Here is a 120436-nt window from a genome sequence, read left to right as displayed (position 1 = left end):
CAGACTTCCACCGACATTAAGAAAACTTCCACAGATAGTGAAAAGATTTCCACCGACAGATGAAAAGATTTCCGTCGACAATTGAAAAGAATTCAACCGACAGTTGAGCAGACTTCTCAGGAATCTTCCGACGGAAGACTTCCCGAGAAGTTTTCTATAGAAAGACAAAATTTTGACACAATTCGGTCAATTGTAAAACTAACCTGTTTTTTTCATTTTTTTGTTACAAAAAAAAGTTGAAAGATTACTGGAAAAGTCGTCTCTAAATACACATAGAAAGTCAAATGCAAAACTAACATAGGCATTGACCAGAATACTTTCGTAAAAGTTTCATCAAAACAGATCTGAAAAAAATAATCAAAAATCATTTTTTGATCTGGCGAGGTTCATGTTTAGCTGCTCCAAGTACACATAACTTCTTAATCAAAGTTAACCACTCGTCCTTGATCAAGAATCATGAGCTTGAGTGGCTCTATGAGCCTTACAAAGTTTTGAATCAAAATCTTGAGTTTTTTGGATGAATATAAAGAGAAAGTCAAATAGATGTAGTTTGTGTGCATAAAAAATGAGATAATAGGAGTTGAAAATTGATTTTTAGGTATATTAAGGGCTTCAAATTGGTTGTCTTTGGTGGCTTAGTGTATTGACGGCAATGACAATATTGTAAATATTTGATGAAGATTGAGATGATATAGTAAAACACTCATTTAAAAAAAAATTAAAAAATAATGACATTTTGGTGAATAATCCAAACTTTTGGAGTGAATATCACAAATGAAAGTTTCAAATAAATCATGGATTATTTTTGTATTTGACTTTTCGGATCATATTTGAAAAAACCATTAAAATAAATTAAACAACCACACTAACCGTATAATAAAAAAATTAGATTATTTTTATATGTAATATTTTAAAATTTTAAAAACAATTTTAATTACAAAAATTTTAAAAGCATGATCACTAAAAATTGTGATCCATGGTTTAAATTTTTTGTTATGACAATATACAAATGATTACAAAATCATATAAGTAGGAAATTTCATTTAATAAATATCAATATTAAGATATATATATATATATATATATATATATATATATTTATATTAATATCGTTTAAAAATTAAAGTATACACCATATAAAAATATATAAAATATTCTAACTTTGAAATTTGCTTTGGATAATTATTTTTTTTGATAAAAGCTTTTAAATTTTTAAATTATTAAAAAAATTAAAACTTTGCAGTGTATTTTTTAAAAAATTATAAATTATTGAATTAAAATTTCAAACTTTGCATTGTTTTTTTCAAAAAGTTATAAATTATTAAAATTCTACAATGAAAATTTTGTTATAAGTGATTTAAAGTTTTTGTTATAAATGATATACAAATGATAAAATAACAATATGAGTAAAAACAATATTTAATAGATATCAATATTAAATATGCTATATATCTTTGTTAATATCATTTAAATTTAATTATATACAATATAAAATAGAAAAGTTTTCGTTTGGATTAATAAAATTTATTTATGTGTTCAGACCAATTTAATTATACACGTAATAGTTTGAGTTTTTAATTATTCAATATATATTTATTATTTCATAATATCCAATTTAATTATACACGTAATAGTTCAAAAATCATTTATATATATTGTTCATCCCGCGCAATGCGCGGATCTTAACCTAGTATCTATTTTATTAAAACTGAAGTACAAAATAATACTTGTCTATTTTAAAGTGATTTCTTATAGGTTCTCATTCATTTGTTAACTAATTTTAACAACTTCATTTATTGTTTTTTATAAATACTTTGACTTCATTTATTATAGAACTACAAAACAAAACTTACCTATTTTTAAGTGTTTTATAATATCTTTTACACTTTCCAAACCTACTTTATTAGTTGCCTTTACCACAATAATGGGCAATTATCAATAATAGCACCTTTTGAAGTTTATGTCTCAAAAATAGCACTAGAAGGAGAAAGTCACAAAAATGACATTCATTAAAGGGTAAAATATCCCTAATACCCTTGGTTTAAAATTAAATAAACAAACAAAAATAAGTAAAAATAAATAAATAAAATAAAAATAAAAAAATGAAAAAAAAATAAAAAATTTTTTATAGTTTCAGATTATATGTTTTCAAATTCGAAATTTTTATAATTTTTTTTTTTTGAATTTTTTTTTTTCGAAATTTTTTTTAATTTTTTTTTCAAATTTTCTTTTTATAATTTAAAAATACTTTTTAAAACTGTTTTTAAAATTTTTATTTTTTATTTTAGTATTTATTTTTTATAAAATTATAAACCCTAATTCCAAAACCCCACCCCTTAACTCTAAACCCTAAGGTTTGAATTAATTAACCCAAAGGGTATAAGTGTATATTTACCTCTTTAATGAAACCTATTTTAGTGACTTTGAGCCTTGAGTGCTACTTTGGGAACAAAAACTTGATTTGGTGCTATCCTAGTCTTTTTCTCCACAATAATTCAACATTATTTATTTTACATGTTAATCATAAATAATTTCACAGGTTTAAATGAAATTGTTTTATTCGCGACAAAAATTCAAATAGGTTGACAAAGAACCTTTTGTTTATTTACAGAACTAATTAAACATGGACATTCAAATACACGTTCTGAATTAAGATTGGTTTTTTTTCGAATATCAGTTTTTTGGATTTTAAAATTAAACTCCATTCGGATATAATAAATTTTCAGACGGAGTTCGAATAAGATTCTTCCAATTTCGGATAAGATTTGTAGGAACCTAATATTGGACAAATAAACCTATGTGTTTAAAAATTTCACTAAACAACTTATAAAAAGGTTAAAAACAACATCATCAAGCTCTAGTTATAAATAAAAGTGAATATAGATAAGCTAGTAACATAGACTAACCATAGTAATCATTATTCGCTATAAAGAGACGAATGTAATATAGTCAAAGCCACGATGAACAAGCACAGCTGATGAGCAACTTCAATGAAAAGGACAAAACACAGCACAACACCAATGCTCGAGCGGATGTCTCATCATCACAATCCACAAGAAGTAAAGATGTGAGCGATGCATTTGTAACAGCATGAATCTCAATGGGAGCTGGAGGGAAAAATTATAACAAACAGACATTTGAAAATCTAAGGATTCTGAAAAGCAACAACCCGATTTCTGCAAAGTTGAATTTCACTTTCTTAAAAGAGTAGTTGACTTTATTTTAAGTCTTAGGCTACATGAATTTCCTGCATAAAATAAAACAATCAAAGTCATTTTTTTTTCTAAGATACATGAATAACAAATAAAGTTTCCCGTGTTTGATATGTTTCTTCTAAATCTTTGATAATTAATTGAAAATGTGATTTACCTCTTTATTTCTACTATTTATTTATTTTTAATTTTGATTTATCAATATCCACATCTCCTTATATAAAGAGTCAAATGTTGCAATGGTTAACAACCAAGCATTACACTAATTAGTTAAAATTTATAATTTTAACACCATAAATTGCAATAGTTCATCACCAAAATTTACAATTACCATTAGTTACAATGGTTTATCAAATTACAATATTTCGTCACCAAAACTATCATCACCAATAGTTACAATAATTTAGAAATATGTAAAATATAAAACATTATAAATAAATGAAAAATGAATTAAAAGATAACTCATTAAAAACTTACCCTTTTTCAGGATAAAAAGATATATCCTCAAATATTTTGATATCTTTAAAACCTATGCAGTTTTAAAAATGAAAAAAGTCAAGTTTAGACAAAAATATAAAATTTTAAAAACCTACAAAATTTTATGATAAAAACACATTTTTTACAATCTCTTAAAACTCAAAATAATTTTTAACATGAAAAAACGCATAGTTATATATAAAGACACATAGTTATGGATAGACACATTATTGATAATTTAACAATCTTTCAACACCAATCACATTTTATAATGAAAACACACAACCTTTGACATTAACTATGTGTTTTGCTATTATTAATATATATATTAGACTTAAATTGAAATAGTGTTATACATGTAATACTTATTCATAATTTAACAATCTTTCAACCTTTGACATTAACTATGTGTTTTGCTATTATTAATATATATATATTAGACTTAAATTGAAATAGTGTTATAAATGTAATAAATATAACATATTTAAATAAAAAACAATTAAATTTGTTATTTGTTTTTAAGATAATGTAATAATACTTAAAATATTAAAAACAAATAATACCTTAAAAAAAATTTACCCAAGGATCCATGATGTTATTGAACCGGCTCTGCCCCGAAGGCATACATTTCCGTACTCATAGGAACCGTTTTGCTTGCAAGGCATTTCTGAACCAGCCGGTTCTGGTTAACGGACGATAAAATAAGAATCATAACCATTTTATAACAACTTTCATTTAGATGGCCGGTTCAACTTCTGATTTCACAAGATTCCATATCATGTCCCCATGGCAAGGAGGTTTTACTCCACATGTGTCAAAGCAGAGACAAGAGAATCTCAATCTCCCACCATAAGTGAACATTGGAGTCCATTCGTCTGATTCTCCGGCAAAACATTTTCCTGGTGTTCGTGCCGATTTCCAACAACCTGATTTGGCTATGTATCTCTAAATAGTAGTTGAAATCCAATATTAATCGATTAGATTATATTTCAAAAAATTTACATAGGATTTTTATGGATTTGAAAAGTGTTCCCTGCATGTGTTCAAAAAAAAAGTGTTCCCCGTGTTTTAAAGTGTTACAAAGAATCAAATCCGTAGGTAAATCTTGTTATTTCTAGAAACCAATCTCATATTACAATTGTCTTTTTTTTTTTGACAAAGCCTAAGCGTTACAATTGTCATTTTCTTAAAATAGAAAGAGAAGTGAAAAAACAACCAATCTTATGAGTTGTCTACAAAGACTTGTGTTGTTTCCAGAGAAACAAACACTGTCAATTATATTTCTCTCCTCTATTTTTATTTATATATCTTAAATTTCTTGTTTTTTCGTTGTAGTTGTACACGGTAAATTACCAAATTTGCATCTTGTTTTTCTCTTTGTTACTTTTGCCTCTTTGTCATCATTTGTCATAGAGGAAACAGTAAATAAAAAGCGATCAGAAAATATCTTTACCATGGCCAAGCTTGGGGGGTGAAAATCACTCTGTGGGTCTCACCTTTCTCAAATCCCCCCCCCCCCCCCCCCCCCCCCCCCCCCAAAAAGCCGACAATCAATTCCAAAAAAGTAAATAAAAGCTCCTTTTAATTCTCTCAAGGAACAAAAAGTGAAACCTATGATCATGTACGGAGGGGAAATAGAGAAAGCAGGTGGATCGGCCAATCACATGTCAAATGGAGGAGGAGTGGTACTGAAGAAAGGGCCATGGACGGCGGCAGAAGATGAGATACTTTCTGTGTATGTTAGAGAGAACGGTGAAGGAAACTGGAACGCCGTTCAGAAAAACACAGGCTTGGCTCGTTGCGGCAAAAGTTGTCGTCTCCGTTGGGCCAATCACCTTCGACCTAATCTCAGAAAAGGTTCTTTCACAGGAGACGAAGAACGTCTCATCATCCAACTTCATGCTCAGCTCGGTAACAAATGGGCTCGCATGGCCGCTCAGGTACAAACCATTAATTTCTATATTTAGAAATTTAAACTAGCTGTATTATATAACCTAGTACCAAAAACAGAAATAAAAACGTATATTTTATTTTTTTTGCAATTTTTGTAAAGTTACCGGGAAGAACAGATAATGAGATCAAGAACTATTGGAACACGAGGTTGAAACGCCTTCAACGCCAAGGACTTCCTCTTTATCCTCCAGATATCATCCCTAACCATCAACTCCATCCACACCCACATCATCATCAACAAAATCATCATCATCATCAGCAACATCAACATCAACAAATGTATTTTCAACCACAATCTTCACAACCAAACACACCATCATCTTCTCCTCTTCCATCTCCAACGGCAATAAACGCAAACCCCTCATCATCTTTCACTTTCCACAGCACAAACACATCAACCGCTTATCTCCTCCATCCTCTAAGCCCTCACACTCCAACCACACCGCAAACTCCTTCTCAACTCTCTTCCACACCACCTCCACCGCCTCTTTCGTCTCCTTTATCTTCCCCACGAAACAACCAATATCCAACTCTTCCTCTTTTCACCTTCCCGAGCTCCCAAATCAACAACAATAATACCAATTTCACTTTCCCTAGACCCCCACCTCTCCTCCAACCGCCTTCATCGCTTCTTGCCAAACGCTACAACAATTCTAACACTCCTCTCAATTGCATCAACCGCGTTTCAACCGCACCATTTTCACCTGTTTCTAGAGATTCTTACACTTCCTTTCTAACATTACCTTACTCTTCCCCAACCGCTCAAACTGCTACTTACCATAACACTAACAACAATTACCCTTCATTTTCTTTAAACCCTTCACCTTCTTCTTACCCTACAACAACTTCTTCCCCAAGCTTTCTTCACTCTCAGTACACTCCAAATTATTCTTCCACAACCTTTCACAACAACCCGGTTTACTCCATGAAACAAGAGTTCCCTTCAAACCAAATCCCCCAGATAGGTGTCTTTAACAATGTCAACAACTTCACAGACAATGAAAAACAGAACAATACCAATCTTCACAGAAGAAGTATTAGCTGCAGCCTCTTGGAGGATGTACTTGAAGAGGCCGAAGCTCTAGCCGGTGGAGATGGAGACCGACCTTCGAAACGGAGACAACTCACTGCTTCTCCTCCTAACCACCATAACAACAATAACAACGATAATGATAATTTCTTCTCCGTTAGTTTCGAACAATATGATTCTTCTGAAAACATATGTTCCTTACAAGGTAAACTAAAACACTAAAAACTTCACGTACACTTCTCTCCGGTTAAATTTTTTTTTTATTTTTTCTATTTTTTAAATAAATATTTTATTTATTTTTATTACTGAAATGCAGATTTGAAACCGAAGGAAGAAGAATCCCTTCAAATGAACACAATGCAAGATGACATAGCTAAACTTCTTGACTGGGGAAGTGATAGTGGAGAGATCTCTAATGGACAATCATCTGTTCTCACTGACGACAATCTTGTTCTTGATGTTCATCAACTGAATTCACTATTCCCGTCTGACTCCACGGCCGCTGAAACAAGGACCAATGATGAACAGAACAATAATGATAAAATTAACTGTTCATGGGACAATTTGCATGGAGTCAGCTAGAAAAAGTCAACAGACCACAAGAACTAACGAAGACGAAAGTCTTGGATCTTTGATTGTATTGTATCATTAAAAAGTTTACTTGTATTTGCTCCAAATCGTCTGTTTTCTGTTTAATGCTATTTGATCTCTTACTTATTTGTGATTATTGATACATTCATGTATTGTTCTTCAAACTCCATATTATTCACTACGTTTCTTTGATTTCTGTCAAGGATATACAAATCATTAAGCATAACCACAACTACCACTTTTAAAAAGAAATATGTTGGCAATAAACAAAGACGAAATCTGAACTAATATTTCAATGCATAACATATATTTTTTTCCCTACAACAAAAGAAAACTGCATGTAAAAGAATCGAGCATCTAAGTAAATGCATTTTGGTAAAATCTTCTATATACTAAAGCACAAGTCACATGAACAATAAAACTTAGACATGTGAAATAAGTGTTAAAAAAAATTGAAAAACAAAATCCTATTTTCTACAATTCCAACTACCTCAATTCCTAAAATTTCTGAAAATTTTCATTCCATATTTTCTTATCTAACTGTTTTCTTTTCTATATAGTTTCTTCTCTAACTTTCCACAGTTTCAATATTATGGCTGTGAATCTTTTTAAAACGATCAAAACAGTAAAGAACTTCTAACTTTTATTGGTCTTCTTTTTTGTCAATTTCTCACAGTCTCCTCAAAGGCTCAAACTCCACCATACTTACCATATGATTATGTATAGAGCCCAAACAGTAAAATAATTCAGATTTAAAATGACCCTTGAGTATACTTCTGTTTGAAAACTCCAAAAAGAATGAGACATAAAAGTTTATCAACAACGAAGGAAACAAGGTATTTCTCTACTTCTTTTTACTTATAAATTGATTTTAATATCTGTTTTGTGACTTCTCTTTAGGAAATTTATGTTATCTATATACTATTTCAACTGTTGCAAATAAGAAATTGGGAGTACACCCGTGAATTTGCAGAAATATATGTTAAAAAAAGTTTGCAGAAATAATTTAAAACAACAGAATATCAGTATTATTTTTGTAAAATATTATCTCAGTTCATCTAAAAGATAACTTTAAATAGAATTTGGATTCCCTGCGAATACATTTTTCTGTTCAAGGCTCCAAGTAAATGTTTGCTACTTTAATAATAAGAAATAGAACAATGAAAAAAGTGTAGCCATTAAAAATAATATACATGTGTTTTTAGAACTTGGAAGATGATGAACGTGTTTGAGAACAATTGTGAGAAAAATCTTATATGTGTTTATTGTAGCATTTAAATATATATATATATATATATATTATTTTTCATAATTTATTTTCTATTGAGTCTCACTCTTTATATAAGGTCTCAAAATATCATAAACAATAAGTATATATTTTTATTATATTTTCTCATAATCTATCATAATTTTGGGCTCTTTGTATTTAAAATAAAAAATGCATAACTTAATGGAAGATTTATTTACAAGAAAATACAAATAAAAATTAATGAATCAAATATAGTACTTTTAACTATATTTTCTATGTGTTGGTATATATACCAAATTTTAAACATAAAATACTTTCAATATATATCTATTTTAAAACAACATAAAAATATTGTTTTGCCATCTACAACCTCTTTCATTGATGCAACTATTTTATATGCAATTATTATCCATATCTATAGAATATTTAATTAGTATAACCATTTTTTATTGATTATTCAAAAATTACAGTTTTGTTATCAAATAATTTTAAATACAGTCATTTTGATTCGTGCGAAGCACGGGGTTAACACTAGTAAAAACTAAATCATAAGCATAATATAATAGTTAGTTAGAGAAAAAGAGAGATTTTTTTTTAAAGTTTCAAGCCGATGGCCGAAGGCTTCTATAGTTCCGACATCGGCTTGTTTGATTTGTTTTGCTTCTTTTTCTTTGATTTGCTTTACTTTCTATCATTTGGTTTGTTTGATTGTCAATTTATTTTAAATCTGGCAAAGTTTTTAATTGTTCTTTTGTATGTTTCTTCCAATGGATTTGGTAAGACAAAAACTTCGGTTCAATTAAACCGTTTAGAAAAGGTAATTCACAGATCTACTGTGAATGGTGGCGACGGGTCTTACCGGCTTCAATCGTTGATGGTTCTTCATTTGATGGTGATGGAGTTCTTGCTGCAAACTATGGTTACTTCAAAAGGCAGCATGAAATTATATGGAATGGTAATCTCTGTGACTCTATTATTTTCAATAGAGCAATATAAAGAGTTGTCTCGTCTCGGTGACTCCTACTGGAGTATTAAAAAGAGAGTAACAATCGTTCCTAATTCAATTTGAAACGTGGTATTTTGGATTAATATGAGGATTATCTCCCTTGATATTCAACTATTCCAGCAGCAAATATGAAGCTTTTATATGAAAAATCTTTGGTCATCCACACTTAAGATATATTTGTGTTAGTTTACTTTGGATCCCTACTAGTATATCCATTTTCTATATTTATTTTGTTAGTTCTCATTGTTTAGAATTCTTTGCCTATAAAGCTTAACTAGTTTAAGATCCGCGCCTTGCGCGGAATGAATATTACATATAAATTATTTATAAGTATTATATATTTTTTTACATATTATAAAATAATAAATATATATTAAATAATTAAAATTTTAGTAACTATTACGTATATATTTAAATTGGTACAAATACTTAAATAAATTTTATTTATCCAGACAAACATTTTTTTTCTATTTTATATGTTATAAAATTAAGTTTAAATGATATTAACATAGATATATAGTACATTTATAATATTGACATCTGTTAAAAAATATTTTATACTGATATTATTTTTGATCATTTGTATTTCTTTATAACAAAAATTTTAAATTAATGATAACAATAAAAAATTGTGGGATGTTTAATAGTTTTAGTAATTATAATTTTAAAAACATTCAATTAAAAAGTTTAAAAACTAAATATTAAGTTGTCAATAATTTTTCAAAATGTTTATCAAAAAATTTCAAAGCAGATTCGAAATTAAAATACTTATGTATTTTATATAGTATATAATTTATTTAAAAAAAAATACTAATATGCATAGGAAAATTGCCACAAATACCACATTCATAGTACCACTTTTCATGTTTACACTAACTACTTTTATCCTCACTTTTAGTGAAGGGTAAAATACAATTATACATTAAGGGTTAACTAATCTAGACTTAGGGTTTAGAGTTGAGGGTGGGTAGGGTTTTTGGAATGCGAAATTTATGATTCTAATAAATTTATAAATACTTAAAAAATATATAAAAAATTTAAAAAAATAGTTTCAAACATAATTTTCGTTTTTCAAAAAGAAATTTGAAAAAAAATAATAAAAAAAAATTATTTTTTTAAAAAAAATTCGAATTTGAAAAAGTATAATTCGAAAAGATAAAAAAAAATTTACATTTTTTTATTTTTTTTATTATTTTTTTTATTTTTTAATAATGATTTATTATATATATAAATAACAAGGGCATAAGAGTCTTTTGCCACTTAATGAAGAAGATATTTTTGAAAATATCTCATTAGTGGTGGTAAAAATGAAAAGTGGTACCATGAAAGTGGTAAACATGTAATTTCCCCATATGCATATATATAATATTTATAAAATGATACTTCCTACTTATGTAATTTTGTAATCATTTGTATCTTGTTATAACATAAATTTTAAACCATAGATCACAAAAATTTCAATGTGAGATTTTTAACAACTTGTCATTTATATTCGTTTTTTAAAATTCAGAATATAACATATACAAAAAAATATAAATTTTTATTATATAGTTAATGTGGTTGTTTAATTTATTTTAAAATGAATTTAAAAATGATAGAGAATAGACTGATTTTTATCAAATCTTTATTATTCAAAATCATTAATTGATATATAATTTAGCCACATTAGGTAATTCCGTGATTTTTATTTAAGGAAACATTGAAGAACATTTATGATTAATTTATGGTTTGTTTAATAAAAAATTTATTATATATTTATATGGACCAACATATTTTCTAGGGATTCTAAGAATGATTGTGGTGATGACATGTGGCTAAAAAAATATGTTGTAATGTTTCTCTTTTAATATATAGGGGATAATACAATCGACAAAAAAAATAATAGTTAAAACGATTATTCGTCAATCAAATCTAAACCCTAAAGCTATTGGAAGGAGAAACCCAAGAGAGCCATAATCGCTTATTTAAGATTGAAATTTAATTAAATTCTAAGGGTCTGACTGGTTCAAACGCAGCGGTTGCGGTTGCGGTTGCGATTGCGGGAGTTTGTGAATGCGGGCGGTTGCGGTTTCTAACGTTTTAAGAGATTTGTACGACTGGTACTGCGGTTAAAAATTGGTGCGTTTGCAGGTGATTTATGACTGGTTAACTACCAAATGCGGTAATAGTCAAATAATAAATTAACAATATTTATATTTAATATAATTATAAAAATATCAAAAATCATAAAATTATAATAAATATAACATTTATATTTAGAAAGTTATAATTTTAATTTTTGAAAATTTATTGAAATTGTTTTTATTATAAAATTTTATAATATTAATTAAAATATAATAGATATATTTTAATATTTTCATAATTTCAATTTTAAATTTTTTATTAAATATTTTTACTTTTGTATATATATTGTTTTTAAAAATAAAAAAAAAAATTTTACCCTCCCGCAACCGCCCGCAACCGCAAATGCTAGCTGGAGCCAGCTTTTGAATTTATGAGATTTGAAGCGGTTTGAAGCGGTTTAGAGCGATTTGAGTGATTGTTGCAAACCGCCGACAACCGCTGCCAACCGCAAAAGCTGCGTTTGAGGGTGGTAGCGGAAAAACCAGTCGCCCCCTAAATCTATTTGGAAAGGGGAACAAAAGGGGCAGCCATAATCGCCTATTTATGAATGAAACTTAAATCCTAAAGCTATTCTGAAAGGGTAAAACCTAAGAGAATTCCATAAACAAATATTTACGATTGAAATCTAAATACATAAGCTTCAGGAGCAAAAATGAAAGCTTAAACTGCTTTCTTATATGTCAACTCGTCAAATATTAGCAACAAAAAGTTGTTCTAGTTGACATGACTTGAGTACTCTAAGCACAACGTCACACCAACCTTTCCATAAATCTCTTGACTGTTAAGTCTTTCAAGTGCAACCTCAGCACATCATATCATCTTCTCCTTCATAGAACAAATAGAACACACATTTTCCTCCCATAAAAGCACAATATTTCCGCCACAATTCTCCAATCTAAGAGAACCACGATAAGCCTTTGGTAATTCAGGTAATTTTTTCATACCCTTCAAATCTCCCCAAGATCTTTCCACACAGTCGTACCAGTTAAGCATTCTAAACGATCCGCCACTATACGTATAGATTACGTTATCCATTATGCAAGAATCATAATCACAGGAGCAAAGCATCTTGAGTTCTTTTGCTACCACATCCCATTTATTTTCTTTGGGATTGTAAACCACAGCCTTGTCCCTAAACAAGAGGCAAAGATTTCCTTTGAAGGAGCAACAATGGTCTATATGTCTCTCGTATATCTTTGCGCTAGGGCTTGGCACATGCTCCCATATATTGGTTTCAGGATCGAAAAACTCTATAAAGTTTGAGAAATCGCGATCTTTGCTTTCTCTACTACATATATTTTCCCATCAATAACACTCACGATGGGGTGTTTCCTGGCCACCAACATGCTTGGAGCTTCATGCCATGTGTGAACCCAACAGTCCATGACAAATACCCTAGAGGAGGGCTCAAGATTGTTGTATCCACCAATCATGATGTAGATGGGAAGACGAGCTATTTCCCCATGAGAAGTATCGTATAGTACCATATATCTCCCAAACTATGACCTCATTCTAGATGTCTTCGAAATAAAAGTTCTAAACATATTTCTCCATGAAACTCAATTTGATATTGGTTAAGACAATTTTCGGTTTAATCACAAAACCAAACAAAAAAAACTCGTAAATAGAGCCGACACCTAATTCAGTTAAACCAATTAAAAAGCGTGACCCGACCATCATCCTCTTCCTCACCCCTTTTTCCCCAGATTTTACCCAATTTTTTCTTCACCTAATCCCTAACCAATCACTTCTTCATCTACATATGTATTGCTTCCATTAATTGATTTCTTCTTTCTTCTCTCATTGTTTTGGATATGCTTGTTAATCTCGTCGCTAAAAATACAGACATGTTCTTCAAGAGAGATAAAGAGATTGGTATCACCATTAACCCAATGGTTTACAAGTTTTGATTCAACGGCCCCACCACCTCTATCACCATTAACACATTGTTTCTTTATGTCTTCTCCTTCAGCCCCATTCTGAATAAATCAAATCTCTTAATTGGAGGAAACTGTCATTAGTGTCTCAAGTTTAATAATATTTAGACAGAACATCAATGGATTAGAGAAGACAAGTCTCACGTAGAAGTAAAAGAAAAAGGAAGAAACTTTGTGGGTTTATGATTTTGATTTCTCGACTACTTCTACTATGGCTTCAAGCTGGGTTTTTGAAAATTGCTGAGTCTTTGAATTCAACCATGGTTACAGATTGATGAAGGAATAAGAAGACCAAAAGCGTTGGTTTGTTTTATTTTTTTGTAGAGTCAGGTTTAATTTTTGAATTTGGTTTAGTTTGGTTTATTATTAAAATTTTGATGGTTTTGGTTTATCAATAAAAATTTTAAACCAAGTAATTTAATTTTATGGGGTCATGGATTTCGAACTTTTAATCTATGGAGATATAAATAGTAAGCTTAAGTTTAATGGAAAAATAGGTTTAGAACTTTTATTTCGGAGACATCTAGAATGAGATCATAGTTTGAGAGACATATGGTGCTATACGATACTTCTCATGGGGAAATAGCTCGTCTTCCCGATGTAGATATTAGAACCAACTATGGTAGTTACCGAATCGCCATAATTAACGAATTACAGTTACCAATCAGAGTTTTACCAGCCAAATTCTCAACAAATCAAATTCCACATAACTTATTAAATCAACCAGTCTTTATTTTTCTTTTCCATTGTGTAAAATGGTATGAATTTAAACACGTACACCAAAAAAAATTAACAACTTTGGAAACCAATTATATCTCTCTCTAATGTACACCAAAAAAAATTATTAAACCCTGGAAACAACTCTTAATGTAAGTAACTAAAGAGTTTTGGAAGTTCCAAAAAAATCCGATGTGGTGATGATCCTAAGTTTCACAATACGAGAACCTCTCGATAAAAGTACACTTAATTTGAGGGTATGGGCCGTATGTCTGTTAAGCTAGGTCGATAAAACACCTTTGCACCATACCTTGAGGTCGACTAAACACTTTACAAATTACCAAGTGCAGGCTATCATCTTTTGTCAAACATTGTCAGATTACGAGATTTATTTATATACACCCACTATTGTCAGATTACGAGATTTATTTATATATACACCCACTGAATGATAATTCGGGCGCATGTGTGAAGTGAGTTCCGTGCGCATGTGCGTGGTGGATTTTTTATACTAATATTTGTTCATTAAATAATTTTAATATTTTGCAACACTACAATTATTATTGATTGTAAAATAACGAATACAAATATTGATCTCTTAAATGTATTATTGTTATTGAAGAGTTAACGTATTACAACTCATTTTAATTATTTTTAGGATTTCATATGCACAAAAGAAAATTAAGTTTTGCCGCTGATACAAATCATAAAAACCAGATAGACAACATCGATTGTAAAATAACAAAAGAAGATTAGATTTTTTGCCCTCGATTTATTTACTATTGACTCTCCATAAATGATTTTATTTTCTAGCATAAAATTGTGTTTATGTTCTCGATTCTGTTTCATTGATATGAGTTTTGTTTTTTATTTTATTTTTTCTTTCAATTTAGTGAGTTACATAAGTGTCAATTTAAAAATATGAACATTTGATTTCAACTCAAGATACATATTTAAGAATCAAATTTTTGAAGAAAATTACTGGCAAACTCCATTCACATGTTAGTGTTCAAACCTAATATATCAACCTGTTATAGTATATAAGTGCAGACTCAAAATATAAATGTATGTGTAATATTTATTCACTAGTTCGATCTAAAAATCATCTAATTCTAGAATAACAAAATAAATTACTTATTTTATTAATTTACGCTTTTGAAGTTTTGTTACTTAAGAGTATATTGATAAAATATTATATATATAATATTTTATCATTCTAGTATACGTAAACTATGTATAAAGTAAAAACTATTTGATTGATTAAATGATAAACCATAAAATTATAAAAAAAAATAATTCAAATCTCTCATTTTTACAATTACAATAGCTAGATTGGATAATGAGAATAAACAAATATTAGACAAAGGATCAAATCTCTCATTTTTCGAACAAACTTAAAAGGATGTGATTGGAATCTTGTCATGATATTCCATTAAAAGTTTTTTAAGTATAAAAATCAAGACTAAAATATTTAATCTGAATGAAATAATATGTATATAAAGTGCTTCTAATATTAAAAATCACTTCGATTTGAATAATAAAAACAACATCAAATGAAGAATAAAGAAAAGGTAAAACAAATCATATTACTTTGAGAAGAAAGTTAAAACACTAGCAACATCGAAATATATATGGACTCCAAAGCTGCAAACAAGATTCAATACTGACTAATTAAGCATGACCATTGGTTTGAGAATCACAAGGTGGATCAAAGACACTAAAAGCTCTATAAGCAGAAATAACAGAGAGAAATAAGAAGGAGAAGAGAACAAAGACATGAAGCCCCAAAGCAATTGTGAGTTTTGAACAGAAGTGTGGATAAGAGGAACAAACTTCACTCCATGTCACTGTTTTGTCTCCTTTGTTAAGTAAATACACTATCTCTGTTGCTCCTGCTACCGATGTGGTCATCAAATAAGCTAAGACCTTTACACACGCAAAATTGTTCACTTGTGTAAGAAATCGAATACTAGATTGTATTAATGACTGGGAGAAAAAAATGAGAGCGGAGAAATAGATTTAAGAAGTCAAAAAACCTGGTCAGGGACAAAGAAGAGCCAAGCTTTGGAGACTAAAATTGTGACCCATGAAGAAATAGTAGATAGCAGAGCATAAATACCACATATAGCACTAACACCAACCATATATCTGCAGAGAGCAAAGCAATTAGTCTAAATAACAAACTAAACAATAACATCTAAACAATAATAAATTTGCCATAGTGAAAAATGAAAGAAGTTTTAGTTTACAAAAAAAAAGAATGAAAGAAATCAAAGAGTACAGTTGAGAGTCATGACGGAGTATACTTGATAACAACTAAATAGTAATAATAAATATGATTATCACTCAAAAACGAAAGAAATTAACGAGTTTATACTTGAGACCCATGATGGAGTTGTAGTCTAGATTGCCATAGTCAGGGTTGGATTGGTGAATAGTGACAGTTAGCCAGATGGTTGCAACACTGAGAGGAATCACACTTAGCCTCAGACATGAATCTATGAGCTTCAAAGACATATGAGCTTCTTGTGGTTGGTGTTTTGAAGAACCGTTTCTATCTCCTTCTCTTGTGTTGTTGGTGTCTCTCATATCTGTTTGGATCTCAAAATCTATGTTCTTTTTTGGGAGAGGATTAAAACTAAGAAACAGTTTGTTGAATCCAAGTGGGTGCCTCAATTAGATTATCATCTCTTTTATATATGAAAATATATGTAGATATGGGTGTATTTGCAGTCACATGACAAATAAGAACAAATCATAATAGATACAAACAAAGGTTGCTTTCTCTTCTTTTCCTGTCCAAACTTTTTTTCAATTTCTTTTTATCATTATTAACCTTAGGAAACCGCGTGAAACACAAGAATAGAGGTAATTTTCATTGACAATGTGAAGATAAGAAAAACAAACAAATGTGAATAGAGTTTTTTTTTAAGAGAGACAAATGTGAATAGGGTTTAAGCATCCTATATTCACATAAGGATTAAAAGTATTTCTACACATTGTAGAAATAAGTTTGCTTAAGAGTTTTCACAATTGGATTTAACCGTTTTTATATACATGACGTATAACGAATAAGAATCTAACGATTAAACTATAGTAAAATTTAACTCTAGTTCTTTTTATTAATTACATTTATGTTTTCTATCTTTGGAAAGTGACACCGAAAAACTGGTAGTGGGAGAAGAAAGAGAGACGAGGCTAGTGCGGTGGTTGTTGGGAGCGAGAGAGACAGACATCTGGCTTTTGTGTTGGTGGGCTTCATATTGTTTTGTAAAGTAAAGAGTATTAAGGAATGAGGCGTTACAATTATTTTGTAATGTGTTGTAATTCTCTTGACAACCATATTTTCATAGATGATAAATTGTTCTATTCCAGTCTGGCTATACAGACCACCTCAAGTTTGAGTAATAAAATAGCCGTTTGTCATGAAAAACAACAACCATATTTTCATTTTTCAAGTGTACCATATTCTCAATCAAAAAGTTCAAAACTAATCTGCAAGCCCATAGCATTTCGATTAAGTCTGCTCGGTAGTGACAATTCTTTAATTGGGACATATTTTTTACTAGTTGATGACACTAGTATATGTCAAGGTGATGTCACACGATCACATCATAGTTCGAAGAGAACCTAGTAACAACTCTCTATGATCGAGCATATGGGCCCCCTTTTCACTTTATTTTCATTTTTGTTCTCGGTTAAGTTCAGTCTGAGACAGAAACGTCTGAATTAAACAAACCATTATTTTTCTTGATTCGGTTTGCGATTGAAAATACGAAATAGAAAAATCTACAATACTCGATCATAAGAAACATCATCAGTCTCTCTATAAATCTTTTTTATTCAGAAAGATATATGTATTCGGTCCATGGCTTCAACAATATTCTCTAGATGTAATATATTCTACATTGATAGGGATCTCTTACAGTGTGATCAGAAGGAGGCAACTCAACTCAAAGTAATTGATATAAGAGTAAAAAATAATGAAGTAAATCTATCTATTATTATAAAATATAGTTTGCTCACTCTTGGTAAAGCCACATCATCTACCACCTAGATAAGTCGAGTTCTCCCAAGCCGACACGTGTCACTCGGTAATGAAACTCATCGTTTCATTTAAACACGAGTTTTGATCGGCTTTCAACGTTGATCGTGTGTTGGGCTCTGGTACATTGTTTTGTTCGGCCCGAGACGGTTGAATGAACCGTCTAACCCTAATTGCTTGATCGACGATTTGCATATCGTCTCTCCATTCCTGCGAGGCGACACATGACGCCTGCGATTATTTTCTTTGGTATGTTGTTCTGTTCGGCCCGAGACGGTTGAATGAACCCTCTAACCCTGATTGATTGATCGACGATTTGCATATCGTCTTTCCATTACTGCGAAGGCAACGGATGACGATGGCTACGCATGAAGTCTCTCCATTCCTCCAGAAGATTACTGAAGAGATTTGTCTCAGGGATACATTCAGCCACAAGATCTGCCAACACTGGAAAGATCTAACAAGTCTCTGATTTCGTTAGGGACCAAACCTGTGAGATTCACAAATATTAAAAGTGACTGAACTTATAGAATTTAGCATTTAGGATGTATTGTCTGTAACGGAGCTTGAAAGTCCATGACTTGGAGTTGTATCTCTGAGAATTGACCTCACATTGCATCTAGCCATTTTCATGTATTTGTCTCGACGAGGTTCCAAAAAGCTAAACGCGTCTCCGGAGATGTTTACCTGAGGTTTCCATGAGAGGAGAGTTGAACTTTCTTTATGTATATGAAGAAACCTGGGATGAAAAGAAATATAGGAGGATGAGGTGTCTTAAACCTTACAAGCACAACTACAGTTGCAATGAACAAGGTAATGATCACACTTTGCTTCATTTACTACTTTGATGGTCCTCAAACATCTTTTTGATCAATCTTGTGCTTTTTTCACATTTTTCATCAAATGTCACCCACAAAACAAGCTAAACTGTTAAAGTGATCAAGGATTGACAAAATTTGTATTCACAGCTGTACAGTAAACAGATATGTACTCATTCCTAACTTCACAATACTCTAAAACATGAGAGGATTGGTTGTGTCGTGTGTGTTGTGTGTTTATAGATAGAGATGATGTCATAGGCAATTGATGAAACATTTGACAAAGAAGAAGTTGGAAAAACTACAGATCTAGCTAATCAGGTAAGTACTGAAATTTCAGACACAAGATACAGACACACACACACACACCTTTCGTTTGTTTTTTTCAAGCTTCTTCAATCTAACTAATTCCTCAATATTCTACTGTTCTTATAGGTGGTCGATGAGATTACAGTTCGCAGGTTGGCTTTTCTTAAGTAGTCAAGTTAAAATTTGTTAAGAAAATATTACAGATGGTTTAAAACTAACTTCTGCCTGTTTTATCTCTAAAACTCAGGATGGCTACAAAAAATGACGTTCCCACTACAGTCAGTAAAAAGAGGCACAGGTATGTAAATAGAAATGACAGTTCAAATTACTTACTTTGATCTATTAAGTTTATGAGGAATACATAATTCATTCTTATCAGTGTTAATATTATTGCAGCTTGGAATTTACTGAAGTGGATGATCTAAAGGTCACCAAACAAATTCACAAGTTCCTATCTCATTATTCCCATCCAAACAATCTATAAAGTCCTATATCTATCACAGTTCACGTGATGTCTGGTTTGCTCGACAAACTATCTCCGGCCAGACGGGCCAACAACAGCGATGACCTTCCTCTGTTTTACACTGACCAGTCCGTGGGTTTTCACAGAGGTCACAGAAACACACCTAAAGTGCCTGTCACACTTGCAGAGCTTCTTACGAGTATTGAAGATGAGCAGAACGGCAAGAGTCATTCCATGCCTTCTCCTTCTCCGTTCGTCCTCTCTTTCAAAGACTTGACTTACAGCGTGGAGATCAAGAAGAAGTTTAACCCACTTCCCTGTTGTGGGAGCTCCGATGGTGATGATATGGAGATAAACACCAAGATGCTCCTCAATGGTATCTCCGGCGAAGCCATAGAAGGAGAGATGATGGCCTTTCTTGGAGCAAGCGGGTCGGGAAAATCAACACCCATCGATGCATTAGCCGACCGTATCGCAAAAGAGAGCGTACACGGTTCCATCACTCTAAACGGGGAAGTTCTTAAATCCAGCCTTCATAAACTCATTTCAGCTTAAGTGATGCAAGACGATCTTCTCTTCCCGATGCTCACCGTGGAAGAAACTTTGATGTTCTCGGCCGAGTTCAGGCTTCCAAGCTCCCTCTCTAAGAAGAAGAAGCAAGCACGTGTTCAAGCTTTGATCGACCAGCTTGGTCTGAGGAACGCAGCCACGACCGTGATTGGTGAGGAGGGACATAGAGGAGTGTCGGGAGGCGAAAGAAGACGTGTCTTGATAGGGATCGACATAATACATGACCCGATTGTTCTCTTCCTCGATGAGCCAGCCTTGGGGCTTGATTCTACAAGTGCTTACATGGTTGTGAAAGTGCTTCAGAGAGTTGCAAAGATTGGTAGCATAGTTATCATGTATATACATCAGCCGAGCTACAGAATCTTAGGCTTGCTAGAAAAGTTACTCTTCCCCCTCGGTTCTTCTCAGAGTACGGTCACATTATCCCCAAAAATGAGAACAAGACAGAGTTCGCACTTGACCTAATCCGTGAGCTGGAAGATTCACCGGAAGGAACAAAATCAGCTCTCTTCTTTTAAACTTGACCTTTTTGTGGTGGGTAAACTTGCTTTTGTTCTAATTAACTGTATCTCGGCCAGAAAAAAATATGATTATGTTTAACATGATTTGCTTGGTCTTTACCACATTATGGCTTTATTGTAACAAAAGCAATCCACTTTTAACTTTTGAATAGATCATCGAAACTTAAATGAGATATGTCTAGCCAGTATATGTATCTCTTTTTAAAACGTCGGAACATTATATCTAGTTGTTACAAAAACTTACAAAATACTCTTGATATAAAAAGCTAATACATTCTTATACATATATTGGAATTTCATTTTCTTTTAAAATCATTTTAAAAACAATGATGCAGGAGTGAAAGAAAAATGTATTCATATGCTGGATGAATATTTTATTTTCTAATATAGGAGTGATTGGTGATGGTTGTGAGTGCTCTATACAACCACAATTCTCTCTACAACAACAAATCAAAGCAATCAAACTTTATTAAGAAAATTTATAGTTACAGCCCAAAATCTTCAAAAAAAATACAATTTTTTTACAACTTTATGTTTAGTGCTATTAAATATTTGAAATAATTCTGCATTAATAAAATCTAAAGCTAGAGCTACATAATCTACATCTTAAAACTGAAAGCAAAAAATCACAGCTCCAGTAGCAATTATTACTGATAAACTATCACTGATATAGTTGTTTAATCACACTTTGCAACTATCAGGCTGAAATAAGAAAATACGACCATTTATTCTACGTAGCCATATTTTCTGAAGATGTCGTCTAGCGCAAGCTTTGGTGGTTATACGAAATGCAAATCAACAATTTGCTCAGACACACATCCACCAAAATAACTACTACTGTATAATATTTTCTCTATTCCTTCTACTATATACTATACATATCAAGTTGAATTTGTTTAAATAAGGGGTTATAAAAATGCAAACCAACAATCACCTTCATAAAACGAAAACAACGTACCAAGATTTTAAAGACATGACAAAAACCAATAATTATTATTCAAATTGTGTACGGTCTTATTGATATGTTACTGTACTTTGGGTCTTGGGGATATATACCAGTGTGACCTCAAATAAGTTTTACTTTACTACATGTATTACTTTAGCCAAAATGATTTCACCCGTTACAACTATAATTCTTTGATGCTTCTAAAATAACTTTGGTGTCTGATTCAAAGGTTCTCTTGATCCATCTTTGTTCCTACGTTTGAGCGTACTACTACGGTGGTCCATAAGGCCATAAGAGCATCCACATCAATGAACCCCCTCTTGGGGTTCATCTTTTCAGTTTTTTATTATTAAAATTTTTTTCTTTTTCTTTTTGGTTTTTTTTTAAAAAAAAAAAAAAAAAAAAACTAGACCAATCGCGGGCCGCCACGACACGTGGGGCCCGCGCTACAGTGATGAACTTTAGGAGAGAGGGATTCAGACAAGAGAACTTTAGGAGAGAGGGGTTCATGGGATTGGATTATTTTATTATTTTTTTTTCTTGATTTATGTGTGAACTCCCCCCATAAACCTTCAATGTGGGTGCTCTAAGGCCATAACCCAATACTATAATTATGATTTGGTTCCAATCCAAATTACTCCCAAGATTCTTTCTTTTAACAACATAACCATTCTTTCCCTTATGATCACCATCTGTTTTTGTAATTTGTATGCTTTCTGTTTTCAAGGAATGTTGACATGAACTAAGCGTTGAATCTTTAAAGTAATAACCGAGTGCATAATCAAAGAGTGGACTGTGGAGCTGGATTTTTCAACTTCAACCAAATGTGCTGAGACAATACCTAAATGCAACTTATATAGAGAACTCCCAATGTGGATGGCCTTGTATCTATGCATGATCAATCCACATTGGAAATACCAAACCAACAACAAAAATGGTAAAATCTTCAATCTTCGTATGATGGAAGAGAAATTGAATATTATGATAGATGACATGTTATATATAGCTTACAGAAGATGGAAAACACTCTACAGAGTAAAATAGAGAAAAAAACTACTTTAATAACTCAATGGGAAATTAAATCACTACTCAACACACACAGCACTTCATTCAGTCAATGTATTCAAATTCATCACCATCATCATCGAAGTGACGGATCTAGCAGCCGCCAACTTCCTCCTTTGGCAATTGTAAGGACCATAGATCTTTCTTAGAAGATGTGGTGTGGTACCTGCTCTATCGTTCGAGAAAGAGATGGCAGATCGACTGAATGCGATAGTTAGCGAGACACGAAAGAGGTAGATCTAGTGTTGTTCACTCTTGAGAAAGTAGCGGTGGAATCCGTCGCTCCTTCATGGCTTCAATTCGGCACGTAACAATAGATGGAATCTGAGGATGCATACAAATATTTTGGAAGATATGTCCAAGATTGAGCCAATAATAAGGGTTTTGAAAAGTTGAAGCGCGGGAGTTTTTAGGTAGTCACGTGATGCCTTTTTCCTCCTTAAAAAAAAAAAATTTCATTCACCGACGTTTCTCTCTTTCGCTTCACTAAATTCCAAAAGACGAGTCGGAACCTTGACCGTCGAGTTTTCTAGTAAACCACTGGCCACCTGGGGGTTTAATAGCAAACCGTTGTTTTCATCTCTCTCTCTCACGGGGCCCGCCATTGCACATGAAAGCAATTATTCTCTGCTTCTTATACCTAACTAGTCCACACGTGAATCTTCTTAACTTGTTCTCCACGCTCTAATTAGGTATATACACGTGGCTTCTCTAGTAGCTACATAAAAAAATATGCGGCTGAGATTAAACCGCTCTCTATTCCACCGTTGTTTAATCCACTCTTCGCTACCGTTGTTTTACGTCTCTAATGGCGGTTTTAAGTCTCCTTTATAACTCACAGTTTCACTTCATTCTTCTAAACAAAAAAAAACAAACAATCAACCACTAATGGACACTGTGATCGGATCAATCGACACGTGCAACCCAGCCACCGGCGATATCTGCCGTCCACCAAACGGCACCGTCTCCACCGTTCAAACCTCTCCTCCCGCTCACTCCACCACCATCAGCCCCTGCGACGCGACCCTCGGCCGCTACCTAGCGAGACGCCTCGTCGAGATCGGCGTCACCGACGTCTTCTCCGTCCCCGGCGACTTCAACCTTACGCTCCTCGACCACCTCATCGCCGAGCCGAGCCTCAAGCTCATCGGCTGCTGCAACGAGCTCAACGCCGGCTACGCCGCCGACGGTTACGCCAGATCCCGCGGCGTCGGAGCGTGCGTCGTCACCTTCACGGTCGGCGGATTAAGCGTCCTGAACGCGATCGCCGGCGCTTACAGCGAGAATCTCCCTCTGATCTGCATCGTCGGCGGCCCTAACTCGAACGACTACGGCACGAGTCGGATCCTTCACCATACCATCGGCTTACCTGATTTCACTCAAGAGCTCAGATGCTTCCAAGCCGTCACGTGCTATCAAGCTGTGATCAATAACTTGGAAGAGGCTCACGAGCTTATCGACACCGCCATCTCCACCGCTTTGAAAGAGAGCAAGCCTGTCTACATCAGCATCAGCTGCAACTTACCGGCGATTCCTATGCCGACGTTCAGTCGCCACCCTGTTCCCTTCTCGCTTGCGCCTAAGGTGAGCAACCTGATGGGTTTAGACGCGGCGGTGGAGGCGGCTGCTGAGTTCTTGAACAGGGCCGTGAAGCCGGTTCTCGTTGGCGGGCCGAAGATGCGAGTTGCCAAGGCTGCGGAGGCTTTCGTTGAGCTTGCTGATGCTTCTGGGTATGGTGTCGCTGTGATGCCATCGGCTAAGGGGCAGGTGCCTGAGCATCATAAGCACTTCATTGGGACGTATTGGGGAGCTGTGAGTACTGCGTTCTGCGCTGAGATTGTTGAGTCTGCTGATGCGTATCTCTTCGCGGGTCCTATCTTTAATGATTACAGCTCCGTTGGGTACTCTCTGCTTCTCAAGAAGGAGAAGGCAATCATCGTGCAGCCTGATCGGGTTACTATCGGTAACGGACCTGCTTTTGGATGTGTGTTGATGAAGGATTTTCTTAGCGGTTTAGCTAAACGAATCAACCATAACAACACCGCTTACGAGAATTACCACAGGATCTTTGTCCCTGAAGGAAAGCCTCTGAGAGAGAATCCCAAGGAGCCTTTGAGGGTTAATGTGCTGTTTCAACACATTCAGAATCTGCTCTCTTCTGAAACAGCTGTGCTCGCTGAGACGGGGGATTCTTGGTTCAACTGTCAGAAGCTGAAACTCCCTGAAGGATGTGGTTACGAGTTCCAAATGCAGTATGGGTCCATTGGTTGGTCCGTTGGTGCTACTCTAGGCTATGCTCAAGCCATACCAAACAAGCGTGTCATTGCTTGTATTGGAGACGGTAGTTTCCAGGTTACCGCACAGGATGTGTCGACCATGATAAGGTGTGGGCAGAAGACTATAATCTTTCTCATCAACAATGGAGGGTACACCATTGAAGTGGAGATCCATGATGGTCCTTACAATGTGATAAAGAACTGGAACTACACGGCTTTTGTTGAGGCTATTCACAATGGAGAAGGTAAATGCTGGACTGCAAAAGTGAGGTGCGAGGATGAGCTTGTGAAAGCGATTAGCACGGCAACGAATGAGGAAAAGGAGAGCTTTTGTTTCATTGAGGTGATAGTGCATAAAGATGATACAAGCAAGGAGCTTTTGGAGTGGGGATCTAGAGTCTCTGCTGCTAACAGTCGTCCTCCAAATCCTCAGTAGAGTCCAGAGATGTACTCTATTTTCAGTTTGGTAGTTCCTTTGTTGCTTTATGAAAAGTAGTTTGTATCCTTTGGAGAAGACAGTGCGAGTCTCCTTGAGGATAAAACTCTTGAATGCAAAAATAAAATTCGGTTAAACTTTGTGTAATTGTTTGGTCTGTAAATGTAAAAGTTGATCATTTTGTTTTTGCTTTTTTCTCTCCTTCGATAATTTTGATTTTTTGAATAGGGACATCAAATTCCATCTCTTATACGGACAACATTGATTAGTTAGTTTGAACGTCACATCGTATAAAAGATTATTAGAGTAGATTATGAAATGTATAGTTGGTTTAATATAAACCAACATTTAACCGAGTAAACCGGTTCATTACGTATGTATATAAACAGAGCATTCACTCTGTAACAGAATAACAGAATCATTTAATTCATTTTGTCATCTTCTTCGATTCCTCTAACATGGTATCAGAGCGCTGAGCTCAAACTCAGCTCTCGATCTTCGTCTCCGCATTCATCCACTCCGATCAATCGATCTTCTTCCGCATTGCTCACTTTCTGATCTATCGATTGCTTATTTCGGATCATTCCGTCAAGATTGAGCTCCGATATGGTCACTCTCCGTCGATCTTCTCGCCGTGGCACTCGTGTTGCTACGTCGGCGACGAAACCGGCGACTACATCAAGAAGACGATCTATTCCGACGACTTCTGATTCCATTCCACCTATTCCGGTGAATCTACCGCCGTCTTCATCTATTCCGGTGAATCTACCGCCGTCTTCATCTATTCCGGTGAATCTACCGTCGTCTTCATCTATTCCGGTGAATCTACCGTCGACTTCATCCATTCCGATGAACGCTATTCCTGGCTTATCTGAGTCGTTCAACTTTGATGGAATCCAATACTCTCCGTATTACCTGACGAATGGAGATAACCCTGGATCTTCCATCATTTCAGAAACGCTCGATGGTATGAACTATAACACTTGGAATCTTGCCATTACTATTGCTCTTGAAGCGAAGAACAAACTATCTTTTGTGGATGGATCTCTTCCTCGACCACCTGAGAATCATCCTCATTTTAGGATCTGGTCACGCTGCAATAGTATGGTCAAATCTTGGTTATTGAACTCTGTTACCAAGCAAATCTATGAGAGCATACTACGTTTCAATGACGCATCCAAGATATGGAAGGATTTGATGACAAGATTCCGTATTACGAATCTCCCAAGATCTTATCAGCTCACGCAACAAATCTGGTCTCTCCAACAAGGCTCTATGGATCTTTCTACGTATTATACCAAACTCAAGACACTTTGGGACGAGCTTGATGGAGCAGATTATGTTAAAACGTGTCACAACTGTGAGTGTTGCAAAGCCACTAACACGAAGACAGAGCATGCTAAGATCATAAAGTTCCTTGCTGGCTTAAACGAATCCTATTCACATGCTCGAAGTCAGATTATTATGAAGAAACACATTCCGGATCTTGCTGAAGTATACAACTTGCTGGATCAAGACTACAGTCAGCGAAGCATCATTCCTATTACCATGCTTATTCTTAGGCTATCCAGCCGGTTTCAAAGGATATAAAGTGATGGATCTTGATACAAATGCGATCTCTGTGTCACGGAATGTTGTTTTCCATGAAGACATCTTCCCTTTCACGTGCTCTGAATCAGATCTTCATCATGATCTCTATCCAAATACTGATCCTGTAGTTGTGAATAAGACTCACATAGCTTCTGATGTTTCCACGTCTGTTAACACAGAGATACCTGTGGTTGTAACTGATGAACCTGTGGTTGATAGTCAAATTCCTATAGAGGCAGAGAAAATATCAAAACGGACTTCTAAGCAACCGGCTTATCTGGAAGACTACTATTGCAACATGACTGCTACTGACATACCTTATCCTCTCGCAGCTCATCTATCTTATGAGAAGCTGACAGAAGGATATAAGGCATACGTTTGTGCGGTTACCAAACATGTTGAGCCAACTTCATTCAATCAGGCAAAGAAGTTTGATGAGTGGATCAAAGCCATGAATGAAGAATTAATAGCTCTGGAGAGTACAAATACATGGACAATGTGTTCATTACCTCCTGGAAAGAATGCAATAGGATGTCGCTGGGTGTATAAAGTCAAGTTAAATGCTGATGGCACCTTGGAGAGATATAAAGCACGCTTGGTTGCAAAGGGTTATACACAACAGGAGGGGATAGACTTTGTTGATACATTCTCACCTGTGGCCAAGATGACTACTGTTAAGACTCTACTAGCTGTGTCAGCTGCAAAACGATGGAGTTTAACACAGCTTGACATCTCTAATGCCTTCCTTAATGGTGATCTAACTGAGGAAATCTATATGTCATTACCTCCTGGTTACACACCTAAGGACGGTACAATGCTTCCTCCAAATCCGGTGTGTAAGCTCAACAAATCTTTATATGGACTTAAGCAAGCTTCAAGGCAATGGTTCCTCAAGTTCAGTGCGTCATTGCTTTCTCTTGGATTTCAGTCTTCACATTCTGATCACACCTTGTTTATCAGAAATGTGAATGGAAAGTATGTGGCTGTTCTAGTCTATGTAGACGACATTGTCATTGCCAGCAATGATGATGACGTTGTGGATCAGCTAAAAGAAGATTTAAAGAAGCGCTTCAAGCTCAGAGATCTTGGACCCCTTCGATATTTTCTTGGTCTGGAGATAGCAAGAGCCAGTCAGGGAATTTCTATCTGTCAACGTAAGTATGTTCTAGAACTACTTGATGAGACTGGTCTTCTAGCTTGTAAACCATCTACAATCCCAATGGACCCAAGCATCAAGCTGTGCATTGACAGTGGTGAACCTTTACTCAGTGATCCTGGTTTGTATCGGCGACTAGTTGGGAAGATGATGTACTTGACTATAACAAGACCAGATATTACCTTTTCGGTCAACAAGTTATGTCAATTCACTTCGGCTCCAACACAAACGCACCTCAAAGCTGCATACAAGGTATTACACTATCTCAAGGGAACTATTGGAAAAGGGATATTCTATAGTTCTACATCAGACTTGGTTCTAAAGACTTTCACCGATGCTGATTGGGGCTCTTGTAAAGATACTAGACGTTCTACTTCAGGGTTTTGCCTCTTTCTTGGACCTTCTCTAATAGCATGGAAGTCTAAGAAGCAAACTACTGTCTCCCACTCGTCTGCAGAGTCAGAGTATCGAGCCATGGAACTTGCTGTTCGTGAGATAGTTTGGATTGTCAATCTTCTACGTGAGTTCACAGTTCATCAACATCAACCTGTGGCTTTCTTTTGTGATTCAACTGCGGCTATACATATCGCCAATAATGCAGTGTTTCATGAAAGAACCAAGTGTTTGGAGATTGATTGTCACATTGTTCGTGAGAGGATTTTGACAGGCTTGATCAAGACACTACACGTTCGTACACACAATCAGTTAGCCGATGTCTTCACTAAGCCGCTCTATCCAGCTATCTTTCACACATTAATCAGCAAGATGGCATTCTCTTCGATCTACATGCCACCTTGAGGAAGGGTATTAGAGTAGATTATGAAATGTATAGTTGGTTTAATATAAACCAACATTTAACCGAATAAACCGGTTCATTATGTATGTATATAAACAGAGCACTCACTCTGTAACAGAATAACAGAATCATTTTATTCATTTTGTCATCTTCTTCGATTCCTCTAACAAAGATTCGTTGATCCATTTGAATTCATTTGTCTACTACAGTCAAAGAGGAATCACCAACCGTCTACTCTGAGTCCATCCAACGGTTAACTACTGACGTGGCCTCCTTAAGTTGTAATGTGTTTCTCGTTCTTGTTGGTAGACAACTAATACAAAGCTTTGCCGACTTACTCTCTCGCTCTCTTCCTTCAATCATGTTTTAGGATTTCCATTGATCCTTTTTGTTCTCCTCCTTCTGAAGTTTTTTAATCACCTATATGCCGTTTTGATTTTTAGCCATGTTTAGGCATGCCTCATCCAGGGTGCATGTTCCTTCTTAGTGCTTATTCACTATCTAAAATCTCCCCTGCCTCGTCTCTCTGCTTGTTTCCATTGTGCTCTGCCGCTACAAGGATTGCTACTCTGGTATTAGAGAAATTTAAATGGAAGTTCGCTACCATTGGTAATTACTTGGTGGTTATCTTTGTTATATACTCACTTCTTTAGCTTGTGACACGAATCGTTGTTCACTTATGTTGTTTTATTTTACATTTTGGGGATACAGTAGTTCACTTAAATGTGGCTGAAGTGTTCTCAGTTTTTATTTGTTCCGCAAATAAAAAAAAGAAGCAAATCATGTGATGATGATCCTAATATGATTACTTTTGTATCATTTTCTAATCTAACAGTTAAAGTTATGAAAATTTAGCTTCTGAACATCCATACAAGCCTACAAAGATATCTTAACAACGCTTCACAAGCTTGATGGTGGAGAGTATGGAAACGTCTACTCTTTACCAGCTTTAAGCGATCCAAGAGTCGGTAAGAAGCTTTTGTTGTTATTTCAAAAAAAAAGAAGCTTTTGTTGTTACCTCCAAATCTCTTCCTTGTCTTGCTTTATTCGTTCTTAATACATAACACATGTTTCTTAATATGTTGCAGATAGGTTACCATCTATATTCTCTCCGGATACTACTGGAATCAGCTATTAGTAATTGTGACAAGTTTCACATCACGAAGGGTGATGTTAAGAAAATAATGGACTGGGAATACATCTCGTAAGAACATTTACTTATTTGATAGAACATTTTCTTGGTTAGGCTTTCACTGGAGTGCCAGTTATAGTTGATCTTACTGCTATGAGGGATGCCCTGAAGAGTCTTGGTCATGATCCTAACAAGATTAATCCACGGGTTAGTTAACTGCTTCATTTTGATGATTTGATGTGTCGAATATAAAGCAGTTTCCCATATGTTATTATGTATAAGAACATGTAGCTAACTCCACAATTTTCTAGTTCATTTCTGCATACAGGTTCTTGTTGATCTTCTGTTTGATCACTCAGACCAAGTATATGGGGCAAAACCAGAAATTTGGGGAAAAGGTATGCAGCTAGAATCTGACAGGAATTGGGAAAGGTTTATGTTTCTTAAGTGGGGTTCATCAGCCTTTTACAACATGTTTATCAATAAAGCAAGAGTTCTTGCATTGAGGATAAGATCAGGGAGCGTCTCCAACGGCTATACACATCCCCATGGAGGCTCATCAGCACGAGTAAACCTAATGCATCTTCAATATAAAGGCATGAGGTAATGAGAGAGAGTAAGGATATAGAGAGAGTGATAGAGAAAAGATTGTATTAGCATAAACTTGTATACAATCGTTTTCTCAAGTTACAAGGAATGTTACAGAGTGAGTCTAAGTACTAGTGAAGGGTATTAGGCGGGTCAGTTGTATCTCCTTGTTGTAATCAATGATTCTAGTGGATTCCGAAAAAAGTCTCGGCCAGACGTAGCTACCCTAGTTAATGGGAGTAAACTGGTTAAAGTTGTGTGTGTGCTCTGTCTTTCATTTCTTCTACAACCGCAAAACACCTTCTTCTCTTCCCATGTTATGGTTCTGTTCTTCGAGCTCAAACCATCAGTTCCTTATCTTGTGTTTGTTGTGTCTTTGTGTCCAACAGAAGTCAACACTCTTGAGTTGCAGTAGACTTAACAGATATATTGCTATAAGTATCATTCATCTAAAAGGCTTGTTGATCTTTTGGTCATTTCTACCATCACGTAACCTTGAGATTTTAACATTATTAATTAGGGAGTGAAAGCTATTATTGCCACGAGCTTCGATAGAGTCCACCGTAGCAACTTAGCTAGTATTTGGATTGTTCCTCTGTGTTTCACAAGACATAATTGCGACTACGGAGACTGGCAAACCTTTTGCATGCACTTTGCGGTTAGATTCCAAGGTAATAAGTAACAAACTATTTGGACCAAGCTTTGTCTTTAATAATGATTGTAAGCATATTTTTAAAAAGGTCTAACGTGGGGGGTTTATGCGAATTATCAGTTGGAACTGGCGTACTATGATCATGGCGGTATGCTTCAGTACATCATCCGAAGTTTGAGCAACGAGTAAGCTTTGATCAATAAAGACGTACGGTACGGTCTCTTCTCTTCTTTTTTTTTTTTTTTTTGAAGAAACATTTTCTTATGCATTTATATCAATATTTTTAACAGAATTTATTTATCTATACTATTATTTGCGAAGTAAACTTTTGGAATCGAGTTCTCAGGTTAAAAGTTAGAGCGGTTAATATCGTTTATAACCTTAATGAATAAAATATATAGCTAAATTAAAAAAAAAAACTAAATTTGAATTTATTTGATTAGATAATTGATTAAAATTAATAATAGTAAGAATTATCCAAAATTTGAAAAATAATTTTAAAAAGAGATAATTTATGTATATATTGTACTGTTATCTGAAAAAATCTGTTAGTAAAAAGTTAAAAACATGAATTATATAACTAAATATTAATCAAATAAAATTCTTAATTATATAATTAAAAATAGAATATTGAATTAACCAAAATATAAAAATATAATTAAAAAAAGATATATATATATATATATATATATATATATATATTGTATTGTAATCTGAAAAAGTATTTTAGTAAAAAGTTAAAAACATAAATAATATAATTAAATATTAATCAAATTAAATTTTTTACTAAAATTATGAATATAGTGTACAAAGAACTTTTCAAAAGTTATGAAAATGTTTAAGCCTGCATTGCGGATAAAACACCTAGTTGATTTAATTTAATAACTGAAAAAATATTACACACATGGAATGATGACACCCGTGGAGTTCGTTTCTTCCCAATTGCTCAAAATCTCTTTTTCTCTTCTCTTCTTTTTGTCCGTCAGACAACAACCACACGTATCGAACTTGAGTTCTCCAAGTTACACAGTCGTCGCGAATCTTCTAGCAACTTGTTGAAATAGAAGGACCCACTTGTTGCTTTCTTATATATAGAAATGAACGCTGTTAATGGGCCCCAAGAATCTGAGAGAGTTGCGCGTTTATTGTAAGCTGAACGGAAAGAAGTAATTATTCTTAACGTGGAACATCCAACTTGGTCACCAAATAGCACTTATCCATACACGTGTCTAAATTTAATTGATAGAGATCTACGGCTATGATCTAACCGCCTCATAATTTCTTTAAAAAAGCCCTATAAATATACACACCTATTCCTCCTCTCTCTTCTCATCAATTGAAAACCAAAAGTCAAATACTTGTTCGGTCTTCCCCCACATCTTCAGGTACGGTTTCGTCTTCCCATCTATTTCTTCTGATATTTAATTTATTAGAACTAGCGATCTTCTCGTCACGCGAATTGGTTTACTTGATTGTTAGGGTTTTACTCAAGTTTAATCTATGTTTATTGTTTGATTTGGTTTCTTGATTATTATATTTATTGTTACTCATGATCTGCTTCTGGATCTAAACCTGTTGTTTCCAATTATGTGCAGAGAGAATCCAAAGAGAGCTTTCCAAGTTTACATGGTTGAGCTAGACATCCAGGTACCATTAGCATATGACCCTTTCGCAGAAGCTCAAGACACAGATGCACCAGGGACAAAAGAGTATATCCACGTCCGTATCCAGCAGAGGAATGGTAAAAAGAGTTTGACAACGGTTCAAGGTCTGAAGAAAGAGTACAGCTACGAGAAGATTCTCAAGGATCTTAAGAAAGACTTTTGCTGCAACGGGAACGTTGTGCAGGACAAGGTGCTAGGCAAGATCATTCAGCTTCAGGGTGATCAGAGGAAGAAAGTTTCTCACTTTTTGGTTCAGACTGGGATTGCTAAGAAGGATCAGATCAAGATCCACGGGTTCTAGATTCGGATCGTTCGGTTTTATCTTTCTCTTTTATATGCGAATAATATTGTGTGATCGATCATCATTAGAGGTTTTTAAGGGGTCTTTTCTTTTGGTTTGAAGTTTTGTGGTTCTCTGTTTAATAGCTGAAGTTGTGTGGGATGTTTGAGTACTTCTGCAATGATAAATTTTCGATTGTTCTATTTTTCCCATCTCTTGGTTACGTTATGTTAGCTCGATCTGTCGTTTATTAAATGGTAGGAAACAAGGTATACCAGAACTAGAAAAGTGACTTGTGAATTCTTGATGGATTTCATCCAGAGAACGGGTGAAATAGACTCGAACGTGAAGAAATTATTTTGATCCTTCCTTTGATCGAATAACTTCAAAATGTGGTTCAGAAGCACACACACACAAACGTCTTGTGAAAAATCTTGGAACACTAATATTTTGTTTATTCTATGGGAATCAAGTTTCCAATAAAAGAAAACAGTATATGGTATGTGCCTGCTTTGCACATTCTTATATTGCTTTGTACAGCCACATTAGTGTTTTATTCAATTATGTATTTAAATAGTGTTTAAATCTAAATAAAATCCAATGTTAATTGAATGATTTTAAAATTTATAAATCTAATTTAAAATATAATATTATTCAATCAGTGATTTAAAATCTGGATTTAAAATCTAGTGTTATTCTTCAAAAGATTTATAAATTCTTTGTATCTATACTATTAAAGTAGGATCCTATTGTCATAATTACCTTAGGGGCATGTTTCTTTCACTAACATTGCATGTTTCATTAAGGGCAATTAAGTAATATTAATAACAAATCTATATTGGGTCATTATTTTTGGATCCAACCCAAATCAAATCTCTCTTGGGCCATTTGGGCCTATTAAAAAATTAGATTAAATTCTCACTTTTTTTTTCCTTTGGGCCATTGAGTCCAAGTTCAAATAATTTTTTTTCAACTATTCTTAATTATTATTTTTTTCTTTTCTTAATATAATTTAAGCATTCATAAAAATAATTGAATTTTTTTATTGAAAAGTATAAATCTTTATTAAAAGTATATAATTTTTTAATTAAAATATTAACCCCATGATAAAATTAATTTATCAGAGTTATACCAACTTAATTCATTAAAAAAATAAAGTTTAATTTTTTTAACATAAATAGTCATATTTAAAATGAAATACGATAAATAAAGATAATTTTTTTAAGTCTTTTATAAAATAAAACACAAATATATGAAAATGTGACATTTACTAAATATTTGTCAATTGAAAAAAAAACAAAAATAAACCCGCGCTTTGAAAGCGCGGATCAAAATCTAGTTTAAGATTGAATTCAAATCAATTGTGCTGGATTTTCATGAACAAATAATGAAAATCAAAATCCAAAATATACTGTAGAGATTTTAAAATTCATTAACTAAAAAATATGTTTAAATTTAAATTTTAATCGATTACAAAACTTGACAATTGATTTTAAGTTATTGATTTAATAATAAACTATATGAAAAACATTATAAATTTTCAAAGCTTATCTTCAGAACTTAACAATTGATGTTGATTCTTGTTCTTACATAATGAAGACAAAGCTTCTCGGCGACATGTTGCTACAACCTGCAAAAAACAATCTTGTTTTGTCATACAGAATGAAGACAACGCTTCTTGTGACAAAGAATACCCAGCTTCCATTTCAAAGATTTTTCATTTCACAATCTATAACTCTCTCTCGACTCTTGAGTATAAGAAAGTCTCTCTTGACTCTAAGTTTTAGTTTATAGTGCAAGATATGTTCTTTAGAGTGTTAGTGAGATGTCTCTTGTTTGTCTTATATAATGAATACAAAGCTTTCCGGTGACATGTTTCATAATTTTCTATCAAAATGGCGATTAGTTATGCTATATTACAAACTATAGAAAATATTATAAATCCAATTTTTTTGCTTATGAAAATTTACACAGTTATTTTCTGTTTATAAAGATTCATGCATAACGGCATTATCCTAAACCACCTTATGAAATATACGCATGTTTTAGTAAGCAAATCTAAACCAACATAAAAAAAATGAAAGGAATTATATTGACTTTGAAAATCAAACTTTTAGTGTTCATATCTAATGCTTTCAAACTCTTTAAAATAATATTTCTGCAGACACAAAATTTACAGCCTAATTCCAAATCAAAAATCTAAAGCTACAGTCTCTATGAAACCCTTAAACTCATAGTTAGGTTCGTGCAAAACCAGTCCAATGCTGAGTATGAATGGGCTTAGATGAATATTTCTGCTATTGTAATTAATTGGGCTTAATCGACAAAAGGAAATAGTTGCGCTTAGTGTTTTGGTAATAACGGTGGGGTCCTATTTCTTTGAGAAAGGGCCCAATGTTGATTCGAAAATATTTCAAGACACGTGTTTTGCACGTGACCTCCCAACGAGTAATTTTGTAAAGAACAAATACAAAAGCAAAATATAATAATATCTAAGCAAAGATATTATCCGAAAAGCCCAAACAAAAACAAACCATCAGTTTACTACACCAAATCCACAAAATCATTTTGTGTAATGAAAATTTGAGGCCCTCTTTTTACTCATAAATGTTTTTTTTTTCCGATTTACCCTTTTTTGACTCATTGTTAATGCCTCCTCCACAGGAAGAAAGCTGAGGAAACGGAGGCGAAAAATCTCAGGTCTCTTTGTTTCTTTTTCTCTTTCTTTGTCTTGTCTGTGTGTTTACACATGGAAAGTTTCAAGCTTTTTTGCACATGAGTCATGTTTCTTTCTTTTTTTCTGTGTGGTAATAATATTTGCGATGTGTGTGTTTGTCTCTCTCTCGTCACTCGAATTTTTTTTTTTTTATATCCGACAACAAACAATTGTCTTTGAATTCAATTCTAGGGCAACTGCGAAAAAAAATTGCTAATTTTGTGTGTTTTGATTAGTGTGTCTGATGATTATGAGATAATTTGTAATTAGGAGTCGCGATTTAGGGGCTAAACATGGGTTTGCATGTTGGATTACTAGTGGGATCTCATCTTGTATAAATCCCCAAGATTTGAAACGCAAAAGAGGTTTAGTGTTTGCTGTTACAGTTTGAGATAACATTTTGTTTTACAACAATTACCCATTCTGATAATCTTGCGTTTGGTAATATAAACTCTGTGATGGTCTCTCGTCTCTGTATATTCATGATTTTCTCACTTTTGCATCTTCACTGCTTCAGATAGGCTTAATTCGAAATGGAGAAGGAAAGCCATGAGGAGAACAACAACCACACTGTCTCTGGTGAAGTCATTGCCAAACGGAAACCTGGTCGCCCCAGAAAGCACCTCAAGCTAGAAGACTCCACCGAGCAGCCTCGCCACATTGAAAGCGATGAAGCTATGGTTGGGCAGCACGTTACTGGCGTCATCGAGGCAACTTTTGAAGCCGGCTTCTTGCTTTCGGTTAAGCTTGGTAACTCTGATACCGTGCTTAGAGGTGTGGTGTTCAGGCCTGGTCGCTGCGAGCCTGTATCGGTTGATAACGATATTGCTCCTCATGTTCCAATGATAACAAGAACCAGCGACGTGACGCATCAACACGGATTGCCAGCTAAACGAGGTCGTAAATCTAGGTTCCGTGAGAAGCGTGGTGATAGAGCATTGGCTCCTGTTCCGATTCTTCCCGCTAATCCAGCAATGCCCAACCATCCTTTGGGTCTGGTCGTGGAGAATGGCAGTGGGAGTGTCCCGGTCCACCAGGGACATATGCAGACCGAGTCTCAAGTGAGTGGAGGTAGTAATAGCAAGCCGTTTGAGACGCTGCTTACACGAGTGATGAAGGAAGGTCAAGTCCATAACAGCACGTCACAGTTCACTGAACCTGAGGAGCAGGCTCTGTCTATTGAGCCTTTGCAGGCTATACACCCGGTCCATCCAGTACATATCCCAAAACCAATGCCGAGTTATGGACGTGGCAAGATGACAGAGCTTCTTCAGGTAACCAACCTTAGTTGATGATTTTATCCAGAGTTTTTACTTATGTTTATTCTCTGTAGAATTCATGTTTGATATGTCTTAGGCCGTGCAGGAGAATGTGAGGGAGACCCATTTTTCTCAAGGACAGTGATTCTTGCTGCAAATCGTTGAGAGTTTTTAAAGGCTGATTCAATCTCATTGTAATCAGATATAGGGAAACAGAATTTAACTACTGTCTAGCTTAAAGATGTCAGAAAAGTTTATGATGATTCGTTATATAGATATCTGCTCATAACTACTTTTTCTTAAGATAATAGTTGGATCGAAACTGTTAGAATAACCAAAGTCAAATCTTAAATTTCTACTATGGATCAAAACTGTTAGATTAAGTTGGATCAAAAGATCTTTTAATAAGAGGAACTTTGTGCGAAAGAAACCACTAGGAACAACAGTTGGCATGTGTGGTTGGTGGGGGAAAGGAGGCTGCAATACTGGAGAATATGGTGTGCAGGAAGCATCGGTTCAGCTGTGATGAAAAACATAACAAGTCGGACGAGAACTTGAACTTGGAAGTAGTGTGTAATCGAGCTTCTTTTCTTGTATAAAACCGTATTATTCGTGGAAGCCTTCTTAATTTAATGCTTTTATTAAATATTTACTAATGTTTATCCAGTAGAAAATCTATATATTAATATTCGATAAATAAATAAATATTATAAATTAATTAAATTTTGACATGTTTAAAATATGACATAAATCGATAAAATAATAAGATAATAATTTTTCAGAAAATTTTAAGTAAATATATAGTCTCATTAAAATTATAAATTAATAATTTATATGTATATACATTTTGTATAAGTACAAACTAACCATTATGAATATAAAACTCATAATGGACATTTGATATATTTTGATCAGATGTAGTAAAATTACATCTAAAACACATTTAAATTATATGGAACATATTTTATATACACTAAATAATATAATAAAGCTAATATAACGTCGAATTTCAAAATATTAATTAATTTATATAAATTGTAATAAAATGTATATTTTTATTTTAGAAAGAGTATATCTTAAAATAAATAAAAATCTAAGAAGAAATTTTTTGTAAATTAATAATTCTATAAATTAATAAAATATAAAATGACTCAATATTTTTAATTTATAGAATTTTTACTGTACATCTAATTATCGATTTTTTTGGCAAATAATTTATTAACAATTTTGTAAATAAGTGAGAAAATCTTATACAAAATTACTTAATCGTCAAGCATGAATTTATCTTAAGGTGGTGCAAATAAACAGCTAAAACCAAACATAATATTGGTTGTAAAATTATCGATATAATAATTTTGTAATTTATAACATAATAATAAAGAAGCATTAGAATATTTTAAAACAAAACAAACAAATTGTTAAAGTTAGAAAAGGCAGCCACGAAAATAGTGATTACACATAAAATAAAATAAAACAAAATCTTTTAAGCTAAAAAAAATAAATGGTAATAAGAAAATTTAATTAAGACAACTTTTCTGTGGATTAATTCTTAGTTTTCTAATAAGATTTAAACTTTAAGGAAAAAACAAGCTAATAGAATGATCAGTAAAGTGGTTGTATTGGTTTGATTTCCTTGCTGGTCCTTGCATCGGTTCTGTTGAAGAGAATGGTTTGTTATTATTTTTTTTTTTTTTTTGTCATCTGTTGGATTAATATTCAACAGCCGGCAAAAGTAAAGATCTCTTCCGGAGCCAACAGCCAGCGTAGTAAACATTACTACCTAGAGACAAATATGAAAACAATAAGACAACTACGAAGACATAAGCTAGGAAAGAACAAGACCACTGAAAAATTTATGGAGCTAAAACAAGTATCAATATAGCAAAGCAATTCGATAGAGAAGCCGTGATTAACGAAGAAAGCGTTGAAGGTCGGAATTATTCGGATGATAGAAGAGTTCCAAGACACGATCCAACAGAGGACCCCGAGTACACGCCACTCAAGAACAAGCTTCAACTTTTGGAAGCCACGAGAAGGCGGATCTCCATCCGAGCAGCCGGCGAAGAACATGTTGACAATCTAACTACTCAAAGACCCAACGCAATTGAGCTAGAGCTCCACGGTTCCTTACCAAGAAATCCAGAGAAACCCGTTGGTTTAAAACCAAGGAACTGCATGACAATGCACTATCGAGGCTTCACAATGATCCAATCATTAGTAAACACAAGGGTCGAGCATCAAGACCTTACCGAAGACGAGCCTGGAGGACATATGACGCTACTGAAAGCAGAAGTCAAGAACTTAGAGCACAGCTGAAAGACCCAAAACTGATAACACTAAGCACCACTGCCTCAAGACCACCAAAATCCATAAATTCAGAGAACTCTTACTCACAAACATAGCATCAACACTGGCCATAGCTTATAGAACCTTCGACAAAGACGACCGTAGAGGACAGAGAAGAGAGCCGCTAACGCAAAACCATTGCAAACCCACCTAAACCATCTCGCCAAATTCGATGAAAGAAGTAGCTACCCACATCAGAGGTTTATTCCTGCACCGTGCACCAGAAAACAGATTCGAAGATGAAGAAGCAACCCAAGCATAGCGAGAAAGAGCAACGCAAACCCGACCAGGTCTTCAAGGATGTCCAAGCCGTCAAAGCCTCAAGACCACAAATCAACCAACTAAGGACCATATACTAACATAGAAACATAACAATACACCTATGATTGGCTTCAGAATGAAGAGCCCGTAGCCTTGATTGACCACCGAACTTCAGCGGAACCTGAACCCGACAGGCAAGCTCATGACCACCGCACTGAATCCGACAAACCCAGCCCATAGACTACTCCACCCAAGCAACAACGAAGAAGATCCAAGACCAGAGTCATCGAATCCCTCTGTTAACTCAGATCTGAAACCAAACTGAAAACAGTGATACTTTACCGGAAACAAATGCATAGAGACCTAAGGGAATGAGAGACGGGGCCGCTCCTGGCGGCGGTGAGAAGCACCGACCGCCGGAGCATAGAACAAAGAACGGCGGCTGACTTTCTAGGGTTCGGTTTATTTTCTGTCAATAAATAAAATATTGAAAAAAATGGATTAAATGATTTGTTATCTTTTGGTGGTTTTTTTTTGACTAATTATCTTTTGGTAGTTTTCTTTCTTTGACTAATTATCGGCCATATCCAAGATAATTGAATTCAAGCAAATCAAAATTCGAATTTTTTTTATCAGAAAAGATCTATGTAGGGTTATTATTTGTTTCGAGGTAAGAAAATTGTATGATGGACTCTTACAAAAAAAAAAAAAAAATTGTATGATCCACTCTCAAAAATGCATTATCATCGGTAAAAAAAAAAGAGAAAAGAAAAGCCTAAGGTGGGCTTTTATTGGGCCTAAATCAGTTTAGGTTGACCAAGTTTTTGTAAAGTTCAAAACTCGTCAATCGTAGTAGTTAAACCCTTCAAAGCCTGTTGAGGTCTCTCTCTCTCTCAAATACTAAAACCCTAATTTTCATCAGCTTCACTGCAAATTCCAATCCTTCTCAAAGTCCCCAGAAAGCTTCTCTCCCTCTGTCTCTCTCTCTCTCTTTCTCTTTCTCACGTGTTTGCCGCCAAGATGGGAAGACCTAAGAAGACCAGGGGAATGAAGAAGCAGATGCGCCTCGACGAAGCCGAAGAAGTCATCTTCCTCGAACAGTGGATCGAATCCCAAAAACCCGATTCAGGATCCAACCCGCTCGCTCTGGGCCCTCTCCCGAAAGACGCCAAGATCGGAAAGCTCGAAGACGGCGAAAACGGCGCCGTTTTCTCGCGCTACGCCGGCGTAAGGAGGTTCGATCAGCTGCCCATATCGGACAAAACGAAACGAGGGCTGAAAGAGGCCAAGTTCGTTGAGATGGTCGATATCCAGAGAGCCGCTCTGCCTCACGCTTTATGCGGCAGAGATATTCTCGGCGCGGCGAGGACCGGGTCGGGGAAAACTCTCGCCTTTGTTATTCCGGTGAGGGTTTCGTAAAGTTTCTTCCTTTTTGTTATATTTCTTCATGTTAATTGATTGTTGTTGTTGGTGTGGTTCAGGTGCTGGAGAAGCTGCACAAGGAGAGATGGGGTCCTGAAGATGGAGTTGGGTGTATTATCATATCTCCGACTAGGGAATTAGCTGCTCAGACTTTCAGTGTGTTGAATAAAGTTGGCAAGTTTCATAAGTTCAGTGCTGGGCTCTTGATTGGTGGTCGTGAAGGAGTTGATGTTGAGAAGGAGAGGGTTAATCATATGAATGTTTTGGTGTGTGCTCCCGGTAGGCTTCTCCAGCATATGGATGAGACTCCAAACTTCGAGTGTTCCAATCTCAAGGTCTTGAGCTTTCTCTTCATGTTTTAAGGATAGTTTATCACATCAAATGATGTGCATTCACATTAGGATGATGGTTGGTTTGTAGAACTAGTAGATGTGCATTCCCTTGTCTGGTAGATTTCTTTAGTCTTATTATGGGTTCAAAATATGTAATAGATATACTCTTTTGTTTGCAGATTCTGATTTTAGATGAGGCCGACCGTGTTCTTGATTCTGCATTTAAGGGGCAGTTGGATCCTATCATCTCGCAGTTGCCTAAGCGCAGGCAAACTCTGCTATTCTCTGCGACCCAAACGAAGAAAGTCAAGGATCTAGCAAGGCTCAGTCTGAGAGATCCTGAGTACATCAGTGTACATGCAGAGTCTGTTACAGCTACCCCTACTACCTTGACGCAGACTGTAATAATTGTCCCAGTTGAAAAGAAACTAGACATGTTATGGAGCTTCATCAAATCTCATCTTAATTACAGGATTCTTGTTTTTCTATCCACCAAGAAACAGGTTACACATAAGTTTACCTCTTTTCATCTGCGAATCATCTACTTGGAAGATAGTTCTGTTCGCTTTTGTTCTGCTACTTTTGTCTTATCTTGAGATTGATGAAGAGATATCACTCTTTTGATAGGTCAAATTTGTTCATGAAGCGTTCAACAAGCTCCGGCCTGGAATACCTTTGAAGAGCCTTCACGGAAAAATGAGCCAAGAGAAAAGGATGGGCGTGTACTCTCAGTTCATTGAGAGACAATCTGTTCTCTTCTGTACCGATGTTCTTGCCAGAGGTCTTGATTTTGACAAGCTTGTGGACTGGGTTGTTCAGGTAATATCAATCATCAACATTCAGAATTGCAATACTATGTAATTTTCTTTTGATGTCATCATATTAATGTGATAGGTGGATTGTCCTGAAGATGTAGCTTCTTATATTCACCGAGTTGGGCGTACAGCTCGTTTCAATGCTTCAGGGAAGTCACTCCTCTTTCTAACGCCTTCTGAGGAAAAAATGGTTGAGAGATTACAAGAAGCTAGAATTCCTGTAAAAGTCACCAAGGTAAATTCATCCCGTCCTCCTCAATTTTCTCGACTCTCTACTGTCTGTAGTAGAAAACCTATTTGACATGAAAGATTTTGATCAACACAGGCAAACAGTGACAAGTTGCAGGAGGTTTCTAGACTCTTGGCTTCTTTGTTAGTCAATTTTCCAGATCTTCAAACTGTTGCTCAGAGAGCCTTCATCACATATCTGAGGTCCATTCACAAAAGAAGAGATAAGGAGATTTTCGACGTGACGAAGCTGTCCATTGAGGACTTCTCTGCTTCACTTGGTCTTCCATTTACTCCTAGAATCCGATTCGCAAACCTTAAAACGAAGAAGAAAGGAGTGTTTGAGAGATCAATCGCTCTTGAACCGGAGAATGATGATGAGGATAATGTTGTAGCACCTACTCGGGTTGTGAAGAAGGATCTTCTAGGTGAAGATTTAGAGGAAGAGGATTTTCCTCTGAGACCAAATGAAGAGGGAAAGGGAGTAGAAAAATCAAACAAGGACGAAGGAGTTCCCATGTATGTGTGTTTTACATAATGTACTATTTTCTGTGTTCGTTCAAATCCAGTATTTGAATAAAATTCATGTTGAGTTTCAGGCCAGGAACTCGGGTTTCGAAAAACAAGAAGCTGAAGATCAGCCAGCACAGACCAAGTGGGTCCAGGGTCAAGTTTGATGAGGAAGGCAATCCAGTGGCTCCCTTGGCAATAGTAGCTGCCACAACTGAGACTGAAGTTGCCCTTGATGAAGGTAAAGCAAGCTCGAGTTATGTTATCATTCTGTTCCCACAAACTAGCAATGATACAGTTATTTACAACGTATGTGGATGGAATTGGTTCTTTGATTTTTGGCAGAGGCAAGGAAGGATTACTATAAGAAACTGGGGGAGCAACTGAGGAAAGTGGATCATGAGGACAAGAAAGTGGAGAGGGAAAAGAGGAGGGAGAAGAGAATGAAAGAAAAGATTAAGAGGAAGCAAGGAGAGATGGAGGAGGAGGAAGAAGAAGAAGGCTCTGCATCATCAGAAGAAGAAACAGGACAAAAACGCAAAAGAGCGAAGAAGATGTACTTTGATGATAATGGTGATGGAGATGAAGAAAAGGAAGGAGGAAAAATCAACACAGATGCCATCTCCATAGCTGAGCTTGAGGAGATGGCTCTCAAACTGATAACGCAGTCGTGAAAATCTCACATAGGAAACGTTTTGTCTGTCTAGGCTCCGTTTCGCCGATTCTCCCAAGGAAGCACTTCATTTTATGAACCAATGTGATAGTTTCCTACAAGTTTTGTCTCTTCTTTGTCAATCAAATCGTGTTACAAACAATTATTTATATAACCTTAACTTTACCATTCGAATCAGTTTTCTGATAAAATTTTAGGGAAGGGCCGGATCAAAATCTTTCGAGGGAATTAGTTGTGTTATCATCTTTACTATGTTAAAAGATGGGTTGGCTGCCTAAAACCCCCTGTAGACTCACACACCCTACTTATTCCTCCCTGAACTATCAAGCTCTTCATAAATCTACCCAATGATAGACTTTCTCTTTATATCTCCCCCTAAACTTTTTTAATCCCCCTCCCTAATCAATTTTCAAATCGCAATTAAAAAGAAACAAAAACGCGTTTAGAAAATAGTGATTGCCTAATTAAAAACAAAATCTGACCCGAGTTAAATTAAAAAAAAAAAACAAATTGGGGATCAGACGACGACTAAGAACAGATGACTGGGAACACAGAGAAAGATACGACGAGGAAAACAGAGAGAGACGATGAGGAACAGATATAGACGATGACGAAGAACAGAGAGAGACGACGACGACAATGATGTCCAGAGTTCACTCTCCACTCCTGTAGATTCGAAGATCATATCAGAGATTATGAAAGAGGATGTTTCGCAAGGTTCAGCTGTCACAGAAGAAGCCATGGCGGAAGAGGTCTCAGAAAGCATCCAATAGCAAAGAACCAGGAGGTCTTTGGATGTAATCAATGTGAACCAAGCTGATGTTCCAGAGGTTGTTCAAGGATCAGAAGATGGACTCCAATGATAATTGTTGCTCAACCTCCAGAGAAGAAATGTACAAATAGAAAGGAGACTGTATCTAAGAATAGTCTGACCGTGAGGAGGAAGAAAGCAGTAGCAACCAACTCTGTCAATCCGAGAACAGTTCCAGAAAACAAGAACATTAAGTCTCAGAAGAAACCTGAAAGTACCAGCAAGCCAAGGACTAAGAAAATTCAAGAAGAGACTAAGAAGTCCACCAAGTAACTTGTTGCTAAAGAATGTAAAATAATTATATTATTCAGTGTTTTTGAAAGGTTGCGTTGCTCATATATACGGTGTTAAATGTTTTTTTTGTATAGGTGAAGAAGTTAAATCTCTGAAGCAGCTGCACAAAATGGAAAACAAAGAAAACACGGTGAGCAAACTCTCTTCTAGTTCAGAGGATCGAATCGCTTCTGTAACTAAAAGAGACTAACACGAGCTTGTTCATTGCAGGTTGTTGCTGCTGGTGCAGGAGAAGAAATCCAAGTTTGAATGAAGAACAGAGAAGCGTTTTCACATCTCAATCAACTCTTTTTTTTTCTTTTGGTTTGAATGCTTGTTCAAGGTACATAGTTGAAAGGTGTTCGTAACTTTGACAGCAAATATTTTATTTGCTTGCTTATTTAATTGTGTTCTGTTTTTTTTTCTCGCGTCTCTTAATTTTGAGATGTCTTTTTCTTCTACTGTTACTGTTTTCTGTTGAAGTTCTTATGTAGGACAAGTTTTAACCACAAGAAAAGACACCAAGTACATTCGACCAAGAGTTTTAAAGAACAACAAAAGCCACAAAGGACATTAAAAAGGAAGTTTTGAGTTTTAAACTACAACAAAAGAACTACTAGTCATGAGCTTGAATAGATTGAGTAGGTTGTGCAAGTCTGATCTCTTCATGGACATGAGAAGAACCTGCCCTGCCACAAAACCAAACATGAGTACAAATACATTAACAACAACAGCCCCTTCAACATCGTCGTTCCTCACTGTCTCTCTCTCCTCTGGATTCTCTTCTCTTTCTCTGACATCTTCTTTGTTTGTGTCATGAGCACTGCGACAAACCCTAATTTCAGTATCCCCAATTCGTCTCTTCAGTCGTTGTTCTGTGTGGGGGCAAAAAATAGAAAAAAACACGAAGCCCCAATTTGATTCTGATTTTAATTAAATCTCCAATTTGTTTTTGTTTTTAAGTTAAGTCTGGGTCGGGTTTTCAAACGCCGGATCGGGTCTGGTTTTCTTAAATTGGGCAATCACTGTTTTCTAAACGCACTTTTAATTCTTTTAATTTTGATTTCGAAATTGATTAGAGAGGGGGGTAAAAAGAGTTTAGGGGGAGATTTAAAGAGAAAGTCTATGTTTGGGTGGATTCATGAAGAGGGGGAAATAAGTAGGGTAAATGTGTTTGAGGGGGGGAATAGGCAGGCATCCCTTAAAAGATTGATTCTTATTTTCGCTCTGTCTAGAAACCACTGTTATCTCACCGTGTCCTCTTTTTGTGCATCATTGTGCGTCAACCTACTCATATACCCTTTTGTCATGGAATATCTCGATGGCCGTTTATAGGTCTGCCCAATTCTTATACTTTTGACAAATGTTTTAAAAAAACAGAGTTTCAACATTACATAAACATGTCCATAGCAAATCCAACCTTATTATTTTTTTGGTTTAAGAACACAACATTAACCCAATAGCAAAACCATACTCACTTCATGTAAAAGACAAAACACTTTTAAATCTAATTTCCTATCAAGACTCAACGATGACTGATATATATTTTGCCCATTGTCCAAGACTTTGGTAGAAAAAGCTGGTGTTGTTGATCTTTCACTGCATTGAAATAAGAAAACAACGATAAGAACAACATACTTACAAGTTCTTCACATTTGGTAAAATCTTATAGAAAGGATTATTATTTGTTAGTAGTAATTGCGTTACCTGCCGTTGCTGCTGATAGTTGCCATAGCCACCGTAACCGCCACCATAGTACGCACTAGGATCCTGAGGACGAGGAGCTCCATGACCATATGGTTCAAAGCCCTGCGGCTGTGGAGGGTATCCATAGTATCCACCACCACCATTCCATTGAGCTTGATGAGGCTGTGCCTGTAAAGTTTTTAAACATTATTATGTTTTTGTTTCAAATCACTCTCAATTTATTATGGTAAAAAAAAAAACAAACCTGGTTGTTCGGACTACGTCCCCATGAAAGACGGATGCTTTGTCCACCTAATTGTGTTCCATTCAGATTTAAAAGTGCATGCTCCGCAGACGCCCTGAAGCATATGACAAAGACAATAATGAAGTGTGCAACACAAGAACGAGCATGGTTTTGAATTCATGGCGAAAGGCACATGTGACTAATTATACCTGGTGGCATACTGAACGAATCCACAACGCTTCCCCGGAGGTATTTTCACGTGAGTAAGTTCTCCAAATTGACCAAAAACTGCCCTCAATTCTTCGTCTGTAACGCTAGCATCCAGAGCACCAACAAATATCTGAAAGTTGTACGCATCAGGCTTTCATTCAAGCAAAAGAAAACCAAATATTTTTGTGGAAAAATATAGCAAACTAACTAACTACTCACAGTTGTGTTACTTGGATCGCTTTCTCCAGGATTTCCTCCTCCTTGGGTGTCCTGATACATGCCTGCAAATAACAAATGAGAGAAGGCTAAAGACTCTATTATATTGCATAAAACCCCACTCAACAAGGTGAAACAACTATACGGAGACTAAACTGAAGCACGAGATATTAACTTTAATAACGCATGCAAATAACATTCACACATCAACACTCAGAGAAACCAAAGAAAAAACAGCTCAAGGATCATTGATACAGATATTGATGAGAACAGATATCAAACTATGGCAAGCTCAAGGAGTACAATAAATTTAGAAAATAAATAAAAAAGCATTTTGCAAAGAGAACATATAATTTGAAGATAAAAAGGCTCAAAACTGTATGCTGATGAAGCCAGTTTGTGTATAAAATCTTCTGAAAACATAACCAACTGACCTAAATGAAGCCACGCAAAAAGGTGGGATCATTTTCAGCTGAAGTCAGTTCCAGGCTCCCCCCAAAGAGAGCCACTTGTTCCCCTGTTTTAAGACAACAGGAGTTGATCTTAATACCTTTTACACGGATGCTTTCATTTTATGTGCAAACCGAGAGGAAACAAAGAGCAGACATCTCAGAAGCAAACAGAACACACATTCACAAAAGAAAGGCAATCAACAAAGAAAATAAAACTACTCAAGCAAGCATAAGGCATACCTGGCTGCATTGCAAGCGGCTTCTTGTTGGCAGCGGGACCAAGACGCATAGGCCTACTCGAGCAGTACTGACCATTCATTTCCCCCATCGCACGCATCTGCTCACTTTCATCCCCAAACCTAACAAACCCATATCCCTTCGTCCGTCCAGTGCTCCTGTCCATCATAACCTTAGCCCCCTTGACAGACGCGTACACATTCGAAAACGTCTCCGCGAGCATGAAGTCAGTAACTTCAGGAGCCAGGTCGCCCACAAAGATAGTGTACTCAGGCCCTTCAGCTTGGCGTCTCTCACCAGCCCCGGCCTGAGCCCAGTTCAGCCTAAAGGTCTGGTCAGAGTTAGGCATCTGAGTACCGTTGTAGGTCTGCAACACACGCTCAGCTGCAGCGTGGTTAGCGAACTCAACGAATCCGTAACCCTCGCACATACCAGTCAGTTTATTGCGAATCACTTTAGCCGATTGAACCTGAAACAACACACAAGAATCAAGATTTCAATCGATACACGTGTCACAATCTCTCCACCAAGACTAAAACTTTTTCACAAGATTTTACCTCGCCGGCCTGAGCGAAGACGGTCATGATGTAGCTTTCGTCCATCCACGGCTGCAAGGCGCCGATCCACAGGGAGCGAATCTCGTTATCGGATCCTGGATTCTGAGATCCGTAGGGCTGTTGACCCTGTGACGGCGCTGACTGCTGGTTCCATTGCTGGCCCTGTTGCTGTTGCATCATCCACGAGAGTTTCTGCTGGTGATAGGCTTGCTGGTCAGAAGGGATCTGCTGCCCTGCTCCGGCGGCGTTTTGTGGTGGCTGCTGCATCGTGACGACCTAGAAAAGGGGGATTTGTCGCTAATGCGAAAAAGGAATAAAATCTCGGTGAAGAGAAAGTTTAAAGACACACGTTGATTAGTCTCATCGCTTCCTTTATATGAATGACTCTTTACTAATGGTACTGTGGGCTTTAGATGGGCTCAATCATTTAATATTCAGCTTAGCCCATTAGTTGTTACAGTGAAATTCAAATAGCCGTTTAGTTAGATCTTTGAATCGGCGACTGAAGTAATTAATTTTTTTTTTTTTTCTAACCGAGAATCCTGGCTCCACCGAGATAGTCCAGACTAGAGATCGAAGTCAGCATGGACGCTGCCAGGACATCACCATGTGGCTCACCGTGTAACGGTCTTCGGTCTGCAGCTCATATGTAAATTCTGTAGTGGCCAAGTCTCGAACCCATGGACGAGCACTCCAGCTGGAGCTCCTATACCACTAGACCAAATCAACTTGGTTTAAACCCCCAGTTCTTATAAAATTGCTTCCACTACACGCATTGAGTGCCATTGTGTGTGATCGTTTGAATTTCAAACCAAGAGAAATGTTCAAAAGATTTCTTTTAATTCCATTTTGTGTGTTTAATAATATAAATAATTACATAATATGTAGTTTCAGTAGGTTACAACAAACCTTATCAATATATTTACAAACAAATTAAAAGTTGTTAAGAGTTAAAAAAAAGTTGGTATTAACAAACATATATACGAGGAAAGACAACAGTTGAATTTTAATGGGTTTTAGCAGTTCCCTGGTCTGTTATACTTTGGAGGCAGAGATGGACACTGTTCATTCATATGGGTGTAAGGTTCCATAGTATTGTAACCAGGAAGTTCCATTCTGTACTTCCCAAGTATCTGACAGAAAGGAAGCTTCACACTGTCATTGTCATTGCACCATTTTGGAAGACGGCTTGCATTGTTCTCAAAGAAGTTGAGCATGTAAGCATCTTTTAGCTGCAAAATTTTGAAAGTATTAACAGAGGACCCGGTAACATAGACTCATGTATTGGTTCTTACCGTGAACTCTGTGACTTGAATAGAACTAGCCAATGAGCCGAATAGGCCAGCTTCTTTGTACATTTCAAGGATGAAAGCAATGCACGAGGTTGATTTACCATCGCTGTATACCCAATCGTCTTGTTCAGGTACAGTTAGTAATTTGTCAAAAGAAGATCCGCGTTTCTCTACTTCCACCAGTACATCTGGAAGACCAAGACCCTGCATCAATTTAAAACATGTTAGATAAGGATAGATACAAGTACAACAAGGACACAAGTTTTGATACCTCTGTTCCGAGACGCTTGTTCAAGGCTTCATTCCACATATTAGCAGCATACTCAGGCTGCAATTTGTTCCAAACAGTCATGAAAGAGGCAACCTGAAAGAGAGAGAAAAAAAAAAGATCAGCTCCAATAATAAAGTATCAAGAAGATTCAAGAAACAAGTTGAGAAAAACCTACAAGATGAGCATCTATAGGAGGAGGGTAGTTTGCAGTAACGGTATCGATCCAGGCAAAAATCAAGTTGTGATAACCATATGGTTTACCATCCATGCTCCGAGCATATTCCCACGCAGCAGTAACGTTGAACTTAGCACGAACATCAGGATGCAAAGGTAACAATGCAATCTGAGGATTCGAGTCATCTTTTTTTTGTTCAAACTCCCACCACTCTTCCCATGGTAATATCGCTATTACATCTTCTCCCTATGATCAAATAACAACCAAACTTCAACATAAAAGTCTTCTTGTAGTTAATAAAAAATACTCACTATGGTTCATAAAAAATATTATGTTTAACCTTCTTCACATAAATTAAAAAAATAATTAAAATTCATACGTTTATTTAACCAATAGAATTTAGATAATTAAATTATTGCGAAGCTCAAAACCTTTTGTAACTAATATTAAGTTTAAAATATGTATATATTGTAATGAAATTCTAAATTGACATTCTTTATATAACAAGAAAAAATATGTTAAAACGACATTTTCATGAAACAAATGGAGTAAAGTTTTATGCAACTTGTTACCTTTTCGTTTTCATTACCGGACTCACCAATCCACAGCTTCCCTTGTGTGTCTCTCAAGAAGACAGCTGAATGACCAGCGTAAGCCCCACTCACCCACTTCTCAAGGGTCTCAAAACCACCCCAACGTCCACGGATCTTGGATAGAACAAGTAGATCACCTGAGTGGATATCATCAGTGTTGACTTTGGTGACCCATGGTTCAGGACGAGCTTCGAACTTAGCCCCCATATGCTTCTCAAGAAACGCGAGATTAGAGCTTTCACCCCAACCAGTATTGGTAAAGAGAGGGAAAACATCACACAGTGCTTGTAGTGTTCCTAACATCCCTGCGTGCATCAGGAATATCGAAACTCCCTTCTTCTTAACCTGTTATACACAAGAACCCATCAACAAGCGGATCTGAAATTTAAAGGGTTATAAATATTTTTAGATTAATCTTAATATTTTTTTTTTTTGACAATTTGGAGGCTATACGATATATATAATAGCTATTTAAAATTTGGGGGGGCAAGAGGAATGTTTCATCAGACCCCCGGCCATGCACAAAGGTCACTAAAATGATAAAGCAGCACAAGAAAGAACCATCCTACGTAATCATACTCGGCTTGTCCATCCCATTCAGGGAACTCTACAGTGTGTGGCCGTGAAATGAAGTACCAAGTCCATGTCACACGATATGGAGTTGCAAAGACATAAAGATCCATGCAAGTCGAGCTATGTGCTTTATCCGCCTTCATAAACACAAACCAAAAAAAAAAGAAACAGAGCTTTAGGATTTATTCATTACAAAACAGTTTCACATCACCGACAAAAAATAGCGGTTCTTGCAAATTGAATGTGCCTTAATGTGAAGCGTGCCTCCACCAAACTTGCTACCGGACTTGTTATGAAACTCCATATGAGCTGTGTTCTCATAGAAGCAAGCTCCTTTCCACTTGACGGTGTTGTTTCCTGCATTCGCTGTTCCGATGAAAGTGGGAAGCAGATCGGCTGCGCCGTAAAGGGAGTTGAGGATGGGCCACGAGACTTGTCTTGGCAAATGTGGAAGCATGTCGCGAGGGTGTAACGTCGATTTCAATGATACGGCGGTTGAGAGAACTAGAATTAGGACGGCGGTGGCGAACAGAGAGGAAAGCGTGAAAGATGATGAGGAAGATGGAGACGCCATGTCCGTTTTGCGTTCAGAGTTTCTCCACGATAAATATTTAAACAAATTTATTTATATAGCAAAATATCGCTGCTTTTTGCTCCCACGAAACATTGTTTTATTTATATTTATAATAAGTTTTATTTTCTTTGAAAGTAACAGTAATCAACATTTGTCTAAATAGCAACATTACTGAAGTTTCATTTTCATTTCTGCTTTCATTTCATTGTTTATTTTCTCTTACTTCACTTGTTTTTGATTTTATAGTTTAATTTTAAAATATAAGCAAATATTTTTCTTAAAAGCAAGTTTTCATATAATTAGTGATTATAATCTTTTTTCTTTTAGCATTAGTAATTGATTTATGATTGTTTTGGTAACAATGATCTATTGTATATATTTCACATATGATCGATACAATTTTTATTCTTTTCATAAAATGATCGATACATTTGAATCGTAATTAATTATTCATTTTGACAATGCAAGCATTCTGTGACAAAATAGATATCTACAGATGGTGACAAATAAACGTTTTTGTCCAAATAGATGAAAAATAAGATTAAATCATCCAAATATTATTAATATGTTAATAACATATAATTTCATATCGCATAGGTTCACATATAGTCATATAGATAAAAGATAATCTAGCGTACACCAAAACATTATAAAATCACGAGAATGTTCCTTGGAATGCTATCATCTAACTAGCGTACATCCTTGAAGTATGTTTCACGTATACGTCACAATAATATATTCCCAATCAATACAATACTAAAAGGGGAATAAGGGCTCCCCTCATGCTTCCACATCCTCAAAAATAATCAGCCAATCAAATATCATTTTTTTGCCACATCATCAATCAGCTTTCTCAAAAGAATCGCGACTCTTTCGATTGTCGTCTCATCTTTTCTCCTCAAGCAAAAACGTTTTCAGACGATTGTCTTCTCAACTCCCATGCTTTCCTCCATCACTCATAATTATCTATTAATCCAACCCATAGAATCTCTAACAATAGATTGATTCGTCTGTTTGATTCAATTTCATCACCATCCACAACCGAGACGACGACGAGGACGAGCAGGAAACGCGAGACTTGGTACCGTCAGATCGACTGGAGAATCTGTTCCACCAGTGAAACTGTTCTCAGCGAGGTTAAGCCTCACGAGGTTTGTGAGACTGAACAAGCTCTCGGGTATTTGCCGGAGAATCTGTTTCCTTGCAGGTAGAGGTGACGGAGATCGGAGGAGGTGGTTAGATCGAGAGGGAGAGAGCCGGCGAGGGCGTTGAGACAGAGGCTCATTGTTCGGAGACGAGTTAAGTTTCCGAAAACACCGTTCGGGATGGTGCCGGAGAGAGAGACGCCGGGAGACGGAGGGCGGTGACTCTGTTGTTGTCGCATTTTACGCCGGCCCAGTTGCACGGCGAGGTGTGTCTGATGTCCCAGCAGAATGTGCGGCCGCCGACGGAGGAACGGAGAGAGAGAAGAGCGGCTCTATCGGCGTTGAGGTCTTGGGTTGAAGGGAGAGGGAGAGAGAGTAGGAGGGTTGTGAGGAGAACAGAGAGAATCGTCATGGAGGAGTTGGGGAAGACTCGCATTGTGCGATGATTCATAGAAGGAGAAGGAGAGAGAGAGAGAGAGAGAGAGAGAGAGAGAGAGAGAGAGAGAGAGAGAGAGAGAGAGAGAGAGAGAGAGAGAGAGACGGTAGAAGAAAGAGAAGGCTCTTTTGCAGAGCTGTGGTTATAGAGACTGAAGTGAAAGCATTCAACAGCCTAATCCTAGATGTAACAAACACTGCTGCAGAATGAAAATGGAATCATGTAGGTTGGTTCTGCTGGCTCTGCTGCTGCTCCACGCACCCTCTCCTCTGATGCGCCTGTGCTCGCTTCAGAGCCGCGACCAAAGCGTTGGAGAGCGAAGGCTGGGTCTGAAACAGAGGGTTTGGATTCGTGGGAAGCCTGTTGAGAACAACGTTGAAACAGAGCTCGAGAGCTCGGCAATGGAGAGAAGGATGAGCCATTTGTCGACCGAGGGATGTGAAAGGATGAGACTTTAGACATGCCCGTCGGAAAAGATTGGATTTGTTTTGTTTTTTATTTTTGTTTTTTGTCTTCACTGATCCCAGAGTTGCTGAGAGAGTCTTATTGATCGTTATAACACCAAACCCTTCATTTAGCTTTACAGATTGGGATTCTAAGTTGCAGCAAACGATGGTAGAGATGTTTCCTTTAAGATCAGCAGATGCTGCTTACGGAAAGATCAAATCTATGCTCTCTACTCTTGGTGATACTTTTACTCGGATCATTAGCCCAAAGGTATTGCTTCCTCCATGAATGTGTTCTTTGATGTTGGTTTTGGCCTTTAAGACACATCTTGTGACCATGTAGGAGTACCAAAGTTTCAGAATTGGTAGTGATGGGAACCTGTAAGGTGTTGGTCTTTTCATAAACTCAGAACCAGGAACAGGTTACCTGGTTAGTAACAAAACACACATCTTGATGAGACCAACGTAGCATGAAGTAGATAGATGTTGTTTCATGGTAGAGAGATCAATGTAGGTTGTTATGTCTTGCATAGAAGGTAGCCCGCACCTCAAACCATGGACGATTATTTACGGTGCCAAAAGCAAAACGCTTATCACAGTTTCAATGTTTCTTTCTCATACAGCTTAGTTTTGTCTGTCTTTGACCAGATTCGCCTCCCTATTGATGAAGACCGGTGAACACAAAACGTCTAGGAGGTACCATTTCTCACTATAGCATAACTACTTCATTGCTAATCGTAAAGTTAAAATGTTTACCGTATTGTTTGTTATCGGTTACCAATGTGATAGTTATTCTATCATCATTTCAAAAACGAATATGCTTATATTTAAGGCTGTGGGTTTGTCTTGCGTGTTTGCAGAAACTACGACGCGACCCGAGCTTACGCTCTCTCCAAGCTAGCCAACGTTCTCCACACGATAGAGCTTTCCCTGGTTCTCCATGTAATTAGTCATTAAAACCCTTTTATTAACTTTTTTTTTCTAACAATATAATATGACTTCTGACAATTTGACTAATCACTGTATAGAAAATGGATGCTAATGTAACTGCAAACTGTGTTCATTCTGGAATCGTGAGAACGCGTCTCACAAGAGACGGAGACGGCCTCATCACTGATTTTATCTTTTTCTTGACCTCCAAGCTTTTGAAGTCCGTTCCTCAGGTATCTTAAGTCAAATCAATACTTGATCGATTTTCATTTATAAATCATATATTTAAAATTATCCAAATTAACGTACGACATCATAAAAATAGCTTACTGATCCCTGTTAATTATTTATAGGCAGCAGCAACGACATGCTACGTAGCAGCGAGTCCGAAATTGAGGAACGTGTGCGGCAAATACTTTTCAGAATGTAATGAAGCTCGGACTTCTAAATCCGGATCGTGCAATCATAAAGCTCAGAGACTGTGGACTGCTTCTGAGTTGTTGGTTACTCCACCTTCCACTCCCAATGTCCGAAGTAGCCTTGCAACGTCCTAATTCTGTTTGAGCTTTGACTATTTTCTTCATTTTACATCTTCCCGTGTTGTTGTTTTTTTCTTCCTGCAAACATATATTTAATTGGTTAAGTTTTTTTCCAACCTAAATTAATAATGAGGATATGTTTTTGCCATACATACAACTCCTTCACGTAAAAATAAGCTTTAATATTTAGAAAATAAATTTCCCCAACTGCAATATTGTTGTTGCAAAGCTTGGAATCCTTGATAAGATTGATAAAGGAGAATCAAAATGAGAGCACAAATTCCTACCAAAAAAAAAATGAGAGCACAAATATGTTTATAGGGTGGAGAATATGGAAAATGAGAAACATGCTTATATTTGAAAACAATAGAGAACACAGAATCTACCTTATAAAGAATACGATCATGGACTTAAAGTTATGGAAGGAGGCAATGAATATAAACTTGAAAGAAGAAGATACGTCATGGATATCGTCAAATGAGAAAATAGAAACAGGTTAGACAATGTACAAGATGGAAGCACGTACTTCCAAGGAAATTTCTCACTGGATCAAACTAACTCCTCACTCGAAGCAGCGGCAATAGCTCTACTAACGGCAGTCCAACAACTTGGGAGGCTTTCTTACAAGCATGTAACATTTCAAGGAGACTGCAAAGTGTGATGTGTTGTTAAAGCTACTATTTATGTTAACATAGAGGCCTAAGATTCAGTTTCATTTAATATATATATATATATATATATATATATATATATATATATATATGTGTGGAAGACGTAGGATCCACTCTCAAAAGATTGAATCTCCCATATCCAAAGAGAACCACACTGCATTGTACATTGTTGTTTACGGTAAAAAATTCAGCCGTACCAAAGGATAGCACATTAATGGAGCTTGATTAAGCAAAAGAGCCACATTTGAGTTCTTAGAACATGGACGTAATGAGAAACATAAGGGACCAATGAATCAATAATAATCATGCTAGAAACCACAATAGCTTTACGTATTAGCTTATAGTCTCAAAATTGTAGATAAAATTTCATTTTTTTTATTTTGAGCATAACATATATATCAAAGTTATTACTATATTTTTGTATATAAGTTTCATTGTTATGCATTTAGAAAAATGCTGAGATAAGTAATAGTAAGTGAGTTATAGCAATTATAAGTCAAATTTTAATAGTAATTATCCGCGCGTAGCGCGGAAAACGACCTAGTTTCTTTAAAGAAGTTAAAAAGACGTATTTTTAAAGCAACAAAAATCAAATCTGTTATGTATAAAGGCGTTGAAGTGGTTTATGTCCAATCCACAGCCTAGATTGCACGTTGCGTAGCACTGCTGATTAACGTTACGTATGCATTATTAACGCTATGACAATGGCTCCACATTCTGGCAGAAGTAATGTAGCACCACAAGATTCGTTTCTTCATGTACATAAACATAATTCCTTACTATCTAGCCAGCCAATTACAGATGATTTTACTCAAAAAAGTGTGAATCGTAAGTATAAACTCCATTGGATGCGCATAAACAAAAGAAACACATGCATGGAACCAATACCGGCGTTTACCATCTTTATGAGATCATCATCAATCATTGCAAGACCCTCTTGGAAAAAGCATCGAATGACAAGTGATTCAGTACCATTAATATCTACTAAAACAACTAAACCCAACTGAAGTAAATGGAGAGCAAAAGGCTGACATACTTCTATTTGCATTTTTCAATAGGTCGTCTACTACTACAGTAAACAAAAGGTAGAAATAGGTAAACAGAATATACAATAAAGAACTATCACCACCCCTTGTTACTGAGGCTAACATTCATCAGGAAACTACGTATACCATTTTACTTCCAACACTTTCCCAGTTTAAGCTGGTAAACTGATATTCTTCTCAGGTTTTTAAGTTAACAGTCTGCGAACTGATACTCATTTTTATTTTATTTCTAGCTTTTATACAAAAATCTTAGTAAAAACAAAGAGGGAAAAAAGAAAAGAAATTGAAAGCTCTAACGAAAGGAGCTCATTTGGTCTTTGTTACGCGCATCAAAAGCAAGACCAATAGCTTAAGTTCAACCATGTCTGAACCATTGCTTCAGTTTATAAGCCAATATGCAAATGAAGACAAAACAAAATCAGCTTCAGAAAGACAGAAGACTGGGGAAATAGGTTATAATGGGCAAAGAAAAGAGAAGACATGATGTTTTGGTGAACCTTAAATTGTACAAAACCGAATAATTCTGGTAATCAGACGAATATGTAACCAGTAATTGAAAAGATAATGGGAGGATGTATATTTAATATATACTGTGTGTCTGATGTTTGTCAATTTCAAAAGCCTTTAAGAAAGTCAACACCTGATGCCCAAAAAAAATCCAAAAAACTCTGATCTCAAAACTTTTATAACTTTTATATTAGAAAATATCTTTGCTCTCTAGCCTATGAAGCTGATACACCTGTAGCTTCCTTGGGTATCAAGAAAAGAAACAACACGGGTATGTAAGTGCAAAACACTTGAATAGCTAAGCCCATAGACATATTCTCAAAGGACCCTGAAGAGATTCCAAGAAGTGAAGCCAATCCTGCTCCCATGAACGACCCAACTGTGTTCCCAAGGTTGTTTATCGACATAAACAGCGCAAACAGTGTTCCTTCAATCCCAGGAGGACATAGACGACCAGACAAGATCAAGAACGGCATGAATCTGTGATTAAAGCCAAAGCATGCTTATGAGTTTACAATTCTAAAAGGAACATGTAATCAATTAATAAAAAAGAAGGAAAGCAACAACGTACTTGAGTTGATTGATGGCATCACCTAGAGCCGATCCGAAGAGAACCATTGTCTTGTCTGATACTCCATAACCCACATTTGCTCTAGACACCAAGGTCATATCGAGGAGTATGGTTATAGACAGCCCAATGTGAGCAAACCTGCGAAGATGCTTTTGTTCATTAGATCCTTGAAAAGAACTCTTTGATGTGCGTGGGACATAGACTTACAAGAGAGATTTTCGGAGAGTCATATTTGTGAGATAGCGGTTGTAGATAAAGGTTCCAAGCATGAGACCTAACCAACCAACAACACGGGCTGTTCCTAGGAAAGAAGCGTCTAACTGCAACACCTCGGTTTGGTAATAGAACATGACCGTAGAGAGGTTTGGCACGGTGATATGCGCTATGAAAAACCACGCCATTGGTCTGGAAAAATCAACAAAAAATATAAACAAGAAAGAAACACTTCAAGAACTTATTAAAGAGACTAATCAAGAAAGCAATGTGTTATTACCTCAAAATGATCGGTTGTTTGAACGCACGACATAATTCCAAAGCGGCTGCTTTCAATGACTGGAACAACTTTGAAGCTAAAGACTTTGATTGCTTCTTGTGTGTCTCACTCTTTCCACTGGAAGCTCCTTTCTTACCTTTCTTCTGCCCTTTCCTTCTTCTTGTGTTCGACTTCTTCGTGTGTGGATAGGTATCATTGCTCATCTTGCTCTTCTCTTCAAACTCGTCCGAGTCCAGCAGCTCAGGCAACGGTTCATTGCTAGGAATCTCTTCAACGAGAGGACATGAAAGTAGCTGTAACGCAGGCAACACCGTGAAAAGGAGGAAGATTGTTTCTATGTTCAAGTTGTTCAACGCGTAGCCTCCTAAGAGACTACCGCAGATTCCACCCACAGCCATAGCAAACCATGAGACAGACTGAAGATCTCCAGCAAACGAGGACCTGGTCAACGATTAACTAGTCATTAAGCTATGATCTTAAAGTGCGGATCCAAAAACTGAAGAAGATATAAACCTTACTTTTCGATTCTTACAGCCTCAGCAATCATGGCGTCTATCACAACATCAGCCATGGCTGATCCAAGATTTTGTACGGTCAAGAAAATCATGAGATAGAGGCTGGAACTTCGGGAGGATGAGTCTAGACCGAGCAAGAGCCATGGAACAAGAGAGAGCACTGTCGATATCACCAAGTACGGTGTCCTCTTCTTCCCTCCTATAGGGATACAATCTGAGATGATTCTACCAAAATTAAAAAAAAAAATGTCATTATTACTCTCACTGCCAATGTTAGCTTGTTTTATGTTTAAAGACTTTGAGGCATGAAGAATCATACCCGTATAATGGTTTGATGCTCCATGGAAAGAAGGCGACAGAAAAGACGAACTGAGAAGCTGATGGTGATAGCTGAAGCCTGTCTTTGAGCTGGTACGAAACTGCTGTCCACACAAACGATCTAAATCCCTGTTTTTTGTTGGTCGTACAAATACAAGTAAAATCAACATCACGCAATGAATTTTCTACAGCTAATCCTAAGTTGATACAATACTACTATGTAATTAATCAACTTGAGTATCACGCAATGCCATTTTCTATAGCTAATAGTAGTAATAAAAATTGTATGATATTCAAATCACACCTAACCAAAGCTACTAGAAGAAACAGAGGAAAGCGCAGTGAAAATGTTGATCCAATAACGTGTCGAAGCTTTCGATTCAAAAGCTTCTAAATCCCTAATCGCAATTTGATTCATGAGATTACGATTTGTGTGCAAGTAGAACGAACGACAACGGAAATCAATCACCAATTCTGTTATGCTTTAAAGAGAATCGCCATTTTCAGATTGAATTACAGGAAACGCGAGAAAATTTACAGAGGTTGAAGGGAGACCTGAGTGAAGTAAATGAGGCAAACGAGCCACAGAAACGCGACGCCAAACGCCGATCGCAGCTGCTTAAACCAATGTATCATCATCATCTTCTTCTTCTTCTCGCAGGAATTAGACAAAACAGTTGTTTCTGATCATCAAGATCTCCTTCCTTCCTTCCTTCGTATTTTCTCGGGAAAATTGTGATCCCTGTTCCTTTTTTATAACGGACTTTCTTTCCCAGATTTATGCCTTTCTCCTCCGAACATTCAATTGTTTCGGTTGACTGACGCAAAGAATGACGAAAGGGATATTCTCGTCTTTTCACTCCAACAAAAACTTCGCAGGCTTGAGACACGTTGTATAACCTATGGCATTTAGACACGTCATCTGTAGGACCCATTCAACATCGACTGTTCTTCTTTGATCTCCTGTGCTCCCTTCCTTTGACTTTGACAAAGACCTCTTTTTTTTTTTGAACAAAGACTTCTTTTTTCAGTTTAACTCTCTTATGATCCTTTAGATAAAAAAAACACTTGGAAGGAAATCTGTAAATCTCTCTTTAGGTCTTCATATTATTATTATTATGTATTCTATGAATTTGATACTTCATCATCATTTTCTTTACATTAATAAATTGTTTCTAAATTTTCATCTTTTTTATTTATATCAAATCTGCTATAAAAAAATTTAGCAGCCTATTTTTTTTCTAATCAATATTTATTTTTCAATCCAGTCAAAATGCTAACATCAACTTTTCTACAATTTTTTTTAATGAAAATATATAATATAACTAAACATAAAATATACATTTATGTAGTTGTTTTTAACATTTCATCAAATCTAGCAAATCAAAATAAATAAGAATGAATCTCACATATCGTTTTCGTTCTAACTTTTAATCACCGAAATTAAGACTAAACTAAAAATGATAGAAAACACAACTAAAGATCAATAAATCAAAACAAGACTAAAAAATTAAAAAAAAATTAATGAGATATAACAAATAAAATAAATATTTAGTGAAAATACATATAATTTGAGTTTGGTAAAAAATTTAGTCAAAAATATATAATATAATCCAAACCTTATAAATTTCAAGAAAATATAAATGTTTTAAAAAGAAATTCATTGACTATATGTTTACAATATTTTTCTTACATTTCAGAAAAATACATTTAAAATATCGATGTGACACCTAAATGTAAACATATAAAAAAGGTTGCTTTGATGATTTAACACGAGGTGTCTTAATAATTGTACGAAATTAAAAAAAAAACAAATGAATTCGTATTTAAAAAAACTAGAACTAGCATAATCTAATTGCAACAATGCAAACAAACGTAAATACTGGAAAAGTCCAGACAAGCACGTCAATACACACAACAACCCGACAGTGAATACATAAGAACATACATGAGAATATGAGATAGTGAATGAACTAAAAGAAATCAAACAAACAAAGAAGTAAATATATTGTATAAATGAAGACATTTAGACAATATCATAATCTGACGCTCAATATCCTAATCTTATATAACTAAAAATCGCATAGAAATAGTGGTTCACAAATAATATAGCAGCGAAAAACAAATGTCAATCCAAACACTTAACCTAGGCAGAGAGCATGCCAACCCAAGTGTAATCATATAATCTAAAGAGTTGCTCCAATATTGACATTATACAAACAAAAATATCCAAACTATTTAATATTTCAATTATTACTACAAGTTTACACTTTTTCAAAAAAAAAAATTATTACTACAAGTTTACACAACATAATAAGGGTATATATAAAGGCTCTTTTGAATCAGGCATCAGCAATAAGAAGGTGCGTATTGGTGTCGATACACAAATGGTTTCACGGCATGAAAGTAACCGGAAGGGCGTTTATAACTGAATTTGATCCCATTATTGGCCTGGTTTAAGTGGTTGCACGAAGTGTGGAAGCTGCTGATGGGTCTTGCAAGGCATGCGTCCCAACGTTCACTCTCTGGCATTGTCTCCGCTACAGTGTAGACACCTTTTGAGTTTGTGAAAGCTTGGTAGTTCACAACTTCTCCGGACTTAGTTATGCAGAGTACCGCAACCTCAGCTCCTGTAAAGTATGCACACACACAATTGAACAGATACATTTAAAGCAACTCGAAAATGCATGTGAATGATCCTCAAATTGACAAAGATAATCAACTAAAGCAAAGATGATACGTAAGCAGCTTCAGAGTAGTAAACACATAATCACATAGAGCTGAGTAGCTTCCTAAGGCAAGTGTGATAAACGAGACATGTCACAATCATTTCCGCTATGAATTTGAGCAACTCCAATTTTTTGAGATTTCGACAAGACATTTTGGGAACATAAAGCAAAGGAACGAAAACATAAGGATGAACATACTAATTACAAAGCTCCAGAGACACGAGAGATCACACACACCATAATCGCATATCCAGAAATTTAAATATGAACAAGAGAATTTCGTAAAAGCATTAGATATAAATCTGCAGAAACTACAGACTGACACTCAGCACAGATAAGAACAACTTGCTCGAGAAAGGAGAACAAACAATAGTGTGAGGTTCAGGCTATAACGTGGCTAACAGAGTAATTGACAGATCAAAGCAATATTCTCGGTGTTGATAACATACATTTAAACATAGCACTAAGTAATCAAACTCAGAGTTCTATATTTTACATTTACAAAATCAGAATCTTTTTTCCGACAATCCAACATGCAGAAAGAGAGGGTAACCTTCAAGGACATGATCCTCTGGTCCGATTGAAGAATCGGCACAGACATCGCATACAACTCTGCCGCGAATCTCTCCAGTCCACGCGTCGACACCTGAAGCTTCGAAGATCGCAACCACCACGACCAAACCCATCACGAGTTTACCCATCATCGAATCCATGAACGCGAAAAGGTCTAGTCTTTTATCTTTTTCCTCTTCACGCTTCTCCCTGAGACAACGGACACGAGAACTAGGAACAAAAACTTAGTTACTGAAATGACCGGAGGAGCAACACACCACCTACTTCAACAATTTTTGTCGGTTGGTTATCAAAACGTCAGCGTTTTTCTATAAAACATGTATCATTTTGATAAAATTGATATAATAAGACCAAATCCATGAAGACTGAAAGAGTATAAGCCCCTATAATATAATATTTATAATCGTCTCTTTGCGGTTACAGAAAAGTAAAACATAATTACTTGAAATCATTGGAGCAATCAACTCTACAGTGTAAACGAGGAACGTGTACGTTGACTAGTCGCTGCCTTAATTACTCCGTCACGCTCCACAAGAAATCTCAGATTTCAAACCCAATCCAAAAGACCTACTTGTTCAGTTCAGTGCGGGTAGCTCTAAAACTTGAGGGATTTGAATGAGGAACAGCTTCTGCTCGCTTTGAATCGGTAAAGTTCTAAACTTTGATGAGATTTTGAGTTCTGGATTTACTTATTTGTTGGTCGGATGTGACTAGTCAAGTTCTAGAATCCAAGAAATGTCCCTCTCATGATTGCCTTTTACTTTTAGATCACTTTGTCATTAGCGTTTCGTTTTCCTCTTTCTCCCTCTCTCTCTCTCTCTCTTGCTTTGAACTGATTTTGATTGTAAAGTTTGAATCTTTTTTTTTTTTTTTTTGTGATGACGTTGGATTGCTTCGAGATTCAACCTTCTATCTCGACCAATCTGTTGAAACAACTTAAAAGAGAAACCAGTGGGGGATAACAATGATGTACTTCTCCATGTGCTTATTCAGTTGTGGCTTTGTCTCTTTAGATACTATACTTATTTACATATACCTGCTCATTGCTATATGTAGCGTTCTTGAATGTCAAAAGTTTTTTAGTTATGTTGGGCAATAGCACAATAGATTCCATCCTCTATTTTGTGCTTGCAAATGGCTTGTGAAGAGCTTTGAAACATCTACCTGCTCATTGTACACTTGGTGCTGTCTAAGTTCCCCATTTCTGCTTCAAAAGTTCGCTAAGTCAGAAACTTTGAGCTACTGGTTCTTTGACAATCATGAATCCCTTTTAAATGATTACTGATTCTTCTAGATTGATGCATTGTTTGCTTGTTTCAGAATCCTTTTCAGACCTTTGAAGCAAGAACAAAACTCTAGCAGTTATCCTCTAAGAGAGTCGCTGAGGGAAAAGCAAACAAACAGAACTCATAATGGCTCAGAAGCTTGAACTGATCAGAGGTGGAGGAGGATCCATCAAAATAGGAGCAACAGGAACGGTGGCAACTCTAATGACTCGTGAGCTAGACTCCATGAAACAACCTTCGCCTCAGACTCCCACAACAAGACCCGTTAGAACAACCATCCCTGTCTCTGTTGACTGTGGCACCTCTTCTTCCACTACAAGAAGACCAAAAGCAAGAAAATCATCAGACGAAGCTAGCAGCAGCAATGTTAGGACACCAAAGGGTCACAATGCTAAAGGCACTCATCAGCTTCCAAATGTTGCCTCCGATAACGCTAGAACACCAAAGGGTCACAATGCAAAAAGCACTCATCAGCTTCCAATGCTTGGCTCTGATAATGTATCCTTGCAAGGAACTCCTAGAAGAGAGAAGAGAATGAATATTGTGGATATTGTGGATGTGAAATGCGGGAATCCAGATCGGGCTTGGGCTAATCCAATAACCAGTAGACTCAAGAAGCTTGGCTTCTCTAAACTCAATGAGAGCATTGGTTAAAGTAGCTCTCTGCTATGCAAACTTTACCTTATTATATACGCTGGCCCATCCGGTCTGTTTATCGGTATGAACCAGTTTAAACCAAAATGAGAATGTGTTATATTTCTTTTGTCCACAAACCAACAATGTAGTTGTAAACGAAGCTTTTGGTTGTCATTACATTCATTTATTTTTGGCATCTTCTTTACCCACAATCCAAAAAATACAGATGCGTTACATCTTTATTCGATATTTCTAAAGATTGTGGTTTTTTCTTTATGCTGAATATCGATATGTCAACCCTGGATTGAATGCATATTAGTTTTTTGTTTCTTTTTTTAAATAGTAGTAGTAGTATTAATAAGTGTGAGCTATCTTTTTTTTTTTTTGGTCAAACAATAAGTGAGCTATCTATCATTTATAAAAAAAAGATGCAAGACATATATGTAGTGTTTTATTATGAGAAGTTACTTAACCTAAAAATGAATATGATGGGACGGATGCATAAATATATATGCGCACTAAATTCGAGTTTGTTGGTGATAAAAATGCATGTGTTTTAACTCTTAACGAAGAGTAGATGAAACTGAGCTTTCGCGTGTAGATGATTGTGCAGAGGATTATTAGTTTGAGAAGTCGAAATCTAGTACGTAAAAGACATTGGCATTCTCTTTGTACTTCCGATTATGATTAGTTTCTTCTTCAAACAAAACAAAAAGCCAATAAAATATACGAGTAACAAAATAGCCAGACACATCATTGAATTTGAAAGTTTTCATTCAAAAAAAAAAAGAACTTGAAAGTTCAGTAACAAACATCTATCATCATCTGTTTCATAAGTGGTTCAATTCTCTTTTGAAGGACATCCACGTGGTCCAACACATCATTGGTTCTATTTATATTACTTTTGAGTTTCGCACTGGATGACTATAAAGAGAGAGTTATTTAGGTAACTAGACATTCCGCGTTTTGAATGAACCGGAAAAATAAAAATACCACTTTTAACCCTATTGCTGACTATCGGACAGTTAGATAGACGTGTTGTCAGCTCAGGTAAGCACGTTTCTGTATTAGTTATGTTCAGTTTACATTGCAAACAATATCTATTTTCTTTTAATTTTTGGAAAAAGCTTCTCAACTTGTATGAAACCTTTCATAAGCGTTTTTTTTCAGACTGTTCAGTTTCCCAAAACCTCTAAAGTTCATTTTGAAATTAATCTCATCTCGCATCATAAATCTTCCAGAAGATGATATTACGGATGCAAAGCTTCCCATTCCGGAGATGATGTTTGCAGCCGGTGAAGAACCGGTTGGAGTCAGGGTTCTTACCTACCAGTCCTCCAGGACCATTAATCACATCCTTAATTCCCTCGAAGAAGATGAGATCCAGACATTACGCATGTCTCTCTTTGGTAAGATTGTTGATATCGCCGAGAAACCTGATTTTTCTGGAAGATTTGTTAGATACATCTTATCTAGGCAAATTAAAAGTGGAGAAAAAAACACGAAGCTTGGTTTCGGTTTGCTGGGTAACCGATTAGGTTTTCTCTTTGCGAGTTCACCATTGTAATCGTTCTCAACAGCGGTGAATTTCCTAAAAGAGCTAAGGCGAAGTCGAAGATGAAGATGAACATAAATGAGAAACCCTATTGGCCAGAGTTATTTGGTAAAGCTGAGGATCTTCGAGTTTCAACCACCTTGAAAATGCTTAGAAGAAAAACGATTACAGAAAAGAAGTAAGGATTAAGCTGGCATGTCTTGCAATTGTGTCTTCTGTTCTACTCGCTACAAACTTGAAGATGAAGATGATTAAAGAACATGCATATGCTATGGTAGACCTGGAGGAATTCTTTTCCTTTCTCTAAGGTCGACTTGCGTTTGAAATGCTTATGGGGAGTATAAAACAGAGAGATGAGGTCTCCCTATGGCAGAATACAATAGCAATTAAAGGTTTTGCCTTGGCATTCCAACTGGTTATGGTAGAGGCTGCACCGGCTCTAATTGAAGTTATTTTGGAAATTTGCTCATCTTCTGAATCGGATAGATGCGATGAAGATGAAGATTTGACCCATAAGAAGACCAAAAAGCAGACATTAAGCCCTGGTCATGTGCGTGAAGTAGACAAAAAGACTGATGTTTGTGTCCTTTCTTCATTACTATAGAGACATACTTTCATATTTGAGATGTGTACTAATACCACTTTTGGTTTGTTATATGCTTCCTCCAGGTTTTGGTAAGAAGCATAATCCCTGAAGATCTGGATCAGCCCATAGTTGCTGCTAACCTTGTATGGGCAGACAAGGTCGTCGGCGTCAAAGTCGATAATCTGCTGAAGCTTATAACGCAGAGGCATCTCTTTACTGTTGAAATGTTCAAAAGGTGGCGCTACCAAATTGGATGTTGAAAGAATGCGTGAGATAGCGAAAGTTGGGTGAAGCAGAAGAGGAAAACCAAACTTCAGACACACACAAAAATGAACGAGGATAAGTGTATCACAGCCATTATTCTGTCGATGCTGACAACTGAGGTTGAAAGAGTTAATGTGAATGTTGTCAAATCTGTTACTTTGGCCGAAAATACTGCAGCTAAATTTGCGTCTTTCGAGACCACCGTCATGGTTTCAATTCAAAATCTCCTTAACAACTTCAAAGAGGAAGTCATCCACTCTGTCATGCAGATTAACAGCAGTGCTAACGCCACAACACAACCCACGCGGCCCAACGTTGACACTACTAACAATGCACAACGTAAGCTAGATATCGTCCAACCCCAGCGTGACTCAAACGATGAGATCATTGCTCAAGTTATGGGGAATCTGAGTCAATACTCAACGCTACCACATAATGCATCAGTTTGTCCTGTAAGTTTTCAAACTTACTATTTGAATCCCTACATTTACGTACTATTTGTTGGTGCTGGATTTTTATTTGTGTTGAGTTCATCAAATAAGTGTTAATAACCGAGCTTCGATTTTAGTCTTTCGAATATAAATATACATACCGTATTTGCATTTTTCTTATTCAAGGAAGATCATAAAAACCAGTTGTTTTTTAGCGAAACCGGTAACATTATACATATATCAAATAAATCCGGATTTTTAAACAAACCGGAAACTCTATTCATATATCAAACAAATCGGGATTTTTATAAAATATTCGGTTGTTTTATTTTTATTTTGGGTTGGCTCCTATTCCAGGGATTAGATGGGAGGATAGGTCATACTACTTCACGCTTGCCTTTTGTTTTGCAAACCCAAGATCCTTCCTTCGACGATGCCCCTTTATCAGCCAATAGTCACACAAAGGAAGCTACCAAAGTATCCGTATGGTTCTTGCATTCATTTCCTATTTCAACATGCATCACTAACCAATAAATAAACACATGATGTTGTCCGGACTTTGGAAACCCAGACATCTTAGGCAGCCGTATTAGCTCTCGTAAGATTTCAATATTGCTAAATTTACCAAAATATTTCTCACTCACTATATATTTCTTTATAATAACATGGATATCAAATGGTGATACGCAGAACACACTGCTGACCGGAATTAATTATCGTCGTTGGTATTCCAATTATATGTATTGCCTTAGGCTATGTGCTTTGTGTTTAATATGCTTAGTATCCAAATTTTATTTACTCATCCTTTTTCCACTCTTTAACTCCCCATTCCAGGCGCAAGCCGGGCAGATTGTTCACAATAGTTCACATCAGCCTTTTGGATCTCAGACATAAGTCCCCTATCTCGATTGTGCCACTTTATCAGCCAATAGTCAGACTCACACCAAGGATGGATCCAAAATGATTGTATGATAGATTATTCTACATTCCTTTAGAATTCTTTGCGTAATCACTCCATAAATATAGCATGTATGGCTGAGTTATGACATCCGCAATATTCAGGGTCCATCTTTTTCCCTTGAACTGACATAAACAGAGAATCCCCTTCCCTTGGGGCCCATGTGCGATCCCAAATCAACAATCTACAAACTACTATTACAAACCACATAAATCCCCTCCAACAAACGGATCAAGCACTCTTGTCTAACACACTCCTTCACCAAAAAGCTAACGCTCACGTTCCTTACGACTGTGACGATAAGCTCCTACGCCATTTTATCATTATGTCATGGAGTTTCTTCATTCTCGTAATTGTTGTAATTGTTATCATCCTCAAACATTAGTTTCACTCCATTCTTTGGCGGTGAACTTGTTTTCACTCTACCACTTTATAATATCGTAGTAACTCTGTTCGACTAATGTAATTTGATGAAACTAATGTTATTGATAAACTGTAATAAACCAGTTTCTTATTTAGATAACCAGAGTTAAAGAAAATACTTTTGGATAAAGTTTTGAGTTAAATCGCTATACACACCACATAATATCAGTGAAACTGTAAATGCCCACATACGTTTGTTTATTTACCAGCTAATATAATACCAATTCTACGCCATACAAATATCACAAAAGTCAATTTTGCACAGTCTGACACATCTTCACTATTAGTTGGTGTCAGTTCCCTATTTCCCTCAGCACCTACTCCCCTAGAAGTCTCAGCTCCTCTGGAGGACATAATCATCTTTCTCTCTATCTAGCATACATGATTCGTCAATTAGTTAAATAAATGCACAATTTCCTAATTTTTGACGCCACCATGTATATTGAATTCACTAGTCCATTATTTTTCACATAATTATTTTAAATCCCTTAATGGTATCCAAAATTTTTTGTGTAATGCAGTTTTTGGCTTTGTTGTCGATTTAGATAATAGAATGTATCGTTGAGATCCCATATCTAAAGTTTACAAAGATCAAGACTAATATGTAAATGATTATAGTTAATTCACTTATCACCACTAGTTTTAAAATGAAAATTCGTATAAGCTCATTTAACATAGTGTCAAAATCGCATTTGTTGACTTAAGCAGGGTGTTATAAAAAGGATTTCTTACACGATTCGGGATGGATCAATAAGAACTATCATCTCAAGAGTGCGGGTTAAAATTCAAAATCAAAATTTATAAAAACCAATACTACTATATAAAATATTAAGATTAGTTTTAAGTTGAAAATTCATGATAAGTCTGAGCTAAATATATACTATACAAAGTGACATATTTATTGTGTGGTCTTCTGTTAAATCTTGTATTTGTGAATACAGTTTACTATAAGTTAGAATTTTATAAACTAAACACTGTAAAGTAATGATTCATCAGTGGATAAATGATTGTTTTGTACTTGAAAATATACAACGATTTTATATTTTAAGATAATTTTAGTAACTTGGAACTATGTGATTACCTATATTTGATAGTTTATAATTAATTTTAAACTATATTATGATAATATTTTTAGATAAAACTAATCTTATGATCTTAGATAAAACATCATACATTTTAAATTTAGTTAATTGCTCTGTGATGTTAGACTCCACCAACAAATAAATAACTAGTTTAGTATCATCAACCAACTCCAATACAATAAAAATATAACAAAAAAAATCGAAATTGCTTTTGTATTTATGTTTTACTATGAGTTGGAATAAAATTATATAATAACGTAGGTGGTTCTAGTGGTTGGACCATTATCTGTATGATTATAGCATATCGATACATCCATTGGACTCGTCTAGTTTATAACCTACGCATAAATACTAAAAATCGTAACTTTTTTTCTTTGACAAAGTTTCTGATTGAAGATAAAGATTCCATGGCGACAGCGAACACGTTATCCAGATTCTTGTACATTATTCTAAACAAAACTAATGTCTAAGAAAATAATCTAAGATATAAAAGCTTAAATATGTCATGGTTTGGAAATACGAATGATTCCCATCCAATTCAATTTTGTTTTGTTGCAGAACAAAATACACATTAGTAATTTTATATGTATTGACGGATAACAAACATGAGAAATACAACACTGGTTAAATAGATATATTGCTGAGCTAAAATAACTAAACTCTAGAAGTGTTATAAAGGAAGAAGCGAGAGGGACAAGCCAACGAGTTATTTTTTTATAAAAGAGTTATTCCTTTGTGGGTGTTTCTTAAGCCAACGAGTTATTCCTTTGTGGGTGTTTCTTAATTGCCTCAAGAAACTACACATATATGCCACTAATACACCCATTTATAACCTATAAGTTTTCGATTCAGCATTTGATTTTTCATATATAGCCTAGAATTGTCATAGGAATTGATTGATGTCGCTGTATCCAATCCACCATTTGTTTATAACCGATATGCATTAAAACATAAATGAACTCTATTAACTAGAGCTTCTCCAATAAAAAAAAACCTCATTTTGAGGGTGTTAGGTTAGTTGCTCCAACAATAAATCTCAAATATATTTTTATTTTTTTACATATTACATTATAATTCTCAATTTTCATAATAACTAATTATAAGCACCAAACTCTTATAAATAAACATTAAATAAATATAAAAATGCAAAGCATAATATTTATTACTCATATATAGATATTTTGGTTTCACAAAATTTTTAAATAAAAAAAATATTTTAAAAGGGTTTAATTCGAAAAAGAGTTACCAAATGGTTAAACCACATATACATAACATTTCTATTTTAGATAATTTAATTTAATTTTAACATATTTTGTATTTTTGTCTCAGTAGTAACATATTTATATATATATATATATATAAATATATATTCGAATATTTGGTCGAAATATATTTACAAAGATTAAAGTGGTAAAAAAATTAATATTAGTATAACTATATGTAACTTAGAAAATAAAAAGAAAAAAATGAAAAGTAATTTTGAGGATTTGAGGATTTGTTAGAAATGTTCTTGGGAGCAAAGATTAATACGGTTTCGTTCTTAATAATTCATTCTTGATAAGTATACTTATGAAACTGAATTATAAATTTTGTAATAAATTATTGGCATATTTTTAATTGTTTAATTATATTTATGTGACCCCAAATTAGTTTCAGTAGTATATCATGACATCCACATAATTTAGTAAACTCTTACAGATGACCCAATGAAAAAAGTTGGTAAAACATTGTTCAACTTGAAATGTTATGCATGTAAATTTAAACTCTTAACATAATCCCTTTTCAATTGATAAGAAAAAATTAGAATTACGAAAAAAAGAACTGATGAAACCGTTTTAAGATTAAACCAATAGGAGTAATAAAAAAACATAAAGTTATGAATGTGTGTGTCAGATCCAACTGGAACTACATTGATGGTCGACCGCACATATTTATTTAAGAAACTACTACTACCTTTATAAAAAGACAAAAAAGTGTCGTTTCCTTCAACAAAACGCTTCTCAATATTCTCGTGCTTTGTGTTTCAAAATAGGCCTGGGCATTTTACCCGGACCCGAAGATCCGACCCAAAATCGATCCGAAAAAACTCGGTTCGGATAGAAACCGACCCGATCAAATTACCCTATCGGATCTTGTTGTAGAGGACCCGCGGGTCTTGGATCCGACCCGAACCCGAAACCCGATGGGTATCCGAATTAATAATGTAAATTAAATAAAATGCATCAAGGAGGAATCGAAAACGGGTTATTTGTCTAGAGAACATGGGGGTCAACCACTAGGAGACAACGAATTGTTGTTGTATTTCGCATAGTTTAGTATATATACACATTTTAATATAATAAAAACACAAAGTTTGAATAAAATTTTGAATATTTTCGGATATATAAATATTTTCAGATATTTTTTTGTATTTTTAGGTCTTTTTTAGATCGAACCCGAACCGAACTCGACCCGAAACCGAACCGAATCCGAACCGATAAATTCTAATTACCCGAATGGGTCTAACTATCTAAGACCCGACCCGACCCGACCCGGACCCGGTACGACCCGAACCGACCCGGAACCGAAAATTTAAAATTACCCTATCGGATCCTAAACTCTTAGATCCGAAAGACCCGGACCCGAAAAGACCCGATCCGAATCCGACCCGACGACTCGGATGCCCAGGCCTATTTCAAATGGAGTTACTATTTAGAAACAGCTTTATCTTATCCAACAGTCAATTGTTACTTAATAAATGGTTGGTTGGATCACTTGGATGTATACGTATATCTGATTACTATTTTCTTTCACAGTAGTCTTAACAAGATTCGTATATATAAATATGCTTAGGAATAATGTTATTTTTTTGGACAAAAGGAATAATGTTAATAGAGTTATAATTGATTAGGTGAATACCGTCTTTGATTATTATCTCCTTCCTCAGTGAGCTTAATAGCTATTGCATAATGGTGATGCTACTACTACATATAAATACTTAGGCTTAATTAAATAGGAAGAAAAACACGGTAGAAAAATATTTAAAGTAAAAATTAGATGAATAATATTCAATTAAAAACAAACGGTGGGAGAATACTATCAATAAAAAGGTAAATTTAGATGAATAATCAAATGTTGACAAAAGAAAAAGAAAAAGAAGATGAATAATCAAATGATAACTAGTGAGTGGTGACGCCGTACACTTGGGGTTTACTCCATGGTTCAATACTAAGCTCTTCAATTTACTATATGATCCTTCCATTGCAACATGCCAAGAACTAAGAGCCAATACAATAACACACCAACTAGGGGTACCCTCGGTATTGCAAAGCATGGACGGGTCAACAACCAACTCATATAAACCGGTAACTTCCAGTTACACCGTAACACCAAACGAAGAGACATTTTAGAAAAAGGGAATAAAAAGAAGATGTGAGCTTGTGAACGTCAAAAGCACGTCAACTCTCTCTTTAAATGGCCGACAAAATCCATGAGATCGCCGGGAAGATGACACCTTTGTGTCAGAAAATCGTTCACGTGAACGTAAAATGGAGAATCATGGAGAAAGTATCTATATTTGGAGACTTTTTTAGGTTTGTATGGAGGAAAATATTATCTTGTTCAAGTATCATCGAGAAACCTATTATTTACCGGCGAGTCGTTCACCGGACTCCTTCCACCATCGGAGAGATCTTCGACAGCGATGATGATACAACTGTTTCCGGTAGAGGGATAAGTTCAAGTTCGGATGCAGATTTGGTTAGCCTCAAGATCAGCTTATTAGGCGATTGTCAAACAGGGAAGACTACTTTTGTAGTAAGTATGAAACTTGTGTTTGTTAATAACTTTACTGTTTTCTTATATTTCTTGATTAGTTCTTATATGATTTATTTTCTTTCTAAAGATAAAATATGTTGGAGACGAGAATCAAGGGTTCCTGGAGATGGCTGGATTAAATTTGATGGACAAAACGTTTTATGTTCAAGGAGTAACAATTTCTTTTAGCATTTGGGATGTAGGAGGTGAGTCAAATTAATATTAATTAATCAAATAAACAATGGAGTTTGTTTATATTGGTGATTAGTGTACTGATTGCTAATTATGATATTGTAGGTGATGAAAAGAGGTCTAAAGATCATATACCTATTGCTTGTAAAGATTCAGTAGCAATCTTGTTCATGTTTGATCTAACCAGTCGATCTACTCTTAACAGGTTTGTATTTTCCTTTTCCTTTTTAATACGATTGTTTTGTTAAAGTTTTCGTTTGGTTATATACTTATAATAATAGTCTTTGATTATTTTGGCAGTGTCTTTGGGTGGTATAGCCAGGCAAGAAAATGGAATACGGTACGTCTTAATTTTATATCATAGACTTTTTATAATAAAAATCACATCAATCAATTTTGTGGATTAGATTGGTCATTTGGTCTAATCTATTTCTTTTTTTTGACTGATTTTATTTCCTTAGTTTACCTGTTTAATTAAGAAAGTAAAGAAACCAAATTCAAATTGAATTGTTCCTTACATCGTCTTCAATGTCAATAGATTCGATTATATAAGAAAATATATATTTGGAGGATTTCATTTTCCATTTCACTTTTTATACTTGGAGGGCTTTCAAAAGTATCAATTCTGTTTTTTTTTTTTGGATTCAGAAAATTTGGTTCGACTTTTTGGTTTAATTTCGGTTACACCGATTGGAATTTAGCAGGATCCTGCTTAATAGTTTACTAAGTATTTTGCCCGCGATGCGGGCTTAAACATTTTTATAATTTTTAAAAAGTTCTTTGTACACTATATTTATAATTTTAGTAACAATTTTATTTGATTAATATTTAATTATATAATTTATGTTTTTAATTTTTTCTTAAAATACTATTTCAGATAATAATACAATATATATATATATATAGAAATTATCTTTTTTAATTATATTTTTAGATTTCGGCTAATTCAATATTCTATTTTAATTATATAATTAAAAATTTAATTTGATTAATATTTAGTTATATAATTCATGTTTTTAACTTTTTACTAAAAGACTTTTTCAGACAGCAATACAATATATACATAAATTATCTCTTTTTAAAATTATATTTTCAGATTTTGGATAATTTTTACTATTATTAATTTTAATCAGTTATCTAATCAAATAAATTAAAATTTCGTTTTTATTTTTTAATTTAGTTATACATTTTATTCATAAAAAGTATAAACGATATTAACCACTCTAACTTTTAACGTGAGAGTTCGATTCCAAAAACTTACTTTGCAAATAATAGTATAAATTCAAAAAGTATATTATAAATATTTGGAATCTGATTCCAAGAAACTCCTTTTCTAAAATTGTTTGAAAATATTGTATTTTTCTTTTATCAGACGGCAATTCCGATTTTAATAGGAACAAAATTCGATGATTTCGTTCGGCTCCCACCCAATCTACAATGGACCATTGTCACTCAGGTAATACCAATCATATAACTTAACCATAAGATATAACAATTTAAGATACTTTTCATTATATTTTACGTTTCCATGATTATGTCAAGTTGTCAATAATTTGATTTTGCGACAAGTTGTACATACAAAAAGGTGATGTTGCTTTTCTTTGATTGTATGAATAATTACTAGGCGAGAGCGTACGCGAAGGTGATGAAGGCGTCATTGTTCTTTTCAAGTGCGACACACAACATAAATGTGAACAAGATCTTCAAATTCATTTTGGCTAAACTTTTTAATTTGCCTTGGAAGATCGACAGAAATTTAACCTTAGGTGAACCCATTATCGACTATGATTCCTAATATAGTGTTTTTCATTTCTCACGTTTGTACATAAATTTCTTAAAAGAGTTGATAATCGTCCATTAAGAGAAATAGTTGAAAGAAAATACCATTAGTTTTTTGTTTTTTAGATATTATTGTTTTTCTTTTTTGCATAATGAAACTGAGTTTGTAAAAGAAAATGCTTTTTTTTTTCTCAAACTGAGTTTCTATTAAAAAAAAGAAAAAAAATGCTTTTAAGAAACCTGATCAAATTACATTACAAATACACCAAATTAATACTTGTATATCATAAGGCACACTGATGAGCTACGACTGAAGGAAGATAAAAAAGTCAAAACTGATTTTTGTAACATAAATCTGAAGTGTGCTCACAAGTATACAAACTTTCATTCATGGATACAAGATATGGACCGTTGCGTTATAAAGTGTGCATAGAGAATATATGCAAGACACACGAAATAAGCCAAACGATTCTAAGCTAAGCAAATACAAGAATGATTTTGTAACTTCTAACACTAATTAAATACAAGATGAAAACAAAAACAAACATGTAAAGAAAGAGAACTAAAGAGTACTAATGTTAAACTAAAGATGTACAAGATTCAACCAAAGAAGAAAACGGTTATCACGAACGCAATAATACTAAAAGATAGACTAAGATAATAATGTTGACAAAAAAGAAGAGAGACTAAGATAACAATGATGATGAATATGGATAATGTGCAAGTAATATATAATTTGATTACTTAATGATGGGAAGACTTTCAATCAACTCTTTTTCCAATAAATGAGTAAACAAGAGACAAAGTTTTCTTGATGAAACTAATCCTTTCATAATTGATGGTGAGGCACGAATTAAGAATGTAATGATGTAAAAGAATCTCTCTTAAAATTATTAAATTCTGTGAATATTAGGTCTGAAATGTAGCTGTCAATCAATTCTTAAATATATCTACATTTCTGTTATAATTTACTATCAAAAGATTCAAATATAGGTAGGAGTTAGCAAATGTTGAATACCCTAAAGTTGTCAAAATTTGAGCCTGTCTGAATTGGAATTGGAATTTGGTTGTAACAAATAACTATTTGTACGTAGATTCATGCATGATAGCTATTTTTTTTTAAAACAATAAACAAGATACATACATAAAAAGTAGAAAATATAATATTTCATCTTGACACATCAACAATACAACTATTCACATATTAACTATTTAACTAAATATTTAACTGTATATGTAGTTTTTAAAATAATCTCTTCTCAACGGGTGACGAAGGTGTGACACTGATGAAATGACTGATTTTCGTTTTTGATGTGAAGAAATTTAAGCGTTGTAAAGAATTCTTCCATAACTTTGCAATCAAACATATACAAAGAACAAAAGATACAATGATGGACAAGTTCACACAAAGTGTTTGGTTTCTATATAAGCTATGTTTTAAATTGATTATATTTTAATGATTTGATTTTCTGAATCGGATTCTAATTTGAATTAGTCTAATAAAGTTACTATTGGAAAAAATGTACTTTTTCGTGAAATATTGAAACCATCGTTTCATCTCCCAACATAATGTCAAAGAAAGAGAACTTCTCAATTTCATCTTACAGCACTGTGCAGCTCATAACATGCTTATCAAAAAGAAGAAGACTACATAGCATGCTATTATTTTTTCGACTACAAAACATTATGCTATTTCTCTCTCTTAATAACCACATTTACTTAACCCAAATCCAAAACCTTAGGATTGACGAGCCATAGCCATCAATAACATGCCTCTCTTGTACTTTTAAATTGACAACAATACTCTTTGTCGTGGAGAACCATCAGTATGTTTTTGGAGAAGTGTCGCTAATATTTCTGACGGGTCCAACCTTAATGCAACCAAATTTAAGCATCCATGGTTCTATACTTCAAATCAGACTCCGTGTTATCAGTTAATTGCCATGTGAACTTTCTTAACGGTATAATGATTTTATTTCGTGGAATCTGAATTCCGATTTGAGTTATGTTCGCTTTATTCAAAAACCGTCAACTTTTATTTTGATAATAAATCATCCAGTATGTTGCATGATGCATCTACATAAGAAGAGAGCTCCACCTGAGCATCTGATAGCAACTTGCATCCAAACTCTCATACATATTTGGAAGAAAAAAAATACGAGGGCTCTACTTGAGTATCTGATAGAAACAAATTTTCATTTTAACTTAGGTTACTCAGCACAAGTATTTTGTGAGAATGTTTTCCCTAGGGATTCATTCTGAGGTTTATCTTGTAACATTGTGGTGATAACTTATAACTTCTTAGGATGGGAAGTGAGAATGTGAGAAAAATTAACAGTTGATATGTCAGATAATACGGTTCCTTATATTTAGTGATATATTTTTGTGAATGTATAGCCATTTTCGGACCTGCCATTGCTGACTCTCTTCAACTTTGCTTTTATCCAATCTTGAATGTGCAGTTGATATGTCAGATAATAGGTTTCATTGTATTTAGTGATATATAGTTGAAGTTGTGTGGCCATCAATGCCATCTCCCTAGCTCCTCTTACTTTAAATTTCAGTAAAATCCACCTTACTTTGACATAAACTTTGTAATATTTACCATATTTAATGAGAACAAGATATATGTTCTTTTTATTGCGTTTGTACTAATCCTAAACTGAAATACAAATGTAATATGATTGTATATGTTTATATAGTCATTCAGTGCTGGAGTGAATATATATATTTTTGAAGTATTGAGAACTACACCAGCTTGAAAACAAGCTGCAGCTAATGCGAGGAAGGAAAAATAACTCAGCTATGAGGCAATATATATGGGATTCAGTGAAGCTGGAAGCAATATATATGATGTTTATGTTGGAAAGAAATACTATGTTTGGTTGCATTTGGAGGATCTTTGGCTATGACATACCATGTTGTGTAGGTTTGGATTTTGAAAGAGACAACATGGAAAATCTGGGTTTTTTCTTATAAGACATGCTTAGATTAATTTATGCCAGCTTGAGGACAAGTTGCATCTCATAGGAGAAAGGTAAATGATTAGGGTTTTATAAGAAATGAAGAGCCTTTTGGCTTTGAAGAGAAAATGATTCTATAGCAAACCCTAGATAATTTAATAAGAGAGATATGATACATCAATTAAGAAAACTGAAAGCACAAAATATATTCTCACTGCAAATGATGTAAGTCCAAAGATGCCAAAAAGACATTTGGAGAAAATTCAGCTTATGAACGAGAAAACATGTAAATGTATCATTTATACAAATTTCATATACGTTAATGTTTCAGTTATTAAAGTCTTTCAACACAAGTGATTACGAAATAATATTTAACCTAATTGAAAATTTGACAAAAAACAATACATTGACATGAACATTTAAGTTTGTGAGTCTTGTGAGTTGGGAGTTGCAGGAACGTCGGAAGAAAAATATGAGACAAGTTCTGTAGACACTTTATTAATCTTTCACAAACCATATATTTATTTTAAAAGAAAAAAAATTGATTGTTTTGTTAACAGAATTTTGGTTTATATACTAATCAGGGTTTGGCCGGTTCATTGGGTCGACGGTTTCTGGGATTTTAAGTGTTCAATATGGGTTTTTATCCTGTTCAACCTTAGTTGGGTTTTGGCAATAATCCAACCTGGATTAGTGTCTGATTCTCGATTTAACCCGGTCTTACCGCCGGTTATTTCCGGGTTTAAAAACACTGGAGAAGAGAAAAGTGACATGATTTAACTAGATATTGTAACTTAAACTTTGTGAATACATGCTCATATTACACATTGCTCGTGTTAAACAAAACCAAAAGCAAATTCGAACTAAAATTAAAGGAATAAGAAAAACATTAACTAAATCTTTAAATGTTACTCCAACATTTATTATTATCTTTGGTCCACAGAGATGACCAAGTCTATTTTTTCAGAGGTTTTTATTCATAAAACAAACACATCGAAGCAAACATAAATGGATTTAGATAGGAAAATCCATTGTTAAAGTTTCGAAAACATCACTGGATAGGATTAACATCAATATCAATTCTCTCAAGATAGAGATACATCCACCGCTTGGAGAGAACGCTCGTCTGAACACAATCCACCAAAGGCAAACGAGAAATGATGAGGATTAGAATCTCATCAGGCAGGGTCGACAAAGATGTTTTTGGTTGAGCGCTCGAATCCATTTTTTCAAGAGAAATGTAGAGATTTCGAAACATAGATATGTCTACAGATATGAGATCTCAAATGGCTTATATATATATATTATACTTATCGCATTGTAGGTTTTGGTCAAATAAGGATCCATCATAAATCTGCTATAACCATGTATGTCTTATTAAAATAATAAAATTTCCATATAGATACTTAGAAAGTCATAGTAAAAAAAAGGAATTGACTAATCATCTACTTGTATGGTGTAAATCAAAATCATCCATATATACACTTGCAAAGTTTTTTTTTTTTTAACATACACTTGCAAAGTTAATGAACGAATATGACTCTTCATACACTTTGTATGGTGTAAAATAATAGTTTTATTTTCCTAAATCAACAAATCAAATCTAATTTTTAAATGAATTTTTGAAAAGGCGATTACATTAAAATATAGGCTTTAGGCTGCAACTGGATTACCTTTTTTCCCCTGTAAATAATTGCATTAAAACGTGAAGATACACAAGTCTGGCGATAGGATGAACCTTTCCCGGGAAATACTGACGGAAACATACTTCCCCGAAAACTAAGCCCTAGCCAAGGGAGACTGGATATACAAAAAACAAAACAGAAAACGACACAGCAGAAGAAACATGAGCATAACCTGAGACTAAGGTTCAAAACCATGAAAATAGACAAACTTCTCCACACTATCCATAAGAAATAAAGCAACCAAAAATTTCCTGGTAACAGAATCTCCCACTTTGAATAAGTATAGCCAAATAAACCAAAGAGCCACAAGCTTTTGAAACCGATGAAAGCAAGCCACTTTAGAGCCTAACAAGCCTTCAAACAGAACCGGCAAAGCCATCTGAAGATTGACTAATAACCGCCAGAAAAGTAGCAAAGCCAGATTGAGATTTCGATCAAATCTCTTAGGAAACGTCAAGGAGAACCAAACCACACGAGCCAAATCCAACACGACATGCAAGGAGAAAGGAGGCTATTTTAAAGGCAAGAACCACCCAATATCAGACTACACTCAACTTCTGCAAGGACTGGCGAGGGCAACTCGGATCGATTTGAGAGAAGACCAAACCCATCTTGTGATACCGTCGCTTGACCACACAACCCTAAAATAAGACAGAACGGAGCCGCTTAAGAGAAAACAAACAAACCATGTAACTAAAATAGAAACACCAATGATAGATGATGGGAGTTTAAAATTGGAAGAATTAATATTCACTGACTGTCATAAGAATTAATGTATACACTTATATTCATAATCTCTCTGGTTTGATCATATGAATCTTTTAATCCGCTATAGCCAATTCAAATTAAGAAGACAAAAGAATAGAGTTTAAGAACTATCTTAAAACTAAAAACATGATATGCTTGAGTGATTAAAGTTTATTATAATTTTAATTTTACACCTTTACACTGTCAACTGCAGACGAGCGTAGTGTCCAATGCCTACAATGTTTCAGATGTCGAACTGAATCCATTTATGCCTGAGATGGAGGCATTTTTGTCACTATAGGTTTTCGTTTTCTATATTTATGCAAGAGAATACGATATACACATGTCTATCTCAGGCATTGTTGTTTATTTGTGTGTTGTTCTTCTTTAAAGGTTGCCGAAGGATGAACCTCCATTTGCTGTTGTTCAACCTAAGCCGCTTACGCTGACAAATGGAGTTGGGGATAAAAAATGATTTTTTTGTCAACACTCCTAGGAAAACCATATCTCAGACGGTTGAATCGAACCGGGTATGTGTTTCCTGTCTTTTCCCAATTTGTTTCGTATATTTCAAACAGCTGTTGTTTTTTGATACCGTAAAACATGTCAGATATATTATTGATTAAAGTAATGTATTTTTTCTTTGAATTGGTTTGACCTTTGGTTCTTGCAATGAATCTTAAAGTGTATTTGTACAATTTTGTAAATGTATTACAGAGTTCCTTAATGTTATATGGAGGGTCGTCCCAAGAAGCTGAAGCTAATGCACTCACTCCTGCTAAACGCCAAGGAACAACCATTTTTAACTTGGAGAAACACTATGATGAGAATTCAGCGATAAGGAATCCGTGTTCAACTCGGATCAAAAAGGAGAAGACTGAAATGCTTTTTTATAAATTTATTTTTTCGATTATAATGAAATGCTTTTTTATTTTCGATCAAAAAGGAGAAGACTGAAATGCTTTTTTATGAATTTAGATAATCTTAATTTTTCGATTATAATGAAATGCTTTTTTATTTTTTCGATCAAAAAGGAGAAGACTGAAATGCTTTTTTATGAATTTAGATAATCTTAATTTTTCGATTATAATGAAATGCTTTTTTATAAATTTATTTTTTCTTCAACCATTATCTCGATTTGATTTAATTTTGCATACGTATAGAAATTTTAATACGAAATGATTGGTTGACATCAAGATTATCTAAATTCATATGACATGAAACCAGATAAATATTTATAGTCTTTGGATTATCACCATAAAATCAAAACATCAACCATTTTAAATGAACAAAAAAATAAGGATTTAAAATGCAGTTATATAATTGGACGATATTGAAACCCGAAACAACCAACCCAAAACAAACTAATATCCAAATTAAATAGATCTAATGCCTTGTTATCTTCAAAATAACAAATTAAGGATTTAAAATGCAGTTATCACATGACTTACTATCTCACAGATGATATTTATCCGAAATGGACAACTTTTATCCAATCTATTCAACTACCACAAGGGCCGAAAGCAGTTTTATTTGCTCAACATCAAGAAGCTATCCGAAAAGATGTCGAGCGTGCTTTTGAAGTCTTGCAAGCTCGCTTTGCCATTGTTAAATATCCCGCACTTTTTTGGGATAAAGTCAAAATTAGAAAGATTATGCGAGCATGTATCATACTCCATAATATGATAGTAGAAGACGAACGAGATGCATACACTCTGCTTGATCCTTCGGAGTTCCAACAAGCAGAAGACAACGGAAGTTCGCATGTCGATCTCAATTTCTCGACAGATATGCCTACAAATATCACGAATACGATGAGTGTTCGAACTAGAATTTCGTGATAGACTGATGCATCAACAACTAAAAGCTGATTTAGTTGAACATTTATGGTCTAAATTTGGAGGTGATGAAGACGACAACTGAGCTCGGACGCTTCTTTCAAATATTCTCGTTTGTTTTTCTAATCTTTGTTTTTATGTTTTAATTTAAAAAATATATGTTTACAATGTAGTATTTTATTATGTTTTATGTAACAATTTTTTTAAAAAAATTTAATAAAAAATGTTTAATATTTTTTTTTAAGAAATCTAAAATAAGAGACTTGCAATGGAGGGGGAAAAAAGTGTCAAGTTTCTTAATCAACTCTCTCACCAAAATTAACTCTTTAAATAATACTAAAATAAAATTAAGAGACTCATTAGGGTCTTTAGGATAAAGATGGTCTAAGGTGCGAGTTTTATCCTAGTACTAATGTACGGTAACTGAAAAAAATGTTTTATAACAAAAGACATGAAAAAATGGTATGCTAAATGAAACAGATGGTAGGTAACGACGGCTCATTCGAATATTTTTTTAAAAAAACCATGTGTTACAAATCTAATCACATCTTCTTCATTGCTACCAACTTACTTTTTGTTTGGTAAAAGAATATTATCAACATATCATTGTTTCTATAGTTCCTAAGGAATCTATAAAACCCCTTCCTTTGGAGACAATTGGATATTCAAGGAAGGCGGAGATATATTGACTGAGAAAGAGATTCATTAATTCGGTAATGGCAGCTTCAGGCACCGTGGCTTCTTTCAGAACCTCCGTTTCTTCCTCTCCCCAATTGACCCATTTGAGATCCCCCTCCAAAGCTCTCAAATTTACGCCTCTGCCATCGTCTCGCTCAAGGCCATCGTTCTCCGTCTCCTGCACCATCGCCAAGGACCCGCCTGTTCTCATGTCCGCCGGATCTGACCCGTCTCTCTGGCAACGACCCGATTCGTTCGGTCGGTTCGGGAAGTTTGGTGGCAAGTATGTCCCTGAGACGCTCATGCACGCTCTCTCCGAGCTCGAAACGGCGTTTCATTCTCTCGCCACCGACGATGATTTCCAGGTACCTTGTCCTTCGTAATTTGAATAGAAAGTAAACATTTTGCGTTGTGGGTCTTTGAGATTGAGGTAAAGTTTGGATCTTTGTCGATGCAGAGCAAAATGTATAGATGTTCTTGTTCTGTGACTGAGTTTTGTCTTTTGTGTGAATGAATCTTTTGTTAGAGAGAGTTAGCGGGGATCTTGAAAGACTACGTGGGTAGAGAAAGCCCTCTGTATTTCGCAGAGAGGCTTACTGAGCATTACCGCCGCGAGAATGGGGAAGGGCCGCTTATATACTTGAAGAGAGAAGACCTGAACCACACAGGAGCTCACAAGATCAACAACGCCGTGGCTCAGGCTCTTCTCGCCAAGCGTTTGGGGAAGAAGAGGATTATCGCTGAGACCGGAGCTGGTCAGCACGGTGTGGCTACAGCTACGGTTTGTGCTCGTTTTGGTCTGGAGTGCATTATCTATATGGGTGCTCAAGATATGGAGAGACAAGCACTTAATGTGTTCAGGATGCGACTTCTTGGTGCCGAGGTAATGTTCAACAAATTGACTTTTTTTCCTTCTAGTTTCGTTTAGCTCCGACTAGCCAGACGCCTAGGTGCCTAGACCGGTTTTTATTGAACCCCTCGTGGTTTTACAGGTGAGAGCAGTTCATTCTGGAACAGCAACGTTGAAGGATGCTACTTCAGAAGCGATAAGGGATTGGGTGACAAATGTTGAGACTACTCATTACATATTGGGATCTGTGGCGGGTCCTCACCCTTACCCGATGATGGTCAGAGACTTTCACGCGGTGATTGGTAAAGAAACGAGGAGACAAGCGTTGGAGAAATGGGGAGGGAAGCCGGATGTGTTGGTGGCTTGTGTTGGTGGGGGTTCAAACGCGATGGGACTCTTCCATGAGTTTGTGAATGACACAGAGGTCCGGTTGATCGGTGTGGAAGCTGCGGGATTCGGAGTGGATAGTGGTAAACACGCTGCTACGTTGACAAAGGGAGATGTGGGTGTTCTACATGGAGCTATGAGTTACTTGCTGCAAGATGATGATGGCCAAATCATTGAACCTCACTCCATCAGTGCAGGGTAAGATAAAGAAAACTCGGTATTTAATGATTCATTAGCCATCATAAGTAGTCTCTCGTGATCACGGTTTTGGATTGTCTCTTATAGATTGGACTACCCTGGAGTTGGACCGGAGCACAGTTTCCTGAAAGACATGGGACGGGCTGAATACTTTAGCGTAACGGACGAAGAAGCGTTGGAAGGTAATGAATAGCCTTTTGTTCTGTATTATAAAAATGTTCTGTAGTTTTCATATCTCACATTCTATGTTCATTTTGATTTGTAGCGTTCAAGAGAGTATCGCGGTTAGAGGGAATCATTCCAGCACTGGAGACCTCTCACGCACTAGCTCACCTCGAGAAGCTATGTCCCACGTTACCGGACGGAAGCAGAGTCGTGTTGAACTTCAGCGGAAGAGGAGATAAAGATGTTCAGACGGTAGCTAAGTATCTTGAAGTTTGATAAAAATAAAGACCCTTTTGTTTGTTTGTTTTTTTCTTTAAGTTTAAGACAGTGAAATCTTTTTTGTACTTGTAATGTATTTGTACTTCTAAACGGTCGGGACGTTTCCAAAATAATTGGAAACAGAAAAGGACTAAGAAGAGAACAAAGTTTGAATAAACTGTTCTTTAGTTTGCTGCCACTTCCTTGGTTTCTACTAGAACACACGAGTGCATATACCAGCATGATATATTTTAGATATTCTTGAACAAGACATTGATCATATTGTGTATTATATATTATACGGTTCGAGTCAGTACATCTGCTGCTGGATTGTTACTTATTTGTACCACTTGAACACTAGCAAAAAGTTTGATACACTGATCTCTAAGTTTGTCACTATTATGCCCTCTCTCTCTTCGTCGTAAATTTAATAATCCAGTTGAAACCTCGATTCTATAACGTTTGTAGAGCCTGAAGAAGACTGAAATCTTCCAAAGGTTTGACACTTTTGAATAAGTGAAAAAATATCCCTTCTGTCACGAATTTACAAATCTTCCTTTCGTGTCATGAATGATCCAACTTGATCCTACAGGTGCATTTACATCCCGAAAGCTAGCGTTAGGGTTGTATTCAAACCATCCAACAGGAGACGGTTTCCATGGAGTAGTGTATATTTCGAGAGCCAGTCATATGGGCAAGCCTGATAAAACATTCTTTTTAGGTTCCCAATTTTTTTAAAAATTTTTATATACAAATAGACCTCCAAACTATTGAAATTTTTATAATACATGTTGCTATTGCTACATTAGAAAAGGGTCCAATTGTTGGAAACATATACGATATACCATCTGCTGTTGTCATGTTCAGCTTGTGATCCTTTATGACTAACAAAAAGAAAAGTGGTGACTCTGATGAATAAATAAATAAAAGAAATGCAAATTCGTATTGATACTTGGGTATATTCCTCACTGAACCTAATCACTGCCTCTTCTGAAAACCCAAGAGACATGTCTCTTTTTATTTCTGCCACATAAACCAAAAAAAATCTAACGCCTCTGTTTTATTCCCAAGCATCAACATATTCATACAAATAATATTTCTTTTTTTTTTGATAACTAAATCATTAGTCTTTGGAATTCTTGCTTAGAGAATATTTCTTTTTTTTTTTGTCACTGAAGCTTAGAGAATATTTCTAACAAATGAAAAAACATGTTGCTAGTGATTTAGTGAATAAACAAAACCATAAAACGAAACTATATAAACTGAAAATCCATACATACAATATGTATAAACGAGATTAATCTTGAAATATTATTATATATATTTTAAAATTCTCCTAGTTGAAGAAAGTTGTTTTATTCTCAAGGGGACAATTTTGTATTTCCCACTTTAGTTACAAAGAGGCGGTGATCTTCTCAGTATTCCCCCAAATTCAAATACTTAAATCCAAAAGCTCAATTAAAAAAAGAAACTGCCTAACAAACTAAACCTTGTTGTCTCCATTCTCATCTTTCTTCATTATTGTGGACGCATATCTACATTAAGCTCTTTCCCCCGGTTTTAACCGAAATCAACGAGCTCAACATCGGACTGGAACACTGCATGTCTTGCCCGATCAAAGCTTTGCCTGCACCACACGCAAAAAAACCGTGATAAAGTAACATCAAGATGAGGATTTCAAGATATTGATCCTTGATGATGTCGAAGAAGTAATAGTTAGCTTTAACCATACGGCTAAAGGGTCATCATGTGGCTGTGCAATGAAGCCAAGAGACGTTTATTTGTCATATTGCATATGGATAGCAGGGGTATAATGGTCATTTAAAGATTTTTGAGTGTTGTGTGGTTTATACCTGGGAATACAAGAAGGTTCCGAGGATAGCAATGGCAGCTCCAAGAGCGTTAACGGGCTGGACAGGGGTGCGGAAGATAATGATGGAGGAGACGATGACTGAGATACGCTTCATGGTGTTACCGACACTAAACGTCAAGGGAGAGATTTGGTCTAAAGACATGTAAGACACTTGGTTGTAGAGATGATAGAACACACTCTGCGCAGCCACCCACCTGCACATTTTGGAAGCGAATGAGATGGATTCATTGTCCTAATCACGACAAAGACCCAAAACGTCAAAACGACAAGAACTTGATATTTTAAGGAACAGGACAAGACTACATCTAACAGAACAAAACGTCAAAACGATGCTTTTTGAGTTTAAAAGAGTTTACCCGACGAACTGAGGTCCGACGTCGGAGAGAGCCTTTTGCCAGCCATCGATCCACATCTGAGGACCTTCAACCGCAATTGCAAAGGGGGTGAGGATCAAGAGTGATAGCATGGAGAGACAAGCGTAGTAGTTCATTCCGCTCACAGACTTTCCCTTCATTCCCTTCTTTGAGAAGATGTTACGAAACACAAAAGCCAAGTTCGAAATCATCGCCCCCATGAAACCTGAAACAGAAAGTAACATAATGATTCATTATTAGTTCTCAATCCCAAATCACAAAGACAACAACGTTGTCACGATCTAGAATTACCAGTCATGTTGAAGTTAAGCTCGGTAAGGGCAGAGAGAGCACAACCACCAATGATGGGAATGAGGGACAAGTAAACCGAAGTAGGGAAGGTTTCACCCAAAAGGAACCTCGAGACAAGAACACTAAACGCAGGTTCACCACTCTTGATGATGTGAGTGAAGGAAACCGCAACCTTGGACATACTCACCGTTGCAGCCACATGACCGATTGTATGTGCCACAGCAACCTTTAAACAATCCAACCAAAACCCCTCTTTTAGTACAATCAAAAATATCATATAAAGTTCAATACTTTTAACTTAGACTAAAGTTAACTTAGACTAAAGTTTACTAGAAGCTTAAAGTACAACACGATAATTTCAAATTTACTATGAAATTTAATTAAAAAAAAAACAAAAACAGCCGAAAGAAGACATCTTCAGGAAGCAAACAAAAGTATGCATATCACTCAGGTAACAAAAAGACAACAAATATTCATGCAAGATCTGTATCAAATTTGACCATAAACCTCATCGTAAACATCGACTTCTAACCTAAAGTTTCCACCTTTCCACCAACACACTTACCGGAAAAAGAGTTTTCCAGAAATCGAAATCAGTTTTCGGAGTCTCAACGATCCCAACAGCCCAGGAGATGAGCATCATCAACGAACCGGCGGCGAGAGAGAGCGTGGAGGTAAGCCAAGGATAAGGGTAAGCGTTCAACACCTTCTTGTTGTAGATGTTGAACACAACGTTCAACGCCCACCAAGTCGCGAAGTAGATTCCGATCTTCAGCTTCTTCGCCGCCTCCGACTTCGTTTCCGCCGCATCATCGATCGGCTGAGGCTCCGACTTATCGCCTTCGTACGCCTCGCGTCTCGCCGGAGGCTTCGCTCTCATGGGAGAGAGGTGCAGAGGCTTGGAGACGGCTAAAACGGTGCGTTTTGGAAGGTCCGTCGTCGATGGAAACGAGGCGGCGAGAGGAGATCGTTGGAGCGGGGAAGATGGGTTCCGTCGCGAAAGAGGGTTGGAGAACCCGATCTTAGCGGAGAGAGCCTGCTTCGCCGCTAAAACCATCGTCGGAATAAAAGAGAGAGAGAGAAAAGGAAAAGACTTTTTCGTCGAATTAAAATAAAATGTTAAAACTTTGATCAAGGAGAAGGTCGTTCGTTAGTAGCAAGAGAAGCGATCAAGGGTTTGACTTGGAATCTTAAACGAAGAAGAATTCAGATCAAGAGAGATCTTACAACAACTCGATGTTCTTATTACAACAACAACTCGAGCTCATGTTCTTCTTCCCAGTCAGTGTTTATAGAGAAAAGATAATTATATATTAAAAAAACTATGCAGTATATAAGTAGGGTATATGCGCTTGGGAGAGAACGCTATTAACTTTATTTATTTCCTACTCCATTAAGGAAATTCAAAAGTAAAATTACTCCCTCTGTTTCCAAATGTAAGTAGTTTTAGCAAAAAGAGTTTATTTCATAATATAAGTAGTTTACATATTTCAATGCACCTTTTTTATTTATTGGATATTGTGTGACCAATAAAATAATGTTAAGCTTTTTATAATTGGTTGGATTAATTGATTAAATGATATATTTTTTAAAATAACAACTTTCTAAATATTTGTGCTTTCAAGTAAAACTACTTACAATTAAAAACAGAGGGAGTATTATTTATTTCTCACCAGACTGTATATGAACAATATGTATAAGTTTAAATGCGTAAAATTTTCAATAAATGCGTAAAAGTTTCAAAAAAAGAAATTGTGTCAAAGAGTTCGAAGTTTGCAGAACTCTATGTCTGAAGTTTCAAAGTATTATTCTGTAAAAACAAAATTTCAAATTTAACTTACAAAATTATTTTTATTTTACATTATAATTCTTATATTTGTCATAATTAAGTTTATCATTAATTTTTTTTATAAATAATTAGCACATATATCAAAAATAATACAATAATATTAATTAATAAAATCTTACACAAAAAATGAAAATTATAAATCAAAATACATAATTAAATATTAAAATACAAATAAAATACCACATTATTCTATAAAATTATTTTTGTAATTTTCTATCTTAGGTTACACAAAATTTTGTTTAGACAATATTTTGGAGATTTTGGAACTTCTGAAGCAAATTTACCAAACTATAAACATTGTTGTAATATTTAAATTTATGTAATAATTGTGTTTTCATGTATCTTTTAAAAATAAATTTCATTAAATTTCTTTTGTAATATTCTTTTTTCTAATATAGTTTAAAAATATTATAAATCTTATTATAATTTTTTCTTTAATTTTATGTGTAAAAATTTAATTTACAAAAAAAAATTAAAAATATTTATGAGATATAGAAATTTTAAAGATTAGAACGAGAAGTGAAAAAATACTTAAGAGATCATAAATATGATATGTAATTAATTATAAGAACCAAAATACAAATAAAAAGATGAAACTTCAAATTTAAAGTTTTGAGTAATGAAAGTTTTACTCCATAAAACTGTATATTTGAAGTTTTACAGGTTTTTTAGAGCAAAAAGAATTATATTTGAAATTATAGAGCATCTTTAAAAGAAACTTTGAAGTTTTTAAGTTATGTTTGAAATTTTGATTTTGCGGAAGAACACTTTAAACTTCAAATATAAAAATTTTCAAAATTCAAAATAGATAATCTTTTTAGAAATGCTATAACTAGGTATATGACTTTATAATTTTAGGCTAGTTTGCAAATTGCTTCAAGAAAAATAGATTAAAAATAATGTGAGGCTAAGTGACAAACCTATCAGACTATGTACATTAGTTAAACTTTTTTCTCATCTTCACATAATCATTCATAATACATCTATTTTTTTTATATATTTACAAGTTTTTTTATAAAAAAGGTCCAACACTTTATTCATCTATTTTTATTTAATATTTATAAATATTTAAATTTTATGATTATAATTTTTTTAGATTTTATCTTACACAAAATTATCTAAACATATAAACAAAGAATATTTAATAATTATATAAAATATTTATTTGTCCAAATCCAACAAAACAAGTCTCTATCTATAAAACACAAATAATCCACCTAACATTCATAATTTTTTCAACATTTTCATTGGAACCATTCAACAGTTCTAAGGGCATCTCCATCCCTACTCCATTCAACAACCTTCTTGTAAATGGTCTCATAATGTGTATTTTTCTGTAAAACTGAAAGTATGGATTGTCGACTGACACTAACTTCACTATTTTATATAGGAAAGATTAGTAAACTGACAAATGCTTACATAAGACTTTTTCAACGACAAAAATGCGAATACCTTTGGTGGAAAAAAATTGCATATACGGTGACAGTTAGGGCTGGGCCTCATTACTCGTTACTCGCCTTAAACTCGTTACTTAATTTGTACCCGTTTCGAAAATTCAAATACTCGTTGTTGTTAAGTCAAATAACAAGTCGAACAATTTTTATTACTTACAAGACCAAGTCAAATATCAAGTATCATTATTATTTTTAATAGTTGATTTATTACTTGTTCCATTATTTAGTATTTTGTTACATGATCTATTAAACATTTGTTCATATTTGTTTTTTGTTTTACTTGCATTTAGGATTAGACAAAAATACTCATTACTCTTCTTATACTTGTTATTTATTTCGTATCCATCTTGTTTTTTAAATACTCGCCGTCATCTAGTCAAGTATTAAATAGTAATAAGTATTAAATATTTAGCTATGTGGCTTGGTATTACTTGTGTTACTTGATTAGAAAAGACATTTTTGTCATCGTAAAAATTATATAATATTTATATATCAAAATATTTATAGATTTTTTATTTTTCTTCTTTATAATATGAACAAATATTTCGTTTAAATTAATACATATGTTATTTTAAGTAAAGAATAAACAAAACAAACTTTTATGTCTATTTTTAATATAATACTAGATTTTGACCCGCGCTTAGAAAGCGCGGGTTTATTTATTTTTCATTTATTAATCGAAAACTAATTTACAAACTATCATTATTTTTGTTTCGAACCATAACAATTGAGTTTTTAGGCTTTTATCATTTGTTTTTTTTTCTTTTCAAAATATGGTATTTCTTCGAAATATGGTAGTTGATCTATAATAATGTTTGAGTTTTAAGATTTGTTTTCATATCCGACCTAGATTCATGGTTGAACTTATATACCCGATATATTGTATATAATTCGGTTCAGATTTAATCAAAAATTTGTTAATTAAAAATCCGATATACCTCGGTAAAAACCAAAAAACTCATTATTAACCTGCGATCTGATACCATTGATCCGACAAAACATAAAATATCTGATAGTATTTTTTTTTTAAAAATGATTAAATTACTCATATATTTTTTAATATTACATAAATTAGTGATTCCTTAGAATATGATAAAATTTTACTATGTCATCCAAATAAAAAAAATGATAATATAAGAAAACTTATTAATATGACAATATTAGTTTATTTTTCGTTATTAATAACCTATTATAAGTTTGTGTTTTTATTTTAGATTTAAAAATATATTTTAAGATAGTTTTTAAAATATTATTGAACACTCGTAATTGTCATATCAATATTATGTATAAAATGACATTATACATGAAAAAATGATATTCAAATATGTATATAATATATGATGTAGGATATAGGATTTTAGTTTGTATTGAAAATCTGTATAATATTCAAATGATCTACTTTAAATATTGATATGTATATTTAAGAAAATAATATTTTCATGGTTGTTAATTTATTTATAGGTCATAATATATTTATAATTATATTAAATTTAAAGTTAGTATATCTTTTAAATATATATATAAGCCCATTTTTGATCAAAAAAAAAAATATAAGCCCATTATTTATAGATTCATTTAGGTGTATCTGTAGGCCTAAAACCAAAAGACTTAAATGCCATTAATGAATTTTATTAATCCTTTGTAAAAATAAATGATATTTTTGAGAAAACTACAATTTTCATTAAGGGTATAATTTGGGAATGATCCTTTTTTAATGATATTGATCAAAAAAATCATATTTCAATTTTATTATGTCTGCTATAATTGTTCCTATATCAAATATATTTTATTATATTAAATGAAATTCATAAGTTTTTTGTTTCGTTATGGTGAACATACTATTAGAACTATTTTTATATATTTAAACTGATATTTAAATTTGTATATAAATATGTACATAAATATATGTTTTGATTGCAGTTTCATTATTGATGCTATAAGGGTTTGTTCAGTTACCATGAGATGATAATGAAAAAGTGATATAGCATAAAACAACTTGTGTTTAAAATGACAATAGTTATATAATATTTATTGACGAACCTTTATGAAACGATCACTATTTAATACATTTTAATATGACAATGAAGATTCGGAGAATAAATAGGAACATATATTTCTTGTTGTAACATCTTAGTTTAATTAGTTGTGTATAATAGAATAATTAAAGGAAGTAATTAATAGTAGGACTAAAATTAATTAGTTAATGAATAGGTGCAACAACTTTTTCTAAGTAGATTTTTTAGGACTCATTCCCTTTTAATAGTATTGATTATTTAGTAACTAGTTCTTAAATACTCAAAAAACTCATAAATATATCGCAAGTACTTGTAAATAGTTCAAAGTGCTCGTATATAGCAAGTAATAGAGCAGGACAAGTAACTTGCAAGTAATTCATTTTTGATCAAGTACTCGAAATAGCAAGTACTCGTTTTTAACAAGTAAGTACAAGTCAAAAATTTTATTACTTGTGCAAGGCAAGTTAAGTAGTAACCCCCCTATATATTAAAAGTGAAGTCAATTTAGTGATTTCTGGTGATGTGTCGCTCATAGGTGAAGTTTCAAAAAATTATTATAATTTGATTGGTCGATTGTTTTTAATTTTTATTTATTTAAATTAGATCTAAAATTTAAGGTACGTCTAAAAACATTTAACATCACTTGCCATATAATCTAAAGAATATCAAAAATAACAATTTATGGCAAATAATTCTCGAAATTATAGAAAGATTAATAATGTTTTATTTATTACTTTTAGTATTTATAAACTATAAAATATAATGAACGAATTTTTATATAAGATAATTATAATAGTTTTATACTCTACTTGATGAATTGTATTCGAATATAATTATATAATAACAGTTTTAAATATTACAAAATCCAAACATGTCTATTAATATGATTTTTAAATTATTTATCGTTGTTTACAGAATAAATTTATCAGAATTTTAAAATTATTTATATAATGTTATAAATTATTTATAAAAATATAAATCCTACTATATATTGATTGAGAAGTCACATAAGTGATTTTTTATTACGTGTTGATCATAAATGAACTCTTCAAATTGTTATAATTTGATTGGGCGATGATTTTTAATTTTATTTATTATAATTATATCTAAAAGAAAAGGATAATTTAATTACCATTTTACAAATAATCTACATAATATTAGAAATAATTATTTATGATAACTAATTGTTGAAATTATGAAAGAGTAATAATGCGATCAATTTTTTTTATATATTTATAAATTACATAAAATAATAAACAAAAATGTTTATTTGAGTTGATATAATGATTTTATATTCGTATAGAAATAATTATATTTGTATATAAAGTATCATAATAACTATTAAATGTTTTTTGCAGAATTGACCTACAAGTTAAAGTCAAACACAAAACTAACCTCATTTTTTTTTGAAAATTGGTTCTGTCCTATTCACCCCACAAGTTCATATAATTTACGAAAATGCCATCAAATTTTTTTTTTTCCGAAAATGACATTTTTACTCTCTCACCCTTATCATCTTCAAGTAATTACAAGATTGCCATTGTCATCAATACCACAACCACCATGAACAACCAATTTGAAGCTCTTAATGCTCCCAAAATTGATTTACCCTTCTTCTTTTTTCATTCTTGTGAACTAAACACAACATATCTCTCACTTTCTCTCCACAATGAGCTAAAAAAACCCAAGATTTTGATTCTAAAATTTTTATGGTTCATAGAGTCATAGAAACTAACGATTCTGGGTGGGTTACTTTCGTTTGTGATTCTGTGTGCTTGGAGAAGCCTTATGTATGCTAAGGAACTTATCTCACCAATTTAAGGTATGACATCGAGTTTTTTTCCATATCTGTTCGTCAGACGACTTACTTGGGAAGTCGTCTGGCTGTAGACGACTTACCTGGAAGTCGTCTGGTCAACGCAGAGGTTATTTTTGCAATTGACTTTGAAATCTGTAACCTGAGACGACTGAAAGTTAAGTCGTCTGTTTTTGTTTGGTTTCAAAAAAATTTCTAAAGAACCTAGACGACTTACATTTCAGTCGTCATAGGTTAGTTTTGCATTTGACTGGATAATTTCAGAAGTTTGACTTCCCCAGACGACTTACATTTCAGTCGTCTCGCGAAAATTAAAATAATAATATTTTTTAAAAAGTAAACGACTTACAATTAAGTAGTCATAGGTTAGTTTTGCAATTGAAAAAAAAAACTTCAAGATTTAATTATACACAAACGACTTATAATTCAGTCGTCCACGAGACGACTTACTTGTAAGTCGTCCAGGATTTTTTTCCGAGATTCTGGTCAAACCTCGTAAATCCTGGACGACTTACATTTCAGTCGTCTCGTGGACGACTGAATTATAAGTCATATGTATATAATTAAATCTTGAAGTTTTTTTTTTCAATTGTAAAACTAACCTATGACGACTTAACTGTAAGTCGTCTACTTTTAAAAAAATATTATTATTTTAATTTTTACTAGACGACTGAAATGTAAGTCGTCCAGAAAAGTCAAACTTCTGAAATAATCCAGTCAAATGCAAAACTAACCTATGACGACTGAAATGTAAGTCGTCTAGCTTTTTTGGAGTTTTTTTTAACTAAACAATAGTAGACGACTTATTTTTCAGTCGTCCGAAATAACAGATTTCAAAGTCAATTGCAAAAATAACCTCTGCGATGACCAGACGACATATAGTTTAGTCGTCTGGACAACTTAGATTGAAGTCGTCTGCGTCTTCTCTGCTAGTTTTTAAGTCTTCTACGTTAGTTTTTGAATAACTTGTGTTTTTAAGAGTGATAAGTAACTTCAAGATATGTAAAACTCATATTTACAAAATATGTTCTCTCCCTTAGTTTTACTAAATTTGACTAAGTTTTTCAACGCAAACTTATAAAAATATGATATGCTTTGACTAGTTACTATTGTTTGTTTCCATCTCTTAAGTATTATTGTTATAGACAATAATGATGACTATTGTTATGAGTTGGAAGAAGGGTTAAAATGCTTCTTAAAATGTTGTATCAATATGAAGCTACCAACATTCTTGTTTATTAAGATGAGAAAAAGGCCATTGGAGTTTATTATTGCATATGAGAGATCCAAAGATAAGAAAAAGGCTACTGAAGTCTATTATTTCATTGATTTGTAAATGTGTAAACACATTGTTAGCACATTTAATACATCTTGGAAAACATGATTACTGATTTTACAAAAAATTCACAACTAAAAGAGTAGACATGCAATTCACAAAACAGACCACAAACAAAACTATTATAGATCATTCCTCGACAAAGACAAGCTTGGACTCCACTTGATATGGAAGAAAACTTTGACAGAAGACTTCCAGGAAGTCCAGACGACTTTTAAGAAGTCCAGACGACTTCGAGGAAGTTCAGACGACTTTGTCAGAAGACTTTTAGGAAGTTTAGACGACTTCCAGACGACTTTACAGGAAGTCCAGACGACTTCCAGGAAGTCCAGACGACTTTGTCAGAAGACTTCCAAGAAGTCCAGACGACTTCCAGACGACTAACAGGTAAGTCGTCCCAGAAGTCTTCCAGATCTGAAAAACCTGCATATTAAATCCAGATCTGAAAACCCTGCATATCCAAAAACGTTCAAATAGCATAAAAACAGAAAAAATGAGTGGAAGATTAGATAAATCTACCTTTACAGAACACACAAAAATACATATCTAAAAATAATAGATCTACCTTTAAATTAGTGGAAGATGAGTACCATCTAATTAAAAACCTGCAAAAAAGATAGATTAGTAAGAAAGACATGAGACAAAACTGAAAAATTCATATAAAGTTTGGTGTTTTCTAGTCAAAGAGATTAGAGTGGGTTTGGAGAGTTTTAGTTTGGAAAAAAAGTAAGAACTTTATACAACAAGAAGTTACCAAATGAAGAAAAATCAGACATAAGAACTTACCAAAACGCTCAGATCTATTATGAAAGGGAGACTTCGTCAGAAGACTTCCATGAAGTCCAGATGACTTCCAGGAAGTCCAGACGACTTCCTGGAAGTCCAGACGACTTCTTGAAAATCCAGACGACTTCCTGGAAGTCCAAACGACTTCCTGGAAGTCCAGACGACTTTGTCAGAAGACTTCCAAGAAGTCCAGACGACTTCCAGACAACTAACAGGTAAGTCGTCCCAGAAGTCTTCCAGATCTGAAAAACCTGCATATCAAATCCAGATCTAAAAAACCTGCATATCCAAAAACGTTCAAATGACTTAAAAATAGAGAAAATGAGTGGAAGATTAGATAAATCTACATTTATAGAACACACAAAAATACATATCTAAAATTAATAGATCTACCTTTAAATTAGTGGAAGATGAGTACCATTTGATTAAAAACCAGCAAAAGAGATAGATTAGTAAGAAATACATAGGACAAAACTGAAAAATTCATATAAAGTTTGGTGTTTTCAAGTCAAAGAGATTAGAGAGAGGTTGGAGAGTTTTAGAATGATGAACATTACATTTTTGTTGCAGCCATTTGAGAGGAGGAGAGAGAATGTGTAAATTTTTCTTTATATAGGAAGACAAAAAATCCAATTAGGTTAAATATTTTTGACTCAGACGACTTCCTGGACGACTTACATTTCAGTCGTCTGGTGAAGAAATTAAAACAGACGACTTACATGTAAGTCGTCCAGAGGAGTTTAATATTCTTAGCGGGAAATTAAATATTTTTAGCGGAAAACTAAAATAGAAGACTTTCCAGACGACTTACATGTAAGTCGTCTCATTTAAATTATTTAAGCGGAAAAATAATTTTTTTAAAAAATTTTAGGCGGTAATATTTGGACGACTTACATGTAAGTCGTCTGTTTTAATTTCTTCACCAGACGACTGAAATGTAAGTCGTCTAGACCCTAAACATAACCCCTAAACTAGCTTTTATATGTCCGGTAAATGATCCGGTTAGGTTAAAACGTACATTGGTAAAATTAAAGGTTCTGTACGATGTGGACGACTGAAATATACGTCGTCCGAGTAAATTATTCAACAGACGACTGAAATATAAGTCGTCCACACCCTAAACATAACCCCTAAACTTAATTATCTAATTAAACACTTTATAAAATCAAATCAAACTTGAAAAGTGTTTACTGTACACAGAAATAAACACATATAGGTGAAAACTAATTTTTGAAAAAAACATTTTAGTTTTCCAAAATCTAACCCTAACAATACATTCAATACTACAACATATGTTTGCCAAACTCCTAAACCAAAGTATTTCATGATTCACTACTTCCACTCATCCATCTTCAAAACAAATCAATTTTATCATATCTTAATTTATATCACTTAAAACTGTTTATAATTACTTGATTTTTATTTTTCACGCATCAAAATATTTTTTTACAAAATTTATAAATTATTTTTAAAATAAACTGGTACCAGACGACTTATATTTCAGTCGTCCAGATGACTTCCAACATCTCAGACGACTTCCAACATCTCAGACGACTCAGACGATTTACTGGGGCTATATTCGTAAAAATGGCTTCTGTTTTTTTGTTTGGTCACAAGGGCTGAGCTGTAATTTCACTAGGCTTTTAGGTTAGTTTTGCATTTGATTCAAGTTTGGGTATATGTTTGGGGTTAAAATCAAGTTGTGGGTTAGTTTTGGCAAAAACCTCAACTATTAATGTCTAATAATTCAATGCATGCTTTATAAATTATTTATAAAATTATAAATACATTTATAAAATTATTTATATTGGCTTATCAGATGTTTTAAATTATTATAAGAGGTTCTAAATCATTTATAGAAGCTTATACATTAATTTATAAAATGTGTTTTGAAAATTTATCCTCCTATTACAATATTTTAAATTTTTCATTTTTAATGGTAAAATTCCTCAACTATGTTTACTTAGTGTATAAACCCCTAAACTAAAGATTTACTGGTAGTAATGGTAATTATGACCTGTTATAGTTAAATTCATTAAATAAAGTTAATTTAGGGGGTATTTCGTTAAATACTTAGTTTGAGGATTTTTACTCAAAACAAACTTAGTTGAGGGGTTTTGACGTTAAAATTCCTTATTATTTTCTTATTATCTGTTATTTAAATCTTTATAGTGGGATTTGTTATATCAAAAACCAGTTGCAATCAACTAACGAGATATCTTCTTTCCTAATACCATGCATTTAATATTTAAATATATATATATTACAAAATTTGAGTTACCAAAATTATGTATATATTATAACGAGAATATCTTAAAAAATTTATTAGAAGATTTTCTCTCTCATGGCTGAATTAAAATTTATTAGAAGATATTCTATCTCATAACTTCTCTTGAAAGCTAGGTCATTTAGAAACTTAAACTAATTTGCTATATAAATATCATGCCACCCCCATTAGTTTCACGCATCTATCTTTTAAGTTTTCATATGTTTTTGATCGTTCTAATTTTAAATTCTACTTTTGCGATCTTGCACAGGTGTATGATAATCAATAAGTAATTCATAGATGGGAACACCATTACCGGTAATTTTATGGGGGATTCTTCTTCTCCGTTTATTTTTGTTCTCTTCCTCCCCATGTTGTATCTCTATCTATATTTTTGCATCAGTAGTGATTCAACTAACAAAAAGAGTACAAAAAGAGACGACCTGTTTATCCAAGAACTGATCTTCCATTTCGAAAAAAGTAATTCTTTTTTTTATAAAGTTAAATCACTTAGCAAGTATATAATATAAGATGTGTATGCTAATCAAGTGCAATTTATTTATTGTGCGTGATCCGCTTCCGGTACGTCTGAGAGCCAAAGGTAATCTCAAAGCTTTTTAAAAATCTTTGAAACTCATTGACGTTGTCCTATCAATTATATAATTTGTTATCTTTTGGGGATTGTTTACATCTTTAAATATTTTTGTTAGAATTACCTCTTTTCTGACTCAAGGCTTAGAGAAGGAAACCGTAAATTATCTCTGCTGTTACAATGAAACCAATGATAATAAAACTCAGGTAATTCAAATCTCTCTTTTATATTTCATGGCTGATTTTTTTATTGAGGTTATGCGTGAAATATTTGTTTTTTCTCAATTATATTTTCTGATGTTTTAAGATTAGTGTTAAATGTGATCGTTTGAAGCATAATGCATTCTCAGAACACACCTTCATGATAAACACTTCTATGTAAATTGTGTCAATTATGTTAGTGATTTTGCAACTGAGTATTGTGACTGATGTTCCAAGAGAGAAAGCGTATCATCTCAAACCGAGATTGTTGGGAAAGGTAATTGGTTTATAGATGTAATTGGATAATTGATATCTAAAGGATACATTTTATTAGATAGTACCAAGCAGTCCTTTTAAACCTTTTGAACTCGAACTTTTTGAACTAACAGAATAATCATGCTTAACCTATAAGTAGTTCAAAGAGTTATGTATCTAAAGGATACGTTTTATCAGATATAAATGATACGTTTTATTAGATAGTACCAAGCAGTCCCTTTAAACTCAAACAATGCTATGTTCTAAGTTGTACACATTGTATTGACCTTTTTTTTCCTTGCGGTATGTATTCATATAGCGGTAGTGAAGTGCAGATATGAAGTAATATCAACCAAAATTAAGAAAAGTCTTTTAAAAGCAGAGATAATCACATGGGCCTCTCTTGAACATGGCAAACAACCAGCAGTTTTGCTAGACCCGAATTTTTTAAACATGTTTTCTACTTTCTATTTTCTTATTATTTAGTTTCACATGATGAGAAGTTTGAATCACAGACTCTTGACATTTTAATATTTATATTATTTGTTTGTGTAATGGTGCAGAAGTTTTAATGATACCGACTTATCCTTTTTCCAAGAAAGTAAAGGACTATGACAAGCTTAAAACTGAAGTGAAGAATAATATAAGGATGATAAGCTTGAAGGAGACGCTGCTTTGAACAAGTTCTTCCGTGAGATATATTTGAATTCTGATGAGGATATAAGGAGTGATAGACAAATCATTTGTGAGTATCTATCTATCTATCTATGTATCTATCTATCTATCTATCTATCTATATTCCTATTTAGTCTTTTTTTCTCTCATGGAGATTACAATATTTTTGGCATTTTGATTGACTTTTTTGCAGTTTTGCCCAATCAACAGGTGGAATCTATTGGGACAGTTCTTTCAATAGACTGGAAAGATGTTGGTGCTAAGAAAATCGAAGCACTCTTCATGATGATTTGGTGCTCAAGACATGGAAAATATAATCTTATATGATGTGTGAGTTTTACCTTAATCTAGACAGAACTCGAAGCCTTGGTCTTAATGTATGGTTTCTCTAATTTATGGACTTAAGGTACTTTGTATTTTCCATAACTCATATTGTTTATATGAAACACTGAAATTTTTAATGTAAACGTTCTAATCTATTCTTTGTTCATATGAACATATTATAAATATCAATATGTAACATCGAATCTTTCATATTAACCACATACATGTAACATAAATATTATATAGTTGTAAATATATAATTATCAATTTAATATTAATGTTAATGCATGCGGGCGGTCCACCTAGTACACGAGTACTCGCTATGTGTCCAGCCGTAGGTGCATTGTTTCTCAAGAAAAAGGGAAATGCGTATCCCTTTTCTCAAAAAAAAAGAAATGCGTATTCATTACGCACACAAATACATAACACAAAAGTCAATGGTTGTTGTTGGACATATCAACTCAAAGTTTACAAAATATAATAAAAGTTACTTTGCTTAGAAATTAAACATTCCATTGAGTTCTCATACACTAGATCCAACGACGAGCCATTGCACCATCAGTTTCAGTTTCAGTTTCATACTTTTCACACGAATACAAACGCAAAAGATTAAAAAAGAGTGAACAAGAAAAACACTTATTCTTTGAACTTTTGTGTAAAAGTTAAACTTTGAAACATCGAAAACTTGTCAAGCCGAGACTAGATCAACCATCGGGGCTGATTTGAACTTTCAACCATCAAAAGGTGTTGTTTATCAGTTTAATATGGATCCATGTTGTTTAACTCCTTCATTTATTTTCATTCAAAAAAAATATGGATCCATGCGAGAATTTTCGTTACTTTTACAATTTGCCTAGTTGAAGCCCATTAAGCTCCAATTTATTTATTTTCTGCCGTTAAGCCCACCTATTTGCTTACGTTCTGCACTGTAGCCGTCCAAAACTCATCTTATATGCAACACACATAATTGATGATAAAAAAAAGAACAGTTCACCCCTATGGGAAATGGTTAAATTCACCTTACCATTTATAATCAACCAAAATGCTATGTAAGATTAATTAAAAAAGGTAATAAAATTAAAAAATAAATGATTCAGAAAAACAACACCGATATTAAAACCGTCCGTAAAACCCAAAACTCTAAAAATCAAAAATATAAACCCTAAACTTTAAACCCCAAATCATAAACCCTAAACCCCAAATCCTAAACCTTAAACCCAATACCCTAATTCCTAAACTCTAAACTCTAAACTCAAAATCCTAAACCCTAAACCCCAAAACTCTAACCCTAAATCCTAAGTCCTAAACCCTAAACCCAAAACACAACCCTAAATTAATTCCTAAACTCATTACTTCATCAGGGTTCGGGTTTATGGTTTAGAGTTTTGGGTTTAGGGTTTAGAATTTAAGGTTTAGAGTTTAGGGTTGATGGTTTAGGGTTTATGGTTTTGGGTTTTGGGTTTAGAATTTAGAATTTTAGGTTTAGAGTTTAGGATTTAGGGTTTATGGTTTAGAGTTTTGGGTTTTAGGTTTAGAAATTAGGGTTTAGAATTTAAGATTTAAAGTTTAGGATTTGAGGTTTAGGGTTTAGATATTAGATTTTTAGAATTTTGTTTTGTAGACGGCGTTAACGTTGGTGTTTTGTTTTCAGCAATTTTTTTTAAATTTTATTGTCTTTTTAACTAATCCTACATGGTAATTTGGTTGGTTATAAAAGGTGAGGTGAATTTAATCATTCACCATAGGGGTGAACCCAAGTATTGTTCATAAAAAAACCTCTATGACTAACAGTAGCAAATCAGAGGGAGTTCATAAATCTTTTCATAAAGTTGTCTTTTTCTCTAATCTTACAAAGTATTAAAGCTGCTAGGAGTCTCCGGGTAAAACTCGACATATTCTAAAAAAAGAAACAAACAAAAATATGCAGGTGCAAAAGCCGATTGGGATGAGATATTGGGAAGGTTAAGTCAAATTAGGCAATTGAACAATCTTTTTTTTCATTCATTGAGTTGTGATCAACTGCTTCAAAGTGGAGCGACCACTCCCTTTTCTTCAGTAAATGCGTGTACTCTCAAATTCTAAGAAACCCCAATCCTATCTATTACATGTAATTATGTAAACCACTTATACTCCAAAACATGTAAACCACATTCTCACTAGTACCTCACAAAAATCATCTCAACCCATGATCCAATACTTATAATCTCAAACCTACAATAGCTTCATTTTCCAAACAATCAACTCCGTACATTCAATTAAGGATGGTATGGGCTTCTCACTACATTTATTTCCACAATAAACAAACGACACTAGGAGTTTAAAAAGCTAGTTTATAAGTTCATTGTGTTTAGTGGTTAGAGGACGACGATGCAGAGAATGCACGATATCGCTTAAAATAGAAAAAAAATCAATAAATCCATTTATGTTCACAACCTCTAACCATTCTTCATCTTGTGGAGATTATTAGTTTAGGTTACTTAGGTTAAAAGATATGTTGATCTAGGTCTAGTACTGAAAGTAAAGACACAAGCGATTTAACGACTTCCCGGCCCTCGGCGCGGTACGTGTCGTGGGAGAACTCCTGCTCCCAAAATCCACTAGATCAAAGAGTCTCTAGCTACACCAAATCAGTGTGCTAGATAGTTTACACAAGTATCAATCAATTCCACAAGAGAATACAACAAAGCCCCTTAGATCAATCTGACTTAGGCCTAAGCTTATTGATCTTGTATTGTTGCCTCCTACTCTTGCCCCTTGATGTATCCTGATTACTTGTTGTTGCAGCTGCTGTGTTTCCTTAAGCGTTACCTTAATCACCATACTAACATCTCTCTTATATATGTTACGTATGTGATCAGGTGCTGCTGTTGGAGTGGGCCTGCGAGTCGTCTTGGCCCAAGAAGTGCTGCTGCTGGCCCAACAGGATATGGCGAAGTCCAAACCTTCACAAATCTCCACCGGTTTGACTTGAGCCCACATGTGGCCCATCCGGTGACTCGACAGCCCATCTCCTCGTCTCTTTGTCCTTTCGAGAAAGTGAAGAGTCAGTGTGACTCTCTCTCTCTCTCTCTCTCTCTCTCTCTCGCGAACCTTCTCCGACGATACGGACTCGGTTCCACCGTGAGAGATCGTCGGTTGCTCCGCCTCGCAACCATCGTTCCACGAATGACGATTCTTGCCAGCTCCACCACGACGGTGTCGCGTCCCCTTGCGAACCTTCTCCATCGAAGTTATGTCATCGAGCGATGATTTACTTCGCCTTCCCTCTTGATCTCCCCAGGTACATCTAATCTCTTCTCATCATAAGCGATTAGGATCATCTGTTAAGAATATCAAACGGATCTTGTGGGTGTAGAGCTAACCCGTGGATTCTTTTCTTTGCATGTCTTATCCGACGGTTCTTGTCTCTGCCTTTTGACGTGGTCGAGATTCTGACATGTCACTGAGCTCACATCTGAGCTCCACCATCACGCTCCACCTCTTCCTTAGACCAAGTAATCTTCTTTCTCTGCGAACCCTTTATACTGTGCTTTCCAACTGCTGATCTGACTCCTCTGAACTGTTTCACGAGTTGATTCATCTCGAAGATGCGCTTATCATGGTTTCAAGCTCGAAACCCTGCCTTGATCAAACGTTTAACTCATCTTCTTGAGTAGTTAACACACTGCTCTGTTTCGCTGGTAAGCTTCGTACATACTCCATTGCTTTGTAACGTTCTTGTGTTTGTTACTCACAATTGATTTCGCGGTTTGCTGTAGATTATCTGTTTCTGAGGTGTTGGTGATGTTGTATCTGATTCTGAGACCTGCCCATGACAACGCATGGAGCTCTCTGAGTTTGTTTTTCCTCCACTCGGGAATGTCTGGTGGCTCACGGTTACTCCACCTGAATCGAGTACTCTGTCTCGATTCTCATTATCCTCCAGGTGATTCCTTGTTCTTTATTGACACTCCCTGTTGGCTTAGCTTCACGATTGCACACATTCTGACTTAATTGTTTGTTGTCTGTGTCGTGCGAGGGTGAAACTTTTCAACCTTGAATCACCTGGAGCGTCTCCAGTCATATCAGTTCACATTCAAAAGCTCACAGCAAAGCTGGAACTTCTGACCAGGTACCGTCTTGGTTAGGAAGTCTGACGGATTGACATTAGTGTGTATCTTGTTTAGGACTATATCTCCTGATTCCACTAGGTCTCGAATGAAGTTGAACTTGGTAGCTATATGCTTTGCCTTATCGTGATTGACTGGATTTCTTGCTAGAGCTAGGGCACTTTGGGAATCGCAGTAGAGTTTGATTCCTTGTTGCTTGAAACCTAGTTCATTGCATATTTCTTTTAGCCACATTGCTTCTTTAGCTGCTTCATTCATAGCCATGTATTCTGCTTCTGTAGTAGATAGGGCAACCACTGATTGTAAGCATGACTTCCATGAGATAGTATTTCCTCCAAATTTGAATGCATATCCTGTAACTGAACGCCTCCTGTCTATGTCTGTTGCATAATCAGAGTCTGAGTATCCTTCCACTAGGAGTGTAGAGTTCTTTCTGAACGTTAGATTCGAGTCAACTGCTCCCTTTAGGTACCTTAGAATCAACTGAACGGCTTTCCAGTGTTCTCTTCCTGGTTTACTCATGAATCGGCATACATAGCCCACTGCAAAGCCTAGGTCAGGTCTGGAGCCTACCATGGCGTACATTAGGCTTCCCACGGCGCTAGCATAGGGAATCCTTTCCATCTGAGAAGCCTCCACTTTCCACTCATCATCTGTGAGACTTCTCAATTTGAAATGTGATGCAGTAGGCGTAATCACAGGCTTAGCGTCCTGCATTCCAAAAGTCTTTAGGACTTTCTCAATGTATTTGCTTTGAGATAGGATCAGGGTTCCCTTTTCTCGATCTCTGGTGATATCCATGCCCAAGATTCTTGAGGCCTTTCCCATATCCTTCATCTCAAATTCTCCACTCAGCTTTTCTTTCAGGTCTTTGATCACCTTTTTATTTCCTGAGGCAATCAACATGTCATCGACATATAGGAGTAGGTAGATGGCCTTATTAGTTTGAACATCTCTCATGTAGACACATAGGTCCTTACTGCAACGTTCAAACAGCTGATCCTTCATGAAGCTATTGAACCGATGGTTCCATCTTCTTGGGGACTGCTTCAAGCCATACAGAGACTTCCTTAATAAGCATACTTTGTTCTCTGTCCCTGGCTTTATGAACCCCTCAGGCTGTTCCATTAGGATTCTTTCCTCTAGGCTTCCATGTAGGAAAGCAGTTTTGACGTCCATCTGTTCTAGTTCCAGATTCAAATTCACCACAATGCTGAGCATAAGTCTGATAGAGACATGTTTCACAACAGGTGAGAATATCTCATTGTAGTCAATCCCTTCTGTCTGGGAATATCCTTTAGCAACTAGTCTGCCTTTGTATCGTTCATCCTCAACACCCGGGATTCCTGGCTTTATCTTGAATAGCCATCTGCATCCCACAAGCTTAGCCTTTGCAGGCCGATCAATGAGATCCCAAGTTCTGTTCTTTTTATGAGATTCCATTTCTTCTTCTGCTGCCTGCTTCCATAGTTTCTTTTCTCGGCTTCTCATAGCTTCTGCATAGCTTTTTGGTTCCTGAACTTCCAAGTCCTCAACCACATTGAGGGCGTAAGCAACGAAATTACCATCTTCATATCGAGATGGTGGTCTCACGTTCTGTCTCCTTTCCCTATCTCTTGCTAGAACATAGGTGTCTAGAGTTTCAGTGTTACCACTCTCACTCTCAACCTCGTGATCACTTCCACTATAATCTTCGTGATCTCGTTCTTGGTCACTCGAGCTGTTGGAGCTAGATGATGATGATTCTTCTCCACCTTGATCAGAGGTGTCTTTGGATTCGACAGAAGGAGAAGGCCCTCTGATCAAATCATCACTGAACGAAACATTTTTCTTTGCTCGTTTTTCAGCTTTCTGGTTCGCTTCTGGGCTTTCCTTTTCCTTAGCAACAGTGTGCTTGTATAGCTCATCCTCGTTGAAGACAACGTTTCTGCTTGTTCTGCATCTGCCTTCGTTTTCTATCCAAACTCTGTAACCTTTAGTGCCCATAGGGTATCCAACGAACACTCCCTTTATGGCTCTAGGTCCCGTTTTCTCCTCAGTTACATGCACATAAGCAGTGCACCCAAACGTTCTGAGATGTCCCAAATCAGGTTTATAACCTGACCACACTTCTTCAGGCATTCTGAATTCCAGTGTAGAGTTAGGTGATCTATTAATTAGATAGATCGCAGTAGATGCGGCTTCTGCCCAGAAGCTTTGGTCCAAGCCAGATTCGGCTAACATGCATCTCACCTTATCCATAATTGTTCTGTTCATTCTTTCTGAAACTCCATTCTGCTGTGGGGTGTAGGTGCAGGTTCTGTGTCTCTTAATCCCAGCCTTCTTACAGTAATCATCAAACTGTTTATTACAGAACTCCAATCCATTATCTGTTCTTAAACACTTAATTTTCTTCTCTGTCTTAGTTTCAACTTCAGCCTTCCATTCTCTGAACTTAGAAAATACCTCATCTTTAGTCTTCAGAAAATAAATCCAGACTTTTTTAGAAAAGTCATCAATAAACGTAACAAAATACTTAGCTCCAGCAAGGCTGTCTGGTGTAGATGGGGAACCCCATAAATCCGAATGAACATACTCCAGAATCCCATTAGTCACATGTTTAGCTTTAGGAAAGCTTTGTTTGTGTGACTTTCCGATAATACAATGTTCACAGAAATCCAACGTCTTAACGTCCTTGTCAATGATAAATCCCCGTTTGACAAGTTCAGACATGTTTTTAAGACTCATATGACCGAGGCGTGAATGCCAAACATTAGTCATATTCTTCTCTGCTCTAGATAGATTAGCCTCTCCTCTTAAGACTGTTCCTTGAAGATAATACAATCCCAGATGATATCTTCCAGAAAGAACCCTTTTATCATCCTTGTAGAAATTAACTGTAAGATCTTTTCCTTCATATCGACAACCTGCTGTTTCCAACATTCCATAAGAAATTAAATTCCTGCTCATACCTGGCATGTATCTAACTCCTGTTAAGATAACCAAAGATCCGTCTGGGTTTAGAATCTTAATTTTCCCAATTCCCTGAATGTTGCTGTGAGTGTTGTTTGCCATCAACACTTTTCCTCCCTTGAATTCTTCCAAATCAAATAAGAAACTCTTATCAGGTGTGATATGAAACGAGCACCCTGAGTCCATCACCCACTCGTCCTTTGTGTATTCAGTGCTGACTGTGAGTATTAGAGGTTGCTTTGCCTCTTCTGCTACATTTGCTGAGTCTTGCGACTTGGCTGATCTTCTGTCAGGGCACTCACGCTTCCAGTGACCCTCTTTTCCACATACGAAACACCCCTTGGAATTTTTGTTGTTCCTGGACCGAGACTTAGATCTTCCATGTCGGCTCTGGGATCTTCCTTTGTATGATTTTCCATTGCCCTTTCCGGATCTTTGTTCTGATCTACCTCTGTCTACAAGCAGGCCTTCTCCACCTGATCTGGTGAACTTGCCACTCTCGATCAACTCTCTTTCTTTTGACTTAGCGGCCCCAGTCACCTCAGCTAGGCTTAGCGTCTCTCTCCCGTACTTGAGAGTTTCTTTGAGTTGATCATACTTGTTAGGTAGAGAACTTAGCAGTAGAATAGCTTGAACTTCCTCTGATACTTCAACTTGCAAATTGTTTAAATCTGCAACTAACTTTAGGAAGTCATCCACATTCTCATCAATGGATTTTGAATCAACCATCTTAAACGTGTAGAACCTGAGCTGTAGATAAATCCGGTTGGGTAACGAAGTCTCTGTGTACAGACTATTCAATGTACTCCACATTGCGGCAGCAGTCTCACAGTGTTGAATTTTCCTCAAGACTTTGTTCCCAACATTCAGCACAATCAGGTCCTTAGCTTTCTCTGATTTTTCGAATTTTGCAGGATCAACTGAAGGTGTGGGCGTGACGATTCCAGCCAGCCCCTTTCCAGTGTCTTTCATAGCAGACTCTGGTTCATCCTTTGTTTCAGAATCATCCTTTAAAAGCTTCTCGTCAGTAAGGATAGCTTTTAAACCGAGCACGCCAAAGTGAGCAAGCATCCTCACTTTCCATAGTGCGAAGTCACCATCTCCCTCGAACCGGTCGATCTCGACGCGTTCCTTTGACTTCACCATTGATCAGGTACTAAGTATGCACCTCCTCTGTCTCTCTCTCTATCCTAAGCAACCTTGATGAAAACCGGAAGCTCTGATACCACTTGTGGAGATTATTAGTTTAGGTTACTTAGGTTAAAAGATATGTTGATCTAGGTCTAGTACTGAAAGTAAAGACACAAGCGATTTAACGACTTCTCGGCCCTCGGCGCGGTACGTGTCGTGGGAGAACTCCTGCTCCCAAAATCCACTAGATCAAAGAGTCTCTAGCTACACCAAATCAGTGTGCTAGATAGTTTACACAAGTATCAATCAATTCCACAAGAGAATACAACAAAGCCCCTTAGATCAATCTGACTTAGGCCTAAGCTTATTGATCTTGTATTGTTGCCTCCTACTCTTGCCCCTTGATGTATCCTGATTACTTGTTGTTGCAGCTGCTGTGTTTCCTTAAGCGTTACCTTAATCACCATACTAACATCTCTCTTATATATGTTACGTATGTGATCAGGTGCTGCTGTTGGAGTGGGCCTGCGAGTCGTCTTGGCCCAAGAAGTGCTGCTGCTGGCCCAACAGGATATGGCGAAGTCCAAACCTTCACACATCTTGGGATTCTTCCAGTCTTGATTCTGACTTTCATCCTTCTCAGGGAGGATACTTTATGTTGTGATTCTTGATTTTCACTTTTTTTATGAGAAGCGTATCAGTCATTGATCATTATATGTGTCTCTCAAGCAAGAAAATGATATATATTCAATGTACATCTCAAGACTAGATTTATTAAGATTTTCTTTTTCTTTTTCTTTTTGGATCGACCACTCCTAGTTGTACTGATCACTCCGTCCTCTTTTTCGATCCTTGCAGCAAAAGTGGGTTAGTTATAAGCTGCATCGGTCATTTCTTGATTTTTTTTGCACATATTTTCACATATGAAACTAAAAACAAGAGTGCATGGTTTTAGAAAGAAATGAGGTACGAGGTCATTTCCTAGATAAAAATGAGTTAGCCACTCATGATCAACAGAAAAGTTAAAACAATAAGAATTCAGGAAGTTTGCTAGGATGACACAAATTTATTGTGTTATTACTAGAACTAGGAATTTTTCCGGCGCGTAGCGCCGGTTGTTCTAATATTATTTAATTACTTTGATACATAAGTAGTTTTATAAATTTAGAAAATTTGATTTTTTTATTATATTGTATATAATTTTTACACATAATATCAACAATGATATATGATAGCAAAATGTCTTATCGTTTATTTTGCATTATTATTTGAAATCAGATGAAAGTTTTAGTTGTCATTTTCAGGTTATTAACCAATTTTTATTTATAGGCAGTGACCATTTTCTCTCCCCCTCTAATCTTCTTTTTATATCAAGATTTTCGTACAATATATTAGTAACATATTATTGGTTCAAATTTTGTTGCGACATTAATAGATGTTCCAACGCCATATAACAAACTGTAACACATTTCATAATCAGTGAATATAATCTAGTAATGTGGTAAAAGATAATACATTTTTACCTTCGATTTGTTAATCTTAACGTAAGAAACCTATTTTATTATTATTGGTGTGGTAAAATTTTTAACTCTGCTTTAGCAAAAAAAAACTCTTTTACTCTTCACAACACATATTTACTTCTGCTACAAAAGGAAAATATTTGGACTTTAATAGTTTTAAAAATGATTTCGATTCTTATCGTTTAATCTGGTTCCGAAAGAGTTAATTGGTAAAAGGTCAACTCTGCTGATATCTTTAATCTACCGAAGAAGAGGCACATATACTGTATATATATATTCAGTACAATAACAACACTTTAAGGTCACTTCAAAAGTAGTCAATCAAATCCGGGCTAGTGTTGGTGGCAATAATATTAAGGTAATGGAGTAGATATAATATTAAGGTAATGGGGTAGAAATCTACAATTGTCGTTCTCAAAATATTATGAAGAAATTAATATGATATCAAAGATTTAGTGCCGCCGTGGTCGAAATTACTGATTTTTTGTTCTCTTGTCATATTGTAATTACAATCTATACGATCAAAATGAATTCCTTTGTCAAAAATGATCCTAATGTTTTAAGAAAAAAAAGATCAAAATGAATAGCATGTATGCCAATAAAGATAAAGAAAGTGTACGAACTAAAGTCATGGAAAATCAAACTGCTGCATGCAACTTAAAAATGCATTGTAATCACATGCATCACATATAATTCAGCCAAATCTAGAGCTAGGTTAACAGTAATAAGAATGGGGAGGACAAATTGGTGTTACATCATGCGCCCAGTGAATATTTTTCTGGAAATCCATAAGTTTTCTATTACATTTTTGCGTGAATCCAAAAATTAATGTTATATGATATTTTTATATGCTTTATTCAATCAGCCAAAGATAACATTTAAAGTAAAGTAAAATGCATCATCTCAACATAAGACTGAAGCAATCAGAGACTCATCACATCCAACTAAACAACCTGAGTTTTCATTCTCCATGACAAACGCTGAGCCAAAGATGTAGAGCAGCTCTTCAACTGCTTGCCTAAATTTCTGCCGTAACTCTAAAATGTCTACCCAACTGGTTACATATCAATCCCTACAGGGCCGGAACCTGAGACTAACATCCGCTTACGGCACCAAGCAAGCGTCCTAGGCTGCGCCAATTTTATAGTTCTTGTGACAATACATGGAGACTGGTAAGCCAGTAGTTGCTTCTCTTCTCTCTTTATGCATCATGGAAAACATTTTTTTTTCTTCTGCAACTTCTCAAACAGATCCGGCTTCTTCTTTTAAGTAAACAGAGGAAGAACGTTAAGCACTTGTTCCTGATCACTGCAAGAAAACTAAGAAAGGAAACTCATTATGTAGGTTTAAATATTTAGCTCGTACATGTTTAAGTATCTTAGGTCGTACCGATCCCTGTTTTGTTCAACGCAATCACATAGATTTTACTTTCTCAAATATTTCTGGTCTGATACTTGAATTAACTCGAAATGAAAGTCGTGATGTACCGTTTGTAGAAGTTGGAATCGGTGGTGAGGTTAACGGTGATCTTTCGCGTTCCATTACGGTGTCACTAAGAGCTCCAGGTTTGCTGCCGATATTGATTTTGTTCCTGAAGAAACTTCTCAAGCGTGGAGATATCAATGTTCGTATCATCAACTGGTTTAGGTCAATCAATTACAAACAACACTCACTTGACTTAACAGCCACTCCTCGAGCCATCTACGTACACGATGAATTGTAAGTCTAGCTGAAACGCATAAAACTGTCAAGATGGTGGAAGGTTACAGAAAATAATATCCTAATTTCGACCCTGAAATAATCTTTATATCACCATTTAGTAGCAAATTTAACTAAAAAAGTTACCAATTCTCTCGATGACTTTAGTCGTGAATAAGATCTAGATGCTCATCGCTGTTTATTAGTTAAAAGTTTTCAATCCATAGTCAGGCATCAAATATGCTGGCTCACACTCAATCTACAAAACAAAGAGAGACAGAGAGAGAAAACCTAGAAATTCAAGAACATCCATTTCCATGCAAGGCCAAACAGCAAAAATTGAACTTTCTCCTGAAAGACCAAAAAGCTCAGAGGTTGTTATAAATCTGAGAATCATGGAGGCATACACTTGAACACTTCAAGGCCACCAGATCCATATCATGAACTTTAGTATTAATGATATTGTTTCCTTTTTATTTCTAATACTACTTGCATAAAAGTTTATAAGACAAATCATCAGGAAACCAAAAGACATAAACTTTACCATGAGATTAGTACCTAGGCATCATGATGAGCAGTAGAAGGCAAAGCTGATAGCGTTTCGCAGATACCCTCATAACCTTCCTTCTTCTAACTCATGTAAAATCTTCGGTCCCATTTTCTTTGCAAATTTCATGTTCAGCTTCACCTTCTGTTTTTTCATCTCTTAACCTTTTTTTCCCCTTGCACCGTTTCCTTCAGATTCACCGTGGGAAAGCTGGGTCCTTGCTCTTCGTCCAGCCTCTTCCGGACTCAATTGGGGCGCTGGAGTTCTTCCTTGGGTGGTTGAACTCGCTTCTGCTGTAGCTTCGGAGGCTGAGTGAGATTTTATCTAGATTGCAGAAAACATACTTATTACTGTATTTGAAAAAGGCAAGAAATAAGAACAGAGGCATCATCTAAATGCAACGTTGAGACGTTACGGAGAAGTGATCGTCGTTTACGATTTTTCTGGAACACGTTATATAGCTACTAAGATTACATAGTGAATAATTTCTTCACACCTTTACACATGTAGCATAACTTCTAAGACCGTCGAGAGACTCCTGATTTTTAGGATCATGTTAGACACCCTCTTGGTATGTCTCCATTGCATTGTCACTCATGCTCCTTTTCTGTTGTATCCCTTGGAAAATATACACAATCAAGCTCGATGAACTTGTCCTCCTTCTTCAATCATTCGGGACTAATACATTAATGCACTCATAATACTGAATCAAACATGATCACATTTATACTCAACCAAGTACCAAGCAAATCATACAAACTGTAGACTATTATTCATAAAAACTACACATACACATAAAGACTATACCTTTGTCATCTCCAGATAAACAGCAGTACGATTTGTGATAAAGAGATATCTTCATCATCAATTTTCGTGATTGTGACTAATTATTGATAGTGTTTCGAAGGCCTTGTATGCCGCATTCCCCATCTATATCTCCTTTAAAGCTTTCTGCTTCATCTTCTTGTTCTACTTTTCTTCTCCACACTCTGGCTCAGGTTCATGCTCCAGTTTTTGTTTCTTCTTTGCCTCAGGTCTTTCCTTAGAGGCACAACCATCGTATCCTCCTGATCCACGCTGCTTACCTACCTGAGTACTGAAATTAACATTCAACATAATTCCAAAAGGGTGCATCACCGTCTAGTATTTCAATTAAAGTTAAGATATTTTGACTGTGTCTATAGATCTCTTACCAAATATTTATGAAATCAAGCTGCTTAAATCAAAAGAACCTCTCGCTGAAGAATCTGTCATTAGGTTCTTCGACATCTCCGCCATTGGAAAGCCTATCCAAATGGATCCGAGACGGCGTGTGGAGTCGACGCAAAACCTTGAGCGTCTACCAAACATGATTGTAACGGTTGCTTGGATCGATGTCAAACCCCTTCATATAAACGTTGACGACATCATGGAGCTGATTCAATCCTAAGTGAGCATATATGGGTAACCTGATCATCGATGCTCTGTTGTAACAACATTTGTAGATTGGAAGAGGAGGAGGAAGGAGAGATGGAGAAGAAGAACTGAAAAGGCAAGAAGAAAGGGTTAGACATGCATAATTTAAAGCCTCTGGTGAATAAGAGAACATATGTTTCTTTTTCAGATTGGGGAAAACGAAGAGATCAAAGTAGATGAACATGTCAAGTCGGCGAAGGGCAAGGTCGAGACGGATTTTTAGAAAACGCAAAACCCAATAGCTTACGTGGCAAAACCTTATAATATGATTGGATGATTTTTTTATCTGACGTGGACAGCTTTAGAGTGGAGTATATCCCCTTTTAGTATAGTATAGATAATTCATATTTATTTCTTATGTAATTAAGACAATAATTAGGCTTTAAATTTTGTAACTTTCGTCGTTTTCATCATCCCATTTGAGAAAAATAGATTACATCATTCTCTTTTGTGGAAAGTTGAAAAACATGGCTATTTGAAATGGACAATGATCAAGTAACAAATTTTGGCTGTTCAGGTGGATCTATAAACTCTGGCCCGACAATAATGTATGTATATGCCTTCCCTTTCACGCTCATGTAATTTGTTTTCTTGATCCTTGCAAACGACGGATCATTCTCTATATTGGAAGCTCTTTTGATACTAAATCCTTACCTGTTAATAGCATTGTGTGTAGTGTAAATCTGTAACCATGAGGTTTAAGACATTTGATATGGTTTGGTCTTAAGATAGTCAAGAGTTGTGTCTAGCATGACATAAAGTGCTCAGTGTTTTGTAGCTGCATTCACGTAGCCTCAGCTCCTGTGATTTCGGATCTCAAAGCCATTCTAAGAGATGATATATAAAGGAAAAAAAATTTACACCATATATCAGTTTCTTATATGTCCCTCCTTTCAAACGAGTTGATGTTTATTGTTTTGCACAAATAGATTACTGGAAAGCTCATCGTACAAAATCTGGTGTTCTGGAGGAGAATACAAACTAATAAATAAAGTGGTGAAGGCTGAGGGTAGAGACATCTGGTGTTTCTGGTGGAGAATAAAAACTAACATAAAATGTAGCTTTTAATTATTTTTTAGTTTTTAAAACGGATATTTCATAATGTTACAGAAGTTAGTCATTTGCATTACAGACCATTTTTCTAGTTCAATACAAACTGGTATAGGAAATCGGAAAATTCATAAATCAACAGAAGGATGCGGTCTCGATCAGTACATACACTGATGATCTGTGCTAAAACATACATCAACGTAAATTTATTTTAAATTTTATACATGAACTAATAAAATTAAGCTAAATCATGCATTGATCTATTTTCCGTTAGTCAAACATATATGGACGATGACATGTCATTAACGGTAACTTACGTGTCATAATGGAAGTTAAAGCTGTCTTTTACGGATTAAAATAATTTTTATTAAAAAAAATTGTCAAAATATGTTGAAAGCCGGATTCAAACCCTTGTTTTATAAGTGAATATTCTGACACTCAACCACTTTGACAAACCGATTCATTAAACACATTCTCTACGATTTCAAATACATATCTAATAAATATTTAATTCTCAAATATATATCTAATAAATATTTAATTCTGAACCCATCATCGGCTTGAGTCTCCACAAACGTATTGTTCGTTTTGTGCATTATAATGCTATATCTAGATGGATCATTCAGCTGAATTTTTAAAAACTTATCTCAAATTCTCACCTAAATGAAGGTGAGTCTTGATGGTGCATCTAGTTCAGTCGAAAATGATAAATGACAAAAATGACCATTTAAAGTCAAAATATAATTTTCAAACCGTAAATTTTTTTTTTTGCACATACATTTTTTCGCCAAAACCAAGAAATATATTTTTCCACAAAAATTGAAAAAATACATTTTTCCGCCAAAACCGCAAAATACGTTTTTCTTCAAAACCGTAAAATGCATATTTCCATAAAACACACATTTTTTGGTCAAACCAGTAAAACCTAACATTTCGGCCAAAATCGAGAAACGTGTTTTTCCGTCAAAACCAAAAAACGTATTTTCCCGCCAAAACCGAAAAATTATTTTCCGCCAAAACCGGGGAAAAAATACATTTTCCCACCAAAACCGGAAAAATGCATTTTCCCACCAAAACCAAAAAACGTATTTTTCCGCCAAAACCGGAAAAACGCATTTTTCCGCCAAAACCGGAAAAACGCATTTTCCACCAAAATCGGAAAAACGCATTTTCCCGCAGAAACCGGAAAAACGCATTTTCCCGCCCAAACCAAAAAATGTATTTTCCCGCCAAAACCCGCAAAACGCACATTTTCGTCAAAAACACATTTTTCGCCAAAACCGCAAAACGTACTTTCACCGCCAAACCGCAAAAACGTATTTTCCCCCAAAACCGCAAAAAACGTATTTTCCGCCAAAACCGTAAAAGTACTATTTTTCCGCTGAAACATAAAAAAATATATTTTAATCATTTTATTAACAAGTCCACTTGGATGCATATGCAAGTTAAAAAAACGAACATAGCTGCATTCAGATGATTTATCTGGATGCATGGACGAAATGAAGAAACGAACAACACTCAGATGAAGTATCTGGATAAGATATCTAGATGGACCAGCTGGATGCATCTTCCAGATGTACAAACGAATAAGGCCAATGTCTCTATGTCACGTACAACTCAAGCAATCGTTCATAGTGTGAAAAAATGAAGAAGATAAATAATGTAGTGAGAAGAAATGAGTTTGTTTTACTTTCTCAAGATAGTCTTGTTTGAGATTCCTACTCAGACGAGTCTAGCTTTTTAATATGCAATGTCATTATGTTCTTGAAATCCCTAAAGCCCAGAAATTACATATCGGTTTAGACTCTATGATTTTGAGGTAATAACATATGTTGTTGTGGTATTATACAAAGACCTTAAACCCGGGTCATTTGTGCAATGCGTCATGAACCAACCTTGAGAGCAACCATAACCCGAATATATAATCTGCAACAATAAAACGTTAAGACTCATTTTCTTAGTAATCAAACTCTGATTAGATTTGGTATTTAACCTTATTGGCGATAGGGCCATTCACAAGGTTAGGCTCTCCATTACCGAATAAACTCAATCACTAGTTTTTGCAGCAGCAGTTGTAGAAGTGGAAGTGGTGGCTCTTGCTGTAATATTACAGAGGAGAAGATGAAGAATTTAGAAGACAGAGAGGAAAAAGAAGAAATATCAGAATTAAATATTTATTAGAGATATATTTAAAACAATAGAGAGTATGTACAAAGTATAAGTTTGTCACAGTAGTTGAGCTTCTGATAAGTTATAGATTCACCAAAGGTTCAACTCCCCCTTTCAACAGATTTAAATTTAAAAAAAAAAATTATCATTTTAAATTGTAATAGATAGCTCAGGTTTCCACTATAACACATAGGCTTACCATTAATGACATGTCATCATCCATAAACGTTTGGTTAACGGAAAAGAGGTCAATGCATGATTTAGCCAAATTTTATTAGTTCATGTATGAAATTTAAAATAAATCTACGTTAATGTATATTTTAGCACATGTCATCAGTACATATACTGTCGAGACCGCGGTCCTCTGTTGATGTATGAATTTACCGATTTCTCACAGTTTATATGTCATAAACGAGAAGCAAAAATCACAAGACCTATATTCTTGTATAAATTTGTTTCTTTTTTCAACAATAGCACTATTAACACATATATTATGCTGATTTTAATCTGTTTAATGATGCAATAATAAATAAGCCAAACAGTTCAGCTGCATGCCCTATAACTGATAACTATTCATTACTGTAAAGTTTCAATATTTTATAACTTGAAATACGTGATGCCTCGAATAATTATATACAATATCAAACTTCTCATATTTATATACTGTTTTAACTTAGTTTGGAGGATCATAAGGTAGTCATATAACGTTTTCAAAAGAATGGTTAAATACGTGGAAAATTAGATGTTTAATTGGTAAATAAGAAAGGTTTTTTGGGTAAAATGTTAAATATTATTACCAAATTTTCGATTTGTTACAGAAGTTACCTAGAAACAAGTAGCGAAAAAAAAAGAAATGAAGCTAAATACAAAGCTTAAGCAGTGAAAAATTACAAATCGAAAGGAGAGGAGACCATGACAGAGAACCGGACATTAACGAGACGGTGAAGGACCTGAAGAATAGGCATAAGCGGAATGAGCTATCGGTTGCCGCAAGATACCGGGAGAAAGGCACCTTCAAATTTTGATGCATGCTACGGCTCCTACAACTTCCGAGAGACCCAATCATCAACACCTGCTCAGAGAATTACAATCTCAGACCTGCAAACCGGTCCATCATTACCTAACCGGCGACATGAAGAGGAGTTTGCAACCACCAATACCGTCGTTCGGGAAAGTAGGTGGATAATGTCGCCTCCAACCAACAGAAACTGGGACCGTGTACATTCGTTTAATCCAAAACCCATATAGAGTAATGGGACCAGATGGACACACCTCCTCCGATGAAGTAACCTTCGAACCAGCAAGCTTACCGACGAAGTATCGACGGTCACAGCCCCTTCCTCAGAGAAAAAAACCACCACTGAGAAAGGAGAGAGAGTTGGTGACAAGGAACGCCACACACTAGACACCGCACCGACTTCAAGAAGGAGTCAACATCCCCAAGCGCGGACGAACCAGATGCAGACATAGCAGATGACTACCAAACCGTTCGCCGCCACAAGAGTTGTCAACAAGCGAGCTAAAAACTCACCCGCAGAAGCACTCCACGCACTACCGCCAGAGGCCACCAGAGGTACTAAAACCCAGAACTGAAAGGCCACATATCCACGGACCCCCGACCTCAGATCTATAATGGAGAAGGTGCGAACATGCAGCCACACTCCATGAGGAGATTTACCCAGCATCTCACACAAC

The 120436-nt window shown here is 35.0% G+C and overlaps 15 protein-coding genes and 1 pseudogene across 20 annotated transcripts; 10 read left to right on the top strand and 6 right to left on the bottom strand.

The window, feature by feature from the left end:
• Positions 1 to 5268: 5268 nt before the first annotated feature.
• LOC106369519 (transcription factor MYB120) lies at positions 5269 to 7458 on the top strand. Its single transcript, XM_048742842.1, has 3 exons — positions 5269 to 5629; positions 5743 to 6877; positions 6989 to 7458. Exons 1-3 carry the CDS (start codon positions 5303 to 5305, stop codon positions 7252 to 7254), a joined length of 1728 nt encoding a protein of 575 aa, XP_048598799.1. The 5' UTR covers positions 5269 to 5302; the 3' UTR covers positions 7255 to 7458.
• An 8404-nt stretch (positions 7459 to 15862) lies between these two features.
• LOC106370255 (CASP-like protein 2D1) lies at positions 15863 to 17030 on the bottom strand. The gene is made up of 3 exons (XM_013810299.3): positions 16674 to 17030; positions 16333 to 16444; positions 15863 to 16222 (listed from the first exon to the last, which is right to left on the bottom strand). Exons 1-3 carry the CDS (start codon positions 16883 to 16885, stop codon positions 15968 to 15970), a joined length of 579 nt encoding a protein of 192 aa, XP_013665753.1. The 5' UTR covers positions 16886 to 17030; the 3' UTR covers positions 15863 to 15967.
• A 154-nt stretch (positions 17031 to 17184) lies between these two features.
• LOC106355392 lies at positions 17185 to 21867 on the top strand (annotated as a pseudogene).
• A 1922-nt stretch (positions 21868 to 23789) lies between these two features.
• Positions 23790 to 25930, top strand: LOC106371229 (pyruvate decarboxylase 2-like). Its single transcript, XM_013811268.3, has one exon. The coding sequence runs from the start codon at positions 23922 to 23924 to the stop codon at positions 25743 to 25745; it is 1824 nt and encodes a 607-aa protein (XP_013666722.1). The 5' UTR covers positions 23790 to 23921; the 3' UTR covers positions 25746 to 25930.
• A 6879-nt stretch (positions 25931 to 32809) lies between these two features.
• Positions 32810 to 33806, top strand: LOC106371230 (protein translation factor SUI1 homolog). Its single transcript, XM_013811269.3, has 2 exons — positions 32810 to 33044; positions 33255 to 33806. The coding sequence occupies exon 2, from the start codon at positions 33286 to 33288 to the stop codon at positions 33622 to 33624; it is 339 nt and encodes a 112-aa protein (XP_013666723.1). The 5' UTR covers positions 32810 to 33044; positions 33255 to 33285; the 3' UTR covers positions 33625 to 33806.
• Positions 33807 to 36088: 2282 nt separating this feature from the next.
• On the top strand, positions 36089 to 37881 carry LOC125579157. Of its 4 annotated transcripts, none has more exons than XM_048742839.1 (3): positions 36089 to 36303; positions 36837 to 37593; positions 37685 to 37881. In XM_048742839.1, exons 2-3 carry the CDS (start codon positions 36853 to 36855, stop codon positions 37721 to 37723), a joined length of 780 nt encoding a protein of 259 aa, XP_048598796.1. In that variant the 5' UTR covers positions 36089 to 36303; positions 36837 to 36852; the 3' UTR covers positions 37724 to 37881. The 4 variants fall into 4 exon arrangements, with proteins under 4 accessions (XP_048598796.1, XP_048598794.1, XP_048598797.1 ...); XM_048742837.1 differs by having other exon boundaries at positions 37676 to 37881; XM_048742840.1 differs by lacking the exon at positions 36089 to 36303 and adding an exon at positions 36336 to 36684.
• Positions 37882 to 41073: 3192 nt separating this feature from the next.
• LOC106371232 (DEAD-box ATP-dependent RNA helicase 32) lies at positions 41074 to 44333 on the top strand. Its single transcript, XM_013811274.3, has 8 exons — positions 41074 to 41589; positions 41667 to 41942; positions 42119 to 42442; positions 42567 to 42758; positions 42834 to 42989; positions 43080 to 43501; positions 43582 to 43733; positions 43838 to 44333. Exons 1-8 carry the CDS (start codon positions 41206 to 41208, stop codon positions 44164 to 44166), a joined length of 2235 nt encoding a protein of 744 aa, XP_013666728.1. The 5' UTR covers positions 41074 to 41205; the 3' UTR covers positions 44167 to 44333.
• Positions 44334 to 46583: 2250 nt separating this feature from the next.
• On the bottom strand, positions 46584 to 49209 carry LOC125579156 (polyadenylate-binding protein RBP45A-like). Its single transcript, XM_048742836.1, has 7 exons — positions 48852 to 49209; positions 48298 to 48763; positions 47609 to 47670; positions 47389 to 47519; positions 47201 to 47294; positions 46957 to 47124; positions 46584 to 46848 (listed from the first exon to the last, which is right to left on the bottom strand). Exons 1-7 carry the CDS (start codon positions 49116 to 49118, stop codon positions 46846 to 46848), a joined length of 1191 nt encoding a protein of 396 aa, XP_048598793.1. The 5' UTR covers positions 49119 to 49209; the 3' UTR covers positions 46584 to 46845.
• Positions 49210 to 49672: 463 nt separating this feature from the next.
• On the bottom strand, positions 49673 to 52374 carry LOC111197922. Its single transcript, XM_022693259.2, has 7 exons — positions 52003 to 52374; positions 51752 to 51892; positions 51162 to 51527; positions 50590 to 50835; positions 50415 to 50507; positions 50147 to 50347; positions 49673 to 50083 (listed from the first exon to the last, which is right to left on the bottom strand). The coding sequence occupies exons 1-7, from the start codon at positions 52327 to 52329 to the stop codon at positions 49868 to 49870; spliced, it is 1590 nt and encodes a 529-aa protein (XP_022548980.1). The 5' UTR covers positions 52330 to 52374; the 3' UTR covers positions 49673 to 49867.
• Positions 52375 to 54015: 1641 nt separating this feature from the next.
• LOC125579155 (short-chain dehydrogenase TIC 32 A, chloroplastic-like) lies at positions 54016 to 56284 on the top strand. 2 transcript variants are annotated; one of them, XM_048742834.1, is made up of 6 exons: positions 54016 to 54627; positions 54700 to 54892; positions 55005 to 55052; positions 55217 to 55298; positions 55385 to 55519; positions 55640 to 56284. In XM_048742834.1, the coding sequence occupies exons 2-6, from the start codon at positions 54840 to 54842 to the stop codon at positions 55838 to 55840; spliced, it is 519 nt and encodes a 172-aa protein (XP_048598791.1). In that variant the 5' UTR covers positions 54016 to 54627; positions 54700 to 54839; the 3' UTR covers positions 55841 to 56284. The 2 variants fall into 2 exon arrangements, with proteins under 2 accessions (XP_048598791.1, XP_048598792.1); XM_048742835.1 differs by having other exon boundaries at positions 54022 to 54627; positions 54700 to 54786.
• Positions 56285 to 58211: 1927 nt separating this feature from the next.
• Positions 58212 to 60770, bottom strand: LOC106371234 (probable folate-biopterin transporter 4). Its single transcript, XM_013811276.3, has 7 exons — positions 60502 to 60770; positions 59948 to 60075; positions 59632 to 59853; positions 59114 to 59554; positions 58828 to 59025; positions 58621 to 58758; positions 58212 to 58529 (listed from the first exon to the last, which is right to left on the bottom strand). The coding sequence occupies exons 1-7, from the start codon at positions 60586 to 60588 to the stop codon at positions 58265 to 58267; spliced, it is 1479 nt and encodes a 492-aa protein (XP_013666730.1). The 5' UTR covers positions 60589 to 60770; the 3' UTR covers positions 58212 to 58264.
• Positions 60771 to 62172: 1402 nt separating this feature from the next.
• LOC106371236 lies at positions 62173 to 63523 on the bottom strand. The gene is made up of 2 exons (XM_013811278.3): positions 63229 to 63523; positions 62173 to 62576 (listed from the first exon to the last, which is right to left on the bottom strand). Exons 1-2 carry the CDS (start codon positions 63386 to 63388, stop codon positions 62296 to 62298), a joined length of 441 nt encoding a protein of 146 aa, XP_013666732.1. The 5' UTR covers positions 63389 to 63523; the 3' UTR covers positions 62173 to 62295.
• A 158-nt stretch (positions 63524 to 63681) lies between these two features.
• Positions 63682 to 65368, top strand: LOC106371235. The gene is made up of 2 exons (XM_013811277.3): positions 63682 to 63894; positions 64569 to 65368. The coding sequence occupies exon 2, from the start codon at positions 64661 to 64663 to the stop codon at positions 65186 to 65188; it is 528 nt and encodes a 175-aa protein (XP_013666731.1). The 5' UTR covers positions 63682 to 63894; positions 64569 to 64660; the 3' UTR covers positions 65189 to 65368.
• An 8453-nt stretch (positions 65369 to 73821) lies between these two features.
• Positions 73822 to 76360, top strand: LOC106371237 (septum-promoting GTP-binding protein 1). Of its 2 annotated transcripts, none has more exons than XM_013811280.3 (6): positions 73822 to 74264; positions 74353 to 74470; positions 74562 to 74661; positions 74757 to 74796; positions 75851 to 75912; positions 76081 to 76360. In XM_013811280.3, the coding sequence occupies exons 1-6, from the start codon at positions 73923 to 73925 to the stop codon at positions 76100 to 76102; spliced, it is 684 nt and encodes a 227-aa protein (XP_013666734.1). In that variant the 5' UTR covers positions 73822 to 73922; the 3' UTR covers positions 76103 to 76360. The 2 variants fall into 2 exon arrangements, with proteins under 2 accessions (XP_013666734.1, XP_013666733.1); XM_013811279.3 differs by having other exon boundaries at positions 73823 to 74264; positions 75829 to 75912.
• A 7617-nt stretch (positions 76361 to 83977) lies between these two features.
• Positions 83978 to 86203, top strand: LOC106371239 (tryptophan synthase beta chain 1, chloroplastic). Its single transcript, XM_013811281.3, has 5 exons — positions 83978 to 84511; positions 84673 to 85029; positions 85139 to 85581; positions 85669 to 85763; positions 85847 to 86203. The coding sequence occupies exons 1-5, from the start codon at positions 84185 to 84187 to the stop codon at positions 86020 to 86022; spliced, it is 1398 nt and encodes a 465-aa protein (XP_013666735.1). The 5' UTR covers positions 83978 to 84184; the 3' UTR covers positions 86023 to 86203.
• Positions 86204 to 87301: 1098 nt separating this feature from the next.
• LOC106371240 (glucose-6-phosphate/phosphate translocator 1, chloroplastic) lies at positions 87302 to 89864 on the bottom strand. The gene is made up of 5 exons (XM_013811282.3): positions 89108 to 89864; positions 88543 to 88768; positions 88234 to 88456; positions 87858 to 88071; positions 87302 to 87631 (listed from the first exon to the last, which is right to left on the bottom strand). Exons 1-5 carry the CDS (start codon positions 89597 to 89599, stop codon positions 87620 to 87622), a joined length of 1167 nt encoding a protein of 388 aa, XP_013666736.1. The 5' UTR covers positions 89600 to 89864; the 3' UTR covers positions 87302 to 87619.
• Positions 89865 to 120436: the final 30572 nt, after the last annotated feature.

Source organism: Brassica napus, chromosome A10, assembly GCF_020379485.1.
Source record: "Brassica napus cultivar Da-Ae chromosome A10, Da-Ae, whole genome shotgun sequence".
NCBI classification, from domain to species: Eukaryota; Viridiplantae; Streptophyta; class Magnoliopsida; order Brassicales; family Brassicaceae; genus Brassica; species Brassica napus.
Note: the sequence above shows the minus strand (reverse complement) of the source record. Positions and strands in the feature narration are given on the sequence as shown.

What these genes read in the sequence shown, in the direction of transcription:
- LOC106371229 (XM_013811268.3), top strand. Translation starts at nt 23,922, where the DNA reads ATGGACACTGTGATCGGATCAATCGACACGTGCAACCCAGCCACCGGC.
- LOC106371240 (XM_013811282.3), bottom strand. Translation starts at nt 89,599, where the DNA reads ATGGTTTTAGCGGCGAAGCAGGCTCTCTCCGCTAAGATCGGGTTCTCC. An exon ending in TCTGGAAAACTCTTTTTCCG is followed by an intron (nt 88,769 to 89,107) that starts GTAAGTGTGTTG and finishes GATTGTTTAAAG; the next exon opens with GTTGCTGTGGCACATACAAT. An exon ending in GCTTAACTTCAACATGACTG is followed by an intron (nt 88,457 to 88,542) that starts GTAATTCTAGAT and finishes TTTCTGTTTCAG; the next exon opens with GTTTCATGGGGGCGATGATT.
- LOC125579156 (XM_048742836.1), bottom strand. Translation starts at nt 49,118, where the DNA reads ATGCAGCAGCCACCACAAAACGCCGCCGGAGCAGGGCAGCAGATCCCT. An exon ending in GCCGCTTGCAATGCAGCCAG is followed by an intron (nt 47,671 to 48,297) that starts GTATGCCTTATG and finishes TGTTATTTGCAG; the next exon opens with GCATGTATCAGGACACCCAA. An exon ending in GACGTAGTCCGAACAACCAG is followed by an intron (nt 47,125 to 47,200) that starts GTTTGTTTTTTT and finishes AAAACTTTACAG; the next exon opens with GCACAGCCTCATCAAGCTCA.
- LOC125579155 (XM_048742834.1), top strand. Translation starts at nt 54,840, where the DNA reads ATGTTGTTTCATGGTAGAGAGATCAATGTAGGTTGTTATGTCTTGCAT. An exon ending in AGCTTTCCCTGGTTCTCCAT is followed by an intron (nt 55,299 to 55,384) that starts GTAATTAGTCAT and finishes ATCACTGTATAG; the next exon opens with AAAATGGATGCTAATGTAAC. An exon ending in TTTTGAAGTCCGTTCCTCAG is followed by an intron (nt 55,520 to 55,639) that starts GTATCTTAAGTC and finishes AATTATTTATAG; the next exon opens with GCAGCAGCAACGACATGCTA.
- LOC111197922 (XM_022693259.2), bottom strand. Translation starts at nt 52,329, where the DNA reads ATGGCGTCTCCATCTTCCTCATCATCTTTCACGCTTTCCTCTCTGTTC. An exon ending in GAGGCACGCTTCACATTAAG is followed by an intron (nt 51,893 to 52,002) that starts GCACATTCAATT and finishes GTGTTTATGAAG; the next exon opens with GCGGATAAAGCACATAGCTC. An exon ending in CCGGTAATGAAAACGAAAAG is followed by an intron (nt 50,836 to 51,161) that starts GTAACAAGTTGC and finishes ATTTGATCATAG; the next exon opens with GGAGAAGATGTAATAGCGAT.
- LOC106371234 (XM_013811276.3), bottom strand. Translation starts at nt 60,588, where the DNA reads ATGATGATGATACATTGGTTTAAGCAGCTGCGATCGGCGTTTGGCGTC. An exon ending in ACTCTCCGAAAATCTCTCTT is followed by an intron (nt 58,759 to 58,827) that starts GTAAGTCTATGT and finishes GCATCTTCGCAG; the next exon opens with GTTTGCTCACATTGGGCTGT. An exon ending in GATGCCATCAATCAACTCAA is followed by an intron (nt 58,530 to 58,620) that starts GTACGTTGTTGC and finishes CTTTAATCACAG; the next exon opens with ATTCATGCCGTTCTTGATCT.
- LOC106371232 (XM_013811274.3), top strand. Translation starts at nt 41,206, where the DNA reads ATGGGAAGACCTAAGAAGACCAGGGGAATGAAGAAGCAGATGCGCCTC. An exon ending in CTCTCGCCTTTGTTATTCCG is followed by an intron (nt 41,590 to 41,666) that starts GTGAGGGTTTCG and finishes GGTGTGGTTCAG; the next exon opens with GTGCTGGAGAAGCTGCACAA. An exon ending in AAGGACGAAGGAGTTCCCAT is followed by an intron (nt 43,502 to 43,581) that starts GTATGTGTGTTT and finishes GTTGAGTTTCAG; the next exon opens with GCCAGGAACTCGGGTTTCGA.
- LOC106371239 (XM_013811281.3), top strand. Translation starts at nt 84,185, where the DNA reads ATGGCAGCTTCAGGCACCGTGGCTTCTTTCAGAACCTCCGTTTCTTCC. An exon ending in CCACCGACGATGATTTCCAG is followed by an intron (nt 84,512 to 84,672) that starts GTACCTTGTCCT and finishes ATCTTTTGTTAG; the next exon opens with AGAGAGTTAGCGGGGATCTT. An exon ending in TGCGACTTCTTGGTGCCGAG is followed by an intron (nt 85,030 to 85,138) that starts GTAATGTTCAAC and finishes GTGGTTTTACAG; the next exon opens with GTGAGAGCAGTTCATTCTGG.
- LOC106369519 (XM_048742842.1), top strand. Translation starts at nt 5,303, where the DNA reads ATGATCATGTACGGAGGGGAAATAGAGAAAGCAGGTGGATCGGCCAAT. An exon ending in GGGCTCGCATGGCCGCTCAG is followed by an intron (nt 5,630 to 5,742) that starts GTACAAACCATT and finishes ATTTTTGTAAAG; the next exon opens with TTACCGGGAAGAACAGATAA. An exon ending in AAACATATGTTCCTTACAAG is followed by an intron (nt 6,878 to 6,988) that starts GTAAACTAAAAC and finishes ACTGAAATGCAG; the next exon opens with ATTTGAAACCGAAGGAAGAA.
- LOC106371230 (XM_013811269.3), top strand. Translation starts at nt 33,286, where the DNA reads ATGGTTGAGCTAGACATCCAGGTACCATTAGCATATGACCCTTTCGCA.
- LOC125579157 (XM_048742837.1), top strand. Translation starts at nt 36,853, where the DNA reads ATGGAGAAGGAAAGCCATGAGGAGAACAACAACCACACTGTCTCTGGT. An exon ending in AGATGACAGAGCTTCTTCAG is followed by an intron (nt 37,594 to 37,675) that starts GTAACCAACCTT and finishes GATATGTCTTAG; the next exon opens with GCCGTGCAGGAGAATGTGAG.
- LOC106370255 (XM_013810299.3), bottom strand. Translation starts at nt 16,885, where the DNA reads ATGAGAGACACCAACAACACAAGAGAAGGAGATAGAAACGGTTCTTCA. An exon ending in AACTCCATCATGGGTCTCAA is followed by an intron (nt 16,445 to 16,673) that starts GTATAAACTCGT and finishes TGCTCTCTGCAG; the next exon opens with ATATATGGTTGGTGTTAGTG. An exon ending in TCTTCTTTGTCCCTGACCAG is followed by an intron (nt 16,223 to 16,332) that starts GTTTTTTGACTT and finishes GCGTGTGTAAAG; the next exon opens with GTCTTAGCTTATTTGATGAC.
- LOC106371235 (XM_013811277.3), top strand. Translation starts at nt 64,661, where the DNA reads ATGGCTCAGAAGCTTGAACTGATCAGAGGTGGAGGAGGATCCATCAAA.
- LOC106371237 (XM_013811279.3), top strand. Translation starts at nt 73,923, where the DNA reads ATGGCCGACAAAATCCATGAGATCGCCGGGAAGATGACACCTTTGTGT. An exon ending in TAGCATTTGGGATGTAGGAG is followed by an intron (nt 74,471 to 74,561) that starts GTGAGTCAAATT and finishes ATGATATTGTAG; the next exon opens with GTGATGAAAAGAGGTCTAAA. An exon ending in AATGGACCATTGTCACTCAG is followed by an intron (nt 75,913 to 76,080) that starts GTAATACCAATC and finishes AATAATTACTAG; the next exon opens with GCGAGAGCGTACGCGAAGGT.
- LOC106371236 (XM_013811278.3), bottom strand. Translation starts at nt 63,388, where the DNA reads ATGGATTCGATGATGGGTAAACTCGTGATGGGTTTGGTCGTGGTGGTT. An exon ending in AGAGGATCATGTCCTTGAAG is followed by an intron (nt 62,577 to 63,228) that starts GTTACCCTCTCT and finishes CATACTTTACAG; the next exon opens with GAGCTGAGGTTGCGGTACTC.